A 144,179-nucleotide genomic window follows, 5' to 3' on the forward strand; every position below is an offset into this window, starting at 1 on the left:
AAATTTGTCAAGTGATCCAATGGATACACTTTTGAATCCGAACCACAAGCCAGGCCATGGAGGAAAAATGGCCCGTGGACCCTGCAGCATGAAGTCATTCACGGGCATGTCGTGGACTGGGGAATGGCCCAAGGTGGGCACTGGAGTGAAACCCCACTGTCATTGCTTTGCGGTCAGTGTGAAAGGCTCAGAGTACAAACCCAAGAGGCACAGACGATCTAGGTTGGTGGGTGTCCAATGACGTGCATGCTCTCTCTAAGCGATCAGGTAGATGAGAATTCTAGGATCGTTATAAGAAAATCTGATACAAAAATATCCCTCATCCTCCAATTCCACAGATAGAAGCACTGGTTAAGGATCCCTGGATCACAGCATCTGCACCACAAAATACAACCAAAACTTAGATTTCTGTCATCAGAGGTTGGATTTCTGAGAATTACAGCTCGACTAAATGACTTACTATCTCTATAATTTCTGATAATTTACTTAACCTCCCCAAATTGGTTTCCCCATAGAATTGCTGTAAGGATTAAATGAGATGGTGCTTACAACACGCCCGGGCTAAGAGCTTACAAAGTGAGTATTGGTCCGAAGATGCTGCTGATAATAACAATGGTAGTTTCACATCTACTACGTAAAACAAAAGGATCTGCATACCAGGGCCCAGAAGCTGAAAAGTGCAGAATGACAATAGGCTTTTTACTCCTTGTCACAAACAAGCCAGAAGCACTTGGTGCTTTGCTGGGCAGAGAGTTAAATTATGAAACTGAGCTGGGAGGCAGAAGGTGAGGATGGAGGTAGACGAGGAGCAGAGGGCAGATCTGGGCAAGGGAAGCATCATCCAAGCTGGAGTTAGCAGCGGCAGCAGAGTTCCTTAAAAAGGACAGCATCCTTGCTGGCAGATAATAGCTCTGCTTACATCCTGGTCCCCTAGAGCTTGTCACCAATGCACAAGTTCCAGGCCTCGAGTCTGCCTGGTGGTCGGTGGGGCTCAGGTCCTCCCCCTTCACCATTTGGGCCAATGTGGAGAGATGGATCTTTACTGAGGGTGGGGCTTCAGGTGGTAGAGGCCAAGGGGACTGGTGATGCCTTCCACCCAGGTTCTAAGACTATACAAATACATACGTTAAAGGTGATTAAACGATTCTAAGTGTTTCCGTAGCTCCCATGTTCAGGGTCTACCAGGTTGCTCATGGCTGTCGGGTCTCTCTATAACCGTCCTCAAGAACAGACCTCCCAGTCGATAGAATTTGTGTACCACAGCAAACGGGAGACAGGCAGCAGAGGTGCGTTAACCCACTCACCTCTGGTCCTGCAAGCTGCCCTCCCCAGAGCTGGGGCTGACCAAGGTCATGGAGGGCTCATCTTCTTAACTTTCCCATGGTGATTCTTTTCCTGAAAGCTTGAATTTTTAATTTTACTAAGCTAATGATAAGAAAAACAGTTGTACAAAAGCCAAAAAAATAAAGTTAAGAGGATGGTAAATATTTAAATGTAAGTCAGATTTAGATATTTTTAACCAAGTAATATGCTAGCAAAACATTTCTTGTTGTTCTTTAATTAAGCAAAGATGCAGAAAGGCCATAAAATACTGTGTCTTGCAGTCTGCTTTTACTTGGATAAACAAAAAGCTCTTCTTCGCCAAGTCTCCTGAGTCAAGAAGTAAAAGTGTCATGTCAATGAAGTTAACTGTTAAGAACAAAGTATTTTAACTTCAAATTGTCATTCAGGAAAGAATTTTGAGGACTCCTTTAAAAAGAATTGGCAGTTGTCATTTAATATATGATGTGATCTAAAAGCATATTATTTTTTAATGTTACCTAGGAGATTTCATCAGCTTCATGACATTCTTAATCTTTGGCATAATTGTCTAAATTGATAGAACATCTTTTATTAAATGGATAGAGGCACATCCTGCCCTTTCATAAGTCAAGTAAACAGGTGTGATTATTCAGGGCTCTGAGTTCTCACATCCTTTGTCTCGCTTTTTTTTTCCCCCAGCCCTCCTAAAACTCTCTGATAATGAGAAAAGTGACATTGTCTTAAAGCATAAGAAGCACCAAAATTATTTTCTCCCTGACCTTTGTCGTTTCTAGAACAAGTAGTTTCTGTTAGCAAAAGAGTTCAAGCTTTTACTTACAAAGGATCCCTGGCATCGTGCCACAAGAAAAACATTTATTGTTCCTGATAAGGAAAGTTATTAAGCCCTCATCTTTTCTCAGAAAACCATTTAACCAAAATAAAATTGAACAGTATTTTACGAACTACTGAGGAAAATTTGAAGGAAAGCAAGGGAAAAAATTCCATAGCTTACATTTTCTGCAGGTACTCACGGAGTTTTAGAACGTGGACTGTGCCTCTTGAATCAAATACGATACATTTCCAGGATAATTCTTGGCAGCCTTTTGAGAGCAGCGGCACAGTTAAACTGCTAAACTTTAATGTGGTAAAAGTAAGTCTTGTAAAGAGAATTTTGGGGAGGATGGCAACAGAAAAATTACATGAAATTCACATAATATGTTGACTACACTTGAACCTCTGCAACTGGCTGCTTCTTGGATTGAGGAGTTCAGATTCAGTTTTCATCTCCTTCTGAACCTAAATCTCTGTATTTTCATCAAAAGTGTTACCAGCACTCGTTCAGAAAGGCAGTGCCTGTGCAAAAGCTCATCTGCTGGTTGTCAGCTTCATCTTTTTTTTTTTTTTCTGTTTTTCAAAACAAACCAGTGTGATCTATGTATCCTTGTAGGTTGCAGAGTCCATGAGAACAGAATGACACTGTTGTCGTTAATTCTTAAAGAACTCTGGACTAAATGGCTGCAAAGGCAAAGTTATGACAAAAACCTCTTCACTGGTACCAAAAAAGTGTGGGTTGCTTTTGCACTGTTTTCCACTCCGCTGGCGGTGCAGTGTATAGTCAGGGAAAAGGCACCAAGTGTATTAGAGCCACATAAAAGGAAGCATGCATTTACAAATAATAAGATTCATTAAGGAAAATAATAGAAGAGGCAGTAATACTCATTAACTCTAGAATTCATAACTTGAGATTTCTCATTCACAATAAGCTTTGTGGTATGCCACAGTTTTTAATAGTCTAGCAGCTTTTTTTAATCCTTTCCTTAAAAGATGATTGGCTTTGAATGTTAGAATATGCAAACACACATAAAAGACAAGCTTCCCTGACCATTTCTTTGTGTTTGGGTATATATTTCTGTATGGCATAATATTTCCACTTGCAGTGGCTTCCTGGCATGAAAATGTTTATTGCGCTCATTAGCTAAGAGGGTATCGGCAGTGGTCCAATGAACACAGATCTGCCTTCTGATTTCAGCCATTAAATTGCAATGGGGATTCACAGGCTTAACATTGTGGGTGTGAGAATAATAAAATGGAACTCCATCTTTTAGCCCAGTTACCATGGATGCAGTTAAAGGTCAGAGTGCCAGCTGCTAACTAGTTGCCTTTTGAGCTGTGTTTCCCCTCCTGCTCTGTGTGTTTTCAAGCACTTCCGTCCCTCTAGGTCTGTCCTGGAATACCTTCACCCACTTTAGTGACACACTAACCTCTCCCCTAAGACAGCAGGCTCCCTCTTTTCAAGACAACGTTCGCATAGTTCTTGTCTTTTATTTATGTTTCATAGATAGGGAACAGAATCAGAAGGTAGAGGCCATAATAAAAATACAAACCACTGTTGCTTCAGCATCCTGAATTCCTGGCTTATTTTCTGCACATCGCTGTACATGCCCAGCCAAAAAAAAAAAAAAAAGTATAGTAAATTCCCATCTCCGTTAAAACTGGTAATGGGTTCAGGCACTGATGCATTCACAACATGAAACATCAACTTCTTCATTCGGCCCAAAGTCCTAGGAGTTAATTCCCTGTACTGCATGAGGTGTCAGGGTAATTACGGCAGATCAGCCCTATTTCTCCTCACGCTGCCCAGCGACACGAGCCCCCCTGTTTACGGATGCACCAGCACAGCATCCCAGTGCTTTCATTCAGCCGAGCTTTTTAATCGAAAGGGTTTGGACAATGTCAGATTTTCAAACAGAAGAAGTGGGGTGGGGGGAATTAAAAGTAGCCAAGCAAAATAAAGTGCATGGGAAGAAAGCCGAAAGCTCTACAAAATATTTCCTGATGTCAACACTTCATTTCAGTAGATTTAAAACCTCCTATTCATTTCCAAAAGAAGGTACTATGAGCCTTTCCCTAGGTAACCTAACTACATGATCACATTTTGAAATATTTGGAGAACGCGTAGCTTAAAAAAAATCACTTTGGGAAAGTTTATTATTTTTTGTTCTATTTAGATATAAGTCCTAACTATGTGTAGCTATATAAGCCAGAATACAGAGAAACTTACCAAAAAAAAAAAACTGTTGTGCCCCTCTGTTTTAAACATACATTTATATAACTTGTCATTTCATAAAAATAAATTAAGTATTATATGAGCCAAATGTTTCAATTCCACACAAGAGTGGTTTCTGGGACTCTTGGCAGAATGCTGCTATATTCATTTTTATTTCAAACACAATGTGAAGTCTTTAATTTTAATATACTTTGTAACTATAATGGTTATAAGGCATATACAGTATTAATTCATCCTCATCCTTTTCTGGTCCTGGGCAGATTTCATTGAGGAACAGAAAGAAGCATCTATTTTATGTATCTTACATACTTTAAAATATTGTGGAAGAGTGGGGTGGGATGCAGACCAGGGAGAAAGAAAATTTGGAGCTGGGCCCTCGGGACTCAGCGCCCTAAATGCTGACACTGGCTTTGGGCTCTGGCATCTTAACCTTCCACATCTCTGGTCCCCAAGTTCAAGTGATGGACGGGTGGAAAGTCGAGGGGCACCACTAGGGGTGCTTCCCCAGCTCCTGAGTCCCAACACACCTCCTTGGGGAGCCGCCTCTCAGCCTCTCTTTAGTCTGAAACAGAAGAGCGTTGTTGGTCGGCTGATGGGAGCCTCTCTGTAGCAGCCCCATGTGATGGCAGTGTGTCCAAGACCCCTTTATTCTCTGGCACTCCGCTAGCCAACAATCAGAGAATCAGCAGGGAGAGAACACTAGGAGAATCCAGCCCCGGTTAATCGGAGATACTCTGCCAGAGAAAGGTGGGGCTGATTCCCAGGAAGAGGGAACAGAGTGACAGGGACAAATACATATGTAAATCTATTAATCCCTAGTGATAGTCCTAAGGCTTCAGAGTGACCTCCATAGCAGAGTGGTATTTCTTCATTAAAAGGGCTCGTGGAGGGGGCGGAAGAGAGAAGTAATTTTCCTAAGCCGTGTGACAGTATTCTTGAGGACACCAGAATAACATGTTTCCAGCGATCACAGAGACTTCAGCCCGACTCTTCCTCGGCCACACTTCTAATCAGAGAATTTCTTCCTGTGCCTTGTTTACTGTTGATATTTTCTGGCTGATTGGAGAGGAATGACATTTTGACAATTTACTGTAGCAGTAAGCACTGTACAAACAAAAGGTGCTGATGAAAACGGGAACCCATTATTATGTAAATGACAGCTGAGTAACACAGAATCCATCTCCCAGTCACCATCATTGAGACCAGTTTTACTCAATGATAATAATTTTCATGATTGCAGACTTCAGAGTGATCAGAAATATGCTTTAGCTGTTGCATTTATCTACTGCTGGTACTTGACCCTTAATTAAATTCTGAAACTTTTTTATATAATAAAGTAAAATACAGCTGACACTTCTGTTCAAACAAAGAGGCTTCAACACAGAGCTACCAAATAAGATAAAGGTATTTCAGACTTACCTCTCTGTATTTATAGTAAACATGGATGGTACAGTGTATGTTGAAAGCGAGCTTAAAGTTTAAAATGCAGATGTGTGTTATCAAGCAATTTCAATTCTGTGCTTCAGCGCTGCTCCTCTTAAATGGTGCTAAATATCTTGGACACGTCATAATAAGAAAAAAAAATCTGTTTAAAAGACATGTAAATGTGCTCTGAAAATAAGTTCTGTGGATTCTTTAAATCTTCCGTCTTAATATCTAGACTATTCAAAGCGAGCCTTCAAAATGATGCCACTTATTAAGATACACACAGCTTGGTAAGCTGGCATTGAGTTTTGTAAAGGAATATTTTCTTCATACATTCAGTCTTGTCTTAAAAGGAGAAAGCCAAGGCAAATCTTAAGACAGCATTTTGGCTTTAATGAAAAATTGATTGGTTAAAACAGATGTCAACGTGAAAATACAAAGAAGTCAGGCATTATGTGGGTATCAGCTGTATTTTAAGGATGGCTGATGGTAGAATACACTTTGGCTAATGTGTTCTTATTCTCTTGATATCTTTCTAATGCTCCAGAGCATTTATTTATCTTGAAGTTTCCAGAGTTTCAGGGTAAGAAAAAAGATCTTCGTTTTGCATATGCTAATAAGTAAAAGTCAGCTTGAAGGGGGCAATTGTATAAGCCCGTTTTTAATATTTCCTTAGATATAACCCTTTCTAACCAGGTGGCTTGTGGAGCCAATGAGCTAGGAAGGTAATTACTTAAGTGGGTTTCACGAACAGCAGAAAGATGATTGTACCACATTAAATAACAATTGTGTCCTTAATGATGTGTTGGGCTATAATGCAAACATCCCTCTACCATCACTGGCAGAATCTCCGCTGTACCTTTCTAACGACTCCCATGCCTTCCATCCCCCTGCCTCAACTCAGGGCTTTCAAGGCCTGTGTAAACACCAAGTGAGCTGGTATATTTTTTTAGACTGCAGGGCCTGCAGCTGCATGGTCATTGATAAATTGGCTATGAATTGCTGAAATACTTCATATGAATATAAACATTGTTGTAGCTTTGTAGCTGGAAAAAAAAAGGAAGAAAGAAATGTGTTTGACTTGAGAGAGAAGACTACAGTTCAGAGCACAACCTTCTAGAAGTTTCCTTCTTGGTAGAGTGTAAAGGCCCCGCTTACACGAAAACCAGCATGATGGGTCCAATAAGTGTGAGGGGGGTGGGAATGCAGAGGAAAAATTCATTATTAAAGAGGGATGTTTTAAAGAAACTGAATCAAGTGTGGTTTCACGTTTAGGTGTCTGTCTTGTGTAGAAGGAGGAAATACTATTATAGCGTATTAGATTTTATTCCTTTAGAATATATGGTATTCTCAGCATCTGTATCCACTCCATTTTGTGTAGAGACACCATAATAAACATACCCAATATCTGAGTTTGGAGTCACGTGAGATGCTACCTAACCCTAGGAAAAGAAGAATTTTCACAGTGATGTAAAGTTGAGAGAGAAAAAAAAAAAGGAAAAGGATAATTAGTGCATGGCTATAGATTTTCTTGACTTGTCTTGGATGCTATTATAATGACTGTAGCCCCTAATAGTATCTCTGTGTAGACATGCATGCTGAATCCTTAGATGATGATGTAATTCCTAATGTTAAAATTAATAAATTTGTTTTTGAAAGATTTAATACCAACGAAATGGACAAAATGCAATCAACAGTTCAAATATGGAGAAAATACTTTGCACTAAATTCTAACTCTTTGATTAGCAAGTTACCCATTTCAGAGAATGGAAAACTAAGGTACCTAAAATCAGAAAACTCTGAAACTTCACTGTAAGTTAAACACATGGTGGAAATTGAAATGAGCAAATCTCTCACCTCTTATTTTTTTTGTCTGTTTGTTTGTTTGTTTGTTTGTTTTAGTCAAGGAATGAAGACATAGGGACAAGTATAGATTACTGATATGGAGACGTGTGTGCCACAGGGAAACCATGATCCAAGCTCGTGTTGAAACATACTGTGTTATTGTTCTTAGATTGAACTTTGGAAATAAGTACCACAAATTCAAATTCTGTCGTCATGGATGAAGCACCTGTGATGTGCCAATCATGAAGCTTTGCAGATATAAGAACACCGCCCCTGAGCATGAGAAGGAAGAGGAGGAGACCACCACTGCTGGGTCCTCTGCCTTGTTTGGTGCTTCCTTCCTGTTCACAGCTGTCTGTGAGATAAGGTATCAGACCCCACAGGAGTTTGCCTAACTCTCTGTTTTCTCAGAGCCTGGATTGAACCCCAGTCTGATGGACTCCAAAGCAAGACTTGTTTACAGCCTGAGATGATCCAGTGATGAGAGGGAACAGTCAAGGCTCAAATCCAGATGCCTCAGCTGCGTGCTGCAGGTGCTGGGGAAGAAACTATTCAAGGGACAATAACAGAAGCCACCTCGCATCCCAAATATTCTTGTAAAACCGAGTATGAGCTTGGTTTGCTATATAAGCAGCTCCTACTGGACTCTAAGGAGTCTAATTATTCAGCAAGGATTTTGCCCTGAACTCTAGAGAGTTAAGTATTTTGTGCCCATTTTACAGATGAGAGAAATAAAGTGCATAAAGTAAAATATTTCTCCGAATCTATGATGAATGAATTATAGAGCTGGAAATGGGAGGAAAGCCAGGGATGCTTCCAGTGGTAGTAGAGGGTATCAGCCTTCCCTTGTCACCATATCTGATTCCAAAATAGGTTTCCTAACTTTGTAACATTCTCAGGTGAGAGAAGTCAAGTGTGATACACAACACACAAACTGCCTCAAAATATCTTGGGCACACTTTTTTTAAAAAGGGGAACTCCACTTGAGTGATAGTCAATTATTTAGAGCCTTTTAGGTGTCAGGCACTGTTCCAAGTATTTGATGTATATTAACTTCTCAAAACAACCCTATAAGGCAGGTATTATTGTTTTTATCCCCATTTTATGGATGAGGAAACTGAGCCATGAAGACTAGGTAAGTTGCTCAATGCCATGCAGCTGGAGAGTAGAGCCAGGATTTGAACCCAGGATGGGCTTCCTGAGCCTGGACCATTGAACTGCTCTGGACCATCCTGCAAAAAGCAATGGTGGTTGGTCAGAGTGACCCATCCCAGACTATGGGCAGCAAGAAGTTTAGAAATGTTGATTAAAACCCTATTGTGAATGGACTCAACTAGTTATTCCTTTTAATACAATATATTTGGATGCTTTCATTTTCTCATGGTGCATATAAGAATTCAAATTAATGCCCACAAAATTTGTCTCCTACCCTCAGACTGAAATACAGTTACATACAGACTTAGTTCCAGCGACATCTATGCCTATATATATTATATTTAATGTTTCTGTATTGTAGCTAAATTCATAGTGTAACTTTTCGATGCCAACAGACCAATTCATATGAAAGATACTTGCCAAAAAATGTATTCTTGAAGCACTTCAGGAAGGGACATAAAAGGAATAATAAAATGTCAGAGGATGATATAAAATTATTTGGGGTGAAGCTAGAAAGGAAACTTCTCCGTGTCTAGGTGATTTCTGAATTTCTCTTACTGTGCTGCTCTGTTATCTCACTCGATGTTGGGAGATGGCCCAGGGTCCCCTGCAGTTTGCAGAGCATGTGACAACCTTCTTTCTCCTTCGCCACCAAGGAGGAACCACAGTCCTGACCTCTTTCCCACCTGGCCCATCACATGGATGCACTATGGAGAATTCCCCCTTGCCTTCAGGAGCTGAAGGTCTCCAGCTCCAGCGCACGCTGGCCCTCAGGGCAACGCTTGGAACCTTCCAAACTGGAGCACAGTGTTTGTTCACACGTGACTGGGGTAAAGGTTTGTGATGTGTGCTTACGACTTTTAATACAAACTAACTGAGCCACCCCTGTGAACCCAATACTGCACTCCCTGCCCATCCCTGGAGCGTGCGTGGAGACTCCTGTGTTCCTTCTGGCTTGAGAGACCCTGGCTGGCTCCGAGGCCCCCCTGAGGCTTATGTGAAGATGAACATCCTCAAAGTGCTCCCAGGAACCCTGAGCTGCATCAGAGGCACTTTGCTTTCTCACACGATGATGTTCTCTATTTGGGTTCCCAAGAAGCAGACACAGGGATGGAACGTAGGCTGCAAGAGGGTTAGTGGGGACATGTTTAGGGACCAATGTCCAACGTGGTAGGAAGGAAGAGAATAGAGCGGGACTGGGCAGAGGGAGATGCCGGGCTGTGGTGTCGACAATGTCCCAGCAACCTCGTGGGGCTCCAGGTCTAGAATGGCCCTTCATATTTGTTTCAGAATGGAGCAAAGGGGTCAGGCCTTTAAAACCCCACATCGACTGGTCCCTGACACGTGGTATCCCAGCATGACCTTGGGCAAAGGGCTCTCTCAAGCCAAGGAGGAGTTCAGGAGAGGCTGAGAGACGGGAGCAGTCTGCCCCCCCACACCCACTCCCAGAATGCACGAGTGGGAAGCGCTGCCGACGTCTACTGTACCCTCCCCGTCTTCTCTGAAACCTAGACTCCTGTGCTGTGGATACTACTAAGTGCTGAGCAAATGAATCCCGAGTATTAGCAAGTCTCAGAGCAGGACAGGAGCTTAGAGGCACCCGGGTTCATGTCCTTTCAGGGTAAGAACCCTACAAGGCCCCAGACAGCAGGTCACCCAGTTTCTATTTGGATCCTTTCCACACAGGACCTCATGGCTGGGAAGTTCTAGACATGGAGCCCAATCTTCTAGGTAGAGATTTCTCTTGGATAATACCAGTGGTGTTGACACATTGTTAGCAGTGTCGTGGAAAGCAGGAGAGGGTAGTATGTCCGTGCAAATTCGTTTGGACCAAGGACTAAAATAATGGCGTAGCTATTTATTCGTTTTTGTTAACTTACTCTGCAAGCTCTTCTCCATGGAGTAGTCAGAGAGATCTTCCTTTTATTTAATTATAGTCGATATACAATATTATATAAGTTACAGGTGTGCAATAGAGTGATTCACAGTTTTAGGGAAGGTCAAATTAAGACTCTTCTAAGCTCAACGCCCTCCACTTGGGATGTGGCCCATTGGCCTTGTCCCAGCCGACAAGCCCCTCGATTCTGGAGCCTGATCATGGTTCAGCCATCACCTCCTACCCAGCGTGCTCTCCTCAGCGGTTTTGCTCTTTTCACTGTTGGGCAGACACTCTTACCTCACTGTGCTTCAGGCCTCTGTACTTGCGGGGACACCTGTCCTGTGTGCTCACCCCCCAGGCTTGTCAAGTCTCCATTCAAATGCCAGTTTTTCAGGGAGTCTTCCTGACACCCATCTCAGAAGAGCTTCTCACCCTTTCCAGATGCTCTCTGTCTCCCCTCAGCCATTAATCATTCTCGGTAAGGAGTATGTATGTGTATGTGTGTGTGTGTGTGTAAAATTTTGGTCACTGCTATATCTCTAAGCTCCTAGAACAGTTCCTGGCCTAGAGGAGCATTAAACAAACATTTGCTGAGAGGTTGTAAATGAAGGGATCAGTGAGCAAATAGAAGCGTGCTGAAAAGTTATGGATAGCGGAGTTTGTGAGTTACCGAAATTTTCAAGGAGGTCTCAGAGTAAATCTTAGTTAAAAGAAAATCATCCAATAAATGCAAATAAAAATGTTTATTCTACCAAGTTATGATCAGGGAGGAGAGAATTTATATCTCAGTTCTTTTACAGGCACCATATTGTAAATTCCTGTATCGTTTATCCCCCCAAAGCCCCTACCATGGGAGCATGGTGCCGTGAATGGGTGAGATGCCCACTAAATGTTTGTTGAACTGAATTAATTTAGCATAGCAACAAACCTCATCATTAAACAAAGCCTCAGGTCACCTGACATTGTCATGAACAGAGAAGGTTGGACTGTTTCAAGTACTGTTATGTTTTTTCTTGATCATCTTTAATACTATAAGACTAGCACACCAATTTTCCTCAATATGCGTGTAGATGTAGTGTTAGGAATAAACATGAAATATTGCATTGCTATTTAAGAGAGTTCACTAACTTTCATAGGAATGAAAGGCTCATTCAGTGGAACTCAGAAAGACTAGCCCGTGAACAGCACTTATGGGGTAGGCTCTGCACTCAGCCCTGCCATGGGCAGAGGTGCTGCCTTAATGGTCCAGAGGGATGCTCGGGACACACACAGCTTCTGGAGGGACCTTGTGTGGCCCTTTGGCTGAGTTCCTTTATTTTCCTTTGGTAAACCAGCCACTCTGCCTCCTTATGAACAATTGGTTCCGTGTGTCTTGAGGCAAGTAAACGACGGACCACAACTCTCCCTTTGAGCAAACCCATATGCCCAGGAATGCCGGGAGAAGTGAGTCCTCTACCAAGACTCAGCACCCCTTCCACCACAACTTTGGGACATGTCAACACGGGGATCAGCTGATCAACAATACACAGCGGTCCGTCTCAGTAGAGGTGACTAACCTGGACAATCAAACTGCTATTGGAAGCATCCCACCCGCATTCCAACATGAGCCACATCAAGGCCAAATTGCCCATCACAGACGCCATGGGGGAAAGCAAGAAAATGAGGGAAACAGAGGGGCAAGAAGAGCCGAATAGACCAGAAGCCCAGGGGCCACACAGGAGGCAGCAGTGGGCCTTGTGTGTCCTGTCTCTTTGCAAAGTCATGAACCATGCTAAGGAGACACTGTATTTTTTTCATTATCTCTCAGTTTTTCTCATAATGAAAATAGCCCATGCTTTTCAAAAACAATTTAAGCGAGACACTCATGCCTGTAAAAGTTGAATGAAACCACTTGTAATCCTACCACAGGCAGATCGGCACTTGTTAACCTTTTTATGCGAACATTATGAATACCTTTTTCTATATATAATGTAGTTCATATCTACTAATAACTCCCTGTTAACCATCTAAGAATTCTGCAGCTCTACAGTATGCCTGAAAGAGGAGTAATCGCTGTACTTGGCATTGCTGTATATTCTCTGGTCCCTTCATCCAGTGAATATTTTTTTAAGTACCTACTATGTTCCAAGAAATAGTCTCCAGTCTCCTGATGCAAAATGAAATGTCCTTGTTTTCACGTGGGTCAAAGTGAGAAAAGAAAGTAATTACAGTTCCGTGAATTATAATTCAGTGAGTAGGTGCATCTTACTTAGCCGGAGACTGAGATGTTCCAAACACATGATAAATGAACACAGTATTGATGAGTAGGAGGCAGTTAATAGGGAAGAAGTGAGGGGGAGGGGACCAGGAGTTGAGAATAAACATTGTGCCTTTGAGGAACAGCCAGGAGGTCAGGAGAGCTGGCGCCCAGGAGCGGAGACATAAGGCAGAGGCTGGGTGATGCTCGTCGGAGGGTTCAGCCAAGGTCGAGCTGGCATTTATTAAGGCTACTCCGAGAACAGTGTAAAGTGTGGATGTGGGAGAGTAGATGAGTGGACGGCAGGGAAGGCTGACCTGAGCCCAGATGATGAGACGCTCTTGAAGGACCCGGAACAGAAGGAAGCAGCTGGGCGCAGGGGGGGAACGGAGGCAGCAACGGGGTGGGGACTGGAGAGGGGTCCACAACAGGGTCGAGACAGTGGGTGGAGCACAGTGGGCAGGGGCCAGCCTTCTGGGGAAAAGGACTAATGAGGGTTGAGGTGCCCGGGCACCAGCTCAGTGGAGAACCGGACAGCAAACCCAGGAAAGGGAGCTGGACCTTAGTCACAGGAGCTAAACTCTACAGCAGGAATCTTTGCAAAAGTTAGGGGTTGGTGGCCATACAGGTGTTTGGGGCACAATCCAAGACACACTGGACACCGGGTGCATGTGCAAGACTATTCTCCCTACTTGACCCCGGCTCCAAATGGCCACCTTCAGAAAAATCACTGCACACATGCTGTTCCCCAACTTGTTCTGTATTTCACTCCTCATATTTCACCTAAATCCATCAAAGGAACAAAGGTTTCTTGTGTGTGTGTGTGTGTGTGTGTGTGTGTGTGTGTGTGTGTGTGTGTGTGTGAAAGCTACTTTCTCCTTCCCTTATCACTGCCAATTCTTACCTGATTTCATAGGAAACTTTTTTTTCTGTTCTCTCTAATTATTTGTTTCACTTATATTCCTTACAGGGGTCTTACTCCTTTTTCCTCGAAAGAAACTTACTGTGATGTCTATATAACAGAGGGCTGGAGTTGGAGAGGATGTTTAGAAGAAAAATTAGAAATATTGCAATTAGAAATTTGCAACAGAAGCTACACACACACACAAATCTCCGTCTATAACCTCATCTTTTAAAATTAAACCGATATTTCCTCAAGCTTTAGCATTTTAGATCAAACCTTTAAAAGGATTTCTTAGCTAATTTCATCACCTTATAATTTTTCTACTTGGTTTAATTTACCAGCATAGCAACTGTACTGATATTTGGCTTTTTGCGGTTATGTAGGTTTCAGCCATGCAGGTGCAGTGGATTAAACAGGCTTTTTTATAGGTTAGATCGTGAACATAAACACCGTTTGTAATACGTTTCTTTTGGAAAGTGTATACTGAGTTCCCAAGCAACATACTTCAAATTAGAATGTAGAAGTTACCTGCTCATAATTTGAAGTTTCCTGAATAGACGCAGATATTGATGTATGTAAATCTGTCTAGATATAACTCTGGATGCATGATATGATTGTGTTGTAGCTCAGATAACGTTCCACAGCAGGGAAAATTAGCACATTCGTGAATTAACCATGTGTTTAACATCAGTTGTGAAGATCTAATCATTAGTTGAAGAAAAGCTTACCCTCAATCAGAAGACACAAAATTCCCTGTAAACACTGTTTGATGCTTTTAGATTCCTGGAATGAACGGCAACATCGATGCAAGTCCAAAACCTTGTGAACTCCAAACACATTTTCCTTTGCTGATGGCACTTGTCAATGGTGGAATAGCTTTAAGTTAAACCAAATCTTACGAACAAAAATTAGAAGAAAACATAACTAATCAAATCACAGCCTTGCTCTTTCCCATCACAGATTAATCTTGAGGCAATAATATTACAAGCAGGAATTTAGAAAAACATGTCCCCAAAATAGACTATAAAAGATTGATGCCCTATAAGATGTTAACGGTTATTCCATTGAAGGAGAAATCCGTTGGGTAGGATTGGTGTACTGAGTTAATCACAGTCAAACCAGGCTTCTTTTTTTCTAGAACTCGGAGGCTTTCCTATGCTGACAAGTGTTGTGAATTTCTCAGGAGGGACATTATTTTCTCAAACTGATCTTGTGCCTCAGGAACTGGAAGTGGCAGGGAGTGAGGTCTCAGGATGGGAAGACTTGTCAAAATGGGTGAAAGTCCTGGCTGGTCCAAACTGCACTTCAGGCCTGAAATTGACCTCAGGATGTCCAGGTGCCCGGGGCTGTTTCATCACAGCTTTGTCACAAAAGCAAGTCTGAGAAATAAGGGATAGAGCAAGCAGTCACTATATTCACGGCTTTCAAACAAATTTAAGGGAAAGGAGAAAAAAATAAGGAAAGTTCCGCAGCATTGCCTTTTTTTTTTTTTTTTTTTTTTTTTTTTGCGGTACATGGGACTCTCACCGTCGTGGCCTCTCCCATTGCGGAGCACAGGCTCCGGACACGCAGGCTCAGCAGCCACGGCTCAGCGGCCCAGCTGCTCCACGGCATGTGGGACCTTCCCAGACCGGGGCACGAACCCGTGTCCCCTGCATCGGCAGGCGGACTCTCAACCACTGCGCCACCAGGGAAGCCCAGAGTTGCCCTTTTTTAAAAAGCATGGTGTTCTAGGAGGGGGTGGGTGGGAACGTGGGAGAAGGGAAGAAGGGGTCTCAACTGCACCAGAGGTCACCGAGGGGCCAGAGAGTCAAGTCACCTCCACCCAGCCCATCTAGTCTCTGCAAACGGGCAGCAAGCATGAACAGTCTTGAGTTCACGGACGTCTTGGAGGGATGGGCCAACTTAACCACAAGGTCGAAATCCCCTGAGACATTCAGAGTAAACCGCCACTGGGATTGGTCTTTGCCTCTGAAGCTAAACCCTTATCGCTCCACAATGAGGGTGCTTTACATTTGGAATCAATATTTAATTCATTGATGCTAAGCCTGAAAACTTGAACGTACTGTCAGAGTTGGCAAGGGGACGCGAAATTTATGTTTTAATTAGTTGGCCATTTCATCAAAAGGTAGACACGATGTCTGTGGTTTTGAACTTTGAATTAAACCCTATGTGAGGGGAAAAATTGCCAGGCACATAGAGCTCATTCATGTGCATGTTTATGGTTTCTCTACCTGCGAAAAGGAAAAAGTTTGTGAAGCTATATTATAGGGGAAGTTTACACAGCGTTCTTGTACATCAAATTAAGCCAGCGCATATTTTACTCAGCAGAACATGAAGTTGCGGTGTGGCTACTTAAATTGTTGGGGGTGGGAATTTTTTGCACGGAGGTTTTTCTAAATTGTTCAATAAAGATACCACACACGTGGGAGAGAAAGCTTCCGGGGAAATTGGGTAGGGCTCCTTTTTTGAAAGTATGTGAACTCAAGTACTATGAATTAAACTTTAACAGACACTGCATGTTGGAAAGGAAATTGGAAGCTGTTGCTAAGGATGCCACACAAGCAGAACGGTTTGCCAGTGCTTTTCGGTAACAATTCAGTGAAATCAATGAGATTATTCATATAACCCAAGCCTTGACTTGCTGATACCAAAGCTTTGGTTCTCCTCGGTCAGACCCTTGGGGTAGTCAGTGCCCAGGAAACAGCCCTGTCTAAACTGGTCACACGCCCAGCCTACAAGACAACAACCCTCAGGACAGATGTTCCAGGGAGAGTGGAAGGTCATTAATGGCTTCACCCCCATCCTTGTAGACCCAAAGCCTATACTCATGATGCACTCTGCTCTAAGAGGGCTAGGAAACCAGTATCTTTCATAGTAATGACTTCCAGTTTACAGCCTTCGTTTGTTATATTTCCTCAATAGCTGTTGTGTTGAGATTAACTGCATAAATGGTCTGCAGCTGTCTGTTATGAATTAAGGGAGTTTAATCAAAGTATTTCTAATGTACAGCATAATGATAATACATGGGGGAAGTACTATTTAAGAGATAATGATGGCTTCAGAAGATCACTGTTGTAATGTTTAGTGCATATGCCTTCAGCATTGAATTTGTTGTTGTTCTGAATATGCTTAATGGATCACTGAAAGGCTGCCTAATGCGGGATTGTTTGATGGGGCTGACAGAGCTGGAATTAGCCCATTGCTGTTTACTGCATACAGCCATTAAGATTAATTGCTGCCAGATAATTTTGACTGTTTTTATCTTCTGGAAAAAGTGTCACTAATGGGTTTATAAATTGGTTCACTATTACTAATAGTAAGGCCAGTGTAACAGGATAGAATGTCAGCTAATTCTAAAGATAAAGGTAAAAAAGTAGAAAGTACTATATGGCTTGCTAGTTTTCAGGGATACTGTTATCTAATAACAGACATGCTGATATATGATGCTCATTAATGCGATTTCTTGAGCTTTGGGTTGAACCTAATAGATGCTAATAAAGTCTTGTTTGATGTCCCATTAAAAAAGCTCAATCTCTTTTCTACATTAATACCCAGTATTGTTTATCACATCTTTGATGACTAAAACCCAAATTCCAATCTGTTCCCAGACCAAGCTTTTTGGAGCATCTTTATACCTATTTTTGTTTTTATGTATGTGAAATGTATAGAGACAAACTAAAGAAGAATTAACAAAGTTCATGAATTTGCAGTCATGATAAACGGTGTGTAAGTTATTGGCAAAGTTCACAATTTGGGCTTTTTTTAGGTAATGTCTAGGCAAGCTTCTACAAACATTGTATTGCCCTCTAACTATTGTTTAGGGATTGTTTGCAATTGAATACAATTTTGAACATATATTCTAGCTTAGTAGTGATTTTTTAAAAATCTTCACATACATAAATCTTAACAGATTACAGGATTGGAAAGTTCTAAGTATATTTTTCTAACGAAATTTAAATGGATATAATTTTTTAAAGTGACGTGATTCTAGTAGATTATCTATGAAGCAGTCACAGTCATCTCTGTGAACTAACCAACCCAGCTTCCCACTGGTTTGCAGAAGTTAACATGTTCTGAGTTTTGCCAGTTTACTGCAGTTTATAACAAAATTCCTTGTGCATTGAGTTTCAAATAGATTCGTTATTTCTGAGTGCTAAAACTCAGTGGAAAAAATATGAACCAGACAGATAGAGAGTGAATATTTAACCATGGGGAGAAACGAGTAATTCATGAGTGATGAAGTTCTTCTTCCAGAAAGGATGGTGTAAATTATGAAGTGCTTCTTTTGTGAAGTCAAAAACATATTTATGTCTTTCAACTACTTTTTTTTTATATAACACTTAAAAGTTTTACATTTAAAAATACCTGAACTCTTGTAGTGTATATAAGGTAACATATGACAGTTTATTTTTCTTCCTTTTTTTTTTTTATGGTGTTGTTTGATGAGAATGGGAAAACACCCCACAGATTCTGCATACCATTCTCTGTAGAATGAAGGTATGAAGATCAATGTAAGTAAGTTTTAAGAAAGCCATTCTGCTGTATTCTACCACCTTGCTCTAAAGTGAGGTGAGGTCAGATGCTGAATTAGGCAAAATTTTTTTCTCTTAAATAGCTTTAATATTTAACTTAGATTCAATATTTCACATAAAGCAATATGTACACTGGCCCCGCCCAAAAAAAAGCCGTGTGGGTGGAGTTTGCAAGGTGCTGGCATTCTCCCCAACCAGCTGCTGGCTCTCGGGGCGCTGGGTTGTGGGAGCAGGTGAGTGCCGGGTAGGACCTGTGTCTCCCTCCTGTTTGCGATGCAAACCCTTGCTCAGGGGGCCGCGCTGAGACAGCTAAGTGTCCGGATTCCATCAGGAGTATTTTCGAGCACAAAGAGCTCCTTGTCAACGTTTAGTTGTACCTGCTCACCTATCCAGCCTAAATATAAAGAACTTTTTCCACTGGAAGAAAACCCTCGTTTCATTGTCTAGCTCGGTTTGCCACCTGGATGGTCCCCCGCCCCCTCCTGAAGGGGCGAGTATGGCTGAGCCGCCTTCCTGGCATCTTTGCGGTCCTCACAACGGTGGGATGTCGCCGGGCATCACGTGGTCACAGATTCCGAAAAAGACCTGTGTTTAACTCCCCTCCCCTCTTCCTGTCTCCTTCAGACCCGGAATTCCTGGGCTTGGGCCACCTTTTCAGAAACAACCATAACAGCAAACTCCCCCCATCCCACCCTGTAAATGTGAATATGTTCTCACCTCTTAGATGCTTTACATCTGTTGGTTTGAAAAACGGAGACCGACCGTGCTCAGCCGAGAAACCAAGAGGAAACCTAATATTTCAAGACTGTGTCTCTTCCCGAGCAGGGAAAATGCAGACCGACCAGTTTCAGTGGGAGGAACGGAGGGAAAACAGTGACAGGAGGGAGGAAGTCGCCTGAAATGATGTGCACGGTCTTGGGGTCGGGGTGGGAGATGGCGCACGGGGGGCTTCACTCCATCTCACGATTGGAAACATGGTGCTCGGATTCAGCTCCAAGCACATCCCAGAGCTTTAAACTCCGTCTGTGCGTTCGTGCAACTTGGCAACAAAATGGAAAGTGGCAGCAGCAGGTACTTTAGGACTCTTCACAGTGTGGAGATTTCACACGGATCCTGAAACCGTAGGCACACAATTACTGCTGCCGGGAAGGAGCTGCATTTGCAGGATCCCCTTGACATCTGCCTCATTTCAATAATTTCCAGCCATTGAACCTCTGTCTGAATGAGCATTAGGAAACAGAGGCAGGCTTGCTTACTAATTTGAGTCTCTCTCTCCAGTTTGAATGTGATGCTTGTGAAAGCACTCGTTGACAGTTTTGATGTCTGCAGCTTTCCCTCCATATGACCAGACACTTTCTCACAGTCTCCGTGTACATCATGTATGTGAATGTATGTATAACCTCTGTGTACAACCTTTACCTTCCGTCAGCAGTACCATCGGCTGAGCTGTGTGGACATTCCTCTGTTAAGAACTGAGCTGTGACCTGCAGAGGCCGTCGAAGACTCTCCCAGGCTAGGTCATGCCCTTCAGTCATTACACCCTGGATTTGAAACTGCAACCTACCCTTTCGCCCCATGCAAAGAACAAGTGCTCTGAAATCGATTTGCCCTAAGACGTGATGAGCTGCTCTAACTTGACCCAGTGGGGAGTGGAATACCTCACCTGTGGGTGAGACCCACCTCGGTATCCATCAGCTTTGATGAAGACACGTCTTGAGAGACAAGTCAGTGGGAGTGGATCAGATACATCTGCGAGATGAGGACTCTTAACACCTGTCTGTGCAGCCTCTCCTTCCCCCCCAACTCTGTCCTTTGTCTCCTATTGCCGGTCAATGTTCTTGGTCCATTCAGAAGAATCGTGAATATTCTTAGTCATCCTAAATTAGTAATATATCTTCACTAATGTCAGAGATTTGTACAGGTGATTCCCGAGCTTATTACAGGAACACGTTCCTGCATTGCTACTGGGCATATTCTCCATGTCTCCTTTTCCAGACTACTGACTCAGTTTAAGATTACATCCTCTGCCCCCTTTGCTTGTATTGCATTTGCCCTGTAAAACTCATTCCCTTCACATCATAGGACATCTAGACACATGGGGGGCATTCTGAGACTGGGCGTGAGATGTGTTTGATGCTGTTTCTTTACCGTGATCCACTCTTTCTTTGATCTGCGAAGCTCCCCACCATCCTGTCATGGTTATAGGGACCCCGGGATTGAGCATCCGAGGCTGCTTAAGTATTAATTGTCTCGCGTCAGATGATTTTTCTCTCGGTCACATTCAGCCTGCTGCCTCTGCAGTATGGCGTGCAGTGCCTCACTGCATCACTGAGGAAAGAAACGGTAAATTAAGTAGATTTTCAAATTGCCCATTGAACTCACATCATTAAATAATTCTATAAGAAATTCATAAGCGGAGACAAGTAGAAAGATTAAAATGCTACAAATTATACGTGGGGCGTAGGGGGGAGTGTATACCTATTTTGTCCTTTGTCCCAGCCACAAAGCACCCACAGCTAGTCATGGTTCTGCCCAGGGCTTAACAATGAGTACCTTTAAGGAAGCGTGACCCCTGAGTGCCCCCAAAAGGGAGATTATTGTAACAGCATTTTGTTCATCTCTAGGAACTGGTTTAACACACCTTTGCATGGCTCAGGTTACACTTGCCCCAGAGAGGCATTAAAGCTTCTCTGTTTCCCTCTTCCTTCCTCCCCCCGCTCCCCGGTGTTTCCATACCTCACTTCCCATCCTACCAGCATCAAGGAAGTGGGAAAGGAACAGCGCTTTTCTTGCATATAAGATACATTCATCTCCTTCGCCCCAAAATGTCAGAGAAGTCCTAGCCAGACTGGGTCATGGGTATTTTTCTTTGCCATTCTTCTTGGTCATTCCATCCTATCTCTTTGACAGGTGTTGAGTCTAATCACTCTCATTTTCTCTGTTTCTACCTGGTGTGTACACCTCATGAAACCAAGGGCAGTTCTATTTTCAAACCACTGAGCCTCAGCACACAAAATGGCACCTGGCCCACAAGCAGTGCTCTGGCATCTAAGGCTGTGTAACAAACCACTCCAAAATGTAGTTGCATAAAGCAAGAACCATTCTCATTATCTCTTGCGGGGCCTGTGGGTCAGGAATCAGGGAGGGGCTAGTTCCTGACCCACAGTCTCAATGGTTCTGCCTCAGGGTCTCCCATGCAGTTGCGGGAGCCATAACAGCTGGGGACTTTCTGAGCATCTTTTTCTCTTCCATAGACTCAGAGCCTCTCATTTTGGTCTCTCTCCATCTGGTTAGTTGTGCTTCCTTACAGTGTGGCTGTCTCAGGATAGAAGGCTACTTTCATCGCAACTAAGGGCTTCAAGACCGAGTATTCCTACTGCAAGGCAGACGTTATGAAGACTTTTTGGACCCAGGAGTGGGAGTCACACAACATCATTTCCACTGAATTCTCTTAGTTACAAGTGGGTCCCAAGTTTATCCAGATTCTAGGAGAAGAGAATTAGATTCTACTCCCTACTGGGAATGTTCTAGAAGAGCATTGGTTTCCAGAGGTAATGCTGTGTCCGTCTTTGGAAAGTAGAATCTGCCACAAGGAATGTCCAAGCATTGTTTCTAAAAGAAGTAAATAAATGTAAAAGAACTAAATAAATATTTTCTGAATGATTTCTCTGTCTCTCCTACTAGAGATTTCCTCTAACTTCAATTTTCAAAGAACTCTGTTTTCGTTCCAATATTTCAAAATCTCCACTAGCAACTGCATTCTGTCCTGTTTCTGAATGGTGCTCTGTCTTCTACCAAGTCTGCTCTTTTATAGATTATCTTCCCAAAACATTGGTTCTCAATTTTTACTTCAGTCCGTGTGCTTTCTCCATCTGACTTCTCTGTACTGTGACCCACCAGAAAGATTTTGTTGAGCTTAGACTTCTATTATTTGTCTTGGGATGAGTCTAGAAAATCCAGTACACCCTCCTTACCTCAGCAGTTATATCCCAGCCCACTCCCATCCTAATAAAAATCACTTAAATATTTTATGAATTTCCTCTTTGTTCATAATTTTCAGATTTCTGTTTTCATGTTTAACCTCTCTCAAGGCATTCAATTTGTTGTCTCTATTTATGTCTCTATAAACTAACTAGACACAATTAATTCAAATTTAACATGACTGCACTCAACTATTTTCTACATAAATTTATCTTCTTTACCCACTTCTCAAAGAAGGCTGCTGTAAGAACCGTTCAATTCCTTGTACACCTTGTTCGTAACAGTATTCTTCCCAATAGCTAAAAAATGAAAGTGTCCATTGATGAATAAATAAACTAAATGTGGTATGTACACACAATGGAATATTATGCAGCCTTAAGAATGAAGAAAATTCTGACACCTGCTACAACATGGATGAACCTTGAGGACATTATGCTGAGTGAAATAAGCCAGACACAAAAAGACAAATAGTGTATGATTCCACATACATGAAGTTCCTAAAGTAGTCAAATTCATAGAGACCGAAAGTAGAATAGTGGTTGCCAGGGGCTAGTATAGTGGGAAATAGGGAGTTATTATTTCATGGGTACAGAGTTTCAGTTTTGCAAGATGGAAAGTTCTGGAGATGGTGGTGGTGATGGCTGCACAACAGTGTGAATGTACTTGACACTGTGAATTGTACACTTCAAAATAGTTGTTAGAAAATTTTATGTTGTATGTAATCTAACACAACTTTTTTTGTTGTTTGTTTAATTACTTTACATTTTCCTGGTCAAGTTTTGTAAGCCATATCCTTATCTCAGCTTTGCTTCTGGGAGAACCCACAGAAGACCCCTCAAATCATTTTGTTAAAAATCACACATGGTGGAAGCAAAACTCATTTGTGTAATAAAACTGTTCTCTGAAACCATGATGGGTGATCTTTAGCACCTATAGATAAGAATGTGGATGCAAGTGGCTATCTTAGTAATAATCTACGAAGAAGTGGTAGGATTGTGGGAAAGTGAGAAAAGTTAATACAGGATGCACTTGTGAGCAGGAGAATGCCATAGGTGTCTGAGCTCAGATCTGCTGGGGATCTCCGGATATGCCTCAGAGTTGTCCCTTTTTATTTCTCTAGCCCTTCATGATGCTGCTAATATCTGGAGGGTGTCATGTCCCCTATTTGCTTTTCTGCACTTCTGACCCTTACATAGTCATTTCCTTTATTAAACACCCTTTATTTGAAATACCTAGAAAGGGATGAACTCAGTGCCAGCCCCTTCTCTGCACACGAGCTGATCTGATATCATCCACACACTGAACCCATGACAGCATCCATCTCTCTCCAGACATCATACAAGGTGAAAAAATTATTTACATCATCTGCTGTATTTAGTTAATCTGCTGTGATTGAGGTTTTATTTTACCCCTAAAGAATCCAAAAGGTTGTCTAAACAAAGTTGGCCTAAAATGTATACTGTACTTCATTTAATCATTTCTCTCCATTTATTTATTGTTTGTTTGTTTGCTTTTAGCAGCATGTGCGATAGACTGTTGGTTCACTGGACACGTCTGTACTTCCTAATGTGTCATATACTGTCCATGGCCGAGTCTAGACTGTAAGGGAGACAGACTTCTAAAGAGTTTATCTCTGGGCTTCCCTGGTGGCGCAGTGGTTGAGAGTCTGCCTGCCGATGCAGGGGACACGGGTTCGTGCCCCGGTCTGGGAGGATCCCACATGCCGCGGAGCAACTGGGCCCGTGAGCCAAAATTACTGAGCCTGCGCGTCTGGAGCCTGTGCTCCGCAACAAGAGAGGCCGCGATAGTGAGAGGCCCGCGCACCATGATGAAGAGTGGCCCCCGCTCGCCACAACTAGAGAAAGCCCTCGCACAGAAACGAAGACCCAACACAGCCAAAAATAAATAAATAAATAAAGCAAAACTGTCAACAAGAAAAAAAAAAAAAAAGAGTTTATCTCTGCTTCCACTTCTCTTTGAAACAAACTGAAGTGTTCTGTTCCAGGTAACTCCACACTCTCTTGGACCCGGGGTGGATTCGTCTTACGATCAATCACTGGTATGTAAGAGCCAACCCAAGTCCCACCAGCACATTTAAGGCTTGTCCCACACTGACTCACATTCCATTGGCCCATGCAAGTCACGTGACCACGCCCAACATGAAGGGGGCTACAAAGCATTTTTGCCGACAAAGGGAGGGGAAAGAGAGTGCTGAAAAATAACTCTCCAACTTTACCATGCATCAGAATGCCCTGGAGAATTTGTTAAACCTGACTGTAAGGCCCCAGTGGCAGCGTTTCTGATTTGGTACGTATGGGGCCTAATGATTTGCTTTACTAACAAATTCCTGGTGGTGCCGATGGTGCTGATGCTGCTCGTCCAGAGAGGACACTGAAAACCATTGATCTAAATTCTCACCATTGGTTTCCAGAGATGCCATGCAACATCTAAGTGGGGAACAGGAGAGTGTGAAGTCCAAGAGGAATGAAAACCACAAATGATGACGTCTTGGGATAGTCTCTGTGAAAAAAATGCAAAAGGATCTTGGTTTAATTAGCCTAAAGAAAGGCAGCTAACAGAGAACTTAATGACAGTCTTCAAGTCTGCAATGGGAGAGGAGCAGCTGTTTTTCGGTGGACGGGAAGAGGATGACAATGCACCAGGAGAGATTCAAGGAAGCCGTGAGCAAAGCCAGCCTGTCTGCAAGGCTGTAGACATGACAGGTACACTAAGGACTCTGAGAGAAGCAGAATTAGATCATTTAAAGTATGAATCATTTCCGCTCTATAATTATTTGACTTTTGCCCTTTCACTGGAGCAAAATGAGAATTGGCTCTGAGGGTCACTTTTGGCTCCATAATTCTGTGATGAGGATAAGAGAAACAATACGGGAGAGGCAGAGACCAGAGGAGAGAACAACTTCCGCATTTGTAAGTGCATCCAAGATGCCAGCAATTGTTTTTTAGAAAAGCAAACATCTCTTAATTTTATTGTCACCCCTAACATGTGATGAACCTCATCCCATTGGGAAGGTGTCCCCTTTGGGGGTTGACTCAAAAAAGAATAATAACACAAGCCAGAGGACCTGACTCTGAGTCTAGATTCTACCATGGTTTTTTGTTGTTGTTGATTGGTTAATTACTTTAATCTTTCTGAGTTTCTTGTCTGTAAATGAGAATAATTTCAACAACACTAGGGTGTTGGAAGGATCCAAAGAGCTAATAAATGAGAGATTGATTTGCAAATTGTAAAGTGCGATTGGAATACTGGGTTTCTGGTGATATGAGGTGGGGCAGTGGGGGCGGGAGGGGTGCTGTCCATCACAGGTTGCTATGCTTCTCCAATCGGAATTTCAAGCATCAGTAGGGGGACGGTTTGTATTGCGGACCTCAGGTGACGAAGGTTCAGTTAATTGGGTTCTCAGTTAAGGCATATTATGAACATCACTTGTCACAAAGGCCCTTCTCTTGTCTTATTTATGATTTCCCTTTAACCCCATTTTCAATCCTGTCCTCTCTCCCCGACCCCTTATTTGACATATATATCTATATATAGTTATATCTATATCTATCTATCTATATATATCTTTGATATACATAAATATTTGAAACAGTATTTTTATTTATGTCTGTAAGATAGTGTGGTTTAGATCTTGCTCTGTTTTACTCAGCGCCATGTTTTCTTCAACCTACCCGTTTAATATCATATACCTCTGATGACCACTATACCAGTAATTCTTTTTTAATCAGATTCTTGACATAAGTAATAAACTTTTATTTTGCCAATTAAGGACATAAGACAAATAAATGTCTACCACTTACCCTTCCTAACATTTCATCAAAAAGAGGATTTGAACACCAAACTTCTAAAGGATAGACTCCCAAGCAAAAGGATAGCTTTTATGTTGAATCCATCTAAATGGTTTAGATTTGTGGGACACCTCACCCACTGCTCTTGTTTGTGGACTGGTGAAGCTTGATCATGGGCTAAAAATGTGAAAACATTGGAGAGCAACACACGTTTTCCATTACTGCCATCTAGTAATAGTGCAGACTTTGTGGGCCCAGAGCTGGCTTAATGGGCAGGTGCACAATGCCCCACACTTAGAAGGTCCATGTGCTTGGTTTAATGCAATGCTGTCACAATTTTTTTTTTTAGGCTATTCAAACTTTTTATTTTTTTTAACATCTTTATTGGAGTGTAGTTGCTTTACAATGGTGTGTTAGTTTCTGCTTTCTAACAAAGTGAATCAGCTATACATATACATATATCCCCATATCTCCTCCCTCTTGCGTCTCCCTCCCACCCTCACTATCCCACCCCTCTAGGTGGTCACAAAGCACAGAGCTGATCTCCCTGTGCTATGCGGCTGCTTCCCACTAGCTATCTGTTTTACATTTGGTAGTGCATATATGTCCATGCCACTCTCTCACTTCATCCCAGCTTACCCTTCCACCTTCCCATGCCCTCAAGTCCATTCTCTACATCTGCGTCTTTATTCCTGTCCTGCCCCTAGGTTCTTTAGAACCATTTTTTTTTATAGGTTTCATATATATGTGTTAGCATACGGTATTTGTTTTTCTCTTTCTGACTTATTCCATTCTGTATGACAGACTCTGCGTCCATCCACCTCACAACAAATAACTCAGCTCTGTTTCTTTTTATGGCAGAGTAATATTCCATTGTATATATGTGCCACATCTTCTTTATCCATTCATCTGTCGATGGACACTTAGGTTGTTTCCATGTCCTGGCTATTGTAAATAGAGCTGCAATGAACATTGTGGTACATGACTATTTTTGAATTATGGTTTTCTCTGGGTATGTGCCCAGTAGTGGAATTTCTGGGTCGTATGGTAGATCTATTATTAATTTTTTAAGGAACCTCCATACTACTCTCCACAGTGGCTGTATCAATCTACATTCCCACCAACAGTGCAGGAAGGTTCCCTTTTCTCCATACCCTCTCCAGCACTTATTGTTTGTAGATTTTTTGATGATGGCCATTCTGACTGGTTTGCAGTGACACGTCGTAGTTTTTTGTTTGGGATTTTTTTTTTTTTTTGCGGTACGCGGGCCTCTCACTGTTGTGGCCTCTCCCGTTGTGGAGCACAGCCTCCGGATGTGCAGACTCAGTGGCCATGGCTCACGGGCCGAGCCGCTCCATGGCATGTGGGATCTTCCCAGACCGGGGCACGAACCCATGTCCCCTGCATCAGCAGGTGGACTCTCAACCACTGCACCACCAGGGAAGCCCTGTCCTCAATTCTTTTCATTCTTTTTTCTTATTCTGCTCTGTGGTAGTTATTTCCACTATTTTATCTTCCAGGTCACTTATCCATTCTTCTGCCTCAGTTATTCTGCTATTGATTCCTTCTAGAGAATTTTTAATTTCATTTATTGTGTTGCTCATCATTGTTTGCTCTTTAGTTCCTCTAGGCCCTTGTTAACCATTTCTTGTATTTTCTCCATTCTATTTCCAAGATTTTGGACCATCTTTACTATCATTACTCTGAACTCTTTTTCAGGTAGACTGCCTATTTCCTCTTCATTTGTTTGGTCTGGTGGGTTTTTACCTTGCTCCTTTATCTGCTGTGCTTCTCTGTCTTCTCATTTTGCTTAACTTGCTGTGTTTGGGATCTCCTTTTCACAGGCTGCAGGTTGGTATTTCCCATTGTTTTTGGTGTCTGCCCCCTGTGGCTAAGGTTGGTTCAGTGGGATGTGTAGGCTTCCTGGTGGAGCAGACTGGTGCTTGTGTTCTGGTGGATGAGGCTGGATCTTGTCTTTCTGGTGGGCAGGACCACATCTGGTGGTATGTTTTGGGGTGTTTGTGACCTTATTTTGATTTTAGGCAGCCTCTCTGCTAATGGGTGGGGTTGTGTTCCTGTCTTGCTAGTTGTTTGGCATAGGGTGTCCAGCACTGTAGCTTGCTGGTCATTGAGTGGAGCTGGGTCTTAACATTGAGATGGAGATCTCTGGGAGAACTTTCACTGTTTGATATTATGTGGAGTCAGGAGGTCTCTGGTGGACCAATGTCCTGAACTCGGCTCTCCTACCTCAGAGGCTCAGTTCTGACACTCGGCCAGATCATGAAGACTCTGTCAGCCACACGGCTCAGAAGAAAAAGGAGAAAAAAAGAAAGAAAGAAAGAATAAAATAAATTTATTAAAATTTAAAAATTTTTAAATTATTAAAAATAAAAGAAAAATTTAAGTAATAAAAAAGGAAAGAAAAAGAAAGAAAGAAAGAGAGCAACCAAACCATAAACCAAATCCACCAATGATAACAAGAGCTAAAAACTATACTAAAAAAAAAAAAAAAACTGACAGACAGAACCCTAGGACAAATGGTAAAAGCAAAGCTATACAGACAAAATCACCCAAAGAAGCATGCACATACACACTCACAAAAAGAGAAAAAGAAAGAATATATATATATCTTTTGGGAAGTCTGAGGTCTTCTGCCAGCATCCAGTAGGTGTTCTGTAGGAGTTGTTCCACATGTAGATGTATTTCTGATGTATTTGTGGGAAGGAAGGTGATCTCCACGTCTTACTCCTCCACCATCTTGAAGATCTCCCCGTCACCATTTTTTAATTCTCAATAATATATGAACATGAAGCCCTGAATTTTCATTTTGCTCTGAGCCTTGGTCCTGCATGGGTCAGACAGCCTCTGTCACAATCTCTCACCTCTGCCACTGGGGTGCAAACACAGCAATAGACCACACATAAGCACCTAAGAGGGGCCATGTTCCAATAAAACTTTATTTGCAAAAACAGAGAGCAGGTTGGAATTGGTCCAGCGACCACAGTTTGCTGACCCTTGGCTTAGAGCACAGGCTATGGGGCAGGACAGACTAGGTTCAAGTCTTGACACCAGGACCTCTGACTGCATGACCCTGGGTCATTTACTTAAACTCCTCTTGATGTCACTTGCCTGCAGAGTCATAGAAGTATGACATAGTATCATCATAGAAGTATGATGATAACACAGGGCTTTCTCCCAGGGCTGCTGTCAGAATTAAGTGAGATCATAATACAAGGGGCCTCGTACCCTCCAGGGGCAAACTTGCTAGAAGCAGAGCTATTCTCATTTCCATTCTTTATTCTTATTTGCGTCCAGCTTAGCCAGATTATTTACACATCCCAATCCTCCCATCCCTTTGGGAATCTTCCAGAATACGTATCAGAGGAAAGAGGACATCTCCGATTACTTTCCCCTTTCCTTTCTTTCAAAGTAGGCTTTTTTGGCTAAAATTAGCAACAGCTCTCAATAAACCAGAACACAGTCTGCAAGCAGTTGCTGCTGACTCTTTGTGACTCTCATATGGAGTTCTGGAGCATCAATGCAAAGGTACAAACTCTCATCACATTTCCCCACCACTGGCTGGTGAGAGGGGCATAGCTCACACCTTCCACAGGTAATGTGGTTGTTTCTGCAGCACTTTACACCTTCGACCTGAAGCAATCAAATGCTCTTATATGTTTCCTATGGCATCAAACTTCTCTTCCATCCATCATTTATAATAATATGACAAGTGGCTTCTTACCTAGTAGAGGTTTTATGGTAAAAACATTTTTTCCCCTTTAATTTCTTTCCTGATTTAAGGCCTCAGATCATAGGCTTTGGGTCATAGATAGCTCTGAGATGTGGAATCTAAAAAAAATTATACAAATGAACTTATTTACAAAACAAAAATAGACCCACAGACATAGAAAACAAATTTATGGTTACCAAAGGGGAAAGGGTGGCGGGAGGGAGAGATAAATTAGGAGTTTGGGATGAATATAAACACACTACTATATGTAAAACAAATAATCAACAAGGACCTACTATTTAGCACAGGGAACTATATTCAATATTTTGTAATAACCTATTAGGAAAAAGAATCTGAAAAAGAATATATAACTTTTACAGAGAGTCACTCTGCTGTACACCTGAAACTAACACAACATTGTAAGTCAACTATACTTTAATTTTAAAAATCTCTGAATATTCTCCAAAATATATATATTATTATTTTATTATTTATATATACTTATGGTGTGTGTATATATATACACACTCACCTATGCACACACACACTTTTCTTACATAAAATTTCAGGAGCTTAATGATCTTCCACGGGCTGAGGCACCACTACTAAACATCAATCTATGAGAACAGATTAAGAATTCCTCCCTGAGGGACTTTCAAAGTTTTACTCTTTGAGGTATCAGAATCACAAGTTCCATCCATGCTGGCTGCAGTAGCTTAGAAGAAGAGGTACATGCTTAAAAGTGGGAATTAACTAATGTGAACCTCTAGAGTCTTCAAGTTCTTTTAGGACTTGGGGATGATGAATGGGCAGCTTGTAGGAATGAAGCACTTCAGCCATCCATTAGGAGAGTTCTGGTTCCCCCAGTGATGAGCTATGTATGGATAGTTCTTCCCGTTACTTTCAGGGAAGTGAGTTTTGCTTCGGGAAATGTGATTGATGCGGCCGAGCCTACACACATGCACATCATTAGTCTGTGGCGGGTAAGCTCAGATGGTCGGAGGTTCAGGCTAATGAGGCAAAGGTTAGGGGTTCAGTGCCCATGTGGGCCACTTAACTTTAGTCTGGTTCGTGTCCCCAGACTACTCCCAACATGGGCCACCTGTCTTGAAAATGTATGTCCTTGGTCAGAAGGAGGAGACTTGTAGAAGGGTCTGGATGGACTGCTGCACGTCTGTCATGACTGGGAAATCAGCCCCTCTAACAGTTCCTAGTGGTTGGTAAGGGTGGTCACCTTTATTTAAATAGGACAGCAAGCACAACCCTCAAGACATGCATGTCCTGTGGATTTTGTGATAACTTGTTAAATTGTCACTAAATTTCATATCCTTGGAAAATACGTAATTGAATGAGAATACAATAGACAAAACTGAGAGTATTTACTGACATAGAGAAGGGTGAGCATTCAGTTTGCAGGAAACTCATTTGACTGAAAGCAGCCACAAATGTTCTGGAGTTACTTAATTGGCAAATCTTCGATGAAACGTTATTTTATCAATAGTTGAATTGAACAAAACTTTTCAGTTTCGTGTTTCTTTTATAGAGCAAAGCCTTTGTTTGCATCCAAACTGTTCTTACTTTGGGTAAAGGCAGTCCGATCCAACACAAGCCAGAGGTCAGGAAATGATTCTCAGGTCCTCCCCGACCTATAGACTTTTCTTCAACCCACATGAAGCCAAATGGTGTTATTTTAGCTCCTTCATGGCTGTCATATCTGCCCCTCCCCCATCCTGATTACCACCACTTCTTCTCAAACCCTGGTTATTTCCCCACTGAACCACTAGAACACACAGCTAACTAGTCTTTCACCCCTCCCAACACTGAAGATGAGTTATGAAGGTGAGCTCTAGAATTTGACTGCCTGGTTAAAAACCCATATCCGCCATTTATGAACTATATGAGTTTTAGTCTCAGTTTCTCTTTTCACCTGTAAAAGTGTGGGTAAAAATAGCTGGCTCACAGGATTGTTGTGATGATGGGAATCAGTTAATCTATAAAATGCTTCCAACAATTTCCCAGAGTATAGTTGTACTTAATAAATGCCAACTGCTATTTTGTCATTATTATCACTACTATGACTATTAATCACAGTCAGCACAGTTAGCATGGACTCTGCAGGCAGGCTGGTTAGGTTTAAATCCTACGGGGAAATTGAAGGCTTTCTCAGTCACATTGAGGGCTTTCTTGATCACATTGCCTACCCTCTAACTGGGTTTCCTCATCAGCAAAACACATTGCCCCTCAACCAGGTTGGAGTTTTTAATTCTTCTTGTCATGGCCTAGGTAGCCTAGGTTTACCCACATGGAGTTAATGATAGTATCCACATGATAGGGTTTGGTGAGGATTAAATTAGAAATTAATGCTTAGGACAATGCCTGGCACACTTTAAATGTTTAGCAAATGTGGACAAGCACATAACTGCTGAATCATTAATAAAAAGCAACACTTAGGTCACTCCCTTGCTTAAAATCACATAAGAGTTCCTCATCAGATTCAGCCATTCTTCCCAACTTTTTAGAAGATAATAAACTTAATGTACAAAAATTAACATAACATAACAAAAATTAACATAATAAACTTTGTTAATTTTTTAACATAAAAAAATTTTTAATGACCATCACATAGCAGCTCTAATTTCTCTAAATATCTGTGTGAGACTTCAGCAACCTGGCAAACCCAGCTGATGGGGAGAGGTCCCCTTCTGATGGGAACATATAAATATGTTGAAAAGGATATAATAAGTTCTAATGCATAGGCAAATTCTAAAGGACAAAAGGAATTTTCCAAGTAAGAAGAACTGAGAGAGTATGCAAAGCTAAAACAGACACCATTACAGCTCACTGGAGTATATTTCCTGACATAGACCCCGGGGTCTGGGACTGGTCCTTTAACACCCACATTGGGACAGGTGAGGAAACCTCTCACATACAGAAGGTGAAGAGGTGGAATAAGTCATTTTTTTTAAAGCCTGGAGTTGTGAAGAGTTACATAGTCCATGACAAGGAGAATTAAAAACTCCATTTACCAACCTGGGGGGAAAAAATGCAACTTTCCATCTGCCTTCAGCTATAGGAAAGAAAAGATCTCCTACAAGAAATTAAAACCCCCAGGCTTGTGCCATGAGTGTATGTGAGGTCCAAATTTGTATTATTATCCCTGTGCTGTGGGAACACCAAAATGAAAAACTAACAAGAAAATTTCATCCGTAATATAAAATCCCAAGAAGCCTGAAAAAGAAAAAAAGGAAAACTGCTCTGTAGGGACAATTACACAACTCAGGGGCCATATGGACTCCTGCCTACTTACAAAAAAAAAAAAAAAAAAAAACACAAAGACTCCATGTAAGCACATAAGAAAAAATGTGTTATTATAGATGCAGATTTACAACCTCAATAACTGAACAATAAGAAAAAGACTAGGAAATAGGTGTTGAAAATGAATAAAGAATTTTAAAAGTACATATATATGCATATATACATGTATCATAACCAAAGAACAAGAGATACAAAAAAACAGACATTTTTAATAACAAACTCTTTTAAACTTCTAGAAACTAAAATTGTAGTCATCAACATGTTTAAAAGCAATGGATGTGTAAAACAGCCCATTAGACATAGCTGACAAAAGAATTAATGAACTGGAAAACAATTTGAGAAAATCAATGTGCTGCAAAAAAAAAAAATCATTAAGAGATTAAATTTTTTTTTTACTTTCTATGTCTTGTGTACGTATTTTTAAATTAATTTTTATTTATTTTATTTTATTTATTTATTTTTGTCTGCATTGGGTCTTCATTGCTGCACATGGGTTTTCTTCTAATTGCAGCAAGCGGGGGCTGCTCTTCATTGCAGTGCGCAGGCTTCTCTTTGCAGTGGCTTCTCTTGTTGCAAAGCACGGGCTCTAGGTATGTGGGCTTCAGTAGTTGTGGCACACAGGCTCAGTAGGTGTGGCTCATGCACTCTAGAGCACGAGCTTAGTTGCTCCACAGCATGTGGGGTCTTCCTGGACCAGAGCTTGAACCTATGTCCCCTTCATTGGCAGGGGGATTCTTAACCACTGTGCCACCAGGGAAGCCCCTTAATTAATTTTTATTGGAGTACTGTTGCTTTACAATGTTGTGTTAGCCTCCGCTGCACAACAAAATGAATCAGCCATACACATACAAATATCCCCTCCCTTTTGGACTTCCCTCCCATTTAGGTTACCGCAGTGCACTAGGTGAGTTCCCTGTGCTATACAGCATGTTCCCATCAGTTGTCCATTTTATACATAGTATCAATAATGTATATATGTCAATCCCAGTCTCCCAATTACTCCCACCCCACCCCTTTCCCCCTTGGTATCCATACGTTTGTTCTCTACGTCTGTGCCTCTATTTCTGCTTTGCAACTAAGATCATCTATACCATTTTTCTAGATTCCACATATATACATTATTAAAATATACAAGCAGGGCTTCCCTGGTGGCACAGTGGTTGAGAGTCCGCTTGCCGATGCAAGAGACACGGGTTCGTACCCTGGTCCGGGAAGATCCCACATGCCGCAGAGCGGCTGGGCCCATGAGCCATGGCCACTGAGCCTGCGTGTCCGGAGCCTGTGTTCCGCAACACGAGAGGCCACAACAGTGAGAGGTCCGCGTATCGCACCAAAAAAAAAATATATCTATATATATATATATATATATACACACACAAGTAGCACATACAGCTCAATATCATAAAAAACCACAACCCAATCCAAACATGGGCAGAAGGCCTAAATAGACATTTCCCCAAAGAAGATATACAGATGGCCAACAAACACATGAAAAGATGCTCAACATCACTGATTATTAGAGAAATGCAAATCAAAACTACAATGAGGTATCACCTCACACCAGTCAGAATGGCCATCATCAAAAAATCTAGAAACAATAAATGCTGGAGAGGGTGTGGAGAAAAGGGAACCCTCATACACTGTTGGTGGGAATGTAAATTGATACCACCACTATGGAAAACAGTATGGAGATTCCTTAAAAATCTAAAAATAGAACTACCATATGACACAGCAATCCCACTATTGGGCATATACCCTGAGAAAACCCTAATTCAAAAAGAGTCATGTACCACAGTGTTCATTGCAGCACTATTTACAATAGCCAGGACATGGAAGCAACCTAGAAGTCCATCAACAGATGAATGGATAAAGAAGATGTGGTACATATATACAATAGAATATTACTCAGCCATAAAAATGAAATTAGGTCATTTGTAGAGATGTGGATGGACCTAGAGAGTGTCATAAAGAGTGAAGTAAGTCAGAAAAAGAGGTTAAATTTTAAAGGAGTTAAACAACAGAGAAAATGCCCCATATTCATCTACTAAGGATTCCACCAATTAAAAAATCAAGAGATATTTGAAGAGAAAATAATTGATAATTTTCCTGAATTGAAGAAAGCCATGAGGCTGCAAATTATAGATATGTCCCAATTTCTTAGCAAATAAAACAAAACAAATTCACACCTAGATCCATCCAAATAAAATTAGAAAACATGAAACAAAGAAAAAATCTTGAAAGTAATTAGAAGACAGACATTATCCACAAAGGAAGCAATGTGCTAAATGCAGGCATCTCATCATCTATAATAGAGACCAGACAAAAGTAGAATAAATTGTCAACCTATAGACAATTAAACTAATATTTTAAAGTGAGGGTAGGGCTTCCCTGGTGGCACAGTGATTGAGAATCTGCCTACCAATGCAGGGGACATGGGTTTGAGCCCTGGGAAGGGGAGGATCCCACATGCCACGGAGCAACTAGGCCCGTGAGCCGCAACTGCTGAGCCTGCACATCTGGAGTCTGTGCCCCGCAACAAGAGAGGCTGCGACAGTGAAAGGCCACACACCGCAATGAAGAGTGGCCCCCACTTGCCACAACTAGAGAAAGCCCTCACACAGAAACGAAGACCCAACACAGCCAAATAAATAAATAAAATTAAAAAAAAAAAGTGAGGGTAAAATAAAAACGTTTTTAGATGCATATTTAGAAAGTATAGCAGTTATAGATTCTTAATAAATATTAAAGAACACATTTAAAAGAAATTGAATACAGAAGAAAAAAAGTGAATTGTAAGAAGCATTGATGACAAAAGAAATTGGTAAATATGTAAGTAAATATAAACCAATTTACCTGGCATAAAAAATTTAAAATATACCTTACCTGGAAGATTTTAAAACAATCATTCAAAATACTGATCAACAATAACATAGAAGATAGGAGACAGGGGAGATTAAAGCTAAAATGTTCTGTTTCTTTGGGAGAGAGTATAAATGTTGATAGACTTTTTCACATCAAAAATTCTTGTTAAAGAAGAGGGGTATTGAAGAACCAGGTTTTCTGGGACCTGAAGTTTTCAAATCCAGGAAGGAAGTGAGGGAATGAATTGGAGATATGCTATCAAATTAATAAAATCAAAGAATAGAAAAACTAAGAAAAGGAAAATCATTGAAAATAGAAAACATAACACAGTATAAGATATCCAAATAAACCAGTAATTACAGTAAAAAAAAAATTATTGAATTCCACCTGGGAAGTTTGAAAAAATTTGAAAAGAGATAAGGAATAAACCCAAAGAAAATTGAAGGCAAAAGCAAAAAGATAACATATATTAATGAACTAGAAAATATAGAAGTAAAAAAGAGAATCAAGAAACCTGAGGGCGAGGGAATTTAAAAAAATAAATAAATAAACACCCTGAGGGAAATCACCATTTTTTGTAAGCAAATCCTTGACATTTAAAGAGAATTTTCACAAACAAGGCCTCTCATATTCTGAGTTGCCAAAACATTAAGAAGCGTTTGTTCCCAATGACTCAAATGCTTCTTAATGTTTTGGCAACTCAGAATATAAGAGGCCTTGTTTGTGAAAATTACGTATAACTGATTCAGTTTGTTATAAAGCAGAAACTAACACACCATTGTAAAGCAATTATACTCCAATAAAGATGTTAAATATATATATAAATAAATAAGTAAATAATTAATTAATTAATTTAAAAAAGAAAAAGAAGCGTTTGTTAAGCCTGAAATCCATATAACTCCTCTTCCCTGTCAGCACGCAAATTTTCAAATGCCCTTTGAGTCAACCAACCATAGAAGTCATTTGCACACTGTACTTGTTTCCACTGGGTGATCATTTCAGACCTCAAAATTGATCCGATATCCTGAGGGCTTTTATCTTCTTGGTGGGACCCTGAAGAGAAGCAGGTGCTGCTTCAACTGAGCAAGAATGTGGAAGTCACAAGCTGTGTAGAGTGTATGTTTTTATCGCCTGCCCTCCAAGCTGTATCTCACATATACCCAGAATAGAGAACTGGCACTTAAATAATTAGTTCTTGATTAGGAAGAACAGGCTGGATAGTTCACAGTTCTCCTTTTTTTCTTCATTTTCTTTTATTTTTTCTTTATCACCATCTGTCTTGCAGGTGGAAATGATAGATGATAGATAGATAGATAGATAGATACATACATGATAGATAGATAGATACATGATAGATGATACATATAGATAGATACATAGATAAATAGATGATACATAGCTAGCTAGATAGATGATAGATAAATAGATAATAGCTAGATAGATAGCTAGATGATAGATAGATTGATAGATAGATGATGGATAGATAGGTAGATAGACAGATAGAATCACAAGAGTCAGTCTAGGATCTAAAGACCTCTAAAATGATCACAGCTATGCTCTCAAACTGAGCCGTGTCTAAAGTGCTCCAAAACGTGGACAGGATGCTCCATGGTGAATTCCACGGTAGAGGCACTCCTTGGAAGAAAGGGGATCTCTTTTACTGCCTCGTTGCTCCAGTCAGAGGAAGATAAGCAGCCCCCAGTAGATCACAAGCCGGGAGCTGAATGCAGCACATTAAGAAAACTCTCCAAAATACAAACCACAAAATATTGGTTATCATCAGAAAGAAAGAAAAGTGAAGGAGAAAAAGAAATGAGGAAAAACTGAATCCTCCTCCCTCAGCCTCAGAACGTGACTTGGACCTGGGCAGGAGTCTTTTATTACACAGATAATTCTGAGGAAGAAATCCCCTGTTGGGACAGGGATCGCCTCTGGGCTGAACAGGGCATCTAGTTCAACGCGCCTCTGTGGCCTCGCTGCTCCACAGGTGAATGTGGCCTGAAATAAAGGTACAAATTATCAGCACAGCACATGGGGACTTAACCTTCCAAGGCCCCTCCATTAACCTCATACCTCCTCTGCCTACAATTACCAAGTGGAAGAAAGGTCCTGTGTGTGGCCTGGCAGAAGCTAACGCAAATGTTTCACTGACTTTTGAATTAAGAAAGAAAAAAAATAATCCTAACTGCGGCATATAAAAGACGTAGCAATTTAGGGTTTGGTTGTTTCCTATGGAAGGTGTATGATTTTTTTCACCCCCTCCTCTGTTTTTCCCTTTTAAAAAAAAATAATTGTTAAGTTTTTTCCACATTGTGGCTTTAGGAGGTAATTTGCTAAATAGGGCAAAATTAGCTGATTTTTGTACCATTTAAAGAGAACATTTCTTTTGAAAGCATATAAAATGTATTAAAGCAATCTTCGAAGTCTTTACCCCTGCTTGAGATTTTAATTTACTCCGAGCTAATAAATTATCCCCCTTCTCAGAAGCTATTGAAAATATTCAGTTAAATCCTTTTTAAATTTTAATGTGTTCAATTGAATCCCGAGCAATTTAGACACACACACTCACAGCTTGGGGTGGTCAGCGCACCAAGGCACGACTGAAAAGGGGTCAGATTAACGGGAACCCTCCCTGCCCCTTGGGATTACCAAGGTGGTATTAACGAACGCGATTTCCCCTACACATACAGGTCTGATTGTTGGATAATTACTTTTCCACAACAGCATTTAACAAACGCTCCTGTTTGAAGGCCAAGACCATTTTCTCTACAGCTGGAGGAAGCTCAGTAAAGGCAGGGGGACGTAGGAAAGCAGGAAGCTGGTGGCTCTAATCAGAGCTGAAACGGGTGCCAGGAATCACCTTGGTTGTAGGGTTTGCTGAAGCACAAAGGCTCACTTCATCTCAGGCAGGGCTCTGCATTACCTCTGCACACTTATCAGAAATATTTTTTCAGGCTATCAATTATTATATTTGAACCTTGCATCCTGACTCCGGGGAGCCCTTAGCAAGCTGGAGCAAAAATCAATCCAGTTTTACAACTTTTACCTTGGCAGAGTTCCAGCTCTGTCCGTTACCCAGTAATTTAAAGATGCCATAGCTCTTTCTGTGGCACAGATATATCCCTAAGTGTGACATGTCCTTGATAATAACAATAATTTTGTGAAGTTTGCCCAGTTGAGTCTGGGTAGGGGTCACTCTCGCGGAGGTTGCGAGCATCACCTTAGTATTCCACTTGGTGGAAGTACGTAGTCAATAACCCTTGACGATGGTAGTTAGCAAAATTCATTGCTTTGTCTTCCTTTGCCTCCCCTTTCCATGCTGTCTGTTACGTAGGACAGCAGCCTCGCAAGCTAATGTTATTTGATCAAGTAGAAGAATCTATTCCGTTTTTAAAATCACAAATTGGGAATAGAGTCCGAGCCCCATTTGGAAACACTTGAAGCCTTCTAGGATGTGAACGCGTGACCCTCCAGAACTTGCCTCTTTGATTGACACCACGGGGAGGTGGTCTTGGCCCAGGGAGTAACTGCCTGTTCGCTGACGCACACGTGTGCGCCTTAAGGGATAGGCGGTATGGCCGGCCCCCGGAGGGAAGGCTGTGTGCCATATAAGCCAGGGAGGCGTGATTTTAAGAGGATACGGTATTGCTCAGGAAAACATTTGCGACCTCTCAGAAGGTGGGACATTTGGGCGCAGCTACTGGTCTCAGATACGGATGAGTTGGTGTAGGTGGCAAAAAATGAGCAGCCCATTCCAGGCTTTGGAATATCTGTGAAGAAACAGGAATAAAAGAGGAAGGTTTGCCTTAGAGCAGCACTTGAAAAGACTTTTTAAGTAGGTGTATTTTGGAAGACACAAGCATCTCAATCCCTTTAGGAAATCCTCATACATAGATAAAGCAGCGATCAGCTCGGGCTGGTTTTCAGATTCCTTATTCTTGTAGGTGATATATTCCTTATCCTTATGTGTAGCTCCAAATGTGCTTCATCTGGCTTCTGTGCATCTCATTTCTGGATGTTCCCTCAGAGCATTTAGCCAGAGGCTGCTGGGTCCCCTTTCTCTGTTTTAGCAGCTCTTCTTACCATGTTTTGGTAGCTGTAATTGCTGTGGAATCAAAACTGAACAGACATTAAATAAAAATGAGTGTTCAGAACCTGAAATTTTTAAAAACCAGCAAATTACAAGGAGGACAACTCTCCCGTCTCCCATCATTCATTCATTCATTCATTCAGCCATCTGGTTCTGTTATAATTTGAGGTGATAATGCCAGAAGTAAAAATAGAGTCAGCTCATGTATAGAGTTTCTATTTTTATTTCGAAGGGATTTAAGAAGGTCTTGTTGTTTTGCTTTTTGCCTTCTGTGTTGTTTTTTTTTTTAATTTTTGTTTTGCAATAATTATAGGTTCACAGGAAATTGCAGAGGTCTGGTGTACTCATCACCCAGTTTTCCCCAAAGGTTACATATTTCATATTCTTATAACTACAGTCAGGATGGAGAACTAATCTATCACCATCTTCCTGTTTCCTCTTTGCAATCATACCCACTCCTCTCCCCCACTATCCCTAAATCCTAAATCTCTATAATGTCATCATTACAAGAATATTGTGTAATGGAATCATACAGTAAATGACATATTGACCTTGACTTTTTTCACTCAGCACAATGCCCTGGAGATCTACTCAAGTTGATATGTATATCAAGAGTTTGTTCCTTTTTATTGCTGAGTAGTATTCCATGATATGGAATAACCACAGTTTATTTAAACATTCATTTATTGAGGGACATTTTGGTTGTTTCTAGTTTGGGGATATTACAAATAAAGCTGCTATGAACAATTATGTACACTGTTTGGTATGGACATAAATTCTCTATTGTTGGGTCATATGATAAATATATTTTAGTTTTTAAATAAACTGCCAATCTCCCAGAGTGGCTGTATCCTTTTATATTCTACATTACACCAGCAATGAGTGAGAGATCCAATTTCTCAGCATCCTCACAAGCATTTGATATTTTCACTTTTTTATTTTAGCTCTTCTAGTAAGTGTGTAGTGATATCTCATTATGGTACTTATTTACATTCCTCTAATGGCTAAGTATACTGAACATCTTTTCATGTGCTTATTTGCCATCTGTTTATCCTCTTTGATGAAATGACTCTTCATGACTTTATCCCATTTTATAATTCAATTGTTTGAGGTGTCTTTAGTTGAATTTTAAGAGTGTACACCATGACCAAGTGGGGTTTATTCCAGGAATGCAAGGGTTGTTCAGTATTCAAAAATCAATCAATGTCATCCACCATATTAATAAGCTAAAGAAGAAAATCCACATGATCGTATCAATCTTTGCAGAAAAATTATCTGACAAGTCCAACTCTGTGTATGATATAAACTCTCTGAAAAATAGGAATAAAGGATATCCTCATCATAATAACATGTTTTTAAAACCTACACTAATATAATACTTAGTGGTAAAAGACAATACTTTTCCCATAAAATTGCTAGGAAGGCAAGGACCTCTGAGCCATCACTGCTATGCAACATTGTACTGGGACTCCTACCAGCACAATAAGGCAAAGAAAAAGAAATAAAATGCATATATTGATTTGGCCCAAAAGTTCTTTCGGGTTTCTCCCTACCGTCTTATGGAAAAACTGAATGAACTTTTGGGCCAACCCAATAGATCACAAAGGAAGAAATAATGCTCTTTCTACTTGCAGATGACATGACTGTCTATGCACAATATCTCATAAGGTGTACAAAAACACTTTTGGAACTAATTAGTGAGTTGAGCAAGGCCACATGTTGTATGTTTATCTTGTCTTGTACTGATCTTTTTAAAGAATCAGCATTGTTTCATAAATTTTTCTTTTTTTTATTTTTTCAATTTCATTTATATTTGTTCTTACACTTCATATTTCCATCCTTCTTCTTGTTTGGGTTTATTCTGTTTTTCTTTCTTTGGTTCTTGAGGTAGGAGTTTGGTCTGTTCATTTGAGACTTTTTCTCTTTTCTAATGTAATTATTTAATATTATAAATTTCCCTCTTAGCACTATTTTAACTGTTTCCCATAAATTTTGACATGTTGTATTTTAATTTTCTTTTAGTTCAATGGATGTTTTTAGTTTCCTTTGAGACTTCCTTTTTGACCCATGAATTGACATGTATTGTTTAGTTTCTAGGTGTTTGGGTATTTTTCTGTTATCTATTATTGATTTCTAGTTGATTTCCTTGTGGACAGAGGACACACTTTTTATTTATTTTATTTTTTTATTTATTTCAGTTCTTTTAAATTTTTGAGGTTTGCTTTATGGCCCAGTATATGGTCTACTTTATATATGTACCAGAAGCACTTGGAAAATATGCATATTCTGCTGCTGTTGTATGGAGTGTTCTGTAAATGTCAGTTGGATTCTTTCGATGGGGTATTTTGTTCAATTATTCTATATTGCTGATTTTCTGTCTAGTTTTGAAACTAGAGCAGGTTTTGAAATCTCCAACTATAATTATGGATGTGTATTATACCATTCCATTTTTTGATACATATACATTTAATACTGCTATATGTTCTTGGTGGATTGATATTTAATCATTTTAATCATTATGTAATGTCCCTCTCCCTGTCAAATTTCCCTACTTTAAAATCTACTTATTTGATTATTAATAAATCCACTCATACTTTCTTTTGATTAAAGTTTGCATAGTATATCTTTTCCATCCTTTTAATTCAGCCTCTATATATCATTATATTTGATGTGTTTCCCAGAAAAAGTGTATAGTTGGGGGGCTTCCCTGGTGGCACAGTTTTGAGGGTCCACCTGCCAATGCAGGGGACACGGGTTCATGCCCCGGTCTGGGAGGATCCCACATGCCGCGGAGCAGCTGGGCCCGTGAGCCATGGCTGCTGGGCCTGTGCGTCTGGAGCCCATGCTCCGCGGCGGGAGAGGCCACAGCAGTGAGAGGCCCGCGTACCATAAAAAAAAGAAAAAGTGTATAGTTGGCTTGTATTTTTACTCAGTATGCCCACTTCTGTCTTTTAATTTGTATATTTAGATCATTTACATTTAATATGTATATTGACATAGTAAAGCTTAAATCTGTCTTTTTAAGTTCCATTTTCTGTTTGTTGTCTGTGTTTGGTTTCTCTATTTATTTTTTCCTGCCTTCTGGTGGATTACTTGAACATTTTTTTCTAGAATTCCATTTTGATTTATCTATAGTGTTTTTGAGTATATTGCCTTGTATAAGATTTTTAATGGATGCTTTAGATTTTAGTATATATTTAACTTATTAAAACCTAATAATGTTGACTATTCTCCTCTGGGAATTTAATTACACAAATTTTAGATTCTAATTATAGTTACATATACTCTGGGTTTTTTTTCACAGTCTATTTTCTTTCTGTTTTTCAGCTTGAGTTTTATCTATTTACTTATCTTTAAGGTCAATAGACTCTTCCCTCTGTCCACACCATCTGCTGTTGAGTTTAATTCTATCCATTGAGGGTTTTTTTTAACTTATTATATTTTTCAATTCTAAAATACCATTTGGTTCTTCTTTACAACTTATATTTTTTTCTAAGACTATTTTTCATTTATGTCAAACATGTCTGTAATTCTGCATTGAAGCATTTTTATGATGGTTTCTTTAAAACCCTGGTCAAATAATTCTAACATCTGTGTCATTTCTGCATTTGAAAATGTTGATTTTCTTTTCTCTTTCAATTTGTAATCTTTCTGGTAGTGATTATGACAAGTGATCTTAGATTGAAACCTGGAAATTTGGGATATTATAAGACTCTTCTTTTTATTTCAGTCTTGGGATTTAGAAGGCCTCCTCTGACACCACCTCATTTCTGGTAGGTGCGTACAGAAGTCCAGGTTCCCCACTGGGCCCCCAATTACACCTAGGGAGGAGGAGCTCCTTTTTACTGCTGAGAAGTGTGGGAGTTCAGGCTCTCCACTGGGCCTCTGCTGGTACCATCCTTGCTGGGAGGCACAGAAGCCATTGTTTACTACTCCCCACATATCCTCCACTGACATCAAAGGGGGCTGGGGGAAAAGCCTTATTACTGTTAAGTGGTGATGAAAGTCCTGAGAGTGTGGGATGGGCACCTCCTTATTGCCAGGGGGGTCAAGGCTCCCCATGCAGTTTCCCAACAGTGCATGGGGTAGGGGTGGAGTCATTAGCACGGGGAAGGGAGTGTGTCTGTGATGGGGTCATTCATTACCACCCAATGGGATGAATGCACTGCTCCCCTTAGCCTTGTCTGATGCAACTGGGGTGGGGTTGGAGCATTTTGCTGCAGCCTCGTGAGTATGGAAGTCTAGATACCCCCTCAGTCTTTGCTGACGGGAGGGATGGGGCCACACATGTTCTGTGGTGTTTGTCAAAAGTAGAACATTAATTATATGAAAGGTTTGTGTGTGACTCGGCTGGGACACCACTTTCCCCATCCTGTGGCTTTTCTTGGGGCTTTCACGGCTGCACACATTGGCATTTCCAGGTTGCTGGCTTCTCCAGTATCTGGTCTGGGATTCATGAGGCAAAAAGAAACCCCAAGAAACTCACTGACATGTCATTTTTCAGTCCACGGGCCCTAGTCAGCTGCCTTCTCTCCATCTTGCAGTGCTTTTATGTTTGTTTCATATATAATGTCAATGGTTTTCAATTGCCCTCAGCAGGAGGAGGAGGGAAAAGTATGTTTACTCCATCTTCCCGGAAGCAGAAGTCTTTTTTGATGCCTTCGCAAATTATTATTTAGTTTTAAAATGACTTTTTCCCATGACAGTTCTTTGGTGGGCTTCATGAATGGACAAACGGGTTATTTTTTCAGGTATTGAACTTTACCACATAAGTAGCATTTGTGTTCATTAAAATTTGAAAGAAAATATAAACAACAAATAGTTCTGATGATAACTGCCTAATTTTAATATTTGTGCAGACGCTGCTGCATCATAAATATTGAGGTATGTTATTATCCCTGTCTGTCCTGGCTTTTAATAAATGTAAAATCTGGCAAATATTACTACCTCTATGCCTTCTTTAGCTTTGAACTTAAGAATAGAAAGTGCATTCCCTTATTAAAATTTGAAAAATGTCTATTTTGTGAATAGAAGTTCCCCAGATCCCATGTACCTATCTCTCTCCCACTATCCAAGTATTCTCCCAGACTTGCCCAATCTTCATCATTTTTGTAAATGCAGGTAAATATGAAATTATTCACATGCCTCATAGCTATGAAAAAACTATGGAATAAGCTTGTTTCTCACCGGCTCTTGGTTTCCTTCCCAACTACATGGAAAAGGGAGCTAAAAGGAAGGGATAGAAAAGACAAGGGCAAGATTGGGCAAAGAGGTGATAGAAGAAAGGGAAGGAGAGAAGAACAGGAGAGACGAGAGGCCATCAAAAAGGTCCTGGGGGACCGATGTGGTGCTGTGGTTGTGAGGCCAGATTAAAACATCTCTGGATGTTAGGACCCAGAGTTTCAGTGTCTGCCAACAATAAATGGATAAAGAAGATGGAATATTATTCTTCCATAGGAAGGAAGAAAATCCTGCCTTTTGCCATAACATGGATGGATGGACCTTGAGGGCATTATGCTAAATGAGATAAGTCAGAGAAAGACAGATACTGTATAGTCTCCCTTCTGTGTTGAATCTAAAGCAACTCAACTTGCAAAAACAGAGAGTAGAGTAGCGGTTTCGAGGGGCTGGGGGGAGTGGGAGGGTATTGAAAGATGCTGTCTGAAGGCACAAACTGGAAACTAGTAGATAAATAAGCCCCGGAGATGTAATACACACAGCATAGTGATTATAGTCAACAATACTATATTATAAACTTCAAAATTGCTAAGAGACTAAATCTGAACTGTTCTCAACCTAAAAAGAAACAATAATTATGTGATATGATAGGGGTGTTAGCTATTGCTACCATGGTAAGCATATTGCAACGTCTAATTGTCAAACCAATACATTGTACACAAACCTATGCAATGTTATATGCCAATTATGTCTCAATTTTTTAAAAAAATTAACCAGAAAAACAAAAGAATCCTCCAAGTCTAAAGTTCCAGATGATGAATTCTTTCCGGCAAATGGCTCCAGGTTAAACCCAGAACAAGGTTTGACTCAACTTCAGGAACCCAGTACATCACTTGCTCTCGATGGTGACCTTCTCAGGGTCAGAGCGACCGTGTCATCCCTGGGAACCCAGCACACTGTCTGGTGCATGTCAAGCTAAAAGAATGAAACCTACTGGAGGGACAGGACCCTTCATGGGACCTTAGAGCCAACACTTTTTGAAGGGTGTAGCTCTTTCGAGACTCCTGGAGAAAATACACACACTCAGACACAAACACACCCACGAAAAAGTCTCATTGCCAACACATATGTTCAAGTGTAGTTATTCTAATCAGCAAGTTCAGACATAATGTTTCAAACTGCCCTGGGATAAGCAGGTCAGTGCTTGGCCATGGTAATTTCTGAGAACAGTAGAAATAAATTTCAACTCAGAGAGAACTGCAGCTGTTTCACAGAGGCTGCCAGAGAGGGACACTGAGGGTTCTGAGGTGAGAGCAGGAAGGAGGGCCCGGGAGGGGCAGATGGGGGGGCAGGATGCTGTCGCCTATCACACGTTGTGGGGGAGGGGGGTTGGAATAAGGAGCCTGCAGCCCCCGAGAGTACACATTAAGCACGGCAGCCCCGCACTCCAAGATCTCGCGCAATTGGTGAAGGCATCTGGGGCCCTGGTTAAGGCTTGGAGCCAACCTACACAGGTTCCGACCTGGACCCCACAATCAACCAGGCATGTGACCATGGACAACGACGCTTGCCCTCTCTGTGGGTCAGTTCCATCAAGGGCAGAGGAGGCTGGGGAAACCACAGTTGCATGAGAAGGGAAAGATTTAAGTTTCTAAAACACTGACAGATAATAAGTGCCACATAAATACATTTTTTTTAATTGTTATTATTACTTTGAGTAGTGCTTGAAATTTTTCATCATTCCTTTTGGCCAAAGTATATCATACTGAGATCAAAATTAAAATTTTTCAGAAAAAGGGAGAAGGGACAGCACAGCCGGATGCTGTAGTCTTTTCCTCCAATACGTGGGCCACTCCCAACCACAGTCCCCACCATCCCTAAGACCATCTTCTTGTAAAGGAACAAAGCAGAGAGGCTGGGATCAGACAACCAAGCACCAGACGCGGTAGCTGTTGACCATGGTCAGTCTGAGCAGGGCTCCGCCCTAGGAGCCGCCGGAGGGGATGCTCACTCCCAGAAGAGCGGACTCAGAGGTGCCGCAGGGCCCCCTTGGCCCTGATGCTCCCTCCACGCTCTCCCAGAGACAGGGCCACCTGCATCTCTGCACCTGCAGGCCAAGTGTGAGGGCCCACCCCCCCGCCCCGGGTGGTGGACCACAGTCTTCTGCAAACAAACCAAGACCTAGCTCCTAGATGAGGAAAAGGACAGCAGCATGGAGCACGGTGCTAACAAGGTCAGGGCTGCATCTTCAGTCGGTAAATTCTCCAACTAGCTTTGCCAGAATCGCAGACTCTTCCACAGACCCCACCAGTCTTTTGACAGATGTGATCAGGTTAACCTATTACCATTGCCAGAAAGACCCTTGGGAGCTCAGGCTCTGGACCACCACACCTAAAGGGCAGTAGATGCCTGCTCTGCCCTCCGACAGGATGGAATAGCTAACCATCTGCCCGCTTTGCCCCAATCCTCTTGCTCTGGATTTCTTGAATACTTGCTACATATAAGGAACTATGTTACAAAATCAAGTAAGACAAAGTGAAGAGAAAAGAGGAGAGGGGAGGGGAGGGGAGGAAGAGTCAATGGGAAGAGAAGAGGGAGGGAGGGCAAGAACAGGGAGAGAAAGGAAGTTTATGCTCTGCTGTATCCCAATTACTGTGACTTTGTTAACATATATTATCTCACTTCATCCTTGCACCAACCTTGTGGGTAAAAAGTGTTATACCCATTTACACATGAGAGTAAGAGGCTCAGATAACTAGAGCCTGAGAAGAAGAGAATGATGAGCATACACTAAACTTTCAATGGCCATTTTCCTCCTGTTGGGACTTGAAGTGCTGATGGAGGGTGGACCACACCCTGAGCTGGAGTCCGAAGCCCCGGGTTGCAGGCCACTCTCTGATGGATGATCTGGGTGATCCTGGACAAGTCACAGGATGACCCGGCCTCTGTCCGTGGTGTGTAAACAGTGGGTTGGACCATCAGATGAAAGGCCTGCAGAGGATTTCGCTGAGCCATTGAGATGTGTTGGATTAAAGGGAATCAGACCGCCGTAAGCAGAGGTGCAGGGCATCCCGCATCCCCAAGTGGCCTGTTACCCTGTACCTCTGCCACTTCCCACCTTGGCTATCTCCCTGAAGCCATTTAAGTCTGCCACCTCTGTGCGGTCTAAATCTTTCCAGATCCCACAGTTTAGCAGGCTAACTCCAAATAACTGGGGGTTTTCCCAATATTTGTACCACAAGTTCAACTGCAGCTTTCAGATCTTGAAACACTGGCTTTACTCTGAGTGGAGCACCTGAAATAATTTAATGCCTAGGTCCTTCCAAAGACATAATTCCCTGTGCTAACCCAACGACTATTCAACTCTTTTGAAAGGACATATAAATCGGCCCAACTCTTTCTAACCAACATCAAGACATAAGGTTAGATGAAAGAAAGGGTTTGAACAAAGGTGGGTATTTTTGATCTCAAGTTATGAAACTGGCCCAGAACTACGCCCCCTGGGGAATTCTGAGCACGGTAATAATGCTGCATTCCATCAGATGAGTTGGGTCTATGGCATTCGTTGATGAGCATGGAGGTTTCCACATGGATATTCTGGAACCTTTATGCAAGGTGACTATGTAAACAGAGAGAAAGAAGTCAGTTCTCAGAACCACCTGCACATTTCCTCCCCCCTTTCCCCGCTTCCCCTTCGAGAAATGAGAGAGACTTTTTCACTGTGGAGAGACGTATCAGCAGAGTCAAGGCGCCATCTCTGAGGGCACCCCAGCCAACACCTCCCCCTCCATGCCAACCGCATAGTCGGACACGCCCTCACCTGCCAGGATTCCGGTCCAGAGGGGACCTCCAGCTGGAAGGGTGACTACAGGAGACAGATGCCTGTCCTGTCCCTCTGGATGCCTGGCACCTGCCTGCCACACCTGGAGCTGTCCCAGCTGGGACAGCTTTGTGTTTGTGTTTTGACTAGTGTTCGATGTGGCTGGGAGATGCAGATGCGGGCAACTAGTGCTGCAAAGAATTGAAGGCCTTTTTCTTAAACTTGGGGCTTGGGGAGAAATGGCAAGACACAAACGGACGACAGTGCACAGGACCTGGGATACGTGGTGACAGCCAGGCATGCCCCCCACCGCCAGACAGAGAAAGGGCTGGGTGGAGGCAGCCCGCCGTTTCCTCATCAGGCAAGGAGGAAGGCAGGTCACATCAGCTGTCACCCTAAGACCCTAAGTGCTTTAAGTAGGAGGGAGGGGACTTCCCTGGTGGCACAGTGGTTAAGAATCCACCTGCCAATGCAGGGGACACGGGTTAGAGCCCTGGTCCGGGAAGATCCCACATACCGTGGAGCAGCTAAGCCCATGCGCTACAACTACTGAGCCCGCATGCCACAACTACTGAGCCCACGTGCCACAACTACTGAAGCCCATGCGCCTAGAGCCCGTGCTCCGCAACAAGAGAAGCCACCGCAATGAGAAACTTGTGCACCACAACGAAGAGTAGCCCCCGCTCGCCACAACTAGAGAAAGCCCACACACAGCAACAAAGACCCAATGCAGCCAAAAATAAATAAATAAAAATTAATTAATTTTTTTTTTTAAAGGAGAAGAAAAAGTGAAGTGCTGGTCACTTTTGTGGACAATGATGAACAGTGCTGACAGGAAGCGGAGCCCCAGAGTCTGAGTGGCCCAGTGGCCGGGTGGCCGAGGTGAATGCCTACACCCTCACACACTACAGACAAGGTTCTTGGGCTTGAACTGCCAAGCCACCCTGTCCCACAGACACTCCATCTCTCTCCAATTCTCAGACAGCTTTCTTCTCCCTCCACTTAGCTTTGTCCCTAAGACAGGCACAGAGCATGGAGGCCCTGGGCACCCTCGCACAGGCAGTTTGATTCCCTTAAAGAGATGTCCACGCAGTGACCTGATTTCAGGGGAGCGGTGGTCTTTGAGAAAGAAAATATTTAAATAATAACCGTGCTGGATGGGTGCTGCAGTTAAAAGGTGAGGAATGTTTTTGAAATCTGTAAAAAGAAACCCTTAGCATACATTGACTGAATTACACAGTGCCAAGTACATGCATGAAACCAAAAGGAAGTATGAAAATCCAGAGGTCTGCTGCTGGTGTCAAATGCCTAGATATTTGGCCATCCAAACAATTGACCAAATTGCTTAATTTTTATCTGACCATTTGATATCCTTAAAATAAAGCATAAAAGAAACAATAAGAAAATTGTTTAATTGTTAAATTAATTGTTAAATTAAATAATGTAAAAATAATTGTTAAATTATTTTTTTTTCCTCATTGATTTATTCTGTATAAACTTAGAGCAGGGATGTGTCGTGGTAAAAGTTCTGGAAATTTTAGTTATTTTTGTTTTCTGACAAACAAACTTCTGGGGGAAAAAATTCAAAATTTTCTTTACTCAAGAAGATACATATTAACTTTCTATGTGAAAGTTAATATTAAGCTCAAATACAAAAGATGCATCTCTTGTGTCCCCCCAAAAATTTCCAGATAAGGGAACAGAGAATTGATACTGTCTCTCAACATGTTTTAAAATCATCACGTGATATGTTAGCAGTAAAAATGACTTATTTGGCAGTGCAAAATGTGTACTGAAGGTCAAATAAAGGGAAAGTAGAGACCCTTATTGATATCAAACAATGTTTTTTTAGTCCTTTGTTACCCAACACCTTCATAGTTAATCTATGTTCATAAAACAAACACGTGATTGGCATCAAAAAAGACTTTAAAAGAATTTCAGTGGCCACAAAGACAATTCAAAACTTTCCAGGACCTAAGAAAATGGGGCATTTGTTAATGACAAACCATCATCCGTAACTTAATTTCCACGCTGTTGTTATCACAATGTATCTATCAAACATTTAAGCAACTCAAAATCATTTTGTGCATTTAAATTTCTGATCTAAGAGAGAAAATTACCAAAGAGTGTGGATTCATTTAAATGGAAGGAAAAGTGAAGTTTTAATGATCAATTATAATGTTCCTCAAATTTTTCACAAAAATATTTTTTTAATCAACAAGTATGTGTTTATCAAATTAAAAAAATCCATCTTGGGACTTCCCTGGTGGTCCAGTGGGTACGACTCTGAGCTCCTAATGCAGGGGGCTTGGGTTCCATCCCTGGTGAGGGAACTAGATCCCTCATGCCACAACTAAGACCTAGCACAGCCTAAATAAATAAATAAATTCATCTTGTCAGGACTCAATGTTTTCACTGCCGAGAGCCTGGGTTCTATCTCTGGTCAGGGAACTAAGATCCTGCAAGCCACATGGTGTGGCCAAAATAATAATATCAATAATAATAATAATAATAAATCCATTTTGTCCTCTTATTCTTCTGCAGAATTGTGATCTTATATTCCACTCTGTCCTGGGGGCACAGCAGTTGCCATAAGTTTTCTTCAAGATCAAGGTGTATCCTAGTCTGATTTCACTCAGTTTTTGGCCAGAGGAGATCTGCTTGCTTTACAGAGGATAACCCAGGATGAACAACCCCTAGTACCCACAGACCCTTCTTTTTATAAAGTGCTTCCTGGCTGGTTCCCATAACCAGGGCTCCCCCTCAGCACTCTGGAAGGACGAAAGTAAAAACAGAAGAACCAGAGGCCGGTGTCTTACGTCAGTTGCTGTGCACCTGCTAATGAGGCTGACATGTTTGGACGGAGCCACCCAATTTGCATTTGTCACCCGAGTGCGACATTAGCAGTGTGAATATTGAGAAGGACAGATGTTCCCCAGCAGTTCTGCTGCCTCAGACAGCCCGCTGTGCTTCCACCACCCGGGAGGCCGCCAGCCCTGGGAACACCCTTCCACCTTGGAGGAGCCCGTGGCACCACCAGGTATGGCAGAAGAAGAGAGAGACACGTGTCCTTTCTCAAGGCCCTGGGGTCCTGACAAATGGATGGGGGACAAAGTGACCGCTGCCTGATTACGTGCTGAAGTCAAGGTCTTTGGGGATTGTAGGTTGCCTTTTAAGTAAGAGGCCCCTCATCGTTTCTACCGCCTCACCCACCCTTCCTGCATTCTTGAGAGAGGCAAAGATTTTACCAGATTTGACTTTTTTCTGAGTTGGTGTGTGCTGCTGCACCGGGGCTACCAAATTCTCATTCCTCATCTTTCGGTTCTTCCAAATCACTGAAAAAAATACTCGACTAAGTAGAGTTTAGCGTAACTGGTGTTATTTCCTAGTAGATGGGAATCACACTGGTATCCTATCTGATTTTCTCTATGAGTGTATTTTCATTATAGAAGAGAATTTTACAATAGACTGAATCAGAATTCCTAATCTATAACATTTTTTTAATAAATTTGTTTATTTATGTTTGGCTGCATTGGGTCTTCGTTACTGCACACGGGCTTTCTCTAGTTGTGGCGAGCGGGGGCTACTCTTCGTTGCGGTGCACCGGTTTCTCATTGTGGTGACTTCTCTTGTTGCAAAGCATGGCCTGTAGGTATGCGGGCTTCAGTAGTTGTGGCACGTGGGCTCAGTAGTTGTGGCTCGTGGGCTTTAGAGCACAGGCTCCGTAGTTGTGGCACACGGGCTTAGTTGCTCCATGGCATGTGGGATCTTCCTGGACCAGGGCTCGAACCTGTGTCCCCTGCATTGGTGAGTGGATTCTCAACCACTGTGCCACCAGGGAAGCCCTATATTATTTTTTATGCAACCTCGTGGTTTAAGGCAGGGGTCAGCAAACTTTCTGTAAAGGACCAATAATAACTTGTAAGTCTCCATGTGTCTCCTACAACCCCTCAACTCTGCTGCCATAGAGAGAAAGCAGCCACAGGCAGCACATAAATGAGTGGCCAGTCGTGGTCATGGCCATGGCCATGGCCATGTGCCAGTAAAACTTTATTTACAGAAATGGGCTAGATATGTCCCAAAGACTGGAGTTTGTTGATTTCTGGTTTTGGAAAAGAAGATCACTCAGAAGCTAAATGCACGGTGTTCAGAATGTTGTCCTGGTTTGGAGAAACAAACAACATGCCACACGAAAGCAGAAAGGCCGGGATGTAAAATCTCTTGACCTGCGCTCAGCTCCTTCTCTCACAGCTGAATGACCTTAGGAAAGCCACCCAACTTTTCTGATCTTGTAAAAGGAGAATACAGCCTTCTCTCAGGCACCTGCTTGCTGTCAGGATTAAATGACATGATGCTTTCCAAGCCTGGTGCAGGGTAGTAAACAGTAAACACACAGTAAAATGTTTGTCCCTCCAAGATCTATGTGAGATTTGTCACTGCTCCCACCCTTGTATCTTGAAACCATTCACTCCCCACAGTCTCCTGAGTCCCCCCCTCCTTCTCTGACCTTTCCACATCCATTTCTTTATTCTTCTCCTCTGGACAGCTATCTATTGGTATTCTTGAAGTTCTGGCCTCTGCCATTCTCTCTCTCCTTGGGCAATGATACACTTAAGGAAGAAAAACTTTCCCTCTGCTCTATTATGTTCAGTTCTTGGGGGCCTGTGAATTAATCTGACAACAAGACAAACTAGCAAGACAAAAGACAGATTTTTATTCACATACATACATGGAAGCTCATAGAAAACTATGACTTAAGGAGGTGGTTAGAATAGGGGGCTTATATATCATCTTACTAGGAGAAGAGGGTGGGGAGAAGGACACTTATGGGAAAACATATGAATTTTTAATGGAGGAGGGAGTTGAGAAGGGATACTAGGGGAAAACAAATTACTTTTAGGAAAACTAATAGGCCCGTAGGAGAATAGATAGGAGATATGATAATTTGAGGACAATGTCTGTTTAGGTAGGGTGCCAATTTCTCCTGCTCAGTGATGAGTCAAATTTCTCTGGTTTCAAAAGTCCCAGGGGAGGGATTTTGACACTTGGGTTCTTTTGAGAGTTTCTGCTGTTTGGAGGAAGAAGAAGAAGGAGAAGAAGAAGAGGAAGAAGAAGAAGAAGAAGAAGAAGAAGAAGAACAAGAAGAAGAAGGAGAAGAAGAAGAAGAGGAGGAAGGAGGAGGAGGAGGGGAGGGAGAAGAAGAAGAAGGAGAAGAAGAAGAGGAAGAAGGAGAAGGAGAAGAAGAAGAGGAATAAGTAGAAGAAGAAGGAGAAGAAGAAGCAGAAGGAGAAGAAGAAGAGGAAGAAGGAGAAGGAGAAGAAGAAGAGGAAGAAGGAGGAGGAGGAGGAGAAGAAGAAGGAGGAGGAGGAGGAGGAAGGAGGAGGAGGAGGACGAGGATGAGGACGAGGAGGAGGAGGAGGAGGAGGGGGAGGAAGGAGAGAAGAAGAGGAAGAAGAAGGAGGAGAAGACGAAGGAGGGGGAGGAGGGATAGGGAGAGTAGAAAGAGAAAGAAAAGTAACCTCTATTCTCAAATGCCTTCAGTTCAAAATAATTTTCATGCCACAGTGGTTATTCTGGACTCCTTCAATACAGACTCACACTTTCAAGCACTATCACTAATCTGATGATGCCCAAATGGGTCCTCTCTCAGCTCCAACCCATCTTAAAGCAGCCCCCCCCACATCCCCCCTACTGTTACCTTCTCCTCCCGGGCATCCAGTAATGGCCAGCACCAAAGTCCACAGCCACACTGACCACCCAGAGTCCCACTCTTGCACATTTCATTTCTGTCACAGCCTCACAGTCCCCAGAAGCCACACTTCCTACTCCCCACACCCAAACCTTTGCCAAATCCTGTAGATTCTACCCCCAAAACCTCATCCTGCACTTCCCCCCTCCCCTCTTATTTCAGTTCTTCAGTCTTTGCCAGGCACTGAAGGTCCTTCTGACCAGATTTCAGTCCATCATTCCAGCTTCAGTGCCTCTGCTCTTCCGCTTAAAACTGATGCCAAACCAGGCTATTTTGTTTAAAAATACAAGCTTTCTGAGATTGATCAAGATGACAGGGTGGAGGACGTGGAACTCACCTCCCCCTATGAACACATCAAAAATACATCTACATGTGGAACGATTCTCACTGAAAACTAACTGGAACCTGGCAGAAAGACTCCTCTACAACCACGGCTGTAAGAAAGATCCACTGAATCAGGTAGGATGGGAACAGAAGTCATCAGGTCAGGACCTGTTACCCTGGGAGGGGACTCAAAGGGAGATGACATGGGGTGGGGGCGAGTGGAGATCTGTCCTGGGGAGCGAGTGGTTTGAGCCACATATTGGGAACCCTGGCCCTGGGGTCCAACACAGGGAAGACGAGCCCCCTTGGCTGGTTGGAGGGTCGGTGGGACCAACAGGAGGGCTGTGGAAGCCTGGACTCCACCAGTGAGGAGCACAAGCGCTCACATCACAGCTCCACACTGCAGAGAAGGCTGCCATGACCCGGCGAGAGCGTGGGCGAGGGATGGAGAGGCAACTTGGACCCGGGGCGGCATCTGAGCACAGCGAGGGCGGCCATTACTGAACTTAGGCAGGCGGTGCATCAGAGGTGGTCCCGACCTCTGATCTCCACTGGACCCCGACTGCCCAGGCCCACGGGGGCCCCTTCTGCCCTGCAGGTTCCAGAATCAAGTGGGGGACGCAGAGGCTGGGGAGGGTAATCAGCTTTGAGAGACAAAGGAGACAGATGTCGCCGGGGCTACCATTGCTGCCACTTGACAAGCAGAGCAGCAGAAGCAGCCTGGACCTCTGCCTGTGGCCAGCCCACCGCAGCCCTCACCTTACATGTCAGAAATGTATTTGATGAACTTACGGCTGAAAATGTCCCAAACATGAAGAAGGAAACAGATATCCAGGTACAGGAAGCACGGAGGGTCCCAAACACGATGAACCCAAACAGACCCACACCAAGACATATCATAATTAAAATGGCAAAAGTTAAAGAGAATTCTAAAGTCAGCAGGAGAAAAACAGAGAGTCATATGTGAGAGAACCCCCATAAGGCAATCAGCTGCTTTCTCTGCAGAAACTTTGCAGGCCAGAGGGAGTGGCAGGATATATTCAAAGTACTGAAAGGGAAAAACCTGCAACTTAGGATACTCTACCCAGCAAGATTATAATTTCAAGTCGGAGGACAGAGAAAGAACTAAGAGAAGCAAAAACTAAAAGAGTTTATCCATACTAAACCTACCCTAAAATAAATGTCCAAGTGTCTTCTCTAACTGGAAAAGAAAAGGCTGTAAGAAGAAGTAAGAATCTGTAAGAAAGGAAAAATTCCACTAGAAAAGGCAAATATATAGTAAGGGCTGAGGATCAACCACTTAAAAAAGGTGATACAAAGATTTAAAGACCAAAAAAATTGTAAAAGAAACTATAACTACAGTAAACAGCAAAGAGATGAACATGAAGATGCTAAACATGAAGATGTAAAACATGGCATCAAAACCACAAAATGTGGGCTTCCCTCGTGGCGCAGTGGTTGAGAGCCTGCCTGCCGATGCAGGGGACACGGGTTCGTGCCCCGGTCCGGGAGGATCCCACATGCAGCGGAGCGGCTGGGCCCGTGAGCCATGGCCGCTGAGCCTGCGCGTCCGGAGCCTGTGCTCCGCAGCGGGAGAGGCCACAACAGTGAGAGGCCCGTGTACCGCAAAAAAAAAAAACAAAAAACAAAAAACCACAAAATGTGGGAGAAGGGAGGTAAAAAAGGTAGATCTTTTAGAATGTGTTTGAACTTAAATGTCTATCATTTTTAAAAAAATAGATATAGTTATAGATCAACATATAGGTATGCCATGGTAACCACAAATCAAAAACCTACAATAGATATACAAAAAGAAGAAAGAAAGGAACACAGGCATAGTACCAAAGAAAATCATCAGACCACAAAGGAAAACACAGACAATCTGAACAGACTGACCGCTAGAAGTTAAATTGAATTTTTAAATTAAAAAATCCCAGCAAACAAAAGCCCAAGACCAGATGGCTTCACAGGGGAATTCTACCAAAAATTCCACCAAGAAAAGCTAATACCTATACTCTTGGGACCTACTGCCTTTAGACAGCTGGGGAGTGGACGGCCCTGACCCAGACATCAGTAAATGCAGGGACCACTGCAGAGAAGCCCCTGCCGCCTGCCTGGGAGGGCCCGGCATGAGGAAGCAGTCAGTGCAGGCTTCAGGGTGCTGTGGAAAACCCCAGGACACTTGTGCTTTACTCACTTTCCCAGCAGCAAGTAGAGAAACTCTGCAAGGAGGCCCAGGCTATAGGCCCTGTAACCCTCATCAGATGCCATCAGGGAGAAATCTTTGTCAGAGAAACCCAAAGGCAATTTTCTTTCTAGATAGGTTTTCACTGGATGGAAATATTTGATTGGGAAAAAATAGTTCTCTCTTAGAAGAACTTTCTGAAGAGAACAGAGCCTGTCCAAGCCGCCTATGTCTTGACTCCCTTCTCTGGAGCCCTGATCCACCTTGTGGCCATGAGCACAGTCTTCTATTTGATCAACCTCCTTGGTGGTGAAACCTGCCCTGTAAAAATTAAAAGGGGAGCGAGAGGAGAAGCTTGGGTGATCTGGGTGAGACCTCGCACGTTATTTCTTCCATTGGAACAAATTTTGCCTGTAATTCCAGAAGTTTACAAATGAAAGAACTCTCTGTGGTTTTTCCTCAAAGTAACCAGGAAAGAAGCTGAAGGATTTGAATGGTCTTCCTTCTAATTCTTTCCCTTTATGGTAAAATATTTGATGAAAAACCCTAAGGCAAGATAACTGTCAACTGTCATAGTCTCAGAGAAGCCACCATTCTCTTGGTTGGCACAGGAGACCAACCTGCTGAAGCTCCCAGCAGTGACCTGGAGCATAATTAAAGCAGGAGCACTGCCTGAGGACATATGTCTATGGTTTTGTCCGCAAGTGAAGAGAAGTGATGAGATGGGTAACCAACCAACAATCTCAATTCCCACAAACAATCCAGTTTCTTCTTGCTTATCAATGAAATTGCATGACATAAAAAATGATCTATTTGATCACGGCTTCATTCCCTCAGTCCACCTGGGAAAACACAAGCTTCCTATCCAATGATGCCGTAATACATACCCTATTCTAAAAAATCCCAGTTGGAACTAAGCAGAACTATTTTCCTGAATGCTCTCAGCTCCCTGATGCAATGAGTGCCTAGCCTCACAGTGTGAGCTTCCAGAACGCAAAGAATTCTGCATACTAAGAATTCAGTTTTGGTACTAACACTGAGAGGTAAACCTGAAAAGAAGGAACCCAACCATTTCAAAAGCTCAAACGTTGCTCAGAAATATTGTTCTCAAACTTGGAATTGAGTGTGAAATGCTAAGGAAAGAGAAGATTTTGGCTGAGGATGAAGATTCTGAGCAGATAGTTCTGCTCCTAGAGATGGAATTCCCAGCATTCCACATTCCCGGCATGCTCTCCATCCCAGGACCACCACGTGGCAGGTGTAAACACCTCCTGTATCTGATGCTGCCTGGGTGCGTGTGTGCGCATGTGTACTGCATATGTAAATTCTCCTGTTGTTTTGCATTCCCGCTTAAGATGATAGGCTACATTTTGGCAACCTTGACTCCTGCGGGGGTGTGAAAAACTGTGTCCCCAGTTGGTGTCACAGGTAGCAAGAATATGGCATGCCACTAAAACAGAAGCATTGGCCCTGAGGTAATCTCCTTCAACAGCGCCCAAGGGATGGAAATGTGGCATTTCTTTACTGGGCATATGGCATTAGTACTCATGAGTAAAATTTAATGCTTTATTTGAAGATGTCAACGGATTTCCAGGCAACGTTTCTCTTCGGCAATTGCTTCTTTATTGGAGATTCACTGAGAGCAAACAGCCTGCTAGGAAAATTCACTTGGCCTGGGAAACACATACATTCAGGATGAAAAATTAATTCTGCCACTTTCCGATGCTACTACAGCACTAGATCTGACTAATACCCTTTGGGTTTCAATTTCATTTATTCTTGCTAATTTTCTAATTTCTAGGGGAGAAGCATGATAAACAGGTACAGAGCATCTAGTGGAACTCACTGGTGATGCTTTGTTGAATTAAATGTAAATGAGTTGGGGGCTAAGGGTCACATTTTTCTATAAATCCCTACACATGGTCAAAAAAAGAATAGTTTAAAATTTTATGGGCAAAGCAGCTGGAATAATCATTGAAGACATCTAATATTTACACTGTCTTCTCATGAGCAATTAGTGTTTAGGATGCAATAATGCTTACATCATATCGTTTTGTTAACTGAACATTGTGATTTACAAAAAGATATTTTAAACATATATAAGATATTTTCATAGGATTTTTTGGAATATTCTGTAGTTTATTTGTATGATGGTTGGGTTCTATTTGTTTGTTGGTTGGTTCAGAAAGGAAATGAAAGCCCAAGTATAATTTCCAGATTTTATATTTGAAAGTAACTTTCTGAGTCATAGTGATTCCATTTTGTATCTTGACATGTTTAGTGATTTTTGTTTTATAGATCAAAGAAGCAAAAATATTGGCAAACTAGTGTCCTCATTAAAACTGAGTTAGGATAGGGTTATACACATCATCAAAAAATTTTTTTCATTTAAGAGTCAAAGTGGACCATGGAGTGAAGCCAAACCCTTCCTTTCCTGGATCAGAGGTGCACACAAGCCAAGCAGCAGGAAGTCTTGGAATGCAAAACTCCCAAGGCCCTTCAGGACCTGTTTTTTTTTAATTCTGTTAGGACAACTGCTTCAAAATGTGAGACACAAAACCAAAAAATGATTTAGTATTTTCACCGGGGTTTAGATCAAACTGACAGGTGTCTAACCTCTATTTCCAAGCCCAAGTGGGCAATTTAAAATAAACTTCCATGAGTCTATTTGCATATGCTAACTTGCCCAGCCTGTTTTGTGGGCAGCATCTCATTTTAGCAGGGCTCAGGGAGCAACAGAATGGATGGAGAATAATTACAGACCCCCCTGGGTCCTGCCTCTCAACCTTGATTCCCATTCCTTCAAAAATACCCAACTGCGATTGTCTCTGGGGACTTTTGCTGTTTGCTTCTCTGGAAAATCAAGGCTGCTGGCTGGTAAATTTGAAAAATGCCAGCTTGTGGACTAACAGGAAGTTGAAGCAGAGATGTCTATTTTGCTCTTGAAGCTCAGAGAGTCTCTGAAATATGTGTGGACCAGCTTAGTTTCACACACTTTAGGAAATAATTCTTTCATCATCAACCATCAGGTAAGTTACCATAACTTGACAGATGCCAGTGAACGAGCCTGGGGAACCAACAGAAGTGACTGTGGTCAAGCTACAGTTTAAACAGCTGAGTAGCAAGATTTCAACCTGGGGAGTGTTCTTATTGGTATTTGCCTAGGAGGGATGCAAAATTTTATAACCTAGCACCATATACTTTTAAAACCTATTTCAAAGCTGATGAAGCCTGAAATTTTACTTCTAATCACAAGGCTTTATGTCTTTAATGAGCAGAATAACTCTTCTTCAGCTTTGGTTATTTATTCACAGATATGAGTTCCTAAGTCATGGTCACTAAATCATGAGTCCTTAACATTGCTCGATCAGTTATTCCCAAGACCAAGTCCACATATGGCCCAACTCTGGACACTGTCCCCAATCTTCCAGATAGTTTCCATAATTAAATATTCAGTATCAAACATCCAAATCCATAAGTAGAAAAAAATTCCTTGTAGAAAAAATTGTAAATAAAGTTCCCATACATTTCATTTGTGAACCCCATGTCCATTATGTATTCGACACATTTATTATTGCTAGAAGGTGCCACCTGTAAAATCAGATCGTTCACAGTAGCTAATATAACACATTTAATCACCTGAATCTCTCAGTGACAAACACAGGCTGAGATCCATTTTTCACAGTCATTTAAGATTGAAGTATTGTTAATTCTCACACACAAACTCACTATTCTAATAATCCTCCCCAAAACATCCAGCTGCCTCCTCATCTAAACCTTGGAAGTTTCCTCTCTCCATCTCTAGGACTTCATTAAGCATCACCATCCTGTTTTCCACTCGTGTGCCTCCTTCTATTCAACTGTTTTATGAGCATCATTCCATTCATCCTCACAAATGCCCCTTTTAACAGACTCTAACATTAGCAATGCATGATGAAGAATTATCATAAATAATCAACATTAAATACCTTCCTGTCAAAATAAGTGGAAAAGGACATTTTGCAGTGCAGGACTCCTGATTTTTATTGTTTATTCATGTACTCACTAATTTGCAAAATTCTATAATCCACAATGGGTTCCCCTGTCGTTAGGGCTAATTAGCAGGATTCTACTGTACTAATAAATCAACATTACCCAAGCACAGTGTGTGGAGATGGGAAGCTAACCTATATCTCTGCCGATGAACTTTTAAAAATTAGATGGTGTTCACCACAGCAGTCCTGATTTTCACTGATAGGGTTTTGATGTAGATCCCATTCTATAGCTAGGTTTTCATGCAGAGAGCATGCATGTTTGTAATGATTGTGCATCCATTCTACAGCAGATGGAGATTTTTGCAGTGCCGCACGGCATGTGGGATCTTAGCAGTTCCCCGACCAAGGATTGAACCGGGCCCCCCTGCAGTGGACGCTCGAAGCCTTAGCCACCTGGACCACCAGGGAAGTCCCGATTGTGTACCCATTCTAAATCTCACACACTCAGAGGGAGAAAGGGGCTAAGGGCAGGAAGGTCTCACATTGTCCAGCGCACTGATGTAGGAAAAAGAAACGTGTTCAAAGTCCAGTTGGAACGCAGGTGTTCTCACCCAAGCCCAGTCTGTTTCTCCTTCGACACAACAAACAGGCCACCCATGTGAAAAGCGTGCACACATGTCTCCAGCAAAGGGTTATTTTTCCCAAGACCTAAAATATCCGCAATCCTCCTCCCAGCCCATTCATTTCCCAGTCTTCCGACCCCTACCATTAATGGTACCCATTCTGCTAAGCTTGCACTCTACCTGCCTGTCGACTGCTTAGCTGTGAGCTATGCGCTTCCTGTTTGGAGCACATTGTATGTATTATCTTTTTCTCACGAGAACATTCAGCCAATTAAATTAGACTTATGGTCGGGATATACCTCAGCTCTCCAAAGGCATTTATCTGACCTGGGATCCATTGATTGAACAGTATACCCTTCTACCAACTTCACATCATCTTTTAATTATAATAGACAAAAATGGCTTCCTTGGACAGTCGGCACGATGGAAGGTCACATGGTCACTGACCCACAGCTGTTCCTCAGCTCTTTTCACAGCCTTGCTCTCTGGTTGGCCAGCAATGGCCCACAGCCCATCAGTGCAAATGCTTTTTGACTGTATAGTTATTTTACAATAAATACCATTCCCCAGTGGTCGTGCAAGACCTCGTATATTTCTCTGCCTCTTTACAAGGAGATGGGTGACAGAGGGAAGTTTCTAGATCCCAACAGAAGCAAATCATACATTGTCACAGAGACAGGCAAGAGGCCAGTGGGTCTTCCCCTCCAGGGCATCTCTCCAGAAAGAGGGGAGAGTTTTCCCTTTGAAATGGGAAGGGAGATGTTCTAGGTGATCTTCCAAAGCGCTTTTAAGTTCTGTGATTCTTTGATTCCCTCAGCAGTTGCTTTGAATTGTCATTTCTCCCAAGTTTTTGTGATCTTGTAACTGAAGGTACATTTATATGCATGAATGAATATTCAGCGTATCTATGAACAGTACATTGAAAAAAAATTGAGTATAATTTTAGTATCCCCATACTATACAAAGGGTACTCAGAATCTTAGTAATAAATACACTGGCATCCTTCACTACTCTGTAATCCAAGATGGAGAAACTGTCTGGTTTCTGTTAAGACCAGATGAATTAAGAAAGACTGTAAGATTGCATTTGGACAAGAACCCTGAAGTTTGGCTGCTTTTTCAAATCTTGTGCAAATTTCTGTAGACTGCTGGATTGGTCTGAAGTGAGGGGTTAGCCTGTAAATATTATGGACCTTGACGTGCCTTTTCATCTGCTGTTTTTCCTATCAAATTATGAAATAAACTTGGAGGTGGCTCAGTTAAGTGAGAAAGTGTTGGGAGACACACCCCAAAGCCAAGTGGAAGAAAAGAATGATACAAAATGGGCCACGTTGGGTTTCAAATTAAGCATATCATAGTGGAAATGCTAAATATCCTATTTTATCATGGGGGAAATAGAATATGTTTTTTCCAACTGTTTAATATTGAGGAGGTCGGAACTGTATTTGCAGAAGGAAGTCTTTGATTTGAGAGAGGTTCTGATTAGTTCTAAAGTCTCATCTGAAACTTTTAAAATGTGACTTCTACAGAAGATCATGACTCTGTGTGTGTGTGTGTGTGTGTGTGTGCATGCACACACGCAGGAGTGTGTGGTCCACTGGGAAGATGGGCAACTTGATTGTTGTATTTATTCATCATGCTTTTCCACATATAAATATTCCACTTTATAAAGACTATTTTAGTAAACTGAGAATAGAAAAATAAATGGAAAAGAGAGAGTCCTTCAGTGTGCTTATAGTATGTTTTTAGACGTTATTATATTAGATGAATTTGACTGTAGACTTAGCCCTTATTTGCAAAAATAATGGCCAAGACTTTATTTTGGCAACGGAAATGTACTAAGTATAATATCCCAAACGTTCCTCTATGACTGCAGTTCATCTGACTCTCTTCTAGTTTCACAAAATGACAACATATCATTCGATATCAATTATAAATTGCGCCCTTATAAACAACGTGATACGGAAAATGTCTGTCTTCTAAAGATGAGCACATAGGTAAAGCAAACTGTCATGGTGAATAATCAGCAATGAATTTTCCCAAGTGATTCCTACAAATTCCAAAAATTAGTATTGACTTCACCTGCTTCATGAACAACAAGAGAAAGAGCAGACAGCTGGTTGTAGAGATTCGGGACATAATTACAATTAGTCATTGCTATGCTGTTTCTAAACAGGAAGTTCATGGGGAAGATCTTAGGATGCTCTGTTTAGTGACATGATTCTTTTCATCATTTTAAGTCGTGAAAAGAGTCATTGATGGATTGCCTCATGAAAACCAAAACTGTTCATCGTGTTGCCGGGAAAGGCATCACTTCTGCTCCAAATTTCCTGCAGAAGGGAGCAAAGACAAAGCATCACAAATAGAAAACTGTGTGTACGAGTGTGCACAGGGGCCCGGATTTATAAGAGGTGAATATTTTTTAATTTCCTGAAGGTTTATCAATTCTAACTATTATATGGAACATATGCAATTCGACCCTGATTGTCACCATGCAGAAATATTATAAGTGAATCCTTAAGGCACCGTCTCTATCATTGTGCTACTGTAAATATTGTTTGTCCATTGGTGCATGATCCAGTGGAGGGCACCATGTTTCAGCAAGCTGAACTAAGGCAGTGGTCCTCAGCTAGGATCAATTTTGCTCCCCATGGGTCATTTGGCAATGTCTGGGAAGGTTTTTGTTTTTAATGACTGGGGAGGAGGAGAGTGGACACAGGCCTCTGAGTGGGTAGAGACAAGGGATGCTGCTAAACATCCTACAATGCACAAAACAGCTCTCACAACAAGGAGTTATCTGGTCCCAAACGTCAAGAATGCCAAATTTGAGAAACCATGAATTAGGGTGAACGGGGACTGTGGCCAGTGTTTGGTAATTGATTTCTCTAGTGTCAGGAGTCTAAGTCTATCACCTGGTTGCTCAAAGATAGCATTCTAAACATCTCTCCTGTGAGAGAACCTCGTGGAAACTCTGATGGCTCCTTGTAGTAGGGTGCAGCTGGATGGAAATTTGCCTGAAGCTGAAATCCCTTTTGTCTCTCCCTATTTATCATCATCGTCATTACTTTTTTACTTTGGTTAGCAGATGTTTCTTTAGTGCTCTGACATCCTTTTTCATTTGCACATTTATTAATTTGGCTGGCGGAGAGTGGAGTGTTCTTTACCTGCTGAATCCTCCCTGTACCTTGGGGCTGGTGGCGTCGTACATAAAGAGTTGCTCTGGTCCACTATCCATCACTAGGAAGCATTTTTAACCTATAGCATCTTTAAATGGGATCATTGGCTGACCAGTGCAATTTTAGCTTTTGCCCTATCTCCTGCTCCAAGTGAAAGCAACTGATTGCTCTGAAGTCCATTTACCCATCCTCTCTAGGGGGAATTGTTTGGATTCCCACATGCACCCTCACAACATTCCATTTAGAGCTGTGACAAAGAAGTAAGCAATTAATCAGACATCTCTCCTAACGATACTGACCTGCCATCACTCAAATGCTTTAATTAAAATCACAGCCTAGTATATGCCAGGAGTAACAGCCTAGCAATGTCTCCACCAAGCAGGAAGCTGCTCTCCTAACCAGCCCTGAAGCAAACACATAATACGGACGTCCCTGGCACAAGACCTGTAATGAGAAGGAAAGCGCTTCTCCAGGGATGGTTTGTATGCTGCTGCTCAGCTACAAAAGGAGATTATGTCCATATCATGCTCATTCAGAGGCTGCAGCATAAAAGGATGCACCCAATATAGTGCATTCTCTTTTTCTTTCCTTTTTTTAAAAAAATTTTTGGAAACTTACACAGATGGGGAGGAGACATATTATGCCCAGCAGTGTTAGGTTTAATTCACCTCTGCTGCTTCAAAAATAAAATGTCAGTGCAACTTCGAGATTTAAAAATTTTAAATATCAGTAAGCACAGAAAAAGCTGGATTATTTTTTCTTCCAATGTTAAGTCACCCTTGTGACAGGTTTTAGTTTCGTGATATTCATGCATGCTCCCCAATTGTTCTGCCTTTCATGTACATAGTCATACAAAGATTTTTAAATTGTAAGGATACATTGCATTTAGAGTCAGATTATTTTGGAGAGTTTGGAAAGATTGCCATCCACTTATTTTTACTACACATACACTTATTTTTTCTCCAAAGACATATATAATTCCATTGAAACAGATCAGCATTCTTTGAAATAAACACAAAATCCATTAGTCTCCTCTTGAGGTACAGCACGCCCACAGTTAACAATTGCCTATACTGCCTATATTTTAACTGGTAATCTGGACATATTAATAGGTAATATATAATGCAGGCAGATTACTTTTCAACATAAGCTAAGCTAAATGAAAATGCCTCTAATTCCTCCTGCCCTATGGTCATTGCATTACACTCCAGAGTTTAAGTAGTATATGTTGTCCTTTATTTCTAGCTAAAATTCTGTAACACATCCTCCATGCGAAGTATTTATTTATCTTTTTTTTTTTTTTATACTGGGATATAGTTTATTGACAATGTTGTGTTGGTTTCAGGTGTACAGCAAAGTGATTTACTTATACATAGTCACATATCTATTCTTTTTCAGATTCTTTCCCATATATGTTATCAGAGTACTGAGTAGAGTTCCCTGTGCTATACAGTAGGTCCTTGCTGATTGTCTATTTTATATGTAGTCATGGGTTGGGACTAACTGCACAGTGTTTTCAGAGAGTTAGTCTTATCGGTAAATTTCCACTAGAGCAGCTAATGCTGCTAATTCCCGCAGTGCTAATGCTGGTCTCCCTGTCACCCAGGACTTCCAGTTGATTTTGAAAACACCATGTGCCTTTTTCTAAGACTCCAAATCCTGAATGTCTTTACTCGTGTTGCTCCCCCCCAAGCTGCCCTCAGAACTTGTGACCTTTGTGGATTCTACTATAAAGTGCTTTCATGGCTTATCTTTCTTTCCACATGTGGCTCACAAACGTCTGGGGCATCTGTGGGAAGTTGCCTGCATCCCTCGGTGCCTCAGGAGGGGTCTCTGTATCCCTCTGCCCAGCCGCCTTCCCCTCTCAGGGTCTCCGAGCTCCGGCCACTTCCGGAAGCCAGCGTCTTCTCACTTTGTTTATCCACGCTCCCCTCAGGGCACCGCATATGGCCGGCTTCCTTCTCCACTCAGCAGCCCATTACACTCTCTCTTTCTCATATCCTGCCCCCTTTCAAGTTTGTATCCTTTTTCCTTTGAAAGACACTGATCCTTCCCACAATGGTTTTCAAGTTGGAAATATGAAACTCAAAACCTTCCTTCATTTCCCTGCTCACCCCCTCTACTTCCCTTCTGTGTTTATTAAAATAATCTCTCTCTCTTTCCCTCTCTCCCTCTCTCTCTCTCTCTCTCTCTCTCTCACACACACACACACACACACACACACACACACACACAAGTCTTGAGATGAGTTCAGGTTCAGATAAAAAGACAACTATCCTTTCATTACATCACCTGGTTTGCCATGGAAGACAGTGGCCATCTCCAGAGCGGACCGGGATCCAGGAGACAGTAGCCAGGTATAATTTAATTAATTTATTTATTTTTTGTGTGTGTGTGGTACGCGGACCTCTCACTGCTGTGGCCCCTCCCGCTGCGGAGCACAGGCTCCAGACGCGCAGGCTCAGCGGCCATGGCTCACGGGCCCAGCTGCTCTGCGGCATGTGGGATCTTCCCGGACCGGGGCACGAACCCATGTCCCCCACATCGGCAGGCGGACTCCCAACCACTGCGCCACCAGGGAAGCCCAATTTAATTATTTTTAAAGGAATTCAGAAAGTTGTAACGACTGCCAGACACAAAGAAAGCATCTCTTTAACCAAAGTTTGATTTTTCTCTCACCCTCTTCATTATTTCCTCCTGATTCTCTTTAGCCCAATCTGCTTCCTAAATGTTATGTAGAGGGTAGGTGTACTGGTCAGGATTCTCCAGAGAAATACATCCACCAGGACGTATATATATATATAGAGAGAGAGATTTATTTTAAGGAATTGGCTTATGATTGTGGAGGTTGGGTAAATCCAAAATCTTCAGGGTGCAGCGGGGCTGGGGAGCTGGAGACCCGGGGAAGAGTTGCAGTCCAAATCCAAAGAAAATCTGCTGGCAGAATTCCTTCTTGCTTGGAAGTCAGACTGTGTTCTACAAAAGCCTTCCATGGATTTGGTGAGGCCCACCAACAATGATGGAGGGTAATCTGCTTTACTCAAAGTCCTCTGACTTAAATGTTAATCTCATCCAAAAAAACACCCTCACAAAAGCAACTCTACTCCAATAAGAATTAATTTTTAAATAAAGGAAAAAAGAAAACCAAGGAACATACCATGAATTTTTACAACATTGAAAAAAAAATCCCTCACAGAAACATCCAGAATAATGTTTGATCAAATATCTGTACACCATGGCCCAGCCACGTTGACATAAAATTAACCATAGGGATTCCCAAATCACATTCTATGGAACATTAGTTCTCTGAATTAAACCCTGGTTTAAACTGATTCTTGGGTATTTCCTTTTATTACTAAAGGGAAGAAAAATAGTATTACTATGTATTGAACACCTCCTACATGTCAAGTGCTCAACATTCACTATCTTAATTCTTACAACAACTTTATGAAAGAGGTATCATTATCAGAATACTTGACGTGACGAACCTCTTATAGAAAATAAAATATTAATTTAGAAATATTACTGTTTTCAACCTCCCACTTTATGAAAAAAAAAGATTCAAACTCTTCATCAACATCTTCTCCATCATTAGACCAGCCACTTTTGAATCATCTAAATCAGTCTGGCTGTCACATCACCTCTATTTACATCTAATTTGTTTGAGCTACAGCATTTTTAACCCTTTATCCAAAGCCACAGAATGTTAGAACAGTTATTTATTTCATCTATCCCACAAAAGTACACTTCCCTTAGATTTCATGAAATATGATTTGAAAGTTTTTAAGCTAAAGAGGTAACAAAGTCCTCAGCTTACTCCTATAAGCATCCAAAGCCAAAACTGATCAAAGAAGTTTCAGAGTATAAAGTTTTCCCTGAATGGGATTTGGGTGAAAAAAAAGTGATTGAGAGAGCACCCAGCTGGGCAAAAAAAAAAGGGCAAAGAGTCAAATATAAGGCAACTGCTTTTTTTTTTTTTTTTTTTGAATGACAATTTGGTGGTGATGGGGAGGGCGGTGGGAGTTTGCCTTATATTCCGGAACCTAAGGTAACAGATTCCAGCAAAGTCACATAGCAGCTTGGCTTAGACTGGGTCAACACACCCTTTAAACTTGAGGGTCACCAGAGGTAAAGCACTGCCCATACTTTCCAAGGCAGGAGGAGGGAAAGCAGGAAGAAAAACAAGAGAAACCATTGATGAAGGAGAGGGACAGAGGAAAACATCACAGCAAAGTCCCCTAATATTGAGGAGGGTAAATGATAGATTCTTCAAGGTCAAGGACATATCTGCCACTTCAAATTCTCCAGAGCAGAGTTCTACCTACTAGGGCTGGAAATCAAATCTGTCTCACTGCTTGTGTTATAAATAAAGTTTTATTGGAATATAGCCATGCCCATTCATTTATGTATTGTCTGTGGCTATTTTCCCTACAACAGCACAGTTGAGTAGCATAGTTGACTGAGACCATATGAGTCTCACAGCCTAAAATATTTACCATCTGGCCTTTGACGCAAGGTCAGCCAGCCCCTGGCCAGTGCAAAGCCAGCACACTAAGGATGCCCATCTTTCTGGGCAGGTCCCCACCCTGTGCCTTCTCTACAGGTTCTTGTAAATACAGCTCTTATCCACTTGGCAATGAATTTTTTAAACATCTTGTTGACTTCTATGGAGAAATACTTGCTTCTCCCCGTCTTAACCAGGATTACTACTGAGAAATTATCTTTAAATTGCTTGGATACCCTCAGAAGGAAAAGATTACATTCACCAAGATACAAACAGGTTTGACCTACAGGAGATTTTTTTAAGTCAAAACATGGTAATGTTCTGAAGAACCTGGAAGATAGCATAAATCCCTTGTTTAGAGTCAGGCAGCCCTGGCGTGAAGGAGCCACTGACCAGTAGTGACATCTGGGACAAGATGCTTGTGCTTCTGAGCCCACTTCCTGGTCTGTAAAATGGGGCTAAGGATATCCCCTTTCTTGTGTTTTTATGAGGATTTAAATGCCTGGCACAGAATAGAAATGTAACACACCACGTCGAAACTAAGTGCTGACAAACAATGTGTAATTTCTCACAACCCTGTGGTTTTCTGGGTAGCTCTGCTGGTCTCACCTGAGTCCCCACGAGTCTCCTTGGTCACCTGCGGGGGGCTGAGGGCTGTGTCAGCCAGGACCCTGGGCCTGAGTCCAGGACAGCCCAGCCTGGGCTCAGCCTCTGGGCTGGTACGGCCTCCACTCCAGGTGGAAGAGGCAGGGAGGCCTGACCATTTCCAGGCACCCACCTTGCTTAGGAGGGAGCTGAGGAAAGGCAGCTTTGTGTCTCTCATACTGTGTCTGTGCTTGTTCCATGGCACCCTGGCCCCTTTCCACATGCCAGGAATGTTCTAACAGACTAGCATTATTCCTTTCCTGGGAGTCAGACACTGTGCTCTGTCTGCCCACTTAGTACGCATGGTTACCATGCTTTTACTACTCTCATCTTTCAGATTTTAGGAAAGTTAAATAACTTGCCCGGATTAGAAAGGGAGGAGCAGGGCTTCAAACCCAGCAGTCTAGCTCCAGAGCCTTTCCCGGCCCCACTGCAGCCTCTGCGGCCACTCATGTCCAACAGGCTCCGAGGGGGGTTGGCAAATGCCCCTGTGCCCAAGAGGTCATTGGCCAGGGGGCAGTGATGGCTGCAGGCCCTGGGGTCCTGCACAGCTTTGAGTGTGGAGGTCCACTGGGGGTTTCCCCCTTCCTAACGCTACCTTCAAGCCAAGAACTGGGCAAGTCAACAGCCTGGAAGATTCTTCTTCCCAAGCATTCCCAGGGTGCCCAAGAGAAGTGTCCAACAGGTATGACCTAAACTGGAAATTGACTCTAATCGAGTTCCCTTCCAGAGAATGGGACCTCCAAGCCCAATAACCATTTGCTATGGGCTTTCCCAGTTTTAGCAGTCTGGAAAGCCCTGGAAAGTCCCCCTGGAGAACCCCTCAGTCCTGGACAAACTGGGATGGTTGGTCACCCTGGTCACTGGTCCAGTCCACTCTCTGTCTAGGAGACTCATAAAACATTTGGTCCCTAATTGAACAGCTAATGGAATGAGAAGAGACCCCCTAGGCTGATTTGCTCACCAGTGCATCTTCAGCTCCTGGTATGGAATTTGGCATCAAATAGGAGCTCAAAAAACTGCTTGTTGGGCTTCCCTGGTGGCGCAGTGGTTGAGAGTCCGCCTGCCGATGCAGGGGACACGGGTTCGTGCCCCAGTCTGGGAAGATCCCACATGCCATGGAGCGGCTGGGCCCATGAGCCATGGCTGCTGAGCCTGCATGTCCGGAGCCTGTACTCCGCAGCGGGAGAGGCCACAGCAGTGAGAGGCCCGCATACCGAAAAAAAAAAAAAAAACTGCTTGTCAAATAAATGAGTATGTGGATGTATGAATCAATGAATCTAGATCAGAACAGGTGGCCCCAATTTCTACTGCCCAAGAGAGTGGATAACACCAGGGAAACCCGGGAACAAGACATGGTGTTGGCCCGAGAATGTGCACCAAAGAACATTTATGTCCTTCAGTTCCTTCTAAAATGAGGAGGAATGGACAAAATGACCTGCTGATTCAAGTAACTCAGGTTTCACTCAAATAAGCAAGGTTTTCTAGAATCATATAAAGTCCTCTTGAAGTTACATTTAGTGAAATTCTAAGCCAACATTTTTATGAACCAAGAAAAATCACATTTTGCTCAATGGAGACACCTTAAATTAAACATTCTGGACTATTAGACTTCAGGAAAGAGACCAAATAAGTGAGCAGCTATTTTAGTCTCAATTAAAGCTATGAATAAGTCAAAGAGATTCTTAGCTAGAGACAAAGGGCAAAACCACAGACTGAATGTTTGTGTCCTCTCAAAATTCAAATGTGGAAGCCTGAATCCCCAAAGTACTGCTGTTTGGGGGTGGGGCCTTTGGGAGGTGATTAGGTCATGGGGTGGAGCCCTCATGAAGGGGATTAGTGCCCTATGAAAAAGAGATCATCCCCTCTCTCCTATGCGAGGAGACAGGAAGAGGTGGCTGTCTGCAAACCAAAGAGAACACCCTCACCAGGAACCAAATAGCCTGGTGCCTTGATCTTGACCTTCAAGGGCTCCAGAACCATGAGAAATAAATTTCTGTTGTTTAAGCACCCCAGTCGGTGGTATTCTGTTTACAGCAACCTGAGCTGACTAAGACAGGCAGTGTAGTCCTGTGGTTAATGGCAAGTGTATTGAAGTAGAGTAAACTTGTACTTGAATTCTGGCTCTGTCACATTCTAGCTAAACACAGCATGTTTCCTCTAAGCCCGTGTTTTCTCATCTGCAAAATGGACATGGTACTGCCTGCCTTTCAGAGGAGCCATAGTGAGAATTTAACATGGTGCCTGTCCTGGTTAGCCTCAGGAGTCCAGGGGTAATTATCCACAGACTTGCTTTTGCCCTCAAAGGCTTCCCAGTTGGCATAAAATACAATATGTTCGACTCATATCAGAAGTACTTAGCTCCAGACCTGACACACAGTGGGTCTCCGTTAAGCACTGTGGCTTAATATACTGAAATTCTCCCAAAATTTACATTAAATTTTTTAAATGTGTACATTTCAAAACTGTTTTCAGCATATCAGTTCAAAAATTGATACTGAAGAAAGGTTCAAAAATGTGCAGCCTTGTCAGGCCCTGTGGGCACCAGGGCCTGTAAACTAAGGAGTAGATTCGCAGATGTAGAGAATGGACTTGTGGACGTGGGACGGGAGAAGGGGGGGGGTGGGATGAGTTGGGAGGTTGGGATTGACATATACACCCTACCATGTGTAAAAGAGATAGCCAGTGGGAACCTGCTGTGTAGCACAGGGAGCTCAGCTCAGTGCTCTGTGGTGATGGAATGGGTAGGATGGTGGGGGGTCCAAGAGGGAGGGGGTATATGTATACATAGAGCTGATTCACCTTCTGTTTTGTACAGCAGAAACTAAGACAACATTGTAAAGCAACTATATCCCAGTACCCAAGTTTTAAAAAAGGCAGTTTTGAAAAAGGGAAACAATGATGCTGCCTTCCTTTACACGGTGATAATGTACTGTCAATGCACATATTGGCTCTCTGCGTGCTGGAGCTGCTCAATGTTTAACATGGACTCACTCTTCCATGTCTTCACACAGCTCAACTGTCATCCCCACTTTATGGAAAGGGAAACTGAGGTGCATGGGTCTCCCAGGAAGTAAACAGCGGAGCTAGGATTGGAGCACAGCCTGTCTGGCTCCAGACTCTGTGCTCTTGACTCTGCTGAATGCATTCAGGGTGGAAATCTTACCCAAGTGGTTACCCTGTTGGTTGTTTGTCCTGGGCTGGGAACCCACGTACAATAGAAGACTCTATGAAAGAAAAGAACTTCTATGGCACTCAGACTTTCTGACCCCCTTTTTGGCCTCTTGGGGTCTTCTTTTGCTTCTCTCCAAGTTCTCATCTGGGTTCCAATATAGCTGAGTTTCTGGATAGATAGTCCAATTGTCTGGAAAAATGATCAACTCTTCCTCTTAAAAATCAACATATTTTACCCAAAGGACGTTTCAGAATATATCTTGCCTCTCTATAAGGCTGATCATTTTTCTAATAACTACTTGGGTTTTTTTTTTTTTTTCCAATCACACCTAGGGAAGACTTGAGCTCCACTCTAATATAATAGGGATGGCTCAGCTTCTACTTTCATTAATATAATGATTCCATAACACAATGACAAATAAAAGAACTCCCTTTTGTTCTACTCAAGGATGGTTTTACATAAAAATAGATCATAGCTCAGAGTCTGTAATGCCTATGGAAAGGTTATACTCGTTACCATCCAAATAGGCTGAGCTAATAAAAATTATATTTGTTACAATCCAAATAGATTAACTGGCCTTAAGGGCTTAGCTATGTATTACACTTTTCAATTTTCTTATAATTAAATTAACATAAAATAGTCTTCACAAATAAATGGCTGTTTCAGAAATAGTTAAGCTCTGTTTAACAAAAATAGCCATTCTATTTACACGTGCAGCCGCTCAGGTAGACCTAGGAGGTGGAAAGAGGCACTTCTCCGTGGAGTGGACTCATGCTTGGAGATATTAGCAGAAAGATGCTCTCTCATGTGCCCTGCTAAGGCTACAGGCACCCTGGCTGGTGCTCAGGACAAACCCTGGATGAACGTCACCTGCGCCAACCTGCGGTCCTTCACTGGGTGCAGCCAGCCATCAGCCAGTGGACACGATGGTGGGACATCAGTTCCCAAGCACGAGTTTCCTGCTGGTCTGGAAGCTCATTAACAAAGGTTCTGCTGCCATTTTCTCAACTTGTCTTCCCTTTTTTTTTTCCCAGAAGACTGACCTCTAGATATTTGCCTTCCTCCTAGAAATCCTGCTAGAATATTGCTTCCGTTTGTAAAATCCTTTATCCAGGACTCTGAGTGCCACTTTATCACTCTACCCCAGAAGTGCTCACAACATTAAATCAAAGGTGATGATTTACATCAGGGGTCCTGAACCCCGGGCTGCGGACCAGTACCAGGCCACAACCTGTTAGGAACCTGGCCACACAGCAGGACGTGAGCAGCGGGGTAATGAGCAAAGCTTCATCTGCTGCTCCCCACCACTCCCCACCGCTCCCCCCCGCCCCCCACCACTCCCCACCGCTCCCCACCGCTCCACACTGCTCCCCACCACTCCCCACCGCTCCCCACCACTCCCCACCACTCCCCATCGCTCCCCATCTCTCCCCACCACTCCTCACCGCTCCCCATCACTCCCCACCGCTCCCCACCGCTCCTCACTGCTCCCCACCGCTCCCCACCGCTCCCCACCGCTCCCCATCGCTCCCCACCACTCCTCACTGCTCCCCACCGCTCCCCACCACTCCCCACCGCTCCCCATCTCCCCTCATCTCTCCCCACCACTCCTCACTGCTCCCCACCGCTCCCCACCGCTCCCCACCGCTCCCCACCGCTCCCCACCGCTCCCCATCGCTCCCCACCGCTCCCCATCTCCCCTCATCTCTCCCCACCGCTCCTCACTGCTCCCCACCGCTCCCCACCGCTCCTCACCGCTCCCCACCACTCCCCACCGCTCCCCACCACTCCCCACCGCTCCCCATCACTCCCCACCACTCCCCATCTCCCCTCATATCTCCCCACCGCTCCTCACCGTTCCCCACCGCTCCCCATCTCCCCTCATATCTCCCCACCGCTCCTCACCGTTCCCCACCGCTCCCCACCACTCCCCACCGCTCCCCACCGCTCCCCACCACTCCCCACCGCTCCCCACCACTCCCCATCGCTCCCCATCTCGCCCCACCACTCACCACCACTCCCCATCTCCCCTCATCTCCCCCCACCACTCCTCACTGCTCCCCACCGCTCCCTACCGCTCCCCACCACTCCCCACCGCTCCCCACCACTCCCCATCGCTCCCCATCTCGCCCCACCACTCACCACCACTCCCCATCTCCCCTCATCTCTCCCCACCACTCCTCACTGCTCCCCACCGCTCCCCACCGCTCCCTACCGCTCCCCACCACTCCCCACCGCTCCCTACCACTCCCCACCGCTCCCCACCACTCCCCATCGCTCCCCAACTCGCCCCACCACTCACCACCACTCCCCATCTCCCCTCATCTCTCCCCACCACTCCTCACTGCTCCCCACTGCTCCCCACCACTCCCTACCGCTCCCCACCACTCCCCACTGCTCCCCACCACTCCCCATCGCTCCCCATCTCGCCCCACCACTCACCACCACTCCCCATCTCCCCTCATCTCTCCCCACCACTCCTCACTGCTCGCCACTGCTCCCCACCGCTCCCTACCGCTCCCCACCACTCCCCACCGCTCCCCACCACTCCCCATCGCTCCCCATCTCGCCCCACCACTCCCCATCTCCCCTCATCTCTCCCCACCACTCCTCATTGCTCCCCACCACTCCCCACCACTCCCCACCACTCCCCACCACTCCCCACCGCTCCCCATCTCCCCTCATCTCTCCCCACCACTCCTCACTGCTCCCCACCGCTCCCCACCACTCACCACCGCTCCCCACCGCTCCCCACCGCTCCCCACCACTCACCACTGCTCCCCATCACTCCCCACCGCTCCCCATCTCCCCTCATCTCTCCCCACCGCTCCTCACCGCTCCCCACCACTCCCCACCGCTCCCCACCTCTCACCACTGCTCCCCATCACTCCCCACCGCTCCCCATCTCCCCTCATCTCTCCCCACCGCTCCCCACCGCTCCCCCAGCTCCCTACCGCTCCCCATCTCTCCCCACTGCTCCCCACCACTCCCCACCACTCCCCACTGCTCCCCATCGCTCCCCACCACTCCCTCCAGCTCCCCACCGCTCCCCACCACTCCCCATCTCTCCCCACCACTCCTCACCGCTCCCCACTACTCCCCACCACTCCCCACCACTCCCCATCTCTCCCCACTGCTCCCTATCCCTCCCCACCACTCCCCCCAGCTCCCCACCGCTCCCCATCACTCCCCATCACTCCTCATCGCTGGCATCACTGCCTGAACCATCCCCCATCCCACCCCAGTCCGTGGAAAAATTGTCTTCCACAAAACCAGTCCCCGGTGCCACAAAGGTTGGGGACCACTGATTTACATCTCTCAGCTGAAAAGGTCTTAAACCAAGGAGTTGATGGCCCTAAACTGCTTGAATCCTTTCAGAGTTGGGATCCTTCCAAAGTTAATTAAGTTCAATGGGCCTTTTGTTTTATTCTATGAATGTCTTCAGGAGAGATAAAGAAATGGAACCCGTTAAGTAGCTGTTGCCCTTTGAAACAATCAGAAGCTGAGGTTTCTTGGTTCTAAATGTCAGGAGGGAGACAGTTCAAGGTAAGGAGGTGGGTGGTAATGTCAGATGGGTGCTCAGACGTTGGGCGTGGGGCTGGGTGCCATGCCAGCTACAACCCTTCCTCGCTTGTCTCTTAGCCACACCTCCTGAATGTTAGGGGACCCTACCCAATTTAGAAATGCGGAAACTGGTGGGAAACCAGTGACATGTCTGTAAAAGCCCTGAGTTACAGTATTACTGAAAGCCTGAAGCAGGAAGCCCCCAATGGACAAATTTGTATAAAGGGTTCTGGGGGGACTCTGAACTGGACCAAACGGGAGCTGTCCATCCTGGGGGCTCTTCTTTGAGTTCAGTGGTCTGACGGCATCAGCAGGAAAATGCAATCTAACAGGACAAACGATGACAGAATGTAAACACTCACACCAGCAGCCCTTTCTATATCACTGTGATTATCTCCTTAAAAGTAAAGAGAACTTAGAAAATGTCTTGATCATGTCGGGACAGACGCTGCAGTCTCCTTCGATCTCCATAAGCCCCCTGACACTGCCCACCTTTGGGGCAACTGAGTCCCCATTAGCACCTCCACAAAAGACTAAGCATGAAAAATAAAGATGAGACTCAAATGAATCAGTTTTGCTGCACATCAGTAGTTTTTGTCAAAGGTTGGATGAGGAAAGAGGTCAAAAGTAATGGTGCAACAAGAAAAATAAATCATCTGTGGGGTTCATCTATTTATGGCACCCCATGCCTCATCCTCGTGAACAAGCAAGACCTGGCCTTACACTTAAGCAGATTAAAAGCACTTTGAAGCAAAGTGCTCCCGTGAGGGCAGCAGGTGGGCAGATGAGCAACACTGTAATGTGCATTTTATAGCACCTCCCCTTTAGTGTGTACGGTAGTGAAGTTGTTCATCCTTGCTACCCGGGAATGGGAAATGAGTGCCGTGAAACTTGGTTCAGAGCCTAAGTGCCGCCAGGTTTGGAGCTGTTTCTGATGGACACCAACATGCAGAACAAGTGCCTTTAGCACGTGTGTGCTTCCTACGAGGCGAGTTCAGAGTCATCCCCTAGAGAACTGGATCGGGTTGGCAGAGGATGGGCATATGGTGGTCAGGCCAGGGGAGGACCCATGGGGAAGGCCACCACCCGCCCTGCAGGTAGGGACTCACCAGGCACCTTGATCTTGGACCCGAGGCCTCCTGAACTAAGAAGTGCATCTCTGCTGTTCAAGCCCCATCAGTGGGATTCTGTTATGGTGGCCCAGGTGACGGGGCCAGAGGGCAACTCTCCAGGGGGATCGAGCACACGGTGGGCACTGGGCCTGGGCTGCCTCGCCGGCCACACACACACAAACACGGCAAGTGCACATGGACACACACATGCAAACCTGCACACGTGCACACACCTCCCAAGCTCAGGCCAGCAGAAAGCACGTGAGACCCTTTTGGCAGGGGTCATCCCTGCCAAACCACTTCCTTTTTCTACACATAAGGCCAGGATGACAGTGTCTTTGGCGAGTCTTAGAAAGAGAAATAGCTGGGTCACGTGTAAGGAGAAGTGGCTTCTCCTGGTCCTGGTCTTAGTTTGTTCTGGCCGCTATAACAAAAATCCCATAAACCCAGTGGCTTATAAACAACGCACACTTATCTTTGACTGTCCTGGAGGCTGGGAGTCCAAGATCCAGTGTCTGGTGAGAGCCTGTTTCCTGGTCCATAGACGGCCGTCTCTCCCTGTGTCTGCACTGGTGGAAGGGATGAGCCGGCTTGGCGGGGTCTCTTACGAGGGCACAGATCCCCCTCACAAAGGCTCTGCCCTCCTGACCTCATCACCCCCCAGAGGCCCCACCTCCTAAGACATCACGCTGGTGATTCAGTTTCAGCATACGGACTTGGGGGACACACATTCAGACCATAGCAGCAGCTGTGAGCAAGGAAGAGCCTCCGCCCCCATCCCTGCTAGTGGCCCTCTCACCACACCCCAGGGCCCTGGGACCACGGAGACCCCAGCTCTGTCCCAGCAGCTCCCGTGGGCGCCTGGCGAGAGCCCCGCTTCCTGCACCCACTCCCCCTTCTCGGGTCTTCTCTGCGCGCCGTGTGCTCCTTTCTGCATATGCGGGGCTGGCTGACACCTCCTGGCCTACAGTGTATCGGTTCACCCCACTGATCAAACGCTAAATGACTCCTGCTTCCCTCAGCACTTTCTTTCTAAAGCCTATTTTTGAACGGGAGCGGTAATTCTCGATTTCTCCGGAGACCAAGCTCTCCGGGGGCTTTCAGGTCTTCTTCTCCTCCCCAGAGCTGAGGCCAGTGCGTCCATCCTGCCGTGTCCTGGAGAGTGTCCACCTGCTACAGACCACGCCTAACAGGACATCAGGCCATGCTTAAAACAAACCATGCTGCAGCCTGCGTGGCAGGAATACATTGACCTGCATATTAGGAAACCCTTGGAGCCTTCTATTTTAGCTCCTACAACAGGATGAAATTCCTCCACACACCACGGGACATTTGTACCAGGAATACCTGGTAAAAATCGAGTGTCAGAGATAAAAGGGCCTCGAGAGGATCTGGTCCAGGGATTGATAAGGAGGGACACACATCAAAATCAAAAATCAAAATCATCTGAAGAGGTTTTTCAAGGCATACAAGAGAATCTGATTCTTTAATGTAAGCTGAACTGTAAGGGAATGAAAACGTGACCAGTTGAGTCTGTATTTTGCTCTCACGGTTTGAGTGGACAGGGAGGGGGTTGTTTTTATCGTGGTCACTTTGTGTAAAGTTAAAAAGCCCGAGTCCTTCGTGAGTGACAGCTGCCTCTCTCACTTTTACTTTGGTGTGTGAATTTCTCGACAGCCTCCTCATCTTCCACTAAGTAAAGGAGGTGGAACGTAGAAGGGTGTGAGGGCTCGCATAGGCACAAAGGAAAGGCAAGGATGCTGAGAGTTTGATCTCTCCTCTCTCTGCTCTGAGGGGCCCTGTGACATTCCTCCTCCTGTCACTTCAGTCGCTCATTCATGTCATTTCTCTGCTTCCTTTGCTTTTCTCGTCTCACAGATTTTTCCCCTTTGCAACTTCTTTGGGTCCCATTTCCCTCTCACCTTCCCAACCCCCTATTCAAATCTTCCTGGATATAAGTGGAAATGAATTTATCATTTGTCTCTCACCTGGCATTTCACAGTGTAGGAAGAGAATGCAGACTTCAGGGGACACACAGAGGCGGCTTTGGCCTCATTGGCCCGACACGCCTCCATTCAGATTCTCAACCCTCTGCAAACCTGAGCGTTCTCCTTGGACGGCTTACAGAAATTCAGGTTCCCAGGCCTCCCCCAATAGAATTTGATTCTGTAAGTGCGAGTGAACTGAACTCTAGAAATCTCCTTGGGTGAGACAGGAATCAGCACCCCACGACCTCCCAGGGCTTGGCTGGGGACTAAGTGAGTAACCACAAAAAGCACTAACAAGGTCTGGCACGGACTCAGCAATGCCAACAGCTCTGGTACCACCTAAGTTACCCTGCTTGTTCTCAAATACCGAACTTCTGATAAATGTGATTTTATTTTCTTATTAATTTTTATTGGAGTATCATTGTTTTACAATGTTGTGTTAGTTTCTGCTGTACAGCAAAGTGAATCAGCTCTACGTATACATATATCCCCTCTTTTTTGGATTTCCTTCCCATGTAGGTCACCACAGAGCATTGAGTAGAGTTCCCTGTGCTCTACAGTAGGTTCTCATTAGTTATCTATTTTATACATAGTAATGTGTATATATCAATCCCACTCTCCCAATTCATCCCACCCCACCTCCCCAGCCTTGGTATCCATACGTTTGTTCTCTACGTCTGTGTCTCTGTTTCTGCTTTACAAATAGGTTCATCTGTAACATTTTTCTAGATTCCACGTATAAGTGATATTAGACAATATTTCTTTTTTTCTTTCTGCCCGACTTCACCCTGTATGACAGTCTCTAGGTCCATCCATGTCTCTGCAAATGGCACAATTTCGTTGCTTTTTATGGTTGAGTAATATTCCATTGTAGACTTGTGCCACAATTCAACTTTTGCCTAATGTCCACATTGTTCCATGTGATGCCAGAACTGAACCTTGGGAACTTCAGACAAAGGAGGTAGTTTCCCTTGAGGTCCTCCTGCTTCCACCCTCCCCTGTCTCCAAGCCTCTGTTCAACATGCAGCAAGATCCTCTTTGGAAGACAATGCATTTGAATTTCTCCTTTCATCCCCATCATCCAGTGTGAAGAATTAAACCCCCCAACTCATCTCACCAACCTCATCCCCACCTCCCTCTGTAGGGCAGCTGCCCTCTCAAAGGCGCTTTGTGAAGGCTCATGTCCTGACATTCTTCTCACTGCTTCCTGGTCTTCAAAATCCCTTTCTATGGTGGAGGGATACTCCATTGTATATATGTACCCCATCTTCTTTATCCAGTCCTCGGTCAATGGACTTTTTGCAACAATGTAGATGGACCTAGAGATGATTATACTGAGTGAAGTAAATCAGCCAAAGACAAACATCACACGATATCACTCATAAGTGGAATCTAATTTTAAAAAATGACACGAACTTATTTACAAGACAGAAACAGACTCACAGATATTGAAAACAAACGTGGTTACCAAAGGGGAAACATGGGGGGAGGGATAAATTAGGAGCTTGGGATGGACATACACACACTACTCTATATGACAGGTAACCAACAAGGACCTACCACATAGTGCAGGGAACTCTACTTAATATTCTCTGATAACCTATATGAGAAAATAATCTGAAAAAGAATGGAGATATAGATATAACTGAATCACTCTGTTGTACACCTGAAACTAACACAGCATTGTAAATCAACTTTACTTCAATAATTTTTTTTTAAAGTCCTTCCCACCTCCTCCCTGATGCAATGGTACCCATGTGCTATGCCCAGCAGGAAGGCCGCCTGCAGAGACGATCACTGCCTATTTTCTGGGTTTGTTTGTTTTTCACATTCTATATTCTATTCCTTTTTTAAATTTTTCATGTCCCTTTTTTCCTCTGGGCCGGGCATCCTCTCTGGACAGGTTGTCTTCCACGTCCCTGAATCCCCAGCTCCTCATCCAGTATGATGGGTATCAGGTCCTTGGTGATGGGTAAACAAGTCCTGGGCTTTGGATTTCTTAGCATCGAGAATGAGAAAAGTATGGGAAACACCTGAAGATTGATGAGGACACCTGATACATGAAATGAAGACTTGGGGCCTCTTCTTTCGTGGTTTCATCCACAGCTTCTCCTCCTCCAGCTGGTACAGTGGTTAATCCTTTAACAAGTGCAGGCTTGACTCTCCCTCCACTCAGCAGTAGAGATTGAGAAGGATCTAGCCCATCCACACTCCAGGAAAAGGAACTTAGAAAAAACTTCCCAGATTTACCTAGGTCTAGTGCTTCCCAGTGATGTGAAATTGCAATGTAATGTACAAGTGTGTATCACCTCGCCCACAGTGGATAACCAACAGATATAAAAGGAATGGGCATGCATTTTTGTCGTTTTGCTAGTATCTTTCTAAACTTCAGTTCTTGTTTATATGGTGTTGCTTGGGAATTGTTACAACGTGGGAGGCTATTGATTTATAACAAGTTTTATATATTTTTTTAAAATATAAATGATCTGTCTTTGCGGTTTGTTTTATTCTTAACACTGTATTAGTTTGCAAGGACTGCCATAGCAAATCATCACAAACTGGGGGGCCAAACCAACAGAAACTTATGCTCTCATGATTCTGGAAGCTAGAAGTTCACAACCAAGGTGTTAGCAGGGCCGTGCTCCCTTCAAAGGCTCTAGGGAAGAATACTTTCTTTCAGCTTCTGGGTGCCCAGAAGTCTTTGGTGTACCTCAGCCTGTAAATACATCACTCCAGTCTCTGCTGCATCTTCACGTGGCCTTCTCCCCTGTATGTCTGTGACCAAATTTCCCTCTTCCTATAAATTAGATTTAGGGCCCTCTCTAATCCAGTATGACCTCATTTTAACTTGATTACATCTTCCAAGACTCCATTTCCAAATAAAGTCTCATTCAGAGCTTCCAAGTGAACATGAATTTGGGGAGACACTCTTCGACCCACTGTAGTCACTGTCTTGTCCTGAGAACTGTAAGGATGTGTAGCACACTGAGATTCTCCTCAGCCAGTTCTTTCATGGAAAAAGCAGATTTTTATTTCCCTAAAATCTTGACTTTAACAATTAATTATACGAGGGTATCGGAGTGGGGAGGTTAATGAGAGAACTATTCACAAATGATGAGTGAGAGAGAGAATGGGGGGGAAGGATGGAAGGCTCTCTGGCGTTTCCTCCCCTTTATAAGGACACTAACCCTCCAGGATTAGGGTCCCCCCCTTACGATCTCATTTAACTAACTACACCTCGTAAAGTCTCTGTCCCCAGATACCGTCACATTGGAGCTAGGGCTTCAACATGTGACTTCAGGGGGACACTATTCAGTCTATAGTGGAAGGGACCTCAGAAATCAGAGCCCAGGTCTCCACTGCCCGGATGAGGACCATTCTGCAAGGTGAAGAGCCTTGATAGAGGTCACCCAGCTTGGAAAGGGCACGTGGGCTTGATACTCCTTCACTCTACAAGAACCTCTAGACCAAAGTCTTGACTTTTCTTTTGCTTTCTCCTTCTCGGAACACACAAATAAATAAATACTTCTTAAATAAACAAACGTGGATGGCATCCTCTTCATTTTGACTTATGCCCAAAGGCAATAAATATATGGAAGCTTGATCTATAGGTCCTTCCATGAGGGGTCATACATCAAAATGGATCCTTCATGAACCAAGCACTCTCGCACACATGTAGTGGGCATGCATTAAATTCAAATGATATCTATATTAATAACTAACATTTTATTTAGTACTCATGCTATTCTAAGCATTTTACATGTATTAATTCATTTACTACTCACAATTATTTAATAGATAGGTTCCGTTGTCAGTGGCATTTTACAGATAAGGAAATTGAGACACAGAGAAATTTTATAATTTACTCAAGGTTCACCAATGTATAAATTAATAAAGGAAAGAATATAGGTATCTGAAGACCGCTCTAAGCTTTATGCTTAAACTCTGCTTAGCTGTGCCCCTCTGCTTCCAACAACCTCTAATCTGAATTTATATGGAGGAATTTTGTTATTGCTTTGTTGTTGATGATGAAAGTAAGAGAATGCCAGACAAATCACACTAACAATAAATCCATTAACTATAAATATTCAAGACTCTATTATCAGTGTTTTTATCAAGACATATATGCATCCTTATACTAAAAACAAGTTTCCCCAAATAATACATAATAATACATATACTTCACTATATACTGTGATGTATTCTATTATGTTCTACTGTATTCTATTTTAGTCTAGTCTGGTTCATCCATTCAATTTAATTTTTTAACACAGATCATGACCAACAAAATTGATATCATGAGCCACAATTGGTTCACAATTAGCTGTTTGAAACCAACACTGTTTTATATGATAGGCTAACCTAATAAGTAGATTTTTCTTTCACTTTCAGATGCTGAAGTTCAGGATTATAAAGATGTTGTCACATGTATACACTTAAAAGTTTTCAGAAGTTGTTTTTTTTTTTAATGAATGCTTTGTTGTTTGCCTGGAATGAAAGGGATTAACAGATTTCAGAGGTTTAGGCTCTGGGAACCCACTTCATTTTTCTCCAGTCATATAACACTATGTTTCCTTTCACTGGATGTGACCTTCTTAAACAGAACACATTTTATAATTTAAAAAAAACAATTCAAGTCAGACATCAGATTGTGGTTCCATTTAAGTTCTGACTTGTGAAACCCAAATGCATCCCAAAATTTTGGAGACGAATGCAAGTTCTTTTTGTGAATTTCTAGTATTTTCTTTATATATCAACTATTATGCAATCAACTTCCTCAGCATATAAGATCCAAAACTCATGTTCTGATAATTCAGTGTGATACATTCTGTCGGAGGCAACAGTATGAACTGCAGATTTGCATCTTCCAATGCTTCAGAGAGCGAAAAGGGAAAACATCAAGGAATGAATTGAAATGCGTTTTGGAATGATGCACTCAGGAAGGTAAAAAAAAGAGCTAAGATATTAAAAAAGGATTATAAAAAGATAGGTTTGAAGCATTCCCTATTTACATATTCTGTTTATTTTTAAATCATGCCAGAGAAAAAGAAAACGGTGCATATGCAATTGAATTGAAACGGTGTTTCCTGAAAATATTCAGATCTTAGTCATAGGAGTAAATGTTTTATGAAGGCCAAAGGGACACTAACAATTGTATCATGGCAGTATCAAAAAGTTGTAGAAGCTAACTTTTAAAGAGATTTACTGATATCAGTTTTCTGTCCCTCAAAAACTGTGAGTTCTCTTGCCTGTCCCCTTTCTAAAGCAAGATTGAGTCATCTTTCAACAAGCCATGCCAAGAAATGATTCTAAATATTTCAGGTTATCCAAAACAGTATTTGTATCTGGCACTGGAATGTACTTTGTCAGAACAGTGTTTCTAAAGGCAGTCAAATCTGTGCTCACTCCCTGAGGATCACAGTGCAGCAGATCCTTCCAGAAGCCTGTATTTGTGGGGGTGTGGAAGGGCTGGCAAGGATGTTAATATTGCAAAGAGATCATTGGTTTGCAGGTAGCTCATCAAGACTTTAGTCCAGTGATGCTCAAGCTTGAACAGGCATCAGGAACACCTGGAGGGCTAGTTAAGACATGGACCACTGAGCCCTCCGCCAGGCCCTCCCCCACAGTTCTGAGTCAGTGAGTGAGGCCAGAGAATTTTCACATCCAACAAGTTGCCAGGGGATGCTACTGCTGCTGCCGGTCAGAACACACTTTGAGAACTGCTGCTCTAGTCCCGTGTTGTAGAATTAGCACACCTGAACTTAATCGCAAGGTTAAAGTATGGAGCCTTCCTGATTTCCATAGAGATATCAGCTTCAGGCTGGTGGGTGAATTGACTGAAAGCCAAGAGGACCAATGAAAATGATCCACAAATGAAAACAGGAAGGTAGCCGTGAGAATGCTGCCCTGGCTCAGCTGGAATTTACAGAGCTTTAAACTCAGCCCAGGTTCTCAAGATGTTATCTTCCAAGAAAGGAAAGGAAAAGAAAGTTTTATCAGACTGAATGTCTATATAAATAAATGGAGCCGACCCCATTCTTCCTTTCAATAAATAGCTGACATCTCAGGACACCAGACAGAGGAAGGGAAAGTGAGGCCAGCCTGTGGATTACAAGAGCAAAGCCTGTAATTAATCTGGAGGTAGAATAAGAAATTTGGAGCACAAATGTGGTGAAACACAGGGAATGTGAAAGAAATGAAAAGAAAGAAAGAAAGAAAGAAAGAAAGAAAGAAAGAAAGAAAGAAAGAAAGAAAGAAAGAAAGAAAGAAAGAAAAAGAAAGGAGGGAGGAAGGGAAGGAGAAAGCAAATGAAAAGAATGAAAAGTTAAGGCAAAAACATTGAGAGAAGCCATGCTCTTGGTAACTGTCACTCTGAAATAGTGTATCTTCTGACTTCTGGGGCCAGAGACTGGCTACCGCAGGTCTAAATGTGATTCCATTTCCCACAATCCTGCAGGGCAGCTCCAGCAGAACAAAGATGTGGTTCTTTCCCTGCAGAGCACAGGTGAGCCATCCGACACCGAGCCACTGCACATAGGGGCCCCGCCGATGGCTTTAAGAGGAAAGGTCTTGATTAAAATTCAAAGGAAAAAAAAATAAGCTGAGATGATTTAGAAAGCATTATGCATGTATTGAACAAACACTGCTAAAGACATTTCAGCAAACTGTGTGTTTAAAAAGTAATAAATAGCTATTGTGCTTACTTCATAAACTTGTCAGACTGTCTTCATTTTATTTTTCTGAACAAACTGCATTTCTGTACTGCTCATCCCCAGCCAGTTAATAAATACATCACGCTAAAAAGTGCTGTGGTATTAAATTTACAGCAGATAAAATATGGATGAAGTCGCTGTGCTTCAGGTGCATCAAGAGTGATTTAATCTCTCACGCTCCCCTCAGAAGGTGTAAAAGATTACTGGGCTGCTTCACCCACCAGAGAGTGACCTTTGCTCCCGAGTAACAGCCACTCAGCAACTACTGCCAAATGAAGACGGAGAATAACATATAGATTTGCCATAAGAAAAAATTGATCTAAATCCATGTATCAAATCTGCTGATCAGAGCTCTGCAGAAACACGTCAAAATCCTGCATGTGCAACTGCAGGAACTTTGGGTAGAAGGGACACCCTGAAACTGTGTGGGATTGTTTGGGATTCTTTTTTAAATTTACTTTATTACTATTATTATTATTTGCCTGTTGGATCATTGAAATAACATGTCCTTAGAAGAAAATGTGCCTTGACTTCACGTCTTAGGGGTGAGTGTTTTCTTCTCTCTGTAGGAACCCTAAACTCACTGAGAATTTCAGAGATCAGGAGAATCTTATAAACGAAGGCGTTGCTCCCCAGGGAAATTTCCCAACAAGCTGATTTAATTTATATATATATATATATATATTTTAAAGTTCTGTCTAAATGATAGAAAAAAAAACTCCAAGAAAAACATTCGTTAGCACAGAAAATTAATTCTTATGATTAACATTTTGCCTTCCAAAAGGGCTGGGGACTAAGAGTTCTCTGCACTTCAAAGGTAGGAGAGAAATGAGTTTTAAAACAAGGGTCAAAAAGAAGCAAATTGCTGCTGAGCTATTTTTATTTCAAATATATAAAAGGAGAGTTGGTAACTGCCATGTATAAATCTTCAAAGTGCGGATTGCCAAGGGTCTTCCTCTAAAGACTGCTCTGAAAAAATAAACTTGGGCAATTAAAGCGGCCTTTTGCTTTGGCCAGGGAGGTGGGGGAAGTGGTCCCGGGTCCCAGGGGCTCCCGGCTTCCTCTCTGTTCCCAGGGAGCAGTGCGTCTTTGCTCATTTAAAAAATCTCTCCAGCTCTGGTCTCTGCAAATAAAAGCTTTTGTTGCCTCCTCCAAAATGTGACTGCTCCACGGTTTGAGGTTTTTTTCTTTGTTTATTCGTTTTTCACTGGGCACTTTTGTGCTCAACGGGTAATTGGTTTGACGGAGCCAGAGGGGGCTGGGGACAAGGCTGTTTATTTCGAATTTCTTCAACAACGGTAAATAGTGAAGCCTTGGCGCCCCCAGACAGGTCTGCACAAAAGCTCTGATTCTTAAAATAGATGAAGTGGTGGAAATGTTTCAAAACAGGTGAGACAGGGGATTGAGCGGGGTAGTTTGAGGGGCGCGCGCACTCATGCGCCCATGTACATTAACCATGGACATTGTCCTGTTCGAAATGAAAACTCTCTTTAAAGGAGGTTATTTGGACAGCCCCCTGCCCACACCCGCCCCATCTCTCAGTTGGCCAAACAGTGGTCCTTGCTACATCTTTCTAAACAAGCCCTTTTCCCGTTCTGATTGTGTGGTGGATTGGCGAAGGCAGGGTGACATTTCATCAGTGACAGATATACCTGTGGTCCTGGCATCAGCGGCTCCAGGAGGAGCTGGGACTGGTCCCTTTGTTTGCATCCGTGGGGAGGGCGGTGAGGTGGGTGGGCTGGGCTGGGGGTGGGGAGGAAGGAGAGACAGTGACAGGGAAGAGAGAACAAGGGGACACTAACTCTTTGTGCTTGGGGTTAGTTAATTTTTTTAATATATATGTGTGTTTTGTGAACCTGGGAGGAGAGTTGGACGCAACAGGCAAGGAATTAGAGGTCGTGCGGGGACAAGGAAGGTTTTACCGGCACCGTTTCAAACCCCATGAAATCCTCCTCATGGGCATCTCTTTCCCAAAATGACCAGACCGGGAAGGGTTAGTGTTTAGTTAAGAGCTGAAAGGAAAATAATGCCCCAATTTTTAAATATCATAATATTATCCAAATTCCCTCTTACCATGCCACCTTGTATTTTTATTCTTTATTTCCCTCCTGCCCCCAATTTATAGATCATCCCGTCAGTCATTTTTCAATGTGGAATATGTTCCTTAAAAACTACTGGGAAATGTTTTCCAGGCCCACGAGGGCAACAAGAGCCCTGCCTGAGGAGGTGGTGAGGAAATCTCTTCAATCAAGACCCCGTTATTTCCACCTAACACCTGTTGAAAATGTCTACATATGGGCAATATCGATTTGGATTCTGAACAGGATTTGCAAAACTGGCTTTGGGGAACTAAACTTGACTAACTGGAAATGATCCCATGGTAATTCATTAGCATTTCAAAACAACTACTAAGTGGCCATTTATTTTCTAATTTTTTAAAAAGCCAACAATACCATTAATTATGCCTTTTATGAATCCTGGTAATAGCTGTTTACTTCCCATAAATTAATATTACACCGTCAGGGACAGAGCACCCCTGTGTATTGCAGCAGTTTTGCTTTCAACGGGCCACCAGGTAGACCCCGCAATTCTCTCATGAAAAGCGGGTGACAGATGTCACTCAAAATCTCGCAACTCCTGGTGCTTGAGTCACCAGCACTGATTTTTGTTTTCCCGATTTCTCCTTTGATAGACAGACCCCTCTCTGGAATGTGCCCACCTGATGTCCCTGTGTAACTGAGAAGAGATGGTCTTGGCATTCACCTTTCTAATCCAAGCACTTATTAGTACTTGGCTCCCAGCACCAAATTAAGTTGCAATAATTGTTTTTAATTTAGTTCAGTTTTTTAATTCAAATTAAAACCCAGGTCACATCCTGGTGTATTTTTTTAACAGACTTTATTTTTTAGAACAGTTTTAGATTCTTCCCGGTGCTTTTTTTTTTTTTTTTTTTTTTTTTTGTCTTTAAATTTGTAATTCTCATTCAATGAACATCACATTAAATATTTGGAAATTATTAATATAAACCATGGCTTTTGAGCTGCATGGGTTAGCATTTATGCCCTGAAAAAATGATAAAGTAGTAAATGTCATTCAGAATTGTACTGGTGCTATGACTAAAAATAAATTTACTTGAAATGTTTAAAAAAAAAGTAAGGACAGAGAGAAAGGTCATTAGTATTTATAAAGAAACTAGTTAATTTGTTTAAATTTTTTTCCTTAGGAAAAAAAATCTTATAGATGAAATTGCTGGATTAAAAAAATACATTTTTAGAGTGCTTACTATATGTAGACACACACACACACACACTTACATCCAGTTACCCCTAAAACGTTGTACCAATTAATATTCCTCACATCCATTTAGGAGAGACTGTCTTTTTTCCCAGACATGGAAAATTCTGATTAATCTCATTCTTTCAAATCTGTGATAAACTGTATATTATTTTTGTTTGCAATCCATTGATATCTGCAGTTTGAAGTTTTTCACATGTGTTTTTCTTGTGAATCCTTTATGACTTTCTCATGGGTCTACTGGGATGTTCACTATTTTTTCTTATTGATATAGAAAAGCTCCTTTATATATTAAGCACGTTAACCTTTATTATTTAATTGTAAAAACATTATTTAATTTTGTTTTTTGCCTTCTAACTATTTTTTTAATGTTTTAGTTTGTTATTATGGTATAGAAACTGGGGGGCGGGTTACTTAATTTGTGTTTATCATAATCTGGTAAGTGTGTTGTATCTCCCTTCACACTGTCTGCCACCAGTGCATTGCTAAGGTAGGCTTTCCCACACACCCCAAAATTACACGTTCATCTATATTTTCTTTTAATACTTTTATTCCAATAATCTGACTATTGCTGTACCAGGACCATACAGTTTTCAGCTTTATAGTATATTTTATTATCCGTTAAAGCAAATCTTTCCTCATATTTATTTTCCAAATTCCCTTTGCCTTCTGGAGTGTTAAGACTTACTAGTGGATTATTTAGAATAATGGTGAGTTCCAGACTCTGACTGAGATTTTATTAAAATTTTATTCAATTTCTTTTTTTTACTTTGGAAGAAGTTAATGTTTTTATTATTACTGAGTGTTCCCATTGCAGAATACTGCAATCTTCTCATTTATGCAAGCCTTTTTTATCATGTCTCTCAGTAGTTTTAGTCTTTCATGTCAGCCACCTACTTTTCTTTCCAAGCATACTAGTGGATATGAGATTATCATACCATTTTTAATACCTATTATAATTCTATGAGAAAGTTATCATATTTTATTTTTATTTTCTTACCTTCCAAAGTTTCTCACTATTCCTAATTGCTTGCTATCCCTGATTGACCTCTTTTTTTATTTTACCAATCCACAATCATATCACCTACAAATAATAATTTTCTCTCTCCTTTCTCAGTATTTACATACCATATTTTGATTTCTTGTCTAATTGCATTGGTTGATTCTTTCTGAAAAATAAAGAACAATGGTACTGGTGGGTAGCCTTGCCTTCTCCTGCGTTTAAAGAAATACTTTCACTACTTCACCACGGAACATGACCCTGTTTTATAGTTTAAGATATTCTGTGTCCATTTTGCTACAAGTTGTTATAATCAAGAACAGATGTTAAATTTTGCATAATGAGTCATTGGATCCTACACAATAGTGTTTCTTCTTCTCATGTAGATATAATGAATTATACCAATACAGGTGAAGTCACTTTTACATTCCTGGAATAAACTTTAATTGGTCAGGGTGGATAAATTTTTTAAATACTGCTGAATTCATTCTAGTAATAGCTTATTTAGGAATTTTTGATTAATACTCAAAAGTGATATGGATCTATAGTTTTCTCTTTTTCGTTCAATTTTTGGGAAGATTTGGTTAAAAGGTTATGCCACCTTGATAAAAAGAGTTAATAAAACTTGCTTCATTTTTAGTCTATGTAACAGTTTATGAAAATTGGGAAATAATTGTTCCTTGAAGTTTTAACAGGATTCCTTTGAGCCTAGAACTAGCTTTTTTCATTTTTCCCAACGGTTATTGATCTACTTAACACTTCTAATTCTTATTGAATATTTTTTATAATCTGAACCCTGAAACAACCATCTACTTTGTACAACATTTAACGTAAAGTTGCACAAGTATTCCCCTATAGTTCTTTAATCTCCTATAGCTCCTGTTATGTATTGTTCATTCCAAATGGACAGTTATTGAGTTCATTTTTTAATTGTTTTTATTTTACTAACATATTTGTTAGCAAATTCTTAAAATTTACTTATTTACACATCCACATTTTTATTTATGGAAAAGCATCAAAAACCATGAATTTTCACCTGAGTACAATTTTGACTATATGTTTTGTAAGAATTGATATGTAATAATGCTACCACCATTATTTTAAGGTATTATACACTCAATTTGATTTTATTCCTCTGACGGTTTTAAGAAACTAAAAAGAATAGTTTTTATAGTTTCATTTTTAATTACAAATTTTATTGCACTGTTATCAGAGATAATTAGCAATACTATTATCTTTTAAAAAATCGTTTTTTATTTTGACCTATTTTTGGTTTTTCTTTATTTACATTTTATACCTCTCTTATAAGCTCTTTGTGTGGAAAAGATAGAAAACTAACTATACTAAAATACCCTACTATTACTGTATTTTCTCCTTCAATTGTTAATAGTTTTTTCATATATTTCAGTGCTATGTTACTTTACAAACAAAGGTTCATAATAGTTAACATTTCATGTTAGATCATATCTAGATTATGATACTTTGTCTCATAACATATGCATATTTTTGGTATATCTTTGGCCATCTTTAACACAAAATTATTTTTTATCACTTTGTTTTAGGTATAACTCATAAGCAACATATAGTTAACATTTTAACCTTTAATTAAGACTTTATTTGTATTAAAATGTGAATTCTCCCATTTGTATTAAAACCATGACAGATAGGCTTGTCACTATATGCCTATTACATCATATTTTGTGTTCTTACTTTTTTAATGCTTTCTTGATATTTTGTGCTTTCTGCCTTTTTTTAATCTGATCAGTATTTTCTTTAATTTCTTCCTCTTGTAATTTTGGATTTATGCATCTATCTTTAGTCACTGACACTGTAAAATTTAAAAATCCATGTCTGTTTCTAAGATCATCCTCCACAAAAATAAACTGAGCATCATTGACATCACCAGCGTACATCCACCTCCCCCAGATCCCTTCACACATTTTCTTCTCTGACATTTTTATCTGGACTTATGATGATTCTATTATTACATCTTCCTTCTTTCAAGCTTCGTAAGATTTGTATTCTTCTGTCCCTGAAATTACAATGTGTTGTTTATTGGTTTGTTTAGATGGTATTATGCTCACTACAGGTTCTTTCACACTATAGCTTCTTAATTCATGAGTTTCAACATGTATTATATGTTTATTGTCTCAGTTGACTTTGTTATATTTTTAAATATTTTTTTCAGGAATGAAACATTATTGATAAACTTCCTCCTTGTTTCTTTCCACATCTGAGAGTGTCTTTCTGTTCTCTTCACACCTAAACGCTGTCTGGTTGGTACAGAATTTAGAAGTCAGATCACCTTTTTGTCAAACTCTGCAGACAAAGTTCTACTGGTTTTCTGGTATCTAATATGTGTGGAACATTATGGCTAGATGGAGACTATTCATACTTTTTTAACCTCTTTTTATCATATTTTATGGTTTTCCCTGCTTGAATGATTTCTATGGCCTTAAAATTCAATTGTTTCAGTAACATATTTCTAAGTTGTAGTGTTTGCTTGGTATTTAGTGAGCCTTTTTAAATCAAGGTTATTAAAGGATCAAGAGAATGAAATGCAGACCCTCTAAACCTCCAGTGCCTTTTTCAGTCATCATAGTTCCATTTTTATCATTTGATTCCTTTGTAGGGTTCTGTGTATTGTTTCATTTGATGGAAAAATGTCAGCTGTGAAAAAAATTTTTAACATTCATTTTGCGATTAAAACTTTCAATTGTGTTTCCCTTCCAGTTCTTCTATTCATTCTGCTTCATTTCTTGGCCACACTTTTATATATAAATTGGTTCTTCATTACCTTGCCTTCATATGTATCATATTTATTATTTTCATATGGTTGTTCTTTACCTCCATATCCTAAGGGATTTTCTCAAATTAATCTTCCATAAAACTGATCAATTTTCTGCAATATCAATTTCCTTAAGTCTCCCACATTCTGCTATGGCAGAAAATATTTTCTTTATCGCAATGAAATTACTTTTTATTTCAATGTTTTCTTATTCTCTCATCTTTTATTTCCTACTTTATAGGAACTATTATTTTTAATTGCTATTGTGATCCAAATTTTACCTCTGTTTCTTGGAAAAATCTTTCTTTTTCCCCAAAATATTCTTTTCAGCTATCTCTTGTATAGTCTGATTATCTTTTTCTTTAAGGTTGCAGAATTTGTTTATAAAAAGTCTGATTACTCATCTGTGATGTCTTTTTTCTGAAACCACTTCTGACACCAAATGTGTGGGGTTTTTTCAGACACCAAATACTTGTCATTTTTCCACACCAATTCTTTGGCAGTAACTGGGTGTCCATGGATTCAATTCAGTTCTGACACTAACTACTCAGACCTCATAGGTTAATGCAGACTTCATAGGTGAAGGGCTCAGCCCCACAAGACTGACCCCACTTCAGAAGCCAGCTCAAAAGTCCCAGGGGACACCCATACTTCTAACCAACTGGCTATAAAATTTAAGGGTTTCCACTACTCCTCCGCAGGTTCCATAATTTACTAGAGCAATGCACAGAACACAGGGAAGCATTTTATTTTACTCTTGGTGGTTTATTATAAAGGATTCAACTCAGAAACAGCCAAATGAAAGAGATACATAGGTCTAGGTATAGGGTGGGGTGGGGTGGGTGCAGAACGTTCATGACCTCTCCAGGCACATTACCCTCTCCGCATCTCAATATGCTCACCAACCCAGGAGATCCCCAAATGCCATCATTTAGAGGTTTCTGTGGAGATTGTATATTGTAAGCATGATTGATTAAATCATTGGCCACCGGTGATTGAACTCGATTCCACCTTCATTTCCCTCCCCAGAAGTCCGGAGTAGAGCTGAAAGTCCTAATGCTCTATTCATGGCTCGGTGTTTCTACCAGCCCCCATCCTGAAGCCGTCAGGGGGGAGCCGCAGACTTAAGTCATCTCAATAGCATACAAAAGACACTATTACCATTTAAAAGATTCCAAGTTCCAAGAGTTTTAGGGACTCTGTGCCAGGAATCAGGGACAAAGACCAAAGATACATATCACATCATACTCAGTGGAAGATGTTTGTTCTTATTCTCCTAGTTTCTAAAAATCTGTTTTGGTAGATTCTCCTTGGATTTTCCTTCTTCCTTCTTGTATGAAATTATAGGATTCTTTCCTTAAAATTTACACATAAAGGCTAAAAAGGGGGTATATCTATTACCAATTAAGACATTCAGCAACTGGCAGCTGTGGAAAGGTAACTCGGAAACGTTAACAACTAGCAAGAGCTTGCCAGCGTCAGTGCGAACTGGTCAGACTGGGGTGAAGTCACTAACAGGTTGCAATCTTCAGTTTGAAAACCCTGACTTAGAAAATGGAAGCCACAAAATTGGTAGCTGATTGTTTATGAAAAAACATAAAGAAAGAAGAAATTAAAGTTAACCTCAGGATTTCTAGGTTGGGCGTCAGGATGATGGATGCCTTTAACCAAAACAGGAATAGATAAATAACTGGAAGAAAAATACATTTTGATTTGCTGGTGTAGAGAAGTCTTCTTTTGGACACGCTGAGTCTGAACTCACAGAGTTGAAATCATGGGGTTTAGAGACCAGGAAAAAAGGGGAGGATGGAGAAAGAGAACTTGCAGTGCTTAGTGCAATAGAAATGGAAGTTACCGGATCAGATGAAGTCAAACTGTGAGAACATTTAAGGTGAGATGAGAAGAGGACCAAGGATGAGATCCTGAGAAAGCAGAGCTGTGAAGGAGGCTAAGAAAGATGGGCAAAACGTTAAAAGGAGAAGTAGAAATGAGTATGAATGCCGATAATAACATTGGATAATATTATAGAGCAATTATTATGTGCCAGACACTATGTTACATGCTTTAAAACCATTACCTCGTTGAAACATCTCAAACTACAATGTAGGTATTATTATCCCCATTTTGAAAATGAGGAAATGGAGGTTCAGAGAAGCTAAGGGTCATCTCCACAGTAACATAGCAAATTAGCAGAGAAACTAGGATTCAAACATTTTAACCTTAGCTTGGACCTGTGACATCTATGTGTTTGAAGGAGAAAGACTTTACCTTGTTTCTACAAAAACAGAAGCCAGGGTTTGAACTGTTCAGACACTGCGTGAGCCCGGTGGAGTGAAGTGGAGTAGAAGGTTGGAAAGCAGACCCTGAGGCAGGGATTCAAGGGCACAGTGTTTATTTGGGAGGTGCAAGAAATGTGGGTTGAGGAGTAAAGAAATGAGACAGACAATAAATTTGTTTTATTTAACAAATTGTTAAATAAAAATACAACCATCATTGTGGCACATGAAGCTTAACCAGTAGGAAAATGCTGGAAAGTGAAGTACCTCAGGGTTATTTTAACAGAGGTGTGAAAGAGATGGGATATTGATATACCCATTCCAGTCTGTTGTTAGTTGAGGGCTGCTTCTGTGCAGCCTCCCTGGCCCTCTGGGCAGAGAAGCTACCGTGATGTGGAGAAAGCACACACCCAGAGAGGCAAATACTGACAGGTGGAACTGAGCAGTAGCACCCCAGAGTCACAAAGCACGCCAGAGGGATAGGAGTGGGCCCCCAAAGGGGCCACTATGGAAAGGAACCTATCAGATGTGTTGGCTGTAGTAACAAAAATAAGGAAAGGTCTTAAAAGCCCGTGGACACAAAATCTCACTCTATGGAGCAGCCACAGTTTCTCAAATTTGATTGTACCTGGAAAGGTATTTTTTTTAATGATGACAGGACTTCTGCTTCTGAAAAAGTAGGATATTTTTTCCTATTTTTCCTGCTAAGTAAAACTTAAAACCTTGAATATTGTATGTAAAACAAACATAAGAAGACTCTGAAAGGTGGAGAGAAGAATATAGAATAGCAAGGGACCTTAGGATCAGAGGGAAGTCATGATGGTGAGACCCCTGGATTTTCTATTTGCCTTGTATACCCTATACTTGGAGCTGAAGAAGCTGCCAATATGGAAAACCCAATGGGTAAAGGCAAAAAGCCACAAGAAAAGCGTAATCTCTCCAGCCAAATGACCAGGAAAAGTAAATACTAACAAGACGGAATGTTTAGATAATAACTGATCTACTCCAGCCAAACATCGTGGAAGAAACTGAGTCCCCAAACTTGCCCACATCAGCAAAGGGGACTTAGACTTCCACCCTTATCAGATCGTAATGAATACCCCATTATTCACTTTATTCAAAACCTCCTGCAAGACTGGTATCAGAGAAGACCAATAGGGAGCTGGAACTTTAAACCCCACCAGTAATTAACAAAGCACCTCTCCCTGCAGTGTCAGTGGAGCACAGGGGAACATGAACTTCTCCCCCTACCTGGTGGTAAGAGACATCTCTCCCCTGTCCTACTGAGGTGATATTAGAGAAGGCCTGATGAAGAGTCAGGACTGGCACCATCATCTACCAGTAAAGAGGTCACCCCCACCGCAGTGTCAACAGAGAGACTACACAGGAAGCAGAAACTCCCACTCCTGCCCGACAATAACAAGAAGCTTACCCACAGGCAAGTGGGGGACCTGGAAATAACAACACTCCCTGCCCCCACTTTCCCTTACCAGAGCAGTTTTAGAGGACGCCAGCTAAAACAAATTTAAATAAGATCCACAGTCTCATAACATAACATGAAGCAAAAACCAGGAAGATCTCAAACAAATGAAAAAAAGGCCATCAATAGATGCAAAAAATAAGACGACAGAGATGCCAGAATTATCTGCCAATGATTTTAGAGCAATGCTTTCATGAGCAAGTATGGAAAGACTTGAAACAAATGAAAAAATTTAAATGTCAGAAAGAAATAGAAGATATAAATAAGAACTAAATGGACATTTTAGAACTGAAAAAAACACAGTAGTTGAAATAAAAGCCCAGTGAATACACACACACACAAAAAAAAAGAACCTCAAAAATCTGTGTTAAGTATAACAAAAGATCTAGCATTTGAGTCATCAGAGTTCTAGAATAAAAAGCGAAAGAGGGTGGGGCTGAAAAATTCTTGAAAAAATTATGGTAGAAAACTTCCTAATTTTGCCAAACCCCATAAATGTACAGATTCAAGAAGTTGGGTGAATTCCAAATAGGATAAATGCAAAGAAATCCACACTAAGATAAACCATAATTAAATTTCCAAAAACTAAAGACATACGTCTTCAATAAGCCAAAGAAAAATGATTTTTTTATTAGTTTTTTTTTAACATCTTTTTTGGAGTATACTTTTTTTTTAGTCTTTTCTTTAATTAGTCTTTTTTTTTAACATCTTTATTGGAGTATACTTACTTTACAATGGTGTGTTAGGTTCTGCTTTATAACAAACTGAAACACCTATACATATACATATATCCCCATATCTCCTTCCTCTTGCGTCTCCCTCCCAACCCACTTTTTAGTCTTTTTAAAGCTGCGGAAGAGGACCCCGGAGGAAGATGGTGGAAGAGTAAGACACGGAGATCACCTTCCTCCCCACAGATACATCAGAAATTCATCTACACGTGGAACAACTCCTACAGAACACCTACTGAACGCTGACAGAAGACCTCAGACCCCCCAAAAGGCAAGAAACTCCCCACATACCTGGGTAGGGCAAAAGAAAAAAAGAATAAACAGAGACAATAGGATAGGGACGGGACCTGCACCAGTGGGAGGGAGCCGTGAAGGAGGAAAGGTTTCCACACACTACAAGCCCCTTCGCGGGCGGAGACTGCAGGTGGCGGAGGGGGAAAGCTTCGGAGTAGCGGAGGAGAGCACAGCAACAGGGGTGTGGAAGGCAAAGCGGAGAGATTCCGGCACAGAGGATCGGTGCCCTCAGGCACACACAAGCCCGAGAGGCTTGTCTGCTCGGCCGCCGGGGCGGGCGGGGCTGGGAGCTGAGGCTCGGGTATCGGCTTTCAGTCGGAGCGCAGGGAGAGGACTGGGGCTGGCGGCAGGAAGAGAGCCTGAAGGGGTTAGTGCACCACGGCTAGCCCGGAGGGAGTCCGGGGAAAGGGTCTGGAGCTGCCGAAGAGGCAAGAGACTTTTTTCCCTTTTGTTTCCTGGTGCGCGAGGAGAGGGCATTAAGAGGGCTGCTTGGGGAAGCGCCGGAGACAGGCGCGGACCTCGGAGACGGGCGTGGGACCCTGGGGCTGCTGCTGCCGCCGCCGCAGGGCCTGTGTGCGAGCGCGGGTCACTGTCCGCCCCGCCTTCCGGGGGGGCCTGTGCACCCCGCCACTGCCGGCGTCCCGGGACGCGGGGACGGCTTTCCCGGGAAAGCGCACGGAGCGCCTCGGGCTGCTGCAACGTCACGCCGGCCTCTGCCGCCGCAGGCCCTCCCCACACTGCGCGCCCCTCCCTCCCCTCTGCCTGAGTGAGCCAGAGCCCCCGAATCAGCGGCTCCTTTAAACCCGTCCTGTCTGAGCGAAGAACTGACGCCCTCCAGCGACCTACGCACAGAGGCGGGGCCAGGTTCAAGGCTGAGACCCGGGAGCTGTGAGAACAGAGACAGGGAAATCTCTCTGTGCAGCCTCAGAGGCAGCGGATTAAAGCTCCACGGCGCATTTGATGTGCCCTGCGTCTGTGGAGTGCATGAATGGACAGCGAATCATCCCAAATTGAGGAAGTGGACTTTGAGGACAAGATTTAAGACTTTCCCCCCTTTTCCTCTTTTTACAACGAATTATCCCAAATTAAGGAGGTGGACTTAGAGAGCAAGATTTCAGACTTCTCGCCCTTTTCCTCTTTTTACAACGAATTATCCCAAATTGAGGAGGTGGACTTGGAGAACAAGATTTTTGATTTTTCCCCCTGCTCTCTTTTTGTGAATGTGTATGTGTAATCTTCTGTGTAAGATTCTCTCTGTATAGCTTTGCTTCCACCATATGTCCCAGGGTTCTATCTGTCCGTTTTTTTTTTCAATAATTACTTTTTAATTTTAATAATGCTACTATATTTCATACTTTATTCTATTTTACTTTACCTGCTCTTTCTTTTTTTCCTACCTTCCCATCCTCCCTCACTCCCTCCACTCCTCCTTTCCTTCTTTCTTATTCTTTCCTCCCTCCCTCCCTCCCACCCTTCTTCTTTCCACTTTCTTTTTCTTTCCTTCCTCCCTCCCTCCCTCCTGTCTTTCTTTCTTTCTTTCCTTCCTCCCTCCCTCCCTCCCTTCTTCCATTCACTCTTCCTTTTGCTTTCATTCCTCCCTCCCTCCCTCCTTTCTTTCTTTCTTTCTTTCCATCCTTCCTCCCTCCCTCCCTCCTTTCTTTCTTTCTTCCTTCCTTCCTTCCTTTCTTCCCTTCTTCCTTTCTTTCCCTCTCTCTTTCTTTCTTCTACTAATTCTTTCTTTCTACTTTTTCTCCCTGTTATTCTGAGCCGGGTGGATGAAAGGCTCTTGGTGCTGCAGCCAGGAGTCAGTGCTGTGCCTCTGAAGTGGGAGAGCCAACTTCAGGACACGGGTCCACAAGAGACCTCCCAGCTCCACATAATATCAAGCAGCGAAAATCTCCCAGAGATCTCCATCTCAACACCAGCACCCAGCTTCAGTCAACGACCAGCAAGCTACAGTGCTGGTCACCCTATGCCAAGCAACTAGCAAGGCAGGAACACAACCCCACCCATTAGCAGAGAGGCTACCTAAAAACATAATAAGGCCACAGGCACCCCAAAACACACCACCAGACGTGGACCTGTCCACCAGAAAGACAAGATCGAGCCTCAACCACCAGAACACAGGCATTAGTCCCCCCCACCAGGAAGCCTACACAACCTACTGAAACAACCTTAGCCACGGGGGACAGACACCAAAATCAACGGGAACTACGAATCTGCAGCCTGCAAAAAGGAGACCCCAAACACAGTAACATAAGCAAAATGAGAAGGCAGAAAAACACACAGCAGGTGAAGGAACAAGATAAAAACCTACCAGACCTAACAAATGAAGAGGTAATAGGCAGTCTACCTGAAAAAGAATTCAGAATAATGATAGTAAAGCTGATCCAAGATTCTATTTCCAAGAGCCAAAATCTTGGAAATAGAATAGACAAACTGCAAGAAACAGTTAACAAGGACCTAGAAGAACTAAAGATGAATCAAGCATCGATTAAAAACACAATAAATGAAATGAAAAATACTCTAGATGGGATCAACAGCAGAATAACTGGGGCAGAAGAACGGATAAGTGAGGTAGAAGATAAAATAGTGGAAATAACTGATGCAGAGCAAAATAAAGAAAAAAGAATGAAAAGAACAGAGGACAGTCTCAGAGACCTCTGGGACAACATTAAATGCACCAACATTCGTATTATAGGGGTTCCAGAAGAAGAAGAGAAAAAGAAAGGGACTGAGAAAATATTTGAAGAGATTATAGTTGAAAACTTCCCTAATATGGGAAAGGAAATAGTTAATCAAGTCCAGGAGGCACAGAGAGTCCCATACAGAATAAATCCAAGGAGAAATACACCAAGACACATATTAATCAAACTGTCAAAAATTAAACACAAAGAAATCATATTAAAAGCAGCAAGGGAAAAACAACAAATAACACACAAGGGAATCCCCATCAGGTTAACAGCTGATCTCTCATCAGAAACTCTACAAGCCAGAAGGGAGTGGCAGGACACAATTAAAGTGATGAAGGAGAGAAACCTGCAACCAAGATTACTCTACCCAGCAAGGATCTCATTCAGATTTGATGGAGAAATTAAAACGTTTACAGACAAGCAAAAGCTGAGAGAGTTCAGCACCACCAAACCAGCTTTACAACAAATGCTAAAGGAACTTCTCTAGGCAAGAAACACAGCAGAAGGAATATACCTACAATAACGAACCCAAAGCAATTAAGGAAATGGGAATAGGAACATACATATCAATAATTACCTTAAGTGTAAATGGACTAAATGCTCCCACCAAAAGACACAGAGTGGCTGAATGGATACAAAAACAAGACCCATATATATGCTGTCTACAAGAGACCCACTTCAGACCTAGAGACACATACAGATTGAAAGTAAGGGGATGGAAAAAGATATTCCATGCAAATGGAAATCAAAAGAAAGCTGGAGTAGCAATTCTTATATCAGACAAAATAGACTTTAAAATAAAGACTATTAGAAGAGACAAAGAAGGACACTACATAATGATAAAGGGATCGATCCAAGAAGAAGATATAACAATTGTAAATATTTATGCACCAAACATAGGAGCACCTCAATACATAAGACAAATACTAACAGCCATAAAAGGGGAAATCGACAGTAGCACAATCATAGTAGGGGACTTTAACGCCCCACTTTCACCAATGGACAGATCATCCAAAATGAAAATAAATAAGAAAACACAAGCTTTAAATGATACATTAAACAAGATGGACTTAGTTGATATTTATAGGACATTCCATCCAAAAACAACAGAATACACATTTTTCTCAAGTGCTCATGGAACATTCTCCAGGATAGATCATATCTTGGGTCACAAATCAAGCCTTGGTAAATTTAAGAAAATTGAAATTGTATCAAGTATCTTTTCCGACCACAATGCTATGAGACTAGACATCAATTACAGGAAAAGATCTGTAAAAAATACAAACACATGGAGGCTAAACAATACACTACTCAATAACGAAGTGATCACTGAAGAAATCAAAGAGGAAATTAAAAAATACCTAGAAACAAATGACAATGGAGACACGACGACCCAAAACCTATGGGACGCAGCAAAAGCGGTCCTAAGGGGGAAGTTTATAACAATACAATCCCACCTTAAGAAACAGGAAACATCTCGAGTAAACAACCTGACCCTGCACGTAAGGCAATTAGAGAAAGAAGAACAAAAAACCCCCAAAGTTAGCAGAAGGAAAGAAATCATAAAGATCAGATCAGAAATAAATGAAAAAGAAATGAAGGAAATGATAGCAAAGATCAACCAAACTAAAAGCTGGTTCTTTGAGAAGATAAACAAAATTGACAAACCATTAGCCAGACTCATCAAGAAAAGAAGGGAGAAGACTCAAATCAATAGAATTAGAAATGAAAAAGGAGAAGTAACAACTGACACTGCAGAAATACAAAAGGTCATGAGAGGTTACTACAAGCAACTCTATGCCAATAAAATAGACAACTTGGAAGAAATGGACAAATTCCTAGAAATGCACAACCTGCCAAGACTGAATCAGGAAGAAATAGAAAATATGAATAGACCAATCACAAGCACTGAAATTGAAACTGTGATTAAAAATCTTCCAACAAACAAAAGCCCAGGACCAGATGGCTTCACAGGCGAATTCTATCAAACATTTAGAGAAGAGCTAACACCCATCCTTCTCAAACTCTTCCAAACAATATCAGAGGAAGGAACACTCCCAAACTCATTCTACGAGGCCACCATCACCTTGATACCAAAACCAGGCAAGGATGTCACAAAGAAAGAAAACTACAGGCCAATATCACTGATGAACATAGATGCAAAAATCCTCAACAAAATACTAGCAAACAGAATCCAACAGCACATTAAAAGGATCATACACCATGATCAAGTGGGGTTTATTCCAGGAATGCAAGGATTCTTCAATATACGCAAATCAATCAATGTGATACACCATATTAACAAGTTGAAGGAGAAAAACCATATGATCATCTCAATAGATGCAGAGAAAGCTTTCGACAAAATTCAACACCCATTTATGATAAAAACCCTGCAGAAAGTAGGCATAGAGGGAACTTTCCTCAACATAATAAAGGCCATATATGACAAACCCACAGCCAACATTGTCCTCAATGGTGAAAAACTGAAACCATTTCCACTAAGATCAGGAACAAGACAAGGCTGCCCACTCTCACCACTCTTATTCAACCTAGTTTTGGAAGTTCTAGCCACAGCAATCAGAGAAGAAAAGGAAATAAAAGGAATCCAAATTGGAAAAGAAGAAGTAAAGCTGTCACAGTTTGCAGATGACATGATACTATACATAGAGAATCCTAAAGATGCTACCAGAAAACTACTAGAGCTAATCAATGAATTTGGTAAAGTAGCAGGATACAAAATAAATGCACAGAAATCTCTGGCATTCCTGTACACTAATGATGAAAAATCTGAAAATGAAATCAAGAAAACACTCCCATTTACCATTGCAACAAAAAGAATAAAATATCTAGGAATAAACCTACCTAAGAGACAAAAGACCTGTATGCAGAAAATTATAAGACACTGATGAAAGAAATTAAGGATGATACAAATAGATGGAGAGATATACCATGCTCCTGGATTGGAAGAATCAATATTGTGAAAATGACTCTACTACCCAAAGCAATCTACAGATTCAATGCAATCCCTATCAAACTACCACTGGCATTTTTCACAGAACTAGAACAAAAAATATCAAAATTTGTTTGGAAAAACAAAAGACCCCGAATAGCCAAAGCAATCTTGAGAACGAAAAACGGAGCTGGAGGAATCAGGCTCCCTGACTTCAGACTATACTACAAAGCTACAGTAATCAAGACAGTATGGTACTGGCACAAAAACAGAAAGATAGATCAATGGAACAGGATAGAAAGCCCAGAGATAAACCCACGCACATATGGTCAACTTATCTTTGATAAAGGAGGCAGGAGTGTACAGTGGAGAAAGGACAGCCTCTTCAATAAGTGGTGCTGGGAAAACTGGACAGGGACATGTAAAAGTATGAGATTAGATCATTCCCTAACACCATACACAAAAATAAGCTCAAAATGGATTAAAGACCTAAATGTAAGGCCAGAAACTATCAAACTCTTAGAGGAAAACATGGGCAGAACACTCTAGGACATAAATCACAGCAAGATCCTTTTGGACCCACCTCCTAGAGAAATGGAAATAAAAACAAAGATAAACAAATGGGACCTAATGAAACTTCAAAGCTTTTGCACAGCAAAGGAAACCATAAACAAGACCAAAAGAGAACCCTCAGAATGGGAGAAAATATTTGCAAATGAAGCAACTGACAAAGGGTTAATCTCCAAAATTTATAAACAGCTCATGCAGCTCAATAGCAAAAAAACAAAGAACCCAATCCAAAAATGGGCAGAAGACTTAAATAGGCATTTCTCCAAAGAAGATATACAGACTGCCAACAAACACATGAAAGAATGCTCAACATCATTAATCATTAGAGAAATGCAAATCAAAACTACAATGAGATATCATCTCACACCAGTCAGAATGGCCATCATCAAGAAATCTAGAAACAATAAATGCTGGAGAGGGTGTGGAGAAAAGGAAACACTCTTGCACTGCTGGTGGGAATGTGAATTGGTACAACCACTATGGAGAACAGTATGGAGGTTCCTTAAAAAACTAAAAATAGAAGTACCATATGACCCAGCAATCCCACTACTAGGCATATACCCTGAGAAAACCATAATTCAAAAAGAGACATGTACCAAAATGTTCATTTCAGCTCTATTCACAATAGCCCAGAGCTGGAAACAACCTAAATGTCCATCATCGGATGAATGGATAAAGAAGATGTGGCACATATATACAATGGAATATTACTCAGCCATAAAAAGAAACGAAATTGAGCTATTTGTAATGAGGTGGATAGACCTAGAGTCTGTCCCAAAATGTTCATTGCAGCTCTATTCACAATAGCCCAGAGCTGGAAACAACCTAAATGTCCATCATCGGATGAATGGATAAAGAAGATGTGGCACATATATACAATGGAATATTACTCAGCCATAAAAAGAAATGAAATTGAGCTATTTGTAATGAGGTGGATAGACCTAGAGTCTGTCATACAGAGTGAAGTAAGTCAGAAAGAGAAAGACAAATACCGTATGCTAACACATACATATGGAATTTTAAAAAAAAATGTCATGAAGAACCTAGGGGTAAAACGGGAATAAAGACACAGACCTACTTGAGAATGGACTTGAGGATATGGGGAGGGGGAAGTGTAAGCTGTGACAAAGCGAAAGAGAGGCATGGACATGTATACACTACCAAACGTGAGGTAGATAGATAGTGGGAAGCAGCCGCAGAGCACGGGGAGATCAGCTCGGTGCTTTGTGACCGCCTGGAGGGGTGGGATGGGGAGGGTGGGAGGGAGGGAGATGCATGAGGGAAGGGATGTGGGAACGGATGTATATGTATGACTGATTCACTTTGTTATAAAGCAGAAACTAATAAAAAAATTTTTTTTTTAAAGCTGCGGAAGAGATTTAAAAATCATTATTTTACACTGTAAAATAATGATCACCTTATTGAACAATTCCATTCCTTAAAGAGTTAATTAACTCATTAGCAAAAAATGGTTTTTTAACAGTAGAAGAAAAGCAATTAGGATTACAGCCTTGCATTTACCTGATTTAGTCTCAAGGGAAGTCAAAAATACTGAAATAAAACTAAAATGAAATACAGCAAAATTTGTACTATGAAGCTAAAGCAATTCTCACCGTCTGAAAACAAGTCAGCTCATGGGCAATATAAAAGGCAAGAGATGAAATTCTTCACTAAAGTCCTGATTTCATCCTCACACTGTCCATGGCCCTTTCTACCTTTCTTTAAACACAAAAGGGGACTTCCCTGGTGCTGCAGTGGATAGGACTCCACACTCCCAATGCAGGAGCCTGGGTTCGATCCCTGGTCAGGGAACTAGATCCCACATGCATGCTGCAACTAAGAGTTCACATCCCACAACTGAGGAGCCCGTGTGCCACAACAAAGGAGCCGGTGAGCCACAACTAAGGAGCCCTGGAGCCACAACTAAGGGGCCCACATGCTGCAACTAAGGAGCCTGCCTGCCACAACTAAGATCCGGTGCAACCAAATAAATAAATACATTTTTTTAAAAAACTTTAAAAAATTTAAAAATCCAAAGGGTCTAGTCAGCTTGCTAGGAGTCTGGCCTGAGTCCTATTAAATAGAATATCATCATTTGGGATAGAGTGCTCAGCTGACTCATCCAGAGGAGACTCATTTTTCTCATTAGCATTATCAAGTATTCAAGCCTTCACTCACTTCCCATTAAGTTCAATGGAACAAGGTCTAAGAGCGCTTGCGTATAATCTCTATGTATATTTCAAAGTCGTAAAATTAGTTGGCCTTGCATTTACATGATTCAGCAGATGAGCTCAACTGATTCTCAAGAACTGAGAAGCATCTGAGCTTTTTCTCTACTTGGAAGCTCACAAGTCTGCTCTAGTTTCATGGTTGCTACTATAAGACATGGAACTGCCAGGTCAGTTACAAAAAACAGTGCATTCCTCATATCAACGGTAGTGTTAGCATTTGCCCTGATTCCCTAAGCCCCATTTCCCACAAGGTGACATGAAGAGGACCAGGTAACGCCTGTATGCACTGTGGGCTGTGTCACAGGAGAGGAACTCTCAGCTTAGAGAACAGGGATATTTTATAATGGGCACTGAGACTGCCTGGTCTCTGCTCCAGAGTAAATCACCTTCATTATATTACCAGCATTTGTGAAACTACAGCAGACTAATTTGTTAGCTTGCAAATGAGGGAAAATTTCCTTCTTGCTCCAGATGGAGATGCTCGCTCTGTTTTCCAAGGTCGTTTGCTCTACAACATCCTTGAAAAGGTGGTCCAGAACAAAGGCAGTCAGTGCTTTTGCTCACGCAATTGTCCTGAAATAGGAGAGGCCCTTGGAGAACTGGCCCCCAACCTTGATATTCTGAAAACCATGATTTGGAATTATCAGTTTTTCATGTGCTCTGAAATTGTTCAGATTACTTACCTTTTATGGATGAAAAGGGTTGTGTTTATAAAAACACAACCCAGGAAAATGTTCATTTAAGTTTTGATGTTTGCTTGAAAATATGTAGACATTAAATGGCATTTCCAAAGGAAAATGGGAGAAGTAGTTTACATCAGTCTTCCAGTTATCGATTGCTATCTCTCAAACCAATCACAACGTAATGACTTCAGACAATTTATTATTGTCTCTCATGGTTCTTGGCTCAGCTGAAGGATTGTTGCTCAGAGCCTCTCTCGTGATTGCTGCCACTTGGTGACAATGGCTGAGTTTTCCAGAGGCTTCTTCACTTCCAATTCTGACACTTGGGCTAGGGTAGCTGGAACAGTGGGGTCAGCTATCTCTCTCTACCTGTGGCCCCCTGACGACTAGCTGGGCTCTCTCCTAGCATGGTGATCTCAGCGTGGTCAAACTTCCTTCTAGGAGGCTGGTTTACTCCAGACTGAGGGTACCATGACACTAACGCTGAAGCTGCAGGTCTTCCCAGGACCTCGGAGTGAAAGTCCTACCACATCACCCCATCCCCTTCAATCAATGACACAGGACAGTTCAAATTCTTGGCGGAAGGGACTCAAACTGGGTTCGAGAAACAGGATGTATGGCTCTTGGGGGCCTTCAAGTTTAAATCTGCCACTTTAGTAATGGAGAATGAGCTGTGTGTCTATCTTTATATTTGCATTTTCATGGTATCTGTTACACATTCAGTAGAGAAGAACTGTTGATGAGGAATCAGAAGCCCCAAGTTTGAATTCCGATTTTTGATACTTAGTGACTGTATAATCTTAAACAAGTCATTTGTCTTCTTGAAGCCTGTTACCCCATCTTTAAAATAGAAATGACATTACCCCACACACAGGTAAACTGTGAGGAATGCTTAAGATGACATGAGAGTACAATGAAAACCTAATGAAAATATACTGTTAATACCATAGCTTTATGCAGACAAGATTCCTCTCTCAATCTGCGTATTTTTGAAATAGTGACTTTTTAAATAAAACAGAAGATTCCCTTCTACTATCCAAATGTAGTTCAGAAAGCGTAAGTAAACATGGAGATTGTTATATTTCACCAAGACTTGATTCTTCCTAGCTTTGATGTGTCCAAATACAAGCACAACATGCAGGCTGAACGGGTGATGTGATGCTGAGCTTCTATGTATCAGCAGGTGACAAGAGCAGGCAGTGGAATACAGGCAGGGTGACCAGCTCCAAAGTTATGCTATCAAATTACAGTCTGTCCAAGGAGAGTAATCTATTGTTTCAACACAAGGACTAGCCCCAGAAACTATAAAAACCCCAAGCATTCTAAAATAGATTGTCACGTACAACACCAGAAATTAGTGCAGCCAAATATCCCATCTTTCACTCACTCTAGAAATTTACGCTAGGAAGAGAGGTCTGCTTGAGGAAGGAAAACACAAAATCAAAATCTTGTTTCTGATTTCTTTTGATTCCCTTTCTTGCCTGCTTTGGGAGAAGCTAGAAGACAGATTTATTTCATTAAGTAATACCTTATTGAGTTTCACATATTTAAAAGCTTCATGGAGCAGCTCAGGATGGATAAAAAGAATCTGTTTCAGAAACAAGAGGGAGGCAACCATTCTTACAGCTGAATACGTCATATAGTAGGAAATTGTACATAAAACAAAATACAGAGAGAAAAAATATTTTCACCTTGATTTCTATTATAATTTCAGATTTGATTACTCATGGGAAATTGATCTAAAATGTAATACAAATCACTTTTTAGAATCTTTCCATCTATTCCAAGGAATGCCCTGCCTTTACTGGCATGTGTTCTATGTGCATACAATTCCCTCAGTCACCCACTCCTAGAATAGCTGGTCAAATAAACAGTCAGCCCAGGAGACCTTGACACACTCATTAAGGTAACATACATTACTCGATGAGCTGCCATTTGTTTAGAAGGTCTTAAACACTCTACCTGTCCTATGTGTGTGAGTACACAGTAGCCAGGTCATGGTTCCAGATACCCAACCAAATTCCAAAGCCCAGCCAGCCACAGGGAGCCTACTTTGGACTGAATATGGGCTAAACCACTTCATTTTCATCACACAATTATCAAACGATCCATGCAGAGTGAAAGAGTCTCATTATCTGTCTAGAAGGACTTCTTATCAGTACCTCCTTTCGCAGTGCCCATTAATATCGGTGTTAATTAGAATAGCTTTTCTAAGGCAAGAAACATACCTGCAAAATCATTTCTGTAATGTTTTGGAAGGTTTTGTTTACCTTCGACCTGCAGAAAAGCCAAGATAACTGCCAGATTGGAGTACAGTTTATGCTTAGATAGATAGATAAATAGATAGATAATAGATTGGTAGATAGATAGATAGATAGAGATAATAGATTGGTAGATAGATGATAGATACATAGTTACATAGATAGATGCATAGATAGATGATAAATAGATCAATAGATAATAGATTGGTAGATAGATAGATGATAGTTAGATACTAGATTGGTAGGTAGATGATAGATAGATAGATGATAGTTAGATACTAGATTGGTAGGTAGATGATAGATAGATAGATAGATAGATAGATAGATAGATAGATAGATAGATAGACAGGTATAGATAGATGATAGATAGATGGATAGATGGATAGATAGATAGATAGATAGATAGATAGATAGATAGATAGATAGATAGATAGACAGGTATAGATAGATGATAGATAGATGGATAGATGGATGGATAGATAGATAGATAGATAGATAGATAGATAGATAGATAGACAGGTATAGATAGATGATAGATACATAGAGAGATGATAGATAGATAATAGATTGATAGATAGATGATAGAGACATAGATAGATGATAGATAGATAGATAGATAGATAGATGATAGATAGATAGATAGAAATAGATATGCTGAGGAGCTGCACAAAGTGGAAACTTGTCCTAAGTAAATATGCACAGGTCAAGGTTGACTTATGGTCAATGAGGGAGGAACTTCCAGGCTGATAGAGTTTAGTCCTAGTGACCTTGCCATCTGCCCACACACTCATTTATTCTTTACACATTTCTTGTGTTGGAAACTAAAAAAGGGATCCAGAGATAAAAGGCATAGACCCCACTTTCATATAGCTCACTACCTAGAAAGGCAGAAAGACACGCCGGCATATAGTTATTACACAGGAGGAGATATAATATGGGGGTTCCAGAGAGAGGGACCTAAGTGGACAACAAAGATGAGGTGGGGAGGGCGCGTGGAAGCGAGGACCAGAAGGGAAGGGAAACCATTAGATGAAGGAGGGGGAGGTGCTGAGTTTCCCCCAGGCTGAAGAGTCCATGCTGCACGCGTGGCAAAGTCACGGTTATGAAATGGCCTGACATCTTTGGGGAACTGAGATAACTCAGGAAGACGTAAATAGAGGGGCCAAGTAGAAGGACTGCAAGAGAGAAGGCATGTGATAAGCCTCGTCTGGCACAGAGGATGCCCTGGGGGTCACACTGAAGAGCAAAGTCTTGATGCTAAGGCAACAGGAAGCCAATGTTTGAACAATTTCATCAAATTGCACAAGTCCAGTTTTCCTGCCTATTTGGATAAATAAGCTTTATTTTTTTTAAAATAGTATATTTTAGAGACCAAAGACTCATCACAATCCTGTCCCTCAAGCTTGCAAACTCCCGGGTCTGACCATCAGAGGTGAGGTGGCAGAGTGTGAGAGGGTCCACATGGCGGAACGTTCCTGGCTGGTGGAGGACACAGGGATGCTCCAAGGACCTGTCCTACTGAAGTAGAAAGACACACAAAACAATTGCCTTTTGTGGAATGACTTTCTGCTCAACTTGGGAAAACAAAACACTTGATGACACGTTGAAGCAATGTTTAAATGTGCGAGATTGCCTGTGTGTTGCCAAAGTCCCTCAGACAGTGTGATACGTGAAAGCTGTTCTGCAGATGGGCACTAATTCCATCAGAGAATTGCACAAAGAGTGTGAAAGTCACTAATATGATGTGAAAATCCAGGAGTCTTCCATTCTGTTAGAGGCACTAGTCCATTATATTCATCTTTTACACAGTTCCTTTCTAACAGATCAGATTAGTAAATTTGGTTTAAACTAATGTGCTGTAGAATCTTATCATTTTTAGTACGGATGACAAAATTGTGGGTTTTGCTTATATTGAATGTTTGATCTCATTCATTCCTCTATGTTAGATTAGTGATAAAGGAGACATCTCCTGTCCTTTGTTCTCTGTTTCCTAATAATGAAGACATAAATCTTACTACTCAGGTTAGAGCACGTTGGGATTAAGATGCAGAGGCATGGTGGCCAGCCCCTTACATGAAAACTACAGTTTTAAACTTAGAAGCTGAGATTATTAACTTTCAACTTTATTTACTCTCCAGCTTCTATAGAGCAGCCAACCGACTTATTCATGCCTACCACTTTCTGTAGACTGTACTTCAACTTGAACATGGTGATTAGGCACCAGTACAACCCCTAAGAAGTATTACCTCTGTTGAATTAAGATACAGAAAGTTTTCTCACAGTGCTGGCCACCTGGAACACCTGAGAAGGACGTTTGGACCTCCAGTTCCTTCCTCCATCCTCACCTGCAGCCCATGACCTTGCTTCCTTCTTCCCTGAGAAAATCGAAGTGATCAGAAGAGGACTTCACATCTGCTTTCAGGATCCTCACCTCTGATTGTTCAATAAATGTCCTTTTGCTGACGTAGCAGCTTTAGCACAATCCATCACTCTCTCCTCCTTGGTTCATATGCTTCCCTGGTCTTTTGGGATACCTTACATTCTGGAGCTCCCTCCTACCCCCCTAGTGGCTCTCTTTTGGTCACCATTGCCTCTCCTCCCAGATGTCTTATTGTGGACTTCCTTAAGATGCAGGTCTTTCCCCTTTTCTCTCTTGATCTCATCTCATCAGGACTTGCCCACCTGCAGCCTTCCCCATCCCATTGATATCAACTCCATCCTTCTGGTTGCTCAAGTCTTGGTCATCCTCACCTCTCCTCTTTCCCTCACACCCACATCTAATGCACTAGGAATTCTGCTGGCTTTGCCTTCAGGATGTATCCAGAACCCTACTTCTCCTCACTGTTATGGCTACCACACTGGTCAGAGCCAACACGCTTTTGCCCAGATGACTGTAGCAGCCTCCCAGATTGGCCTCCTGCTTCTGCCCTCACTCAACTTAATCCCACAACTGTCAGAGGAAACCTTTAAAGGCAGGAGTCATCCGTCTGCTCAGAACCCTTGCACGGCTCCCCTTTTCACTCACGGTAAAAACCAAAGTACTTACGACGGCTACCAATGACCTCCATGGTCTGCCTGCCCCAGCCCTCCTGCCAGTACCTCTCTGGTCTTGACTACTGTATTGTCTTCATCACTCACTCTGCTCCAGCTTCCCTGCTCTTCCTACAAAGCCATCCTTGTCCTAGGACTTTCTCTCTGATGGTTCTCTCTGCTTAGATGGTCCTTTCTCCTGGATATCTGCATGGTTGACTTCCTCATCTGCAAATCTTTGCTCATATGTCACCTTCCCAAAGAGGTGTAAGGCCATCGCTTGATTTACTACCTCCACCTGCCTGTCTGTCTCCCTTACCCCACATCCCCCAACATCCCTGCCTTTTTTGATTCTTGATTCCTCTTATTCCACTTTGCTCTTTCTTTTCACCATCACGCTTTTATCACCCTCTATCACACTGTTTAACTCCCTTATTTGATATGTTTACTGTTAATTTTCTGTTGCCCACTGCTGAAATGTGAGCCCACATTGGACTGACATGCCCTAGGCATCTGGAATAATGCCTGATAGGTCGTAGGAGTCAATACCGTTGGAGAAATAAATAAATAAATAATAAATAAGGTAAGCATTTTGCCATCCATAAAAATTGTGAATACAATGTTTTTAGTTTGCATTTTTCTGTGGATTAAAGTAAAACAAACTGATTTGGAAATATATATCATACATTAGTGTATAGAGACATAAATAAAGTCATTATTAATACATCCATCAATCGGTGAAAAAAGTTAATTTTTGCCTATTTTTATACTTACTTAAAGATTAGATCATGTTGTATGTGCTGTTATGTATATTACTTTTTTGTTACACATTATATCAAAGCCATTTTTTCTGACATTAAGAATGTATCAGGCTTTGCTCAGGGGCAGTATTGTAGCCAATGAAGTTTACTCGAGGTGGGATTATTGCTAAAAGTATGTATCGAATCACATTTTTTTAAAGAGAGGATATATGTATATGCATAGCTGATTTACTTTGCTGTACTGTAGGAACTAACACAACATTGTAAAGCACCTATACTCCATAAGTCCCTATGTTTTGCTTAATTGTAGTCATTTATATTGTTTCCAGATTTTTTTATTATTTGCTACTGCAATTAACATTTTTGTGCAGACATCCTTGGAGAAATGACCATCATCTCAAATCATTAATATTTTATCCAAATTACCCCAGATAAGAAGAATCCATGCTTCAACTGTTCAAGTCAGATGTTGTTACTCATAATCTCTGGGTAAGGATATTTTACCATGCCCCCTCCAAGACATTTTTTTCTGAGTTTTAAAAATGTCTACTATTCCAGTTTCCTATTGTTGCATAATAAACCATAGCAAAATGTGGTGTCATAAAACATCAATTCATTATAGCCTCTCTCAGTTATAACAACGTGAGCCTTTTGAGGGCCTTCATACAGTTACATGTAGATATGGCTGTGACTTGACCACCTGGAAGCTTCCAACTTCACACATCCGGCACCACCCCACACAAGCGCTCCACAAGGCTACCTTGGGCTTCCTCACAGCATGGTGGCATCAGGATAATCAGACTTTTGGAGACCCAGGCTCCAAAATGACTGTTCTCAGAGACCCAGGCAGAAGCCCCAAGGCTTCTTATGACTTAGCCTCCGAAGTCCAGAAATGTCATCTCCACTGCATTCTTGGTGTCAATCAGGCGAAAATAGATTTAAGGGGAAGGGAACTAGACCCTGCCTCTCAATAATGGGAGCATCCAAAATTTTTCACCTCCGTTTCCTCCTTCACATCTTCACTAAGAAAAAATGTCTTCTAAAGGCTGAACTGACAGCTAACTGAAATTTTCTTATTGTAATTTAAAGTCATTTCCTTATTCTGTCCTCTTGAAGATAGTCAAGACGTTAGTAGAAAACTTACAATTGATATCAGTAGTTTCTATAATGAAAGGTATTTACGTCTTATCTGGATTCGATTTTCCCTATCCACAAAATGAGAAGCTAAAACTTAGGTAGTACTTTCCAACTCCAATATTTAGGAGTTTATTTGGGACTGTCTACTCATCCTTACTAAAGTCTTATACAAAAAAGTCAAAAAAGTGCTTCATAATAAATACGTATTTTCGATGACCACCTCAGCCACTCAAATAACTGACAAAATTCCTTTTCCTCAATTACGAACTACTACTGGATTACTATTGTCCAGACAGAAACAGTTCTGCATTTACACATAAAAGATAAAGTTATTACAACATTTTGAAGAAAATCTTTGAAGCTAATTATCTAAAGATTAGAGAAAGGATATCTTTTAATTAATTTCAAACCCTGGATTGAGTACTAAGCAGAAACATGAAAGAAAGATTTCCAATAGAAAGCAGTGGTTATGGAAGAGACTCCCTCCCCTTAAGGATTACCATTTAATTTTCAGCATTGACTTGAAATAAATGCTGGTATGATCTCCAAGGGAAGACGCTCAGTTATAAACCTAATGAAGAAGCACAGAGTGTAATAAGCAAAATATAAGCTGTGCTCCTTTGTTAAACTCTCTTATACACTATGCGTTGGTTTCAGTGAGGGTATTTACCTTTACACCTTTGCTGTCCTCTCGGATAAGTGTCATGGAGGCTGAGCCTTTGAGGACTGTGCCTTAGGCCTTCACTGATCTTTTTATTTACTTTCTCTCCACCCAACATCCAACATAGTGCTTGGCTTTTGATACATTTTGATAAGTGTGTTGCCACAAATATTTTTGCTTTTCTTTATATTAATGAAAAAACTTAAAGTTTAAAAGTATCCAATTTAAATTATGGGAATGATGCACACTGTGTCAGGCTAAGTTTAAAATTACCTACAGCTTATTTTTACAACTCAAGACCAAAAACAAACCCAACAACTAATAACCTGACTTGACTGGACCATTTCTCCAAAGACATACAAATGACCAACAGGTACATAAACATCATTAATCATCAGGGAAAATGCAAATCAAGACCACAATGAGATTATCACCTCTCACCCGGTAGAATGGCTATCATCAAAAATACAAAAGATAACATGTGCTGGCTGGTGAAGACGTGGAGGAATCAGAACCCTCAAGCACTGGAAGTGTAAATGTAAATTAGTGCAGCCACTATGGAAAATAGTATGGAGGTTCCTCAAAAAAACAAAATTTAAAAATAGAACTATCATATGATCCAGCAACTCCACTTCTGGGTATTTATCCAAAAGAAATGAAATCAGAACCTTTATGAGATGTAGACACCCCCATAATCATTGTAGCCTATACACAAAAGCCAAGATATAGAAAAAAATCTACATGTCCATTGACAGACAAATCTGATGTAAACATTGTACACCTAGTCAACAATAATATTTTGTACACTTAAAAATTTATCAATTTTTAAAAAACATTTATAGAGTACCTACAGGATACCAGACACCAAGTAGGTGCTGAGGATACAAAGATGCATGAGAAGTGGTCCCTGACCTCAAGGAGTTTCCCAATATTCCTCAAGTTTTTGGAAGCCCAAATTACTTTTCCCAGCTAGTCAGCATGGATGAAACAGTCCCTTTCAAGTTCCCATTTTTGCCTTCTTTTTCCAAACTTGGATTTTAAATTACCTTCAAATATTCATTATCTTATCTTTAGAACTATAGCCTGATGTATAATCTATGCTCTTTCAGACATGATGCTTAAATTTTTAAAAAAGCCTTCTTTTCTTTGGCACCATTGGCCTTCCACAGACGTAACATTACCCTCCCCAGATCACTGACCTCATGTCCCACAGGCTAATTCGAGCCTTCCTAGGCTCCTTACAAAGGGCAGAAATCCTTCAGTTCATCTCATAGCAATATGGTACATATAAAAAGTCCACAGCATCACCCCATCAAGTCCAACAGCATTATGGATAAATAAAGAAAATTTCAAAGTGGTAGAGCTATGCCCAGACTGCCCACCAAGAAATTTCCCAATCCTTATTAATACTCACTTTAATTTAATGTCACTGTATTGACAAAAACTCAGGTCCTAATTCTTTCTCTCTTAAGCTATAAAATAGCTTCTAACTGGACTCTCCTCATTCATTAATGCCCTCATTCATTCATTCACCATTTATATTCTAACAGCAATATTGCCATCATTTATTTACTCATGTATTTTTTTTTAAATCTGTTGACCCTCTATTTCCTTGGCATGCAGATTTAACATTTTGATGAGGATAATTTGGATTCAGGAACATTTTGAAACTTCCTAAAAAATAAATGACTAACTCACATGTCTGTATTGCGTACAGTGTATTCACTAGAAATTCTCCCCTTGCCAGGGATCCTAGCTTCTACCTGAGCAAGAGTTCTAACATCTTGACTTGCTGAACTGGGAAAGGAGATGTGGTCAAAGAGAAGCTGATGGGGTGAAATTATGGGTGACTCTGAGAATCCATTGAAACTGTGAATGGGGGAAATCCACTGGAAGGTTTGAGCAGGCTGATCACACAATCAGACAGTAATTTTAGGGAGATGTCTCCAGCAGCACAGGAGATGGTTGAGGAGAAGCAGGCTGGAGGTGGCGCCAATGAAGAGCTTATTATAACAATCCAGGCAAGAAGGTGGGACTTGGTGCTTTGGGGGATGGAGAAAAGAAAGCAAAATAATATACTTAGGACTTAGAATCAAAAGGCTTAAGATGTGAATAAGAAGGAATCTAAGATGAATATCAGTTTTCTCACTGGGCACAAACCAGTGGAATGTGGACCATTAAACAAGTTCAGAAACATCAGAATATCAGGCTTGGGGGAAGAAATTATGAGTTCATTTGAGGACATGTGAAGTTTAAGATGAACATGAGACATCCAAGGCGTGATATGCAGTTGATCATTTAATATTTCTCAGGGCTTTATATTCATCATCGCCTAAGAAGCTTTAGAAAATGCAGATGTTCAAGTCTCTCCTCTCACACTCACCCCAAGCCTCATAAACCAGGTCGTCAGGGGTTGGACCCCGGAGTTCCTCATGGGATTCCGAACACAAGTATGAAAATTGCTGACATAAGTTAATCTACCAGTCTGGAGTTTAAGATTTACATTTTTAACATATAGATTTGAAAATCATTACTACTCAGATGGTAGTTGAAGTCCTGGATGTGAGTGAGATTACCCAGAAAGAGTGAGAAGACGAGAGAAAAGCAGACAAAGGACAGAACACGGGCATCATCCAGCATTAAAAATAGAGTCCCAGGGGCTTCCCTGGTGGTGCAGTGGTTAACAATCTGCCTGCCAATGCAGGGGACACGGGTTCAAGCCCTGGTCCAGGAAGATCCCACATGCCACGGAGCAACTAAGCCCGTGCACCACAACTACTGAGCTTGCGCTCTAGAGCCCACGTGCCACAATTACTGAGCCTGCGTGCTAAAACTACTGAAGCTCTCATGCCTAGAGCCCATGCTCCACAACAAGAGAAGCCACCACAGTGAGAAGCCCACGCACCGCAACGAAGAGTAGCCCCCGCTCGCTGCAACTAGAGAAAGCCTGCATGCAGCTATGAAGACCTAATGCAGCCAAAAATAAATTTAAAAAAAAAGTAGAGTCCGAGTAGCAACCTAGCTGTCCATCAACAGATGAGTGGATAAAGAAGATGTGGTGTATATATACAATGGAATACTACTCAGCCATAAAAAAGAATGAAATAATGCTATTTGCAGCAACACGGATGGACCTAGAGATTATCATACTAAGTGAAGTCAGACAGAGAAAGACAAATATCATATGATATGACTTATATGTGGAATCTTAAAAAAAAAGATACAAATGAACTTATTTACAAAGCAGAGAGAGAGTCACAAACATAGAAGACAAAGTTACGGTTACCAAAGGGGAAAGGGGGTGGGTCAGGGATAAATTAGGAGTTTGGGATTAACAGATACACACGACTATATAAAAAAATAGATAAACAACAAAGTACTACTGTATAGCACAGGGAATTATATTCAATATGTGGTAATAAACCACAATGGAAAAGAAAAAAAGTCACCCTGTGAATTAACACAGCCCCCGAGGTCGTCTCCCTCCCCCACCCTGAGCGTCATGGTGATGGCCTCGTGCACCAGCTTCTCTCCAGCCCCTGCGCCCATGCACAGGCTGGTCCTTCTGCTTGTGACCTCATCTCCTCCGTTGTTCTGGCAGATTCTCTATCAGCACGCAGGTGACCTCCTGGGAGCACAGACTCACCTACAGCCTGACTCACCGTCGGCCCGAGATGCTCCTCCAGCCCCCGGCTGCTTGAACCTCCTGTTGCACTGCCCACACCGTGCAGTGACTCTTTTTTTTTTTTTTTTTTTTACATCTTTATTGGAGTATAACTGCTTTACAATGGTGTGTTAGTTTCTGCTTCATAACAAAGTGAATCAGTTATACGTATACATATGTTCCCATATCTCTTCCCTCTTGCGTCTCCCTCCCTCCCACCCCTCTAGGTGGTCACAAAGCACTGAGCTGATCTCCCTGTGCCATGGGGCTGAGCTCTCTTCACCTGCCGAACTGACCACTGCAAGAACAGCAGCTAAGCTTTTTATCCACTTCCTGTATCTTCATTGTGCCCGAAAGGTAGCAAACACTCAGTGAACACTGGTGTTTGCCTACCAACCTACTGAGTTAGTTCCTATCTTAGGGAAGCTTTGGTTTGGACGTAACTCATAATCTTTCAGAGTCACCGCAAACTCACACAGTCTCCAAGAGCAACTGTAATGATCTAGTTCTCAAACTGACATACCTAAACATCATAGCTGTTTGTGAGAGCCTCATCCTAACGCCTGTATGAAGGAGATAAACTCACATCCACGCAGAAGCAAATTAAGAAATTCTTCCCATCCTTCTCCTTTTAAGTGGCCTTTGCCACTCCCAGCAGCGCCCCAACAAAGAATTTTGTTTTTCTTCCAGCTTTTGTACCAAGCCATCCACGCCTCCGAGGGGGTGTTGGTCACCTTCCATGAGATCCTTATTCCTGTCCTTGGACTCTGCTGTAGGCACATTCCTCTGTGGACAGGAGGCCAGAGGCCTGGCAGAGGGAACACGTGAGCATAAATATCTGGAGGGAGGGAGACCAGGCTTTCCCCGCCCACTGCCCTTGTATTTGTTGTCTACATATGCCATGCAGGTAAGCCATTTCCAACTCACTTTTCATTTGTTTGTTTGTTTGTTTTAAGTAGCATTCTTCTTTATTGAAGTATAGTTAATTTACAATGTTTCAGGTGCACAGCAAAGTGATTCAGTTATACATATATAAATATATATATATTCTTTTTCATGCAACTCTTTAAAATTTGCTTATACTATATCCACCCTGATTCTTCTTATCTCCTTGTCAAACTGCACTCACTGAGGTTCTGGCTACCAAAATTGCTACCAACTGCTTTCCCCCAGAACAGGTAGAAATCTTCTGTTGGCCTTGGTAGCAGAGAAAGTCATTACCAGAAAAATCACTATTTTCTGAAACTTCTAATCTTACTACTACGCCTATGTAGGTTTATAAATTCTACATCAAGATTATGCACCATTATAGTAAAAATATAAAATATTAATAAAAATAGCCCCTGGAAGACAATTCCTGAATTGCCTTATTTTGTAACACAAAGCAGAGATACTCTTTGGAAATGCCCCTCATGTTTTGTCAACTTGATTTAAAGAAAAGTATTGGCCCCAAAAAGCAAGATGAAAGCTAATCCTTTCCTCACATCCCTCAATTTAATGCTGTAATTATTTATTTTTAAAAATGTAGTCATTTGCATTCTCTCACTGGAGACAACCTTGGCTAGTTTAGTATGTTGAGAGTCCAAAAAGTTGTCTTTCTCTCTTTCAACTTCTAAACTTATAGTCAGATCCAAACTCTTGAAGAGAGGCATCTGAGGCCAGTGGCACCAAAGACTTCATTAATATGCATGCAATCTCCCGGGTTCTCCCTAACTTTGAAACTTTAATACTTAACATAGTTTTGACAGTGGTTGTTTCCCCGAGGTTTTGAGTTGGGGCTCGGTTCTTTCATTTCGGCCAGAAGTTTGTGAAAAAGGAGACCAGTGAGAGTAGGCTCATCAGAGCCCCCAGACATCCTCATGAAAACCTCTCTCCCCAAGGAATTTGGTCCGTGCCCTTGAGTGTTCCAAAGTCTGCAACTTTCCATGGCTACATGAGTCCCGTTGACAGTTAGCATCTGTCAAGCAGACAGACCGCACACACCCAGCTGGTCAACCGAGGCCACATCTAGACAAAATGAATGGACACAGCTCATGGGCTCCATGTGGCCATCTTGCAGATCAGCCTGGGGCTCAGTGCCTCTGCAGAGATGGACGTGGAGCTCATCACAGTGGAGCTGACAGTCAGGCCGTGGTCCCAGCTGCCCAGGGTGGGCTCCACACAGAGTGATGACAAAGGAAAGACCTGAAACTGATCCATGTTCATGGTTCATGACCATGTTCATGCTGGTCGGTGGCTCATTTTGACCTTGGGTCCCGTCGCCAAATGGTACACCTCCAGAAGCATCCTCTAAAGTCTCCTTATGCTATCTCTAAAAGCATCCTGTCTGGCAGAAGGAACTAATGCAGTGCTCCAAAGGCAAGAATCTCCTTATCAAAGATCAGCCATGATAGAAAAGGAATTTTTTCTTAAAAAAAGGAGGAAGTAGTCCATCAACAGAGGAATGGATAAAGAAGATGTGGTACATATATACAACAGAATACTACTCAGCCATAAAAAGGAAAGAAATAATGCCATTTGCAGCAACATGGATGGACCTAGAGATTATCATACTAAGTGAAGTCGGACAGAGAAAGACAAATACTATATGATATCACTTATATGTGGAATCTAAAAAAAGGCTACAAATGAACTTACTTACAAAACAAACGTAGAGTCACGGATGAAGAAAACAAACTTATGGTTACTAGGAGATGGGAGGGGAGAGATAAATTAGGAGATGGGAACTAACATATACACACTACTATTGACGTATATATATATATATAATAGGTAACTAATAAAAATCTGCTGTATAGCACAGGGAACTCTACTCAATACTCTGTAATGGCCTATATGGGAAAAGAATCTTAAAAAAAAAGAGTGGATATATGTATACATATAGCTGATTCACTTTGCTGTACACCTAAAACTAACACAACATTGTAAATCAACTATACCCCAATAAAAATTTTAAAAAAAGAAACAAGCATCCAAAAAAATAAAGACATGCACGTGTTAAAGCTGTGCATATAGATATAATATTTAAATAAATGATATATGAAGACTATTAATAAAAGGGAGGAATTAGTGAGTTTTCTCCCAACTGCCATCATGTGACATGTATTGAAGAATAAAACTGCAAAGTGTGATACAGTCACAAACTTAAAATGCCATTGAAAATAGACCATTCTGCCTTTGGCCTAAACTTTACAATATTTGTTTAAAAACAACAACAGATCTCTTTTGAAGAATTTCAAAAACCATCACAAAATCCTCCCTCAGACATAAAATATTTCTCTGTAAACTTATTAGCAATCTAGTGACAGGCTAGCCTTTGTTATGGATACAGAAAACTAGTTATCAAAATCTTCTCAGCGTGCTTCCAGAGAGAAAAAAAGTAAGATGGAAGCCAACACAAAAACCTGCTCCAGGAAACCAAAATTGTATGGCGTCCCTCAACTCCGGGGCTGAGGCAATGAGCCTCAAGCTCCTCCCCAGTACATGGGCCCCGTACAGAATTGTGCCAAAACATCACACTTTGGGCTCATTGTATCCCAATTAATACTATAATCAGCTTTCTTAGGTAACCAAATCCTTAATCAGCCCTATCAAAACTATGTCTGCTCTGAGAAAGACTCCTGTTAATTCTGCATAATGCCTGACAGTGGTTAAGCACCATTAATACTCCATAATTTCATTGTATGTTATTGTAATCATATCAGCGTATATCTCAGTGGCCAGGCAACACTCAATAGGCTGCCATGAATTACAGGTCATGTTACTCTGCTTCAGTGCGAGACTATCTTCCATCACAGCCAGCCCTCCTCTGCCCTCCCCAGTCAGTAGCCTAAGCAGGTATTAATAAAGGTCTCCTTTTTTAAATTGCACAGCTCTAAATGGTCTTTAAGGGACCCAGCAGTAATCTCAAGATCCCTATATTTTAGCAGGAAAGCAGGACAGAGGAATTAATAAGAGCCCTTTCTGTGTAAACTGCTTCCTGCTCTAGGGCTCTAGCATGATGTCAGGGCGCTAAGAGAATTTTAAATGCATAGGATGGATTGTTTGTGTTGCAAAAGCGAAACAGGGGGCAAAGGCTAAGAGACTTGAGAAAATTGAAAGAGTGCCAGGGATGCTGGGATGCAAATAGCAACAAAACAGGGATAAATGCTGCTGCTCACATATGCAGGAGCCCTGCAGAAGGGGTGGGGTGGGGGGGAAAGGTTATTAATTTTCACCAGGCTGTATCTTACAGCTGGTGGCTCAGCATCAGTTTTTGGTGTAATGAAAATGGTCTGAGCAGAAGATAAATGGTTCATAAAGTGGACCATTTAGATGCAATCGAGGCTCAATCTGCCCAGTGACTAATCACGTCCCCCCAGTAAAGCTGAATTCCACTAACAGACTTTTTTTCCGGCTGTACCAGTGAATTGTAGCTGGGTCTAAGTTCAAGGCAGGCAGAGAATTATCTTGATTTATTAGCACACTCCCTGGCCGTGCCACTCGCCCGGCTGTGCCTTTGTAGGCTTCTGCCCTGTTGCTGTCGGAATGTAATTTTTACTGTTCTCCTGTGACTAGTACACAGCATCATTTTCAGCTGCTAGAAAAATGGGCTGCTTTTGCACCTGTAATTTTTCTTCTTTTGCTGCTGAAGTTATATAATATATCTCTAAAGTGCGTAATAAGTTTCTGAAAAACGTGTTTTTAAAAGAAATTGATTCCAGTGGTTTATAAGCCCGAGCAAGGCCACATAAGGAAATGCACCAGATTGCAAAGGTATGCCTGCTTGGCAAGGCAGCCATTTTTCCCTTCCATTTACTAAATCCTGACTTTGAGTCCAGAGTATAATTTCAGACATTTTTCTATACAGTAGTTTCTTCTCATAATGAACTCTGATCAAATAAAAATGGTGTTTATATGGAGACTTTACAAGTCCTGATTACATATAAAATAGAGTAGAATCCCTCATAATGACATTTAATTGTGAGAAAGAAAAGATTCCAATAGAAGAGCATTCAGCTGCATTTGTTCAATGTTCCTTTGCATAATGCCGTTTATAGATCGTTCAATTATGACATTATTCTGAGCTGCGTAAGAGTAACTCACTGGTTCCCCATATTTTTAGACCTATGGAAAATCAACTTGGGTGTGATTTTCATGATTTCAACTGGGAGCTATTCACAGAAGGCCCTTCATTTTTATGAGGATTGAAGCTACCCATTTGGCTAATGAATTCCAACACTTCGCTCGTAATCTTGGGAGCATCTTCAGATGGGAATTCACGTAGCTGAGGACACCAGGAGAAGCTAAGTCTTCTTGTGGAGGCTCCAAAGGTTCTAACTGAACGTTAGTAATAACCCAACACATGGCTGGGGGAGGGACCTGAGCTGGTTTATTCTGAGCCCCGCTAGGTTATTTTTTCCATTTTCTGAAGGGCCTGACAGATATGTTAGGGAAACCGGCAGGCAACACCCAGGGGGAAAACCTCAGTGATCATGCGGCATCTTTAAAGGAGCCCAGGCTTTCAGATGTCATCCTTTCTATAACATCACTTTTCTGAAGGCAACAGAAGGTGTGGACTCACTGCCTTCTGAGCAGCCTCTCAGACCTGCATCTGTCTATTTAGTATCTGAGCTTTCTTCTGTTTCCCACAGAGCTTTGACCGATGCAGCTGTGAACTGGCTTTTGCAGAAAATCCGACGGTCCTGTGGAATGCTGACCACGCCTACAGATTTAGCAGCAGAAAAAGGCAGTGAAGCATTGCAGTCACCCTTTGCAGCCAAATGTCTCCACAGAACACGTCTGTAACGACACAACCCAAACAACCAATGCTTTCTGTCATTCGTGTAACAAACATTCATTGCGTACTTAGTATGTGTCCAATATTATGATAGGTTTGTGAACACAAGGCAGAGCCCTTCCCTCAAGAACTTGTGAGCTTGAATGACAAATGACAAAGGCAATGAACTGATGGTTGTCTCTAGCCTGGATGATGCCAATACAACTGAAAGAAAAAGGCCAAGTGTCACTAACCTCCACTTCTGGCCAGAGCCACCTAGGATCAGTGTGACTTCGGGGAAGTCACTTACCATCTCTGTACCTTGGTCCAATAACTATAAAATAAGGATCTTTACCCCATCCATCATCACTCAACATGATTTGGGGAATTAATGAGATGGCATTTTTACAATTGCTTTGATGCACCACTGGAGTGTAAGGAATTATTACTATTGCCTGAAAGGTCAGGGACTGTTACAGGGTTATGGACACCATGCCCGCCCTGCTTAAGGGCATCTGGTTGAGGGGGGAGGGGTAAGCTGAAATACAGCCCATTCCTGGCTCACCCAGCCTTGTGATTGGGCAAGGGGCTGGGTCATCCCAGGAGCAAGGGGCAGGTTTTCCTAATGTGCACAAAGGCACCACATGAGCAAGCAGTAGTGTATGCAAACATTCAGACTGTGTCAACACAGCTCGTGGAACCGTTTCATTCCTGAGCATTTCCATAAGTCCTTGAGGCTTTCCCCACTTCCGTTACGCCCTACACTGGCCTTTGACACCAAGCTATAATACCTTGTAAAACTACATCTTGACTAAAGAACATGATTTTTAACATTTATTTAGCCCATGAACACATAGCCTTAAATTTCAATTCACAAGAATAGAAATGTGCACAGGTGAGACAGTTTTCATGAACGCAAACAAAGCTTATACAGTGGGCGGAACAAATTCTGTAGGAATATGTATTGATTGAATTGCCCTGCTGAGAGTTCAATCAGTCCTATGTGACCTCAACCCAGGACCCACTCAACTGCAAGCCAGAATGACCCTGTATGCGTTCCAAGCCATCCCCACAACCAGCACTAATCAGCACCCCCCATCACTGACTCTGCCCTCATCCACCTTATTATCTTTATAGCACTGATAAATACTGAAATTGTACTTTGGGGTTTGTTTACTTCTTTGTTTTCTATTTCCCCATTTAGGTGAGCTTGAGCAAGTCTTGAACCTCAGTTTTCTCACGTGTCAAATGGAGATGCTAACTCCTTTCTAGACCATTAGAGGACAGGTAAAGACTCTGATAAAGGCTACCATGAGTCTTTGACAGAATTAGCCTAAGGGCCCCGAGAATGCCTGAATCCTGCCCAAAACATAGGAACTCTTCCATACAAAGTCCCTGAGGGACATATGTTCAAGTGGCAGCAGCAAATAAAAATAACCCTTCCCCGTGAGGCTGGAGCTCAAAGCCCATCTGTCAGTCTAAGCCCTCCAAGTAGGGCAGCAGATACAAGAGATGAAGGGAGAAGGCTGAGCCAGGTGTGTGTGTGTGTGTGCATGCATGTGTGTGCACACATGTGTGTGCATATGTGAGTGTGTGCATGTGTGTGTGCGTGTATGTGAGTGTGTATGAGTGTGTGTCTGTGTGTGCATGTGTGAGTGTATTGTGTGTGCATGTGCGTGTGTGAGAGTGTGTATGAGTGTGTGTCTGTGTGTGCATATGTGAGTGTATTGTGTGTGCACATGTGTGTATGAGTGTGTGTGCTGTGTGTGAGTGTGTTGTGTGTGTGCACGCATGTGTATGTGAGTGTGTGTGTGCACACGTGTGTGAGTGTGTGTGTGTAATGCAGTGGGGGCAGGAGTGATGAAACGGAAAGGTAGACCAGTAGGCTGATTACCCTTTCTGCAGCCAGCAGGAAAGAAAGAACAGAGAATATCCATGGGTCTGAGTTTTAACTTACAGTGGCCTTACCCGCTGGAAAAAATCTGCATCTTCAGTAAGACCAGCACTTAGAAGCTCCTTCCTGGATGCGGTGAGTTGGGGGCAGTGGAGCTGGCAGCTGACGTGGGGGATGGACACTTTAGCCCACACACAGAGGTCCCCAGCACCTGACACCTACAGGGTACCCAGGACCTGACCGCGAACAAGATCATGATGATTTCATAATAGAACGCTTTCCCAATAAAAGAGATGAAGAGAATTCACTCCTTTTGAGGGCCCTAAATGACAGTCACCTTCTGGATTGCCACATCTGAATGTGTAGGTTGTGGTCCTCTGTGAAACTGCCTCACCCCAAGCCAAGTTAGCCAGTGTCTTAGTCACAAAATGCCAGAGGCTGGGGAGACTTCAAGAATAGACGTTTATTTCTCACAGTTCTGGAGGCTGCAGGGTCCAGGAACAAGATTCATTTCCTGGTGAGGACCCACCTCCTGGCTTGCAGACGGCTATCTTCTCTCTGTATTCATGCGTTGGAGAAAGCCGTCATCTCTCTTGTGTGTCTCCTTTTTTTTATTGAAGTACAGTTGATTTACAGTGTTGTGCTAATTTCTGCTGTACAGCAAAATGACTCAGTTATACACATACATACATTCTTTTTTAATATTCTTTTCCATTATGGTTTATCCCAGGAGATTGTATATAGTTCCCTGTGCTGTACAGTAGGACCTTGTTGTTTATCCATTCTAAACGTAATAGTTTGAGTCTATTAATTCTAATTCCATCATGAGAGCTCCACATTCAGGACCCAATCATCTCTTCCCAAAGGCCCACTTCCAAATGCCATCGCATTATAGGGATTAGGCTTCCACATATGCATTTGGAGGGAGGGGACACAAACATTTAGTCCATAGCCTTCAACCTGGGGTGTTTTTTCCTAAATAATTGGCAATAATGAAAGATAAAGTTACACTATCTCAGAACCCCTACCATTTTTTAAAGACTGTGCAGAACAGAATGGCACAGGGGCTTTTGACTGGTATTTGTATGGAAGGGCAAGCACTCATTATTTCCACCATCGAAGTCTTAGAAAACTGAATGGCTTACAGGTTCTGTGTTGCAAATAAAATCAACACTTCTCTCTAGACGTTATCAGCTTGCCTCCAACAACACTTGGATTCATCTAGTATCTCCTTGTCTCCCCGTTAAGAGAATCATGACAACTGGGTAAAATATTTATCAGTAGAAAATGGAATCCAAATACACCAAAACACTCACTGAGCAACTTTTACAAACTGTCAGGAATTAGGCATAAGATCTCCATTAAAGCTAGTGTCTTCCTACGTTGTAAATATCAGAGGCAAGTTTGGTCAACTGGGTCTGAGAAACAAAATAGGGAGTAAGAATTCACATTGACAGGGGCTGTCCTGTCAGCACTTTACACATTCACAGGTTCTGTATGTTTCCATGAACCTCTTTATAGATAACAGTGTGACAGTATATTTGTCCTGACAGACAGTAGGCGTGTGTGTCTGTGTGTCTGTGTGTGTGTGTGTTTATGGGGATTGCTGAGGGAGGGCATGTGTTATTCATGCTGGGACACAAGTGTGCTAATTGGCTATTAATTGATTGATTAGACAACTATAGATAATTTTTAAAGCCCAATTGATCACAAATTTTTTACTTTTTTCCCCTGTACTTAGGAACACTGTTCTTTAACTGGAAAATTATATTAAGATTAGTAATAAAAATAATTAGCATCATTCCAAAAGCTGACATCTCTATTTTGTCTTCATATGGTGCCATGTCTTGTTACTGTCACATTTCTTAAAAATGGATCCGTATGTCGCTTCATTTTTTTCCAGCTCAGCAAATGACATGGTACGGGGTCCTTTCTCTTTTTACCTGCAGTCAAGACTGAAGAGAAGGATTAACTGAAAGAGCAAGAACTTAAGAAAACCTCCAGTTTTCAGGTTCTACTTCTGTTTGCACTTTCTACCAGAGGATGGCTGACTGTTCTACAGTAGTTAGTACAGGATATAGGAGCCGGAAGACACCGGAATTTCATTCAGAGGTGGCAGTGCTCCGAGGAAGCACCTAAAGCCGCAACTACGTAGTAACAATATTCAAAACTACTTCCGCATCCTCCCCTGAGGACAGACCTGGTGGGCAAGGTAGGGGCCGAGAAGAATCTTAGGCGGGGGGCTATGCTTCCCCTTCTGTTTCTCCTGCAGTCACGTACCCAGCAGGAGAGCCTCAGGACAGGCTCAGGAACCAAGGTGCTTCCCACAGTCTGGTCATCCTTGTTTGGGATGGAGCGTTTCCTGTTAAAGCAGCAAAAAAAGGTAGCTGTTGCTCAGATATCTTGTCCTTCTACTGAGATTTCGAAAGCACTGATCTGGCCCTCACCCTGCGCACAGTCACCGACCACAAGTATAAGAACCATCAAGGATGAAAACAATCATTACATTCATGATCTTTGTTCATGTCTAAAAATATCAAACATCTGGATAGTGTAGGTGCCGCAAACCCTTAGAGTGGGAAAGGCAGGGACCCAAGGTCATGTGGCATCTTAATAGCATCAAGATCCAGCCCCTGGATACTCCTTCTGGGTTTGAGAGGGTGCATTCTTTTTTTTTTTTCTTTTATAACTTTCTTAGTTTTTATTTTTTTATTGAGATATAAGTTGATTTACAATGTTTTAGGTGTACAGCAAAGTGATTCAATTATACATGTATATATATCCTCTTTCTGATTCTTTTCCATTATAGGTTATTACAAGAGATTGATTATTGTTCCCTGTGCTACACAGTAGAACCTTGTTTATCTATTTTATATATGAGAAGGTGCATTCTTTACTTACTAATCTCATTGGGGTCTTACAGTTCCCAGCATGAAGTTTAATCTACCTGAGCATTCAAATGATGTACGGGAGGAGCATCAGTGAAAAAAGTAAGAATTCTGGAATCTCTGAGTTGTAGTAAATACTTTTAGGAGCCAGGCTACTATAAGCTCACAAGGAACCACCCCCACAGGACTCCAGGTTGCATAGCTGAGCAGATGCAAATGCAAATTCTTAAAAAGCCACCAGAAGGAACGGATCTTTCCCCCTCGTTGCCACTCAGTTCTCCACAAGGGAGGATTTATCAGATATTGACCTGATACTCCAGCAACGGATGGCCCCTGCTCCTCTCAAGAGATGACTTTCCATAAACAGGGTCCAATGAAGATCTGCCCGCATAGGGTTAAGTTTCTTTTTTCTGTACAAAGAGTAAAGGCTCAGCTACTCTATAAAGTCTGAAGCCAGAAGCATTCCATTCCCAGTGCAATGGTGAAGATTTGGGAAAAGCAATGTTCGTAACTTTGAGGCTTAAAATCACTGTTTAAATAACAGATTGGATGCTTCAGTCACTATACTCTTAGCGGAGCACATCCTATGTGACCACCACTGTTTCAGGTGCTAGCGATAAGTCTGTGAACCAAACAGACAGAAGTCCCTGCTCGTGGAGCAAAAGATGTTGGTTTATTGATTTGGTAACAACACCTGCAACCCCAGCATCCCCATGAAGACAGTTACCAAAACAGCCCAATCCCTCTTCCGTGCAGTGTTAGTTTCCAAGCCTTGCTTACAATCAAAGGTACTTTAATAAGCACTTCGAGACGTGGTGACAAAAACTGGCAGCAGGGACAGAGAACACTCTGTCTTCTATTTCTGCAGGGCTGAAATTGTCAACTCAGTGAACTGGTGAAAATCCCAAATGTTATGTTTGGAGTTGAATTCATCCAAACCTACCGTGAACCAGTTCCAGGAACGAGGTGCATAGGTTCAAACCCTCCAGTTGGTCTCCACGTGGGTACCAGCTCTGCCCCTCTTCATATTCAAAGAGCCCACAACTCACCTCCGTAGACCACGCCCACACAAGGGTGGCCAGTAGGCTTTGGGGGCACCTCCGAGGGTGCCAGCTGGATGACAGCCAGCCATTCAGAGGTGCGAGTGGTCCAGCCTCTGATCAGCACCCCCCAGCCATCCAATTCCTGGAGAGGTAGAAGGGCTTGCCCGTGCTTGTCCCTTCCCTCTTTCCGCCTTCATTTCTCATTTATCTTGATCAGTCGACATCTAGAAAACCTAACTGCTGCTTTTTCCATCTTGAGCAGGCTAATAGGTATCAGGGAAGGAAAAGCTTTTTTTTTTTTTTTCTTTCTCCCTGATTCTGCCCCCGAAATAAAATCAATAATTATAATAATAAAAACAATAAAATAAAGGCCCATACTGATAAGGAAAATCTAACTCAGTCTTTTGCCATAACGAAATTTGCTTTCATTAAAACAGACTATGCAGGCTTGCTCCTTGATTTCTTTGGGGGCGTTGCATTCACCAGCGTAAATAAACCTACTGCTTTTGAGCTGCGAAGGCTGCTATTTTAAAGATGAAAAAATTTCAGCTTCTGGATGGCTGTTTTCATTTAACACAGCTTCAAATGAATTTATGAACTGTTCTATAATGTTTTCTGCATACACCAAATGGCAGACTTTAGGCAGAAACCCAATATATGTTTAGTTAGTATATAATAAACATAATATTTACATGGGCTATGCGCTGTGTTAAGAATCTAGAGGAGTTGCTCTATAAACTGTTATTGAATTCTCTAACATAGAGCCCTACACCAAGTAGTCCATCAAGATTCCAGGAGAATTTTTGCAGAGAGACCCTGACTTACCCCAAGTACGCACACACACACACACACACACACATACACACATGCTTATCGGCACACGCTTGTGGGCACACAAACCTGGGTCTCCTTCATTTGAAAAAAAAACTCTCTTTAATCAAAATCTTGACGACAATCTCATTTTCTTTGGCTGCTAGGATGACAATGTCATTTAAGATATTGTTTTTAACTTTCAAGGTGTCTCTGTGGTTTTGAAAAATATTTCAGGAGCTAAAAAAAAAATTGAATCCCAGAAGATAGAGAAGTTAGTTCATTTCTTAAGCAATAAACAGAAAGCAGGGAGGTGCTGAATAAACGTGCTTAGATGGAATATTTCTTTGAAAAGCCCACTAGTTAGGCCCTATAACACCTCGGCTGATATTTCTACAGTGCAAACACGATAGTGGAAATTAAGTTCCCCCAGCAAATTCAGTTTAGTGGAAATTTGTTATGAATAAAATACTGCTGTTGGCTCTAGAACATTGAATTTATCCGCCAAATAATATCCCAGAAATACCACTTCAGAAGAAATCAACTCTAAATAATTGATAAATTTGGTTTGTTTAGAAACCTTTTGACCTCTGTAATAGAAAGTAAAAACACATTTCAGTTATTAAAGTCACATATATTCCCTCTGGTAGGGGGAGCTTTTAATTTTAAGCTGGGCTCTGTAGGGGCCATTTAATAAAGCTGAGAGAAATTTTTCAACTGCTGCTGTTGGATTTGGGTCAACCTCCTTTGGGAAAATGGAAAAAGATAAATTTGTAGCTTTTCATAACGTACAAGAAAACTTCAGAGATTTTAAACATTAAGACCTACTGGAATTGAAAGATAGATTTTTGGTAGCTCCTTCTGTTTCCCATCCCCAAAATCTCTCTCTTACTCTCTTTCTCCCTTTACTTTAGAAAGAAGGTTTAAATGTTTGTGCTGTTCAAGAAACAGAGAGTCAGCATTTCCCATTAATATCAGACATTTCTTTTTAGATAACTCTTATCTGCCATTATTTCGTGCAATTCTGAAGTTTCACAGAGAGAATAACAAGGTACTATTTCAACTATTTTCTTACTTAAACCTTTTTTTCAGGTACACATTAAATGATTTTATTGGCTGTTTCTCTTTTGTGGTTAAAAAATAAATAAAAATAAAAAACGTAGCTTTAGTGAAGGTTCTCCAGCATGGCTGTCCGTGTTGAAAAAAAGAAATGCACAAGCAGTACGAAGGATTTACATGTATAACTGTATTCTCAATATCCTTCTTACATATTCAAAAACACAACCTTTCTTGATGATGAAGAAACTGATATTTTAAAAATTCATCTCTATTGTTACACTTACCTAAGACATGGGCTCAAATTACACAGCTCAAGGAAGTGGATTTTTGGAGTACTTTATACATGTTGTGTCTTAAGAGTGAACATTGAAATCATGTTACTATGATCCATGTATACCCAGCACAGCCTCACTGGATGTGGGCATTAGTACACTGCGGGCTTGTGAGGCAAAGGACTGTATCTGGTCTTTATTACGTTCCTTACAAGCCCGATTTGCCCTTTTTCACCCAATAGATGATTAAAAGTCTCCGTTGCTGGAAAACCTTAAGAAACATAAGAAGCAGGTAGGGCTGCTTATAAAAGCCCCTCCCCAGGGATTTTGGTCCTGTTTTTCAAAGCTCTCCTACTGGGGACCCCTCATCCCAAACCTCTTTTGTTTCCCCATCGGAGCCAACCCCTTCTCTCCACCTCCTCTCCAACGTTTCACAAGCCAGCACATCCTTTTCCAGGTAACTGTTTGATTCCACGTGTACCAGGAACTCAGCCTGGCCAGATGGTGGGATTCCTGGGGTTTCTGGATAAAGATACAGCTGGGGACCCCAAAAGACGGAGAAAGGTTTCTTGCTTTGTGGTGAAATACACTGACTTTTGCCAATGAGCTTGTCCTTCAGCTTGACTTAGAAGCTATTTGACTGAAAGAATATTGGGCATTGGTCTAGAATCATGTAAAGAAAAAAATATACCTAAAGAAGGAGTCACTTTCTTGTTTCTCAAGTGAGTATGATGAGGTGGAGAGAAGAGAAACAGCTGAAGAAATCAGGGTGAGGACATATCTCAGTGTCTGAGGAAAGGAGCTTTCCCCAAGTACCAACCAAAGGGACCATCCATAAACATACATATATTCTCACTGCCCTAGATTCAAGAGCTGCTCCAAGACTCTGAGGCTCGAGTGCATTAGTGTGCCTTGAAGGCAGTGAACAGCCCTGCAGGTGGGCACCTCCCTCTCTGCACATGTACACAATGACATGATGCTTGCACTATTACACACACTCGAAGAAGAAGAAGAAAAGAATCATGCTTTGCCTTCATCACCTGGGGTTTATGCTTACTCAGCATATATTTAGATTTTAGTCTTTAGAAATCGGCTAAAACTAAATGATGTGTGCTCCACTTCACACGGAAAAGAGGATTCTGAAGGATCAGTACCCACACTGACTAGGATGGTGACTACCATACACACACACAAAAAAAAAAAAAAAAACATCAGAAAATAAGCGTTGATGAGCATGTGGCGAAATTGGAAACTTTGTGCACTGCTGGTGGGAGGGTAACGTGGTGCAGCCACTGGGGAAAACAGTATGGAGGTTCCTCAGAAACTTACACATAGAATTACCATACGATCCAGTGATTCCACTTCCAGGTTCATGCCAGAAAGAAACGAAAACAGAGGTTCAAACAGATATTTGTTCACTCATGTTCATAGCAGCATTACTGACAAAAGCCAAAAGGTGGAAATAACCTAAAGTCTGTTGAAAGGTGAATGAATAAACAATGTGTGTTCAGTCCATACAATGGAATATTATTCAGTCCTAAAAAGGAAGGAAATTCTGACCCCTGCTACAACATGGATGAAATGAAGACATCATGTTAAGTGAAATCAGCCAGTCACAAAAGGACAAATAGTGTATGATTCCACTTATATGAAGTACGCATGGTAGTCAAATCCACAGAAAGTAGAAGGGTGGGTCCCAGGGGTTCTGGGGAGGGACACGGAGAGTTAATGTTTAACAGGCAGAGTTTCAGTTTGGAAGGAGGAAAATGGTTCTCAGATGGAAGGTGGTGATGGTTATACAACCATGTGAATGTCTTTAATGCCACTGAGCTGTATTTAACATGATTTAACATGGTACATTTAAACATGATTTAAATGGTACATTTTATGTTATGCATATTTTTCCACAATAAAAAAAAAGGACCAATGCCACCACTCACTAAAATCTCACGATAAAAATAAATCAAATGTGAGTAGACCTTCCTGTTCAATCCAAATAAAAGTGTGCCCCAAATGTTAAGCCCTGGTTACTATTTTTACTACTTTCTCTCCTGTTTGCTCTTCTCTGTTTGGACACATCTGTCATGTTGCCTTATCTAGACCCAGCAGTGTGAGAGGGCTTCTAGTCTTGTTCTTGACTCTAAAGAAGCTGCCTCTGGGTATTCCCAGGGCTGGTTTCTCAAAGGTCCTCCTTAGGTTTGGGACAATTTCTTCTATTCCCCATCTACAAAAATTCTTGTTACGCGTGAATGGTTTGTTCCACTAAACTGATGAATCAAAATGTATTTGTTTCTCTTTGAGGACATCAGTATTCTTTGGTTTCACATAATTCTGGTTTTTGATTATAAAGATTTTTCAGATACTCATGTGACCTAGTATTTTTACACTTAGAATAAGCTCTAGATTTACTCATATGAAAGTGCTTTAAATTAGTCGCGGCAAGTTGAATGTCTTCATCTACTGCGTCAGAATTTTAAATGAGTCCTAAGCGTTGGTCACAAATATATTTTCTTTCCTTTTTTTCTTCATTCTTGTCCTTAGAGCAGCAGTAGAGCAGCAGGCCTATCATAACCTTAGTTCCCCAGCATTAATTCACAAATGATTTAAAGTTCTGTCACCCAAAAGCAGATCAGACCTTCTGGAAAGGAGTAAACTGCCACTTATGCCTCTATGCATTTGTTTCGTAAAGGGTTTCAAAGTCAATTTTTGTAACAAGTTTGTTCTCATTTCTCAGTTTTGCTCAACCGACGTTACGCATGTCTGTCTTGAGTGGTATTGATTTGAATTAAAATTAAAATATGCTTTACGTGATCAGAAAATAAATTCATGGGACTTCCCCGGTGGCACAGTGGTTAAGAATCCGCCTGCCAATGCAGGGGAAACCAGTTCGAGCCCTGGTCTGGGAAGATCCCACGTGCCACAGAGCAACTAAGCCCGTGCGCCACAACTACTGAGCCTGCACTCTAGAGCCCGCGAGTCACAGCTACTGAGCCCACGTGCCACAACTACTGAAGCCCGCACGCCTAGAGCCCGTGCTCCGCAACAAGAGAAGCCACCGCAATGAGAAGCCTGCACACCGCAACAGAGAGTAGCCCCCGCTCACCACAACTAGAGAAAGCCCACACAGAGCAACGAAGACCCAAAGCAGCCAAAAATAAATAAATAAATGTTTTAGAAAAAGAAAAGAATTTCATAATTGAGCTGACCATACTATCAATAGTTAAATTCCTTGTCATTAGAACGTTTGTTACATACAGGGTTTATTTTCTTTATTTTCATAGCTAATTCTGGCAAAAATCAAATTAAAGGTACTATTTGAGAAAAATCTTCCTAGCTCTCCTAAACAAGCCGGGCTTTGATGAGCACCCTGGTGCCCAGTTACATGCTTGAAATTTGTTGCCTGATCATTTGACCCTGAGTCCTGCTTTTATTACATCCATAATTCACTCAACAACTCCTTTTTCCTCAAAAGATTTTTTCTGTGTTCACAAATTCCTGGTTGTGAAATGTGAGTTCAGCGTGGAGAGCTTCTATGACGTGGCACTTTGTTTTAGTGGGAAGAGAGATTGATTCTTCATGTTTCTCTGTGCACATATCTTTATGGTTTATCAAAAATATATATATGCTAGAATAAAATGAGTCCTTTACTTTCAAAAACATAATAAAGAGCCTGGTTCACTCTAAAAAGGTGTCATTTTACGTATTTTAAATGGCATATATCATCTCTGTATGCTATTTCTATGCCACTTTAATTTGCATACACTACTTTTATCATTAAAAATTAAAAGGATGTGGCTAAATGTATCCCGTTCCTCCTCAAACCTAGATTCAACACATATAGATACAGCCTACGTTCATGCCTTGTTGGATTTATCCATTAAAATAAACTCTTTATGGGCTTCCCTGGTGGTGCAGTGGTTGAGAGTCCACCTGCCGATGCAGTGGACACAGGTTCGTGCCCCGGTCCGGGAAGATCCCACATGCCGCGGAGCGGCTGGGCCCGTGAGCCGTGGCCGCTGGGCCTGCGCGTCCGGAGCCTGTGCTGCGCAACGGGACAGGCCACAGTGGTGAGAGGCCTGCATACCACAAAAAAAATAATAAATAATAACAAACTCTTTGTGACTCCACATGTGTATCATCTGTCTTACTCTTTCAACCAAGGTCTAGTCAGTGTTTAACTTCCCATTGGGTATTTTACTTAAAATGATTCCAATTTCTTCCTAATACATGCCCCAAACTATGAATATGTTCCCCAACCAAATCAGGCCTCCTGTCTTTCCAACCTGCTTCCCATCACTACCCAGTAGGTAATATGGACCCCATTATAATATACACTCCACCTTAATAAGGACTTAATCATAATATGGACCCCATCACAATATGGAGCCCATCATAATATGGACCCGACCATAACATGGGTCCCACCATAATATGGGTCCCACCATAATATGGGTCCCACCATAATATGGACTCCACCATAACATGGACTCCCACCATAATATGGACGGTGGGCCCTGCTGAACTCATTCCTGCCTCCAACACCATCTCTTCTGCTCTTTCTTCACCTCTAATCCTCTCCATTCTTCCATTCTTCAATCCAAATCATTTCTACCTTGGAAAACTTTCCTGATAATTCCAGACTCTGCTGATGTCACACTCCCCTGGAAAACATCTAGTCAATTCAATCCAATTTCACAGTGACTCTTTATCATTGAGTACAATTTCTTGCCAACCGATTTATAAACTTGCTCAGATGAGAGTGCATTTTTTACATTCTTCTTTGGGGCTCCCAGAGTGCTTTGCGTGTGGAAGAAACACAATGATTGATAAATCCCTCAGCTCCCTCCCATCTGTCCTGCTGTATGCACTAGGTCCCCCAGGAACAGCAGAGGGAGCAAATAATGTTAATGATCACCAAGTAAGAACTGGTAGTCTTCAGGAAAGAGATGCAGCCAGATAACTCCTAGGTAAAGTCTTCTAGCAAAAGTCAGGCTACATTTGTTGGTAGTTGGACACCCTCCCAAGATAAGGTTTACTCTGGTAGACAACTACGTCTGGTCTGAAAATACATTTGTGGAGCTGTTGAACTAGAGTTCTTCTGACTACTTGCCTATTCGAGAATGTAAGTATCCATAAAAGTTCAAATTAATAGGGTGGGTGGGACCATCTACAACATCCCGTGATTGAGACCTTGGCCTCGGCTCCCTGACTGATTTGCATGTGCAGACCCTGTCAATATGTTTCTGGAGAGTCTGGTGAAAAATATAGGAATAAAGATCAGAAATTGCATTTCCTGCTTGGCATACAGGAGGGGAGACTTGAAGGGTGGGAGCTGACGTCCCCGTTGGCCAGGAGACAATTGTATCAGAGTGTTCTGTTTTGTTCTGGCTGGATGGTGTCTGCTTATCAAAAGCAGGAAATTGCATTTTAACTTGGATCTGTAGGATGCCTGCCGGGGAGGGGCTGATCTGGTTGGGGGGGGTGGAGGTGGGAGGAGGACCAGGGCAGAGAACAGTCAGTGCCAGACCACTTCAGGGCCTGCGGCCATCACAAGCTTGGCAGGAATAAAAACTGCATTAAAAAAAAAAAAAAAAAAACAGCAGACCTCGGTTGAAGATGCGAGCAAGCCTGTCTTCTTCAGATGTGAAGAAATTGAGGCGCTGTTTTTCTGGTCTGGAGAGGAACATTGATCCCCCTGTAGAGCTGGGGGGATATGGCCGCCTACGTCATATGAGAGCTGATTCAGTTAGGGTTCTGAAGAAGGAATAAGCAGCAAAGCTGTCCGATGCCAGATCGCAGGCCTCATTGGTACTGAGATAGGAACTTCTATCCACGCCAGGAAAGAATGTGGAGGAGAAATGAAGGGAAAGCATATTTTGTGAGCGGTCTTTTGTTTGCGTTGAGTTTATAATGAATGTGGTAAGAGATCCGAGGACTAATTTTAGCTAATGAAAGACAATGAGAGCTGTTAGGGAGTTTTACTATACAGGAATATGAAAGCAAAATCACATGTATTCACTCTTCTGTAAACAAGAGCAAGTAAATACTAATTGGACATTTAACAATTAAAATTTGATCTAATAGAATGCATAGAACTGGTTGATCCTTACCTTTTAAATAGCTGTTCAGAAAGCGTGGGATTCATCCATTTTTCCAAGTGAAAGGTTTGTGTGTGTATGTGTGTGTGTGTGTGTGAGTGTATGTTCCAAAGAAATGAAAAAAGCAGACAGACTTCAAATATTATATATATATATGGATATACATATACACACACATATATATATAAGGAAATGTGGAATCTGTTAGAAAGCAAAACAGCATGAGAGAATATTACTGAAATCACAGCTAAAAGTCTTAGCTGGAAGTACAAAATAATTTGTCTTCTTAGACTTTTTGTTCTTTTATATTCCTGTAACTCAGGCCACATTATAATGACATTACATATTCGTGCAAATAACAAATTAAATACACAAAAACACTATTATATTTTTCTAAATCTTGGTTGCTTTTCTCTGCTCACCTTATTATAATAGTTTTTCAATAAGGAAACCACTAGAGTGGGTGGTTGTTATTTTACTGTAATTGATATTCTATCTTCTGTAATAATATTAAAGAAATGCAAATCAGAAAATGAACCAATTCAACTAAGGTTTATCTTCATTTTAGAAAGTTCTGTATTTGAGAATGGTGTACACAGACTTGGAACCAGATATTTACTAGGTGGATTTTCTGTAGTATATTTAATATAAAAGTATAGGCAGAGGATATTTTGAAGGTAGAACCAAAAGAGAGAGAGAGCTTAGATATAAAGAAGAAGTTTGTGTCATTTTTTAAAATGTTAATGCTTGTAAATCTATTTAATTAAAACGTTAATTGAGGCCTAGGACTCCATTTTGTGTTATAATATTTACAGCAAGTCAGACCAAGATTAAATGTGTTTAAATGGTTTTTTTCCACCGTTGCAACACTTCGCCTTTCACTGGAAGTGCCTAGGCTTTATTTTATTTTATTTTATTTTATTTTATTACATCCCAAGCAGCTCTGGTTAAAACATAGTTAATGTACCAACTGCAATTAGCCAACTGTCAAAGGCTCAACCGTTGATAAGCTTCATTTAACTAATTTGAGAAGTGGAAGTTTGAATTTTTTTTTTTCCAGGAAGGTAGCTTGTTTCCTTATTTCCTGTCAAGAGAGCCAAGTCCTGTGACCTATGGTTAAAAGGGCTCTTTGTAATTAAGACAGGGAGTCTCCAAGTGAACAGTTCTCACAGTAGGAGGGAAAAAAAGGAGAGGGAGAGAGACAGAGAGGAAAAGGAGGAGGAGATGGAGGAGGAAAGGAAGCCTGACACCGCTTAACCAAGGATGGGAGCACAGCCAGTGCTGGGTCCCCTGAGCCCCGAGCCACTGGGCCACCTCCGGAGCCATAGGCTCCGAGTCCCTTTTACGGAGCTCGGAGTCTATTAAGACCTTGGCGAGCCGGCCTGTCTCAGGGAGGTGCCCCCTCTGCAGTGCCCGTGCATAGACAACCAGAAACTGATCAACCGTGTTATATCAATAACATTCTCACACCAGGTTGTGTAAATTGATCTTTTACAATTTCTCTCGGTGACAGTCTCTGTAACCAACAAGATAAATCATTCCTCCTGTGGCTTTTTTATTGATTGCTGAGACCCGTATAAAAATTACACTGCTCAAGCTGTGAAGTGAACATCCTCATAAAAGAAGACTTTTTATTTACAATCAAAATATGTTTGGGCCCAGATCAAGTGCAGATTTACTAGCTCAGAACTACAAGAACGGTGAAATTGAACAGACTTAGAGAAATCTAAAAATTAAAAAGAAACACCACCCCACACCAAAAAACAGCCATCACAACTTCAAGAATACACACAATATGCCTCAGTTTAAGACCACAATTTGTTTAAGGAAAAGCTTTACACATTTGATACTAAGCTTAACAGAAAGCCATCTGCTAAAACAGTAAGACAGAAAAACTGCCACAACCAAATTAATCTTTCTATTTTGTCAAGAAAACTTTGGTAGTTTAGACAAAATCATAGAACAAGACACACTTCAAACATGAGACGATTTTTTGTAAGAAGTTTAATTCGCATTATTCTGCAATCATGAAAATATCTTTAGTTCTGCTTTAGGAATAATTTACAATTCTGGAGTACTTAGAATTTTTAAATGTAGTTGAAATATAGACAACTGATATCTTTGAATATATATTTTACACAAATAGCATCTTGGAATATAAAGTTTCTTTACTTTTCAATTCTAATTTTCCATTCTATTACAGGAATAAACATATTTGCCATTTGAAAACACTGTGTTGAGAAGAGTTTTACAGTGAAAATGGAAACTCTGTGCATATTTTTTCCTTAAACTTCTTTTTAAGTCACTTTTTCTTTCTGGTGCACCATTTTGAATCACCTGCTAATAAATGTGATTGCATCCAGAATCCACTTTTCTGAAAAGTGCAAAAGGAAATTGTTAAATATTTTTGCATCATCGCATAAGATGAGTTAATGATGTTTATAAAATAAAGTGAATTACCCTAAATTATCACGGCCTGAAATCACTTTCCATGCATGTCCTGTGAGGCGGTATTGTGTTTCAATTCAAATAGCGTTTCACAGACCTAAGAATCCGAGCATAGCCTTTTGTATACATCTAAGAGGGGAGGACAGAGATAGTCCTTTTTGTCCCTTCCCCTTGAGCCTCTGCCCGGTTTCTCTGAAGCTGTGCTCTTTCTTTGCAGTTTTAGAGAAGGCCTTTTCAATGGAGCAGGCCAAAGAGGCGGGCGGGGGAGAGCGCGGGTGCTTTGGGCTCGTTTCCTCGCTTTCCCGGCCAGGAGAAAAAGTGAGAGTGTGGCATCCAGAGTCGGGCTCCCTCAGTTCTCTGGGAAACGCTCTCACGAGGAGAGAACGGCAGCAACACACACGTTCTGGGCAAACACTAAAAAGGAAAAAGCAAGTGGCTCCAGAAGGGAGGCTGGAGTGGTCCCCTGCCGCCCGCGGGTGTCACCTCCTAGAAGAAGGTCTGCAGGCGCGCATCTCCCGGCCAGGCCTGCGCTGCCTGCTTCCCCGGGGTCACCGTCCCCCTCCCGGCAGCGCGGGGTCCAGCCCTGTTCCCATCTGGGCCGTCCTTGCCCCTGAGCACAAAGACCCACTGTGCCCAGGTTCACGGGCTGCCTTTTGGTTCTTAGTCACTCTCGCTTCAGCTCTTTGTACGGCAGATCCCCCCGTGGGCACTGACACGAAACCCCAGTAAGAACAACCCGGCGGCCAAGGGTTTGGGGTCCGAGGTGGGCATCCCGCGTCCTCGCGCGCGGCGTCCGCGGGGGACACAGCCTCCCTCTCCACCCCGGCTGAGCGCTCGCCGGCGGAAGCGGGGAGCAGGGGGCGCCCTGGAGCTGCGGGGTCCGCGCTACCCCAACCCCTGCCCGAGCCAGAGATCGGCCGCGCGAAGCTGAGGGCTCGGCGCTCCCGGGACCGAGAACCGCCGCCGAGGGCGCGACCTGGCAGCGGGCGCGACCTGGCGAGTCGGGACCCGCCTGCCGGGGAGCCAGCGGCGCTTTTCCAGATCACCTTGTTGGGACTTAGAGCGGCAGAGGTCAGACAGGAGGGACAATTGCAGGGTCCAAGGGCGAATTCCCGGGAGGAGCGGGCCCCGGGCTTCCTGGTCGAGCAGAATGAAGGAGGCAGCAGCTGGAGTCCGGGGACCGCGGGGGCCAGCCTGGCCCCAAAGCCGGGGTGAGCCCTCTGCGCGCCCCACCCTCCCTCCCGGGGAAGCTTAGCCCAGACTGAGAGACTGAGCAGGAGAATTCTGCTGCTCACGGAAGGTTTCTTTTCTTTTCTTTTCCTTTTCTTTCTTTCTTTTTTTTTTTTTTTTTTTAAGATATTTCAGTACAGATCTTGTCAGACAGGGACAAGATGAGAAAATCACTAGTTGGGGAGGTTTTTTTCTCACGGAAGATATACATATAAAGTACCTTTTGAACTGTTTTTATTTTAAACCGAAACAGTTTTCTAAGGGAAAAAATAGTATTTTTGTTGTTGTTCAATCTCAGAGAAATAAATGACATCAAGGTTGCTCTTTCTGGTTTTTATTTAGCATCAATACGGGTCTTTGTATCTCCAGGGGACAGATAGAGCAGAAGAAGGGGAACCAGTGGGGTAGGGGGCGGAAGCTTATATGAAGAGGATTTAAGTGAGGTTTTAACTTGAAAAAATGGATTTTAAAAAATGTTTGCCAAAACAACATCAATAAATGTCGCCAGATATCTGGTTTAAATAAGACAATTCAGGCGTTTCGCTCTCCTGCAGGCCCGGGGGTTGCCAAAATCCTCCACCAATCATGGCGTCCCCAAACTCCTGAATTTCAGTGAAATGAGCCAGAAGAGTTGATCGCTAGACATGGTAACTATTTACCTCTGAAATGTGTCTGCACGCGCCGTGGCTGAAGGAGGCTCACTCTTTTATCCAGTTCTTTGGGGGATAAGAATATGAGCCTTCAGAGGACAAGGGGTCAGCTGAGAACTGGACAGGTGATGACGGTGTAGGCTTCCTGCATCCTGGGTGTGAACAACTCAGGCCAGTACTGAACACTGCGCCCGCCACCCCCGGCCCCCGCCACCCCCGTATCTTCTCTCCTGAAAGTGTCTAACTCACATCACACGTAGCATCATGCAAGGCCCAAGCTATGCCAGTAAAAGATGAGTTTGCAAACGTTGACCTCCCTTGTCTCCCTGGTGGCGGAACCCACCGGTTTCCGCTGCCCCAGGTCAGGGTGCGGAAAGATGCTGTGGCTGACCCCTCCCCTGCCCACAGCTGGGAAGAAGGCAGAGGGGAAACTGACAAGGGATGTTATTTCATCTACCCTCCCATCCCCCCACCCCCGAGAATGAAGGTGGAGGAAGCCCACTGGAAATAGCATCTCTCAGCCTCCCTCCTTTGTTGAGTGGAGTGGGGATGTGACCATCAAAAGCTAGAGGTGGTGGGGTAAAAAGGCAGGAGATGGGGTGATAGCCAGAGAGAAGGGGGGTTATGATTTTGTACAACCACTTGACTTAGGGGTAAACTG

Source organism: Hyperoodon ampullatus (genome assembly GCF_949752795.1).
Source record: "Hyperoodon ampullatus genome assembly, chromosome: 15".
Taxonomy (NCBI): Eukaryota; Metazoa; Chordata; class Mammalia; order Artiodactyla; family Ziphiidae; genus Hyperoodon; species Hyperoodon ampullatus.